Raw genomic sequence first — 138,573 nt, 5'->3', positions numbered from 1 at the left:
TTCTGCATACAAGGCAAACGTTTTACCTCCTTGCTATCTCTCTGGCTCCTAAAGGTATTATTGATCCAGCAGAGGAGATGGTGCAATGTGTGAGGAGTGAGATGTTGGATCTGCAGAGGTAAGCTTGCAAAATAGAGACAGACAGACAGACAGACAAAGACAGAGAGACACAGAGAGAGAGAGAGAGAGAAATTAGGTCACCTGCCCAGGTTCTTCCTAGTAAGAAGCAAGAGCTGAAAGAAAGAGAGACAGAGACATAGAGACAGGAGACAGTCTGGAAGAGGACAGTCTGGAGATGGCAGTGGTGCCATTTGTGATGGGCCAGAGCCCTGACCTGGGAGGTGGTGGAGCGTGAAGGGGCCAAAGGAGGTGATGAGCAGGGGCACATTCAAGCATAGAAAAACACCCTGATGCGAAAGATCTTTGGGCAGGTGCACGGGACAAGTGGACAGCAAGACGGAGGCACTTTATCCATTAACTCAGTCAAGCACCCGAATTTATGGGGCATAGACACAACCCCAGAAAAAGCATCATGCCAAGCTTAAAAAAAGAGGACTTTGGAGTCAGCCTGTTGAAATCTCAGCTCTCCTTACTAGTTAAGTACCTGGGCAGGTGACCTGCTAATCTCTCTCTCTCTTGCAATGCTCAATGTTTACATCTTTTTTCTTTTTAGGCCACATCTGCTGACGCTCAGGGGTTACTCCTGGCTATGCGCTCAGAAGTCGCTCCTGGCTTGGAGGACCATATGGGACGCCAGGGGATTGAACCATGCTCTGTCCTAGGTTAGCACATACAAGGCAAATGCCCTACTGCTTGCGCCACTGCTCTGACCCCATCAATGCTTACTCTTGAATTTGAGCTCAGGGCTCGCTTTGTAGAGCTGCCCAGAACTGGCAGTGCTCGGGGACCCTATGGTATGCTCTGCTATCACTCAGGCTCAGGGCAGATCAAACCCAGGTCTGTGATATGCCATCCACCCTACTCCAACCTTCTTTGTTTTGTCTTGAGCACATCTTCAGTACTGAGGGACTATCTCTGTTTCTCTGCTCTAGGGACAATAACATGGCACTAGGGACAGAAGTGGAGCTTACAAGAGCCAGAGAGATAGCACAGTGTGGAGGGCACCTGCTTTGCACACGGCTGACCTGGGTTCAATCCCTGGCATCTCACAGCATCCCCTGAGCCCTCTAGGAGGGCTGAGCATACTAGGTGTAGCCCAAAATGAAAACAAAAACATACAAACGGGCTGGAACGATAGCTCAGCAGGGAGGGCGTTTGACTTGCACACAGCCTACCTGGGTTCGAGCTTCGTCCTCCCATTTGGTCTCCTGAGCCTGCCAGGAGTAATTTCTGAGTGCAGAGCCAGGAGGAACCCCTGGGTATGATCCAAAACCAACAACCAAAAAAGCGGAGCCTGTTCCTTGCAAGAAAAGTGCCTTAACCCCTGTCCTTTCTCTCTCCTGCATCCAAGGATCCAAGGGTTGCTTGTCTTGCATGTGGTTGTTTTATTCGAGTTTAGTTTTGCCTTTTTTTTTTTTTTTTTTTGGACCACACCTGGTGACGCTCAGGGATTACTCCTGGCTATGCGCTCAGAAATCTCCCTTAGCTTGGGGAACCATATAGGACACCAGGCATTGAACCGAGGTCCATCCTGGGTCAGCCGCGTGCAAGGCAAACACCCTACCGCTGTGCTATCAATCCAGACCCTGGGGGAGGTTATCTTTTGGTCACACTCACCTATGTTCAGGGATAACTCTTGCTGGGGCTCTGAGTACCATATGAGGTGCTAATAATTTTACTTGGATTGGCTGTGGGCAAGGCAAGCCCTCTCCCCCTCTGTTCTCTCTCTCTCTGGCTCCTGGCCACAGTTTCTTCCACCATGTGGTCTCCAAAGCACAACCAAGGATGACCCCTGATCACAAAGCCAGGAATAGCCCTTGAGTACTGCCAGGTATGACCCCTATTAAAATTTCTAGATGTCAAAATTGCAGAACCCAGGGCCAGAGTGATAGCACAACAGGGAGGATGTTTGCCTTGAGTGTGGCTGACCCAGCTTTGGTCCCCAGCATCCCACATGTTCCTTTCTTTTGGGGGGGTACACCCAGTGACACTCAGGGGTTACGCCTGGCTATGTGCTCAGAAATGGCTCCTGGCTTGGGGGGGCCACATGGGACGCTGGGGGATCAAACCGTGGTCTATCCTAGGCAAACACGGGCAAGGCAGATGCCTTACCTCTAGCGCCACTGCACTGGCCCTCCCATATGTTCCTTAAACCTGCCAGGAGTGATTTCTGAGTGCAGAGCCAGGAGTAACCCCTGTTTGCTGCTGGGTGTGGACCCCCCAAATATCAGAACCCGAGGTATCAAGCAATAAATACAGTAAGGAGGGCGCTTGACTTGTGTGCTGCTAACCCAGGTTCGATCCACAGCATCCCATATGGTCCCCTGAGCCTGCCAGGAGAGCGCCTATAGTGCAGAGCCGGAAATAAGCCCTGAGCACTGGCCAGTGTAGCTCAAAAATAACAACAAATCTCTAGTTATAGACGGAGACAGAGGCTCAGGCTATGGGGTGAAGGTCGAGTTGAAATGCCCAGCAGACTGAGACCTGGATTCCCACCCTCTGACGGTGTCCTTTCTCTCTATTCCAAGAAAAGGCTGCAGCTTCCATGTGCCTCCATGTGCCAGGGTGTGCCAAGGGAGTGCAATGGTTTGATTTATTGTGGAGGCCACACCCTGTGGTGCTCAGGCCACCAGGCCGCACCCTGGAGGTGCTGGGGATCACGCAGTGCCCAGGATCAAAACCAGGGCCTGCCACATGCTGAGCAGGCAGAGGACGCCGTGAATGACCAGCAACCACCAGGGGAAATACCAGAGTATCTCCCCGGGTAATCATTGCCTAAGCTTCCAGGCACCTCAGAGCATGCAGATCCCAGAGGAATCATTTTCAGCTGCAACAGAAAAGGGCAAGAGAATTCGGTTGAGGGGCAAGAAAGATAATAAGGTGCTTGCTTATTATTTATTATTCCTTGCACACATTTTTTTTAAACATTCTTTTTTGGTTTGTTTGTTTGGGGGCCACACCCCTTGACGCTCAGGGGTTACTTCTGGCTATGCGCTCAGAAATCACTCCTGGCTTGGGGCACCATATGGGATGGCGGGGGAGGGAGGATTGAACTGCGGTCCATTCTAGGCTAGCACTTGCAAGGATAGACGCCTTATCTCTAGCGCCACCGCTCCGGCCACCCTTGCACACATTTGACCCAGGTTCGATCCTCGACTTCCCATAGGTCATAGGTTCCCCTGAGCACCACCACAAATGATTCCTTTTTTTTTTTTTTTTTGCTTTTTGGGTCATACCCGGTGACACTCAGGGGTTACTCTTGTCTGTGTTCAGAAATCGCTCCTGGCTTGGGGGACCATATGGGATGCTGGGGGATCAAATCACAGTTTGTCCTAGGTTAGCGCATGCAAAGCAAATGACCTACCGCTTGTGCCACCACTCGGGCCCCAAGGAATGATTCCTGAGTGCAGAGCCAGAAGTAAGCTGTGCACATTGTCAGAAGTGACATCCCCCCAAAAAACAAAAACAAAAACAATTCCGTTGTTTATGTGCTAGTACAATGGTAGAGCTTAATGTTTGTCTCTGGACCACACCTGGAGGTGCTCAGGGTTTACTCCTGGTTCAGCACTCAGGAACATTTCCTGAAGGTGTTCGGGGAACCAGATGGGGTGCTGGTAGTCGAACCTGGGCAAGCTGTGTGCAAGGCTAGCACCCTCCCTGCTGTCCTGTGGCTCCGGCCCCTTATTATATTTTTGGTTTTTGGGCCACACCTAGTGGCGCTCAGAGGTTACTCCTGGCTCAGAAATCACTCCTTGCAGGCTTAGGGGACCCTATGGGATGCCGGGGATCGAACCAGGGTCAGCCGTGTGCAAGGCAAACGTCCTCCCCGCTGTGCTATGGCTCTGGCCCCACTGGTCCCTTAATGCTCCTTCCTTGGCAGACGCGCCTGTCCTTGGGCAATGGTGCGAGGTCCAGCTGACTAGATTTGGAACTTCTGAGGAATTACTCTGTGTAAAGTGCTCAGCAAAGTGATTTCAAACCACGGATAATTTATTTAACAGCTATAACAGCTTTTTTTTTGAGAGAGAGAGAGAGAACAGGCACACGTGGTGGTGTTCAGGGACCCATGTCATGCTGGGGATGGGACCTCAAATCGAGGTGGCTGACACAGCCATCAGCAAGGTCGGTGTTGCAGCTCCTGATCTCTATCCTGAACCCCTGTAACCTGCATTTAACTCAGCCCAGCCCACCCATAGCCCCCCCAAGCCCAGACACCGAACCTGCATTAGCACAGGACAGCAGAGGGGTATCTGCCTAGCATGTGGCTAACTAAGGTTTATCCTTGGCACCCCCTGGGCAAGCTAGGAGTGACTCCTGAGTACAGAGCCAGGAGTAAGCCCCCCATAAAGGGGCCAGAATGAGAGCTCAGTGCTGGGCTTGTGTTCCACACAGAGCCTGAGTTCAAACCCCTCCACATGGTTTCCAGCGCATGTCTGGGTGAGTCAAAAATGAAGGAAGCAGAGGGGTAGTGGGGTGAGCTGGGTGTTGGAGGGAAAGTGTCTTCAGACAAGGCACAGATTTGTTCTAGAATGTGTATTTGGTAGAAACCAGGGGAGCAGGCTGAGAGGGCCCAAGAGGTAGGGGTAGAAGGACCAGAAGGGTGGGGGCCAGTCCTGAGGGGTCCATGTGAGACTGAGGGGCTGGAACCCACATCTGGGAAGGACCAGCTCCGGGACCCTTGTGGGGTGTGGAGGAGGAGGCTGAGTAGGGAAAGTCGGGGGGCCCCCTGTGTAGTGTTGTGGGGGTCCTAACTTCCATGAGAACACTGTCTTTGAGGTGTTACTGGTACAAATTCTCAATCAATCTCCAAGACCTATAACCCAGCAAAAGTGAGGTCCAGAGCAGCAGCTGGGGGTCCATGGCCCAGAGCAGACCCTCTCAGGAGGGAGGGGGACCCCCTATTTGGCTGACCAGGGAGCATTTGAGACAAGGTGTGTCTGTGGAGAGGGATGGAAATAAGGTACCAGGCTGGGGAAAACTGAGGCACAGAGGAAGCCTAAGCCAAGTGTAACCTGCCGCCCTGTCCTCCCATCCAGGCGCCACTCGGGGTCCAGAGGATTCATCCTGAGCACCCCCACATCAGGGTCAGGAGCTGCAGGCAGGGCAGCATCACAGGCTCTGGGGCTCCTGTTGTGGTTGCTCGGGGGGCTGCTCTGGAACTTTCTTCTCAGAATTGTTCTCGGCCTTCTGGTCGCTAGCTGGAGCAGGGACAGGGGCATCGTCTGGAAACCGAGAGTGAAAACCACAGCATTAGACACCCTCAGAACCAGCCCCCTCCTCAAAGACTTAGTTTCCCTGGATCCTCCTCCCTCATATCCACTCATCCCCCTCACAATAAAAGTCCCCAATCCCCCCACCCTCAGACCCAGGCTCCCAGTTCCTCTGCCATCAGATTGTGGGGAGGACCAGGTCCCTGCTGCGGGGCACACCTGTTTCAGGATGGAACCTAAGCTGTCCCTCAGGGCCAGGAGCTGCGTCACTGTGGCCTTGCAGCTGCTGTTTCCTCTGTTCCATATACAGGACAGCCTGGAGGAGAGAGCACAGTAAGAGGGGGTCACCACAGGTCTCCATGGCAACCTGTCCAGTAGCTGGGTTCTGGGCCTGTGCTTATCTCTGGAGAGTTAGATCTAAAATATTCAGTTCTCTCTCTCCTTTCGATAACCTGGGTTACACCTTTGGGGAAACTGAATCACCCCTTCTCCCACCAGGACCTTCCTATTCTCTTCTACCTACCAACCACCTGCCCTTATACAACATGGCAGCCACAGCTGTCAGACAGCTGTTAGTCAAGATAGCAGACACTAACTACTTGGCTGACACCTGCCATGAGGTGTAGGCATGAGGGCAGACACTACATGGCTGATACCTGTCCTATGCCAAGATGGCAGACACTACTTGGCTGACACCTGCCCTTAGTCAAGTGGGCAGACACCACATGGCTGACATCTGTCCTTACTCACGTTGGCACACGGCTGACACTAGGCCTTAGTCAAAATGGCAGACACTATGTGGCTGACTCCTGCCTTAGTCAAGATGGCAGACACAACAAGCGTCGTCCTATCTTAACTAAGTCGCCACTGCTAGACACACAAGGACACACCAGAGCCGACAATGACCCTGGCTTCCCTGCCAGTCACCTGCTGCAGTTCTCTCTTCTGGGCCTCCAGGCGGCCTTGGGAGCGCCCCAGGGCCTCTGTCTCCTGGCTGAGGCGCTGGGCCTTGGCATTCAGCTCAGCCTCCCGGGCGGCCAGCTCCTCCTCAAACCGCTTCAGCTCCTCCTCTGTGTATGCGGGGTGCATCTCCACCGTCTTCGAGGGGAGACAGAACCATCAGCAAGCAATTGGGGTGAGGGTGAGTATGGACCCAAGATGGGGATGGCAGGGGCGAGGAAGACCCAGGTAGAGGGGGTGAGCCTGAGGGAGAAATCAGGAGACAGTCCCTGAGCACCCAGGAGACTCCTGTGCTCTCACCTCCCAACCCTCCGCGGTGTCCCCAAATTCCTTCCTCTGCGTGGATGCCAGGAACTCCTCCAGGGTCACTAGGCGGTCCTTGTTGGTGTCCACCTGGGGAGGCAGATAATGGTAAGGGCCAGAGCTGGGCTCCCCCATCCCTACCCTGCTATCAGGCCCCAGCCCCCCTCGCACATTCTTCATCACGTGCTCCCTCATGCGTAGTCGCTCCTCCTCCATCTCCCGCATGTCGTCTTCTTCATTCTTCGGGTCATACACTTTCTCCAGCTGCGAGGACAAGCAACAGGCAAGGCCAAATAAGACAAAACGCCCAGAATTCCTCTTTCCCAGGATCTTTCCTTGGCATGCAGACATACTCAGACTACAACTCCCAGAAGACTTTGGGGCACCCTATCACTCCAGGCAGCCTCTCTTTGTCCCGGGTACTGCTGGGAGTTGTAGTCCTCCCAGAATTGACAGCCAAGGGGCCAAGAATCTCTCCTCTGCCCAAAGCTCCCAATGCTCACCTCCTTGGTGAAGAGGGCCTCCAGCTCCTGCTCATCCAGGACACCATCACTGTTGATATCTGAGGGTGGGGCACCGTGGTGTTAGGGAGCATTGAGGATTAAGTCATGTCCCTATCCCCTGAGGTCTAGCTTTAAATAGCATCTCTCCAGAGACCAGTTTTCTAAATAGAATAGCCACTTGCTACAAAGAACACACCACAATTAATTATGAGTTGGTCTTTGTTTTGGGGGGCCATGCCCAGCAGTGCTTGGGGCTGACTCTAGGTTCTGTGCTTAAGGATCACTTCTGAAGGGACTCAGGTACTAGGGATCAAAGCCAGGTTGGCTGTATGCAAGGCAAGTGCCCTACCCACGGGACTATTACTCCAGCCCCTACAATTTTTTTTTTTTTTGCCACATAGGGCATCGCTCAGGGGTTATTTCTGGCTTTGCACTCAAAAATTGCTCCTGGTGTGCTCGAGAGAAATTATGGGATGCTAGAGATCAAACCCAGGTCACCTGTCCTGACTCGGCCTCATGCAAGGCAAATGCCCACCACAGGGCTATTTCTCCGGCCCAGCCTCTACAATTTAAATGAGTATCAATCAGACCAAATGCTCAGCTCCAAGTTCTGACAATAAAAAGAAAACTGCAGGGGCTGAAGAGATAGCATGGAGATAAGGCATTCGCCTTTCATGCAGAAGGTTGGTGGTTCGAATTCCGGCATCCCATATGGTCCTCTGAGCCTGCCAGGAGCGATTTCTGAGCGTAGAGCCAGGAGTAATCCTTGAGCGCTGCCGGGTGTGACCCAAAAACAAACAAAAAAACCCAACAAAACAAAACAAAACAAAACAGAAAAAGAGCAAAAAAGAAAACTGCAGTAAAGTGAGTCAGACACTTTGCTATTTTCCAGCACACTGTTTATAACAGATATATAAACAGATTGTTTATAACAGATAGTAGGCTATTAAGTGTGTGGTAACATGAAGTAGGTGAGGCCAGAGCAATAGTACAGTGGGGAGGGCATTTGCCTTGTATGTGTCAAACCGGGGTTCATTCCTTGCACCCCTGAGCCCAAAATGCAATTCCTGAGTGCAAAGCCTAGACCACAACTGGGTTTGGCCCAAAAAAGTTCAACTTAAAAATTATTTTGTCGGCAGTCACCACATTTCAACCAAACCAGTTTCAATCTTTTCTCTTTTTTTTTTTTTTTTTGGGGGGGGGTCACACCCAGCAGCACTCAGGGTTTACTTCTGGCTCTACGCTCAGAAATCACTCCTGGCAGGCTTGGGGGACCATATGGGATGCCAGGATTTGAACCACCATCCTTCTGCATGCAAGGCAAATGCCCTACCTCCATGCTATCTCTCCAGACCTCTCACTCTTTTTTATTTTTTTTGTTTTTGGGTCACACCCAGCAGCACTCAGGGGTTACTCCTGGCTTTATGTTCAGAAATCGCTCCTGGCAGGCTCAGGGATTACTCCTGGCTATGAGCTCAGAAATTGCCCTTGGCTTGAGGGACCATAAGAGACACCGGGGGATCGAACCGTGGTCCATCCTAGGTCAGCGCATGCAAGACGCTTGTGCTTACGCCACTGCTCCAGCCCCCAAAAATCAATTTCTTGTTTTGTTTTGTTTTTTGGCCCACACCAGGTGACGCTTGGGTTTACTCCTGGCTATGAGCTCAGAAATCGCCATTGGCTTGGGGGGACCATATGGAATTCCAGGGATCAAACTGCCGTCCACCCTAGGTTAGTGCGTGCAAGGCAAACACCTACCACCTGCGCCACCACCTGTGCCACCGTTCTGGCCTCCTAAATCAAATTTTTTGTTTGTTTGTTTGGGTTATTTTTGTTTGTTTGTTTGTTTTGTTTGTTTTTTTTTTTTTTTGGTTTTTGGGTCACACCCGGCAGCACTCAGAGGTTACTCCTGGCTTCATGCTCAGAAATCGCTCCTGGCCGGCTCGGGGGACCATATGGGACGCCGGGATTCAAACCGATGACCTTCTGCATGAAAGGCAAATGCCTTACCCTCCATGCTATCTCTCCGGCCCCTTGTTTTTGTTTTTGGGTCACACCCGGCAGCGCTCAGAGGTTCTTCCTGGCAGGCTCGGGGGACCATATGGGATGCCAGGATTCGAATCAATGACCTTCTGCATGAACGGCAAACGCCTTACCTCCATGCTATCTCTCCGGCCCCTGTTTTTTTTTTTTTTTTTTTTTTTTTGGTTTTTGGTTTTTGGGTCACACCCAGCAGTGCTCAGGGGTTACGCCTGGCTTTGCACTCAGAAATTGCTCCTGGCAGGCTCAGGGGACCATATGGGATGCCGGGATTTGAACCACCGTCCTTCTGCAGGCATCTCCATGCTATCTCTCCAGCCCCCTATATCAAAATTTTTAAATGAAAAAAATTGATTATATTGGGGCCAGAGAGATGGTATAATGGCTTGCATAGTTGTTCCCAAGCACTGTTGGGTGTGGCTCCCAATATCCCCCTCTCCCTTATCATAATAGAATGGGAATGGGTTTTAGACTCCTTGGGGCCTTTTTTAATGGGGTGGCTCCACAACCAGAGATGCTCAGAGATTACTACTGGCTCAGAACTCAGAGATCATGCCTGGTAGGTTCAAGGGACCCTCTAGAGGTGCTGGAGCTCAAGTCAGGTCAGGAGCATGCAAGGCAAATGCCCTCCCCGCTGTGCTATATATCTCTCCAGCCCCTTAGAGCTTGGATCTGGGGCTCCCTCACCAACTTACCATGCAGTATGAAGAAGGTCTTGGGGTTAAACCTATTGGGATCCAATCCATCCAGTTCCTCCCACACCTCCTTCAACTGCGCTTGACTGCCCTGCAGAAGAGAGGAGACCCTAAGCAAGACGCCAGTAACCCACCCCAGCTTTCAGAAACCTCCAATTCCCTCCAGCTAGAAAAATGAAGCAAACTCCTATTCCCAGCAGGCCCTGGGGCAGAAGCCAGGTTAAAAAGGGAGCGTTTAGCCTCAGGGTCTTCTGGGAGTTGTAGTTCCTTAGCGACTTTATCTGCAGAAACCACTGAGCTTATCGAGGGGGTTCTTACGGGTACATTGACTTTGGGGTGTTCCCTATGCCGGCGCTGCTGCTCTTCCAGCTTCTGCTCTGCCTCCTTTCGCTGCTCTTCACCCAGGGATTCCAGGTAGCGGCGTCTCTCGTGTTCCTTGAGCATCTCGTAGCGTTTGAATTCTTCATGATGTGCAGCATCGTACTGGGCGAGGTCCCGGGTGGCCTGGGGGTGGGGGGAAGCAGGTGATCACCCCCACCTGGCTGAGCCTGGACCCCAATACCAGCCTCCAAAGGTATGGTCAAGCGCCACCCCAACATCCATCCTGCCCTGGGGCTCATGTCCTGTCCTCATATCCCTTTGCTGCCACCCCCATTCAGAAATTCGGACCTTATTTACTCGATTTAATCACACACACACACACCTACACACACACACACACACACACACACACACACACACACACACACACGATTTCCTGCTGGCTTGGTTCTCAGGGATCATTTGTGGCAGAACTCGGGGTGCCCCCATGTGGTGACTAGGATTAAACCCGGGCCTTGTGCATGCAAACCATGTTCTCCAGCACTTTGAGATATTTCCCTGACCTGGTAAATATAACATTTTTTGTTGTTGTTAGTTTGTTTTTGGGTCACACCGGCCATACTCAGGGGTTACACCTGGCTCTGCATTCAGAAATTGCTCCTGACAGGCTTGAGGGACCATATGGGTTGCCGGAGATCAAACCACCGTCTGTCCTGGGTAGGCCACGTGAAAGCCCTACCGCTGTGCTATTACTCAGGTCCTAGTAAATATAACTTTGATGGGGCTGGAGAGAGGGAAAGACCAGTAGGCTTGAGTTCAATCCACAGTATGGCCTGGTACTCCCAAATACCTTTAGAGAGACCCTTGAACCCTGAGTTGGGAGCCCTTATCACCACTGATTAGGGGTTAAATAAAAACAAATCAAGGGGCCAGAGAAATAGTACAGTGGTGGAAGGTGTTTGCCTTGAATGCAAGAGACCAGGGTTCGATCCCTGGTATCCCATAGGAACCCCCAGTACCAACGAGTGATTCCTGAGTGCAGAGCCAGGAGTAGCCTCTGAGCACCACCACAGGTGTGGCTCGAAAACCAAAATGGAAAAGAAAGCTGCTTTTGCACTCGAAAAACCCAAATCCAAAACCCCAGGTAAGAGCCCTTGAGGAAGCCAGAGTGACAGCCACACCAGCAGAGAACCAGGAATATCCCTTGAGTACAGCTGCCTGTGACCCAAAACAAAATCACAAAAACTCAAAACAGAAAAAAGACATGAAACCATTGTGAGTCCCACCTTTCCCGCCAGACACCCCAGCTTTCCTACAGAGAAAAGTGAAGAACTTTGAGGCCCTACTCCGGCCACTTAGGGGGGACATGAACCCTGTTCCCCTTTTTCTCCTCCCTTGACGTCCCCCTCACACTACCGTTTGGATCAACAGTTCAAGGTCCCGCGCCTCAAATGTGTGCTGGTTCTGGGGGTCCAGGTGCTCGAACTGCTTCAGGAGGCTCATGTGGTCCAACTGGACATCTGGGTGAGGGCGAGAGGGAAAAACCAATAACAGATTCAGGGTTGTTCCTGGCCAACTCTTGGCGGTGCTCAGGGAAGTCGGGGATTGAAAAAAAAAAAAAGAGGGCCCAGAGAGATAGCACAGAGGTGTTTGCCTTGCAAGCAGCCGATCCAGGACCAAAGGTGGTTGGTTCGAATCCCGGTGTCCCATATGGTCCCCCGTGCCTGCCAGGAGCTATTTCTGAGCAGACAGCCAGGAGTAACCCCTGAGCACCGCCGGGTGTGACCCAAAAACCCAAAAAAAAGAAAAAGAAAAAAAAAAAGAAAGAAAATCGGGGATCAAACCCGGGTCGGTCGTATGCAAGGCAAATACCCTTCCATCTGTGCTATCAGAGAAGCCAACTGTTATTGACTGATTTATTTAAATGAATAATCAGTCAATTACTCATTCATTGATTTCATTGATTTATTGATGTTTAAAGCCAGGAGTGTCCCCTGGTGGCGGGTGAGGGAATCTTAGTTGGCACAGGGGTGTCAGCCACATGCAAAACAATTAATTAGTCCCGGGGACCATCTCTTGGAGCCCCGCAAAGAAAACCTCAGAAAATATTTTGCGTCCTCATTTTGCGACCACTGGTGGCACTGGGGGCCTCTAGGACTATACTGGCCATGCCAGGGATTGAGCCTGGGCCCTGGTATTTTCCAGCCCAGGGAGCTCTGTGCCCGCCCAAGGAGGGGACCTCACTGCACCCCACTTACTGGGCTCCTGCTCCGCGTCCATCTTGGCCTTGAGCAGCATCCGCAGCCGGGACACCTCCTGCCGCTTGAGCTCGTCCAGCTTGGTGCGGACATGGTGGCTGACAAAGTCCAGCTCTTGGCTAAGCTTCCCGCTCTGCCAGGGGACAAGGTCACCAGCTCAGCCCGGGGGGGGGGGGTGTCCCCACCTTTTCCTTCCCACTCTGGAAGCTTCTATGGGTGGCTGTCCCTCTGTAGCTTATCCTGACATCTCTAGGTTCCAGAAACGACAACTCGACAATTGGTAGAGTCCCTGTTGGGCTGTGAAATTGGGAGACCCAGGGGTGCCCTCGGGGACTCCCTACATGTACCCAGAAAATAAAGAAGGGGTGGATGGTGGGGCAGGAAGAAGGGCTTGTACTGTCCGCCTAAGGACAAGCCAGCACCCATAGGTACCGTCTGGACCCAGAGGAGGGACAAATAGGCCTCCTTGGGTCTCTGTAAAATGGGGACAATCACAGTGTCTCTAGCAAGCAGACCTGAGAGTCAGGAGGGACTCCTTCCTATAGCAGAACCCTGTGAGGCAGCTTTTACAGTCACCCTACTTTATAGCTGGGAAACGGAGGCACAGAGTAAGACTGGAAGCCAGGACCATGGGCCACATTACCAGATACACATATGTCTGTCTCTTCCGGCTCTGTCTGTACTGTCCCATCTCTCCCTTCCTGTCCTCTACCCCTTCTTATTCTGTCCATCTGTTCCTTCCTGTCTCATCTGTTCTTTTCCAGCAGTTTTGTCCCAAAAGCCGCAGTACTCCCCTGCCCAGCCCCCTGAGCTAAAGAGCAGAAGCTGCTGACCTGTAGATTGGGGGTAAGGTAGAAGCCCCCCTAGCCCAGCTGTACCTTGATGTCCTCTGCGTTGGCTGCCTGCAGCTTTTCCCGGAAGTGCCCATCTGTTTCCAGTACGTTGATGACCTCTTGGAGGTAGCGGTGGTAGTACAGGCCCGTGTCCTGCAGTGACATGAACACACATGACAGCTCTATCCTCGCTGCTTCCTTCCCTGACATTCCCTGATGTCTCTCTGGCCAGTTTGTTGGGCAGGGGGCTAGGAATAAGGGGGCTTCCAAGAGTGTCAGTAGTGGCTCAAGAAATAGAATGGCGGCCGGAGAGATAGTACAGTGGATAGGGCCCTTGCTTTGTATCTGGCTGACCTGGGTTCAATCCCCAGCATCCCATATGGTCCTCTGAGCACAGAGCCAGAAGTAACCATACAGGGTATGGTCAAAAACAAACAAAAAGGAAATCAAGTGAGAGTTAGGATTGGGGTAGGGGATAGGGAGTACTAAGGGCTGGAGAGAGAACTCAAGGACTGAATGCATACAAAACACAAAGGAACCCTCCCCCACAAAAAACAAAACAAAACAAAACAAAAAAAACACAGAGGAAAAACCAAACAAACCCAGGAAACTGCAATGTTTCCCCCCAAACACCAGTAGGAGCAATCCTAACCCTTGAGCATAAAGCCAGAAGCCCCCAGCTACACTGTGTGTGGCCCCCAAACAAACAAATTGTTTTGGTTTGGGGTTACCACACATTATGGTGCTTAATGCTTACTCTTGGTTCTGGAATCCAGATCAGCAATGTGTAAGGCAAGACCCTACCTGCTGTTCTATTGCTCTGGTCCTTAAACTATTATTTTCATCATCATCATCATCATCGTTTTTAAAAAAAAGGGGAATCGGAGCCGGAGAGATAGCATGGAGGTAAGGCGTTTGCCTTTCATGCAGAAGAACCGTGGTTCGAATCCCGGCATCCCATATGGTCCCCTGTGCCTGCCAGGGGCGATTTCTGAGCATAGAGCCAGAAGTAACCCCTGAGCGCTGCCGGGTGTGACCCAAAAACCAAAAAAAAAAAAAAAAAAAGGGGGAATCAATAGGTCCGAGCACCAGTATCCCATAGGGTCCTCATAGCACCACCAGGAGTGATTCCAGAGTGCAGAACCAACAAGAATAAAAAAGAAAAAAGAAACAGAAAAAAAAAAAAAAAAACTAAACTAAAAGAAAGAAGAAAAAATTAAAAGAAAGAAAAACCGAATACAGAGCCATGGGGACCAGAATGATAGCTCAGCAATAGGACGTTTGCCTTGCAGCTGATGACCTGGGATGGACCCGGGTTCAATCCCGGGCATCCTATATGCACCCCCCAACCCGAGTCTGCCAGGAGTGATTTCTAAGAACAGAGACAGGAGTAACCCTGGAACATTGCAAGATGTGGCCCAAAAAAAAACTAAAAATAGCTCATATTTTTTAAATAAATAAAATTAAGTTACATGATTTTGGGGGGAAAATAATTTACATGACGCTCCATAATGGAAACTACAACTCCCATGAGCCTCCACGAAGGGAGCACGGCCTAGAGAGCACACGCCACCGCATGGCCTCCTGGGAAATGTAGTTCCTTCCCCCCTTCAGTTATAAACCGGGAGGCTGGTCTGGGGGTGACGGTGTGGCGGATTTTGCACGTCAATTCGGGCTCGCTTTCCGAATTTGGAGTGAGGGTCTCGGGCTGGGATGGGGGAGACGTCTCAGGGCCCCCACTCCGCCCCCCACTTTCTCATCCCGTCAAAGCACAGGCCCAGAGCTGCATCGTTCGTTGGTCCTGCCAGGGAGAGAGAGGGTCACGGTGTCTCCACCCCACCCCAGCGGACCCCGGGCTGGAGATCGGGGTGCGGGCACTCACGGGGCTCTCGGTCGCGGGGTTCTGCTCCTTGGGCGCCCCGCGATCCAGGGGTACGGCGAGAACGGGGCGCAGCAGCATCAGCAACAACAGCAACAACGGTGGTGGCAGGATCGAGGCTGCGCGGGACCCCAGACGAGGCATGGCGGCGGCGTGGGGTCTGCAGGAAAGAGGGGATCCCCTTCGCCCCGTTATTTCGCAGGTTCCGAAATCCAACTCCCCAGCCACCTCTCTCCAGCCTCCTCTGGGGCCCGGATCTCCAGGTCCTGGGGCTGAATCGCTCCACCTTCGGGACCTTGTGTTCCTGCTCTTGGGGAGTCCCCTTTCCCGGCGGGTCCCCCGAAATTGGGACGCCCCCCAGCTCCAGGCCCCCAGCCCTCACCTCTCCTTCCCCGCAGAGGGCGTTTCTCCGGGTTAGGGCCTCCGCGCGCTTCCGGGTGATTGCCGCCCGAGGCCACGCCCCTAGCCATAAGCCACGCCCCTGTATCTTCTGATTGGTCTACGCTGTCTCCGGGCTGCGTTTGGGTCCCGCCCCCTGTGGATATTAGGCATCTCCCAGCACAGGTGACATTTCTGTCTCTGTCTCTCTCTATTTCTCTCTCTCTTTTTAAATTTTTTTCTTGGAAACTCAGCCTCCTGTCACACCTCGTTTCCTGCCTTAGGGGAGCAAGGAAAAAAGAAAAAAAAAAAAAGAAAAAGAATTTCCAAGAATTTCCAAGAAAACTACAACCCCCAGGAGGACAAGGAAAAAGGAAACCGCCTCCGGGCACTGCTTGGACCGCTTTGCTTCATGGGAGTTGTAGTTTTCTCATTGACACGCAGGCGGAAGCTGCAGGTTCCATCTCCTTTAATCCAGGTTACTCTAAGTGACCTATCAATGCTATGATATGATAAATATATGTCGTATTTATTATCTGTTATATGTCATTTATGTTTATAACATATCATAGCTAAGATATGATATATTTGATATGATATGGTATCATATGATATGGTATATGATATGATATAACGGTATAATTAGAGCAATCAGCGGTGTGGCACTCTACGGTCCCTTTAAGAAGGGAACATTTGTTCTTTTCCGTTTCAGAACTCCTGGTGCGGGGTTGCCAGGTTACGTGGGTCATCATAGCTTTGTTAGAAGTGGATGGAGAATTGGGGAGCCATGAGAGAGAGGTTTAGGGCAGGTCTCGGTGGGAACCCTCCTCTTTCCCTATAAACACAATTTCTTCCCCTTCCTTCGCAGAGACCCTCAGAATAGGTCCCCAGTTTCTAAGGGGAGTGTGAGGAATATTTAGGGATTTGCTGAAGGCACCAAAGAAGAGACCTGGTTTTGAAGTCTTCCCGGCCACAGCTGGATTTTTATGGATGGCAGGTGAAATGCTGGTGTCACTGTGAAATGCCGTGCTCACTCGCAAGTTCAAAACCAACATTCTCAGCTCCTGTGATGATTGAGTTGCCATAACAGAATGAGTTTGGTAGGACTAGAGCAACAGGGCAATTTGTCTAGCACACGGTGGCTGACCCAAGTTCAATACCTGGCATCCTTTATGAGAGACTCTGAGCACTGGCAGGAGTGATCCCTGAGTGCAGAGCTAGGAGGAAGCCCTGAGCAGGATGTGGATCAAAAATAAAAAACAAAGGGCCGGAGAGATATCAGAGATAGCACAGTAGTAGGGTGTTTGCCTTGCAAACAGCTGATCCAGGTTGGATAGTGGCTTGATTCCCGGTATCTCATATGGTCCGTGAGCCTGCCAGGAGCGATTTATGATACCTCCATGATATCTCTCTGGCCCCGTGTTTTTCTTTCTTTTGTATGATTTTTGGGCCGTACCAGCAGCGTTCAGGACTTATTCCTGGCAGGCTCAAGGGACCAAGTGTGGTGCCGGGGATCAAACACAGGTCTGTCCCAGTCAGCTGTGTGCAAGGCAAATGCCATACCGCTGTGCTATCTATCTCTCTAGCCCCTGTTTGATTTGTTTTGGCTTTTGTTTGGTCCCTGTGCGGTGCCAGGGAACAAACCAGGGTTAGCTGCATATGAGGCAAGTACTTGGTACTATCTGGCTCTATTGGGTCTGATTATGGATCTGAACTCTTTGTTCTTGTTCCTACAGAATGTCTCAGGAAAACGAGTGGAAAAAAGAGTGAGTGGGGAAATGGGGTGGGTGCTTGTGGAGAAGGAAGGGCAGGGGAACTCAGAGGAAGAGCATGTTCACATCTACGAAACTCTTGACTTATAATGGTGTTTTCATGGGACTGGAGAGACAGCACAGTGGTAGAACATTTGCCTTGCAAACTGTTCTTTTCCCAGCATCCATATGGTCCCTGGGCCTGCTGGGGGCAATTTCTGAGTGCAGAGCCAGGAGTAAACCCTGGGCGTCACTGAATGTGGCCGAAAAGCCAATCAATAAATAAAAATAAATAAAGTTGAAAATGGTATTTTGGGCCAGAGAGATAGCATGGAGGTAAGGCATTTGCCTTTCATGCAGGAGGTCATCGGTTTGAATCCCGGCGCCCCATATGGTCCCCCGAGCCTGCCAGGAGCAATTTCTGAGCCTGGAGCCAGGAATAACCCCTGAGCACTGCCGGGTGTGACCCAAAAGCCACAAAAAAAAAAAAAAAAAAAAAGGTATTTTTAGGGGGGTGGCAGGATTTGAAGGGATACCATTGATTAGCCAAAGTCCTAGACTTAGGGATCTTAAAAGGAGGATTCTTCCGGTGGGAGACAAATGGCTTGAAAAAGAGGGTGTGGTTGTTTGGCCTATAACTTGGGAGTCCTGAAAGTGAATCCAGAGAGGTCGATCCTAGGACTTGCCCAATTGATAATGTGGGTCAGATTTCAGTTGGGCCTCACAAGGGCACCCAGGTGACTCAAAACAAGAAAGGGTGTTTGAACAATCGAGAATATTGGTTTGACGTTCAGTCAGCATGTCTCTCTGTTTAGAGCACCATGGGACGAGTTGGCCACTGCGAGACTGCAGAAGCTGGAACAACAGGTACTCTGGACAGACACCCGGCCCTACAATCACCCCATCTTAGGGGGGAGGTCCTGGCCACTCTAGACATTCTTGGGGCTTCCAAGTGGGAAATGAGAAAGGCAACATTGGGATCCTATTTAAAAAAAAAAAAAGTAGGGGCCGGGCGGTGGCGCTGGAGGTAAGGTGCCTGCCTTACAAGCGCTAGCCAAGGAACGGACAGCGGTTCGATCCCCCGGCGTCCCATATGGTTCCCCCAAGCCAGGGGCGATTTCTGAGCACATAGCCAGGAGTGACCCCTGAGCGTCAAACGGGTGTGGCCCAAAAACCAAAAAAAAAAAAAAAAAGTAAACTTTCAAGATGAGAATTCAAGGAAAGAAATACTGGACTTGGGAGCTAGTATTCCAGGGTCCTGGGTGATACAAGGGAGTGGATAGGTCAGTTTTCCTGGATCTGGGGAGCAACCAAGGACATTAAGGGCCAGGTCACCTGGAACCTCAGGGAAGAAGACCTCCAAAGAGGCCAGCCTCATGGGACGCCAGGGGACCGACCAAGGTCCATCCTAGGTTAGCATGTGCAAAGCTAACGCCCTACCACTTGCGTCACTGCTTCGGGTCCCTCTCCCCCCTGTTTTAAGGCCAGGTCTGGCATTGGAAGAAAACCCTTTTCCCTCTCCTGCAGCGAAAGCTGTTAGAGATGAAGCAGCGAAGGAAGCGTCGAGAGCCCCTGATGGTTCAGGCCAATCATGATGCTTTGGGGTTGCCCAAGGCACAGAGGTGGAGAAAGGAGCGCCCCCTGGGTGACACAGGTAAGCAAAGGTCGCTGGGGATCCCCAAGGGCGTCTGAGAGGAGCGACAGTCCAATAGGAGTATGGAGCGGGAATTAAAAAGATCCCGGAGAGATAGCACAGCGGTGTTTGCCTTGCAAGCAGCCGATCCAGGACCAAAGGTGGTTGGTTGTAATCCCGGTGTCCCATAGGGTCTCCCGTGCCTGCCAGGAGCTATTTCTGAGCAGACAGCCAGGAGTAACCCCTGAGCACCACCAGGTGTGACCCAAAAACCAAAAAAAAAAAAAAAAAAAAAAGAAAGAAACTCACCTGCTTGCCATCTCCCCAGCCCTTGCATGCAGAAGGACGGTGGTTCAAATCCCGGAGTCCCATGTGGTACCCCGAGCTGGCCAGGAGAGATTTCTGAGCATAGACCCAGGAGTAACCCCAGAGCGCTGTCGGGTGTGACTCAAAAAAACAAACAAAAACACTCGCCTGAGCACCGATTTTGAGCATCTTGTCTGAGCCTTAGCTCGGGTCTGGGTTTTGAGCGGGCCTGGGAGATTTGGGAGTGAGGCCTTCAGAGGTCATTCTGGAAGCCCAATGTGGAGGCAGATCTTCCTGGAAGGAAAAGAATGCGTGGACCTGCGTGCACAGACTATCCTTATCTTCTCGCAGGTCTTGGGGGCCCTTCCCTTCAGGAGCAGGGAGCACCCCAGGCCAATGTGCATTCTCCAGCCCTCAGCAACATGGCCACCGTGAACTGCAGCGGAGATGGCCCTGGCAGACAGATGATCGCTGGGTCACCAACAGAAGGTAACCTCCAGACCTCTATTCACGAACTCCACTGGTACTAGAATCCTGGAGTCTCGATCCTCTACCCTTATTCTTCAAGTGACCTCAGTCCAGCCCCCACGCCCTCCCCAAACCAAAACATTCAATTCCTAAATTCCCTCCTACATATGGGATGCTGGGGATCAAACCCGGGTCAGACATGAACAAGACAGCAAGGCAAATTTCCTAAGTCCTGTACTATTATTGTATTGCTCTGGCACCGGTACTTTGAAATTCTGATTCTTCCCCCTGGTTCTTCTCATCCTGGCTAGAAAACGGTTCTGCTGTGGAGTTGGAGGAAGTTTTTGTAGAAAACATTCCAGTCTCTCCCAAGAAAGAACTTTTGGGGACTCGACGCTGGGGTTGGACAACCCGCCATCAAATTGGTAATTCCTGACACTCAGTTGAAATCAGACCCATTGGTCTGTGTGGTATATTCTTCGTTTTGTTTTGTTGTTGTTGTTTGTTTGTTTTTTGCTTTTTGGGCCACACCTGATGACGCTCAGGGGTTACTCCTGTCTATTCGTTTAGAAATCGCTCCTGGCTTGGAGGACCATATGGGACGCCGGGGGATAGAACTGAAGTCCTTCCTAGGTTAGCTCCTACAAGGCAAACGCCCTACTGCTTGCGCCACCACTCTGCCCCCCACATTCTTTTTTTTTGGGGGGGGTCACACCTGGCAGAACTCAGGGGTTCCTCCTGGCTCTATGCTCAGAAATCGCTCCTGGTAGGCTTGGGGAACTATATAGGACACTGGGATTCAAACCACTGTCCTTTTGCATGCAAGGCAAACACTATTTCCATGCTATCTCTCTGGCCCCACATTCTTTCATTTATTTATTTATTTATTTATTTATTTATTTATTTATTTTTGGTTTTGGGGACACATCTGGAAATATTCAGAGGGTATCCTGGCTCTGCACTCAGGAATTACTCCTGGCAGTGCTCAGGAGACCAAATGAAATGCCGGGGATTGAACCTCGGTCAACCACATGGAAGGCAAGCACCCTCTGGCTTTACTATCATAGTTTCAGCCCCAGTTAGACTTCTTAGCCATGTCAACCTCTCAAAGACTCCCCATCCCTCTGCATTTGGGGAATCAGAGCTTCTGGCCAGTGAGATGATGATGGGACGATAGAGTCTGGAAACATAGAAAATCTGGTCTCCTCTGGTAAACACAAGTGACTTCTTTTTCCCCAAGCTCCTGAATTCTTTTTTTAACTTCTTCCACCCCTTAGAATCCAGTGAAGAGGTTGAGAAAGAATCCCACCCTGTCAGAGGTGAACGTGAGCAGCTCAGTCCAGAATCCAACCCTGATGTGGATGACAACCAGGAACGTGATGGAGACAATGGTCCTAATAAGGTGGGTGGCAGCACCACTAATTAGGATATAGAAGTGGGCATCTACTGACTCTGGGGGTGGGAGGACCCAAGTCCTGTGGACCATCAGAGGCCCTTTTCCCTGGTAAGTGAAGTTTGTTTTGATTGGACGATCTTCCTCAGCAAGCCTGAGGACTGCGGTTGGCATTCCACTCTAGGTATCAAAGTGCCACGCACCTAAAAGCAGTGGACTTTGGAGAGGGATGATCAGATAGTGAAAGGCCAGTCAACACTCATTTTGCATGTATGAAATAGTTTCATTAGTGGGGACCAAAGTGATAGGCACAGTGGGTAGGGCATTTGCCTTGCACCTGCACATGTCAACCCGGTTTGATCCCCAGTAACCCATATCATCTACCCCGAGCCTGCCAGGAGTGATTTCTGAGCTCAGAGCCAGGAGTAAGCCCTTAGCACCACTGGGTGTGGTCCAAAAACCAATAAATAAATAAATAAATAAATAAATAAATAAATAAATAAATAAATGTTAGGGGTGGAACCAGGGTCAATCTCATGCAAGACAAACCCCCGTCCCATGCTGTCACTCCCACGTTTGACCAATAGTGAGAAAACATGGTTGAGGGCCCTGAGAGATTGCACAGCGGCATTTGCCTTGCAAGCAGCCGATCCAGGACCAAAGGTGGTTGGTTCAAATCCCGGTGTCCCATATGGTCCCTCGTGCCTGCCAGGAGCTATTTTCTGAGCAGACAGCCAGGAGTAAACCCTGAGCACTGCCGGGTGTAGCCCAAAAACCAAAAATAAATAAATAAATAAATAAAATAAAAAAGGAAAGAAAACATGGTTGAGAGGGGCAGAGCACCGAGCTGAAATGCAAATCAGAAATGGACGAGGCCGGGGCTGGAGAGATAGCATGGAGGTAAGGTGTTTGCCTTACATGCAGAAGGACAGCGGTTCTAATCCCGGCATCCCATATGGTCCCCCAAGCCTGCCAGGAGTGATAACTGAGCATAAAACCAGGAATAACCCCTGAGCGCTGTAGGGTGTGACCCAAAAACCAAAAAGAAAGGAAAAAAAGGGGCCGGGAAGGTGGCGCTAGAGGTAAGGTGTCTGCCTTGCAAGCGCTAGCGTAGGACGACGGACCACGGTTCGATTCCCCGGCGTCCCATATGGTCCCCCCAAGCCAGGGGCGATTTCTGAGCAAATAGGCGAGGCGGCGCAGAGGATGTCTAAACTGATGGTCCACTTGGGTTTCTGCACTAGGGCGAAGACCTAGAAGAAAAGAGGAGAGAGGAACCGGAGCTGACAGCGTCGGGCTCCTCAAGGGCGTCGTTCAAAGTGGTGCCCCAAGCCCCCGAAAACCAGGCCCACCTGGACAGCGACAATGCAGGGCCCTCGGCCAACTCGCTACCCTACGCCTGGTTTCCTCAGCTGATCAAGGACATGGAAGCTTATGTAATGCAGCCGGTGTTTAGGGGCCAGACACTGAAATGTCGCATCTGCCGCGACAATCACGGAGTAGACAAGGCCATGTTTCCGATCTACTACCTCTTCCTGGAGGACTCTGATACCAGGCGGGTGAGAGCAGGATTGGTGGCATCAAGGCCTCACATCCCCACGTCCCCGGGGTGTGTGTGTGTGTGTGTGTGTGTGTGTGTGTGTGTGTGTGTGTGTGTGTGTGTGTGATTTTGACACCCTTGGGCTTTGCTTATTCATTTGTCTCAGAGCTTAGGACTGGTCCGATCCAGCGCCAAACCCTGCACTGGATCGAACCAAGCTCCTTTGCTGGTCCGACCCAGTGACAGGCAAGCCTACCCCAAGCCTCAGCCAGGTTGCCCCAGCTCTTTAGGCCACGCCCCCTGAAGGGTCCTGGCCCCGCCTCCGGGCTGCCTGAGTGTCTGATTTGCTCCTGAGTCGTCCTTGCTGTCAGGCTCCACCCAATCAGGGAGTAGGTCCCGCCCCGTGCGGTAAGCCACGCCCCCTGGTTAATTTCCTCTCTGACATCAAGCCACACTCTTCCCTCATCAATTTCCCCAAGACCCTTACCACTCTAGGTTCTTGCTGCCAGAAAGAGGAATATTCCTTTTTATTTTGGTTTTGGGGTCACACCCGGTGGCGCTCTGGGGTTACTCTTGGCTCTGGACTCGGAAATCACTCCTGGCAGACTTGCGGGACCATATGGGATGCTGGGAATCTAACGCGGGCCTTTCCCAGGTCTGCTGAGTGCCAGGCAAACGCCCTACCGCTATCTCTCCGATCCCCAGAGGAATATTCCTACTGAGATGCAGGGTTACTTTTCTCGCTTGAAAGGCCAAGTAGCAGTCACATGTGAAAGGCTTCCCTAGATTGCAAACTCAGGCTCTGCCTGCCAATCAGGCTAACCCCTGTCTGGATTCAATCGTAACATGGGACCATGTAGCTCCTCTTCTCTCCGTGAGGAGAAATTAAGAGGTAAAGTTGCGGGACCAGAGAGACTGTACAGTAGTTAGGATGCCTTGCACATGCTGACCAAAGTTCCATCCACACTCCCAGCATCTCATACGGTCCCTCCAGCCCACCAGGAATAATTCCTGAGTGCAGAGTCAGGAGTAAGGCCTGAGCATCACTGGGTGTGGTCCAAAACAAAAATAACAGATGTGAAGTGTCCCTTCACAACTGCTACCAGGTGGCTTCTTTCAGGGAAAAAAGGTGGGGTACATCATTATTCTTCTTTGAGCCAGACACCAGGAATTGACTCTGATGAGTTGTTTACTCTTCCCATCCACAGCAATTCCTCATGGCAGGGCGGAAGAGAAAAGGGAGCAGAACTTCTAATTATCTCATCTCCTTGGATCCCATAGACCTGTCACGGAATGGGGACAACTTTGTGGGCAAAGTCAGGTAGGCAGAATCAAGGTGATTGTGAGAAGTAGATTGCAATGAAACCTGGAAATCAGAGGGCGGGAAGAAAGGGACACATGAACTACCTCTCCTAACAGGACAAAGCCCGAGAGAGGAGTTTTTCTCTTAAGAACTGCTAGGGTGCAGCCAGAGTGATAGCACGGAGGTCGGGCGTTTGCCTTGCATGTGCTGAGCACAAAGCAAGGGGTAACTCCTGAGTTCTGCTGGATATGGCCAAAATTTTTTAAAAAATAAAATAAAAGTCATAATTTAAAGAAAAAGGCAGCCTGTAATTCACAGGATGGTGGTGGATCGTCGTGGACAACCTGGTGGCATTGAATCAGGCCAGCTTGATCAAAACACTGCCAGTTCATGAAGTACCATAAGTTAGGGGCGGCGAACAAGTTCGACACAAAGAGCCAAAATTTTAAACTATGAGGGCCCGGAGAGGTAGCACAGTGGTGTTTGCCTTGCAAGCAGTCAATCCAGAACCTAAGGTGGTTGGTTCGAATCCCGGTGTCCCATATGGTCCCCTGTGCCTGCCAGGAGCTATTTCTGAGCAGACAGCCAGGAGTAACCCCTGAGCACCACCGGGTGTGACCCAAAAACCAAAAAAAAAAAAAAATTTTAAACTATGAGAGTCAGAGAGCCACACCACGCAGTGACCTGCCAAAACAGACAAACACTCACCCAAAAGCATCTAATTTTAACAACAATCTATTAAACACATATTGCATTTTGCCATGGTGAGGGTGTGCTGCATCCTCCACACTAAGAACTCACGGCAAGATGTGACCCAACATGTGACACATGGGTCCCCCCACTCACTGGCCCGTTCAGTTGTTTCTGAGGGATGGGAAATGGGACTCCACACTCAGAGATCTCTCCTCAGAGGTCCCTCTTCAGAAGCAGCAAAACAAAACCCAAACTTGGCAAAGAGCCACAGTATACAAAATAATGATAAGAGGCAAAGAGACACATTCATTTTGGCCAGGAGCCGCATGCAGCTCGAGAGCCGCCCCTGCATAAGATTGTCCATCAAAACCATAAACAGAATCTGAGAAAAAGCACAGTGGTTAAGGCATGCAGTTACCCACATTTGATCCTTTGGTCCCCCACATAGCATATAGACCCAGAGCACTGCCAGGATTCACCTCTAGACACAGAACCCAGGGTAGCCCCTGAGCACTGCCTGGTGTGGCTCAAAAAAATTCCAGGAACATTAACACTATTATAATCATTCTACTTAACTTACCACAATTAATAAAAATAAAATATAAAAAAAAGAGAAAAAAAATACTATGGGGACAGAGTGATAGCATAGCAGATAGGGCATGTGCCTTGCACATGGCCAAGCCGGGTTCGATCCTCGGCATTCCTATGGTCCCTTCAGCACCACCAGGAGTAATTCCTGAAAGCAGAGCAAGGAATAAGCTCTGGTATGGCCCCCAAACCAAAAATAAATAGATAAAAATAGATAAAAATAAATCATGGCCCACAAAAGACAGAGATTACTGACAAGTAGATAAAGGAACCATTCAGTTTGAATCCTTTCTTATATACAAAACCGTCTATTTTTGGGTGGGTTCACACGGTTTCAGGAATCATTCCTAGTTGGCCTCAAGGGAACTATCATGGTTCCAGGGACTAAATCTAGCTTGGCTGCCACAAATCATGTGTCATCCCTCCGTGCTGTACTATGTCTCTGCTCCCCAATTATTTTTCCTTTTGGGACAACACCAGGTGATGCTCAGGGGTTACCCCTGGCTATGTGCTCAGATATTGCTCCTGGCCTGGGGGACCATATAGGACTCCTGGGGATTAAACTGTGGTTTGTCCTACCTAGGTGAGTACAAGGCAACTGCCGTACCACGTGCACCAACGCTTTGACACCCTGTTCCCCAAATATTTAACTTTTTTCTTTTTCTATTTCAAAGCTTTTGTTTGCATTTATTTCTTTTTGAAGTTCTTTATTCAGACATTACAATATACAGTACTGTTAATGATTTCATGGAATATCGTTCCAAGGCCCAAACCACTCACCACCAGAGTATCGCTTCCCTCCACCAAGGCCCCAAACCCGTCATAGTTAAAGCATTTACTTGCCTTGCAAGTAGCCAACCCGTTGTTCTAAGCACGTGCAAGACAAGCGCCCTATCCACTGTACCATAGCTTGCCTTGGCCCCTCCAGTTTTGATATACTTTGCTACCTCCCCTCTAAACCACATGATCTTCAACATTCTTGACCACACTGCAGGATTATTGGGGAGAAACCCTGATTTACAGATGACCCAAGGGAGCCTTTCAGTAACAATTGTTTGTTTGTTTGTTGTTGTTGTTCTGGCCACGCCTTCCCGGAGCAGAGCTAATGCCTTGGGTACCAAGTTCACCATCTTCGACAAAGGGGTGAATCCCCAAAGGATTTTCTGCACAGCCTCAGATCAAATCAGGAGAGAGTTGGGGGCTGTCTGTTATGTGAGTGTCTGGGAGACCAGAGGGAAGGGAACGCACAGGCGGGGAGGGAGAACAGGGTCAACTTAAGTATCATATTCCCAGGAAACCAACGTGTTGGGGACCAGAGGACCACGAAAGATGACAGTGATCATTCCAGCAATCGACGAGCAGGGCCAGAGAGTCAGCTTACAGCCACAAAATGTTGGTGTCCTGGGCTTGGGTGACCCCTGTGTCAAATTGGGACGGGCCCATAGGGGCGCCTGCTGGGACTCCTAGACCCCAAGGAAGGAGTGGGGTCAACTGAGGGTGTTTTGGAGGGGTGTTTGTGTGTGGGGGAAACACATTGGGGTCCAGTGTGCGAAAATTCTGGCCAGGGAGGACTCATATCCTGAGCGGATAGCAAAACAAGTGTGCAGAAGTGGGGTGACCTCCCTTCCCTTCCCCTCCCCTTTCTGGGCAGGACTCCCTCCTGAGCCTATTCCAAAGAGGGGCCCGCCAGGAGCTGCTGCACATGCGCAATAAGTCCCCACTCTGGTCCAGCGAGAGCAGCGCCTACGAGCTCAATTTCCACGGTCGTGTGACTCAAGCCTCGGTCAAGAACTTTCAGATCCTGTATCCGGAGAAGAGTGAGGCCCTAGGAACGGGTTGCTCCGGAAAATGGGGGTGCAGAGGCGGGGGTATGGGGGCCGGGTGGGGAGCAGAGGCGATGCACCTTTTCAACAGCGCAGGCAGACGCCATGTTGTCGCAAAGCCTCCTGGGAATCGTAGTTCATTCGGCCTGCGCAGGCCCAGTTGCGCGTCGTGGCGCCGCACGGCTTTCTGGGAGTTGTAGTTCTCTCTCTGCTGCAGGGTGGCAAAGGCCTCAGTTTCTTGTTCTCTCTGCAGCTGAAGAACTGGTGCTCCAGTTCGGCCGAGTGGGTCCCAACTCGTTCACCATGGACTTTGCCTTCCCGTTTTGTCCGCTGCAAGCCTTCGCCATCTGCTTGTCCAATTTTGATAAGAAACTGGCTTGTGAGTAATGCAATAAAATAACCATTTTATAACTGTGTCTTCTCATTGAGGATCTTTTTTTCCCCCTTTTCTTTTCTTTTTTTTTTTTTTTTTTGTGGCTTTTGGGTCACACCCGGCAGTGCTCAGGGATTATTCCTGGCTCCAGGCTCAGAAATTGTTCCTGGCAGGCACGGGGGACCATATGGGACGCCGGGATTCGAACCGATGACCTCCTGCATGAAAGGCAAATGCCTTACCTCCATGCTATCTCTCCGGCCCCACCCCTTTTCTTTTTTTTAAAATTTAATTCGTGCCTTACGCCCCTTTTTCTTTTGGTGGCTGCTGCTGATGTGATGACTGGGGCTTGCATGTATGTCAGACTGTGATTCACTCCTCCTTTTCTACCATCTAAATATCTATTTGCTTTTTGTTTTTGTTTTTGATTGTTTGGTTTTTGGTATCTTTGTTTGTTTTTGTTTTTGTTTCACACCCGGTGACACTCAGGGGTTTCTCCTGGCTCTATGATCAGAAATCGCTCCTGGCAGGTATGGGGGACCACATGGGATACTGGGATTCGAACCACTGTCATTCTGCATGCAAGGCAAATGCCCTACCTTCATGTTATCGCTTCGGGACACCTTTGTTGTTGTTGTTGTTGTTGTTGTTGTTTTCCAGAGCTGAGGTAGGGAGTGGGGTGGGGGTTGATTGCTAGGCCACATCTGGCTGTGCTCAGGGCTTACTCCTGGCTCTGCGCTCAGGGATCATTCCTGGCAGTACCCAGATCACATACAGTTCCTCCACTTAGTGCCAGGAGTGATCCTCGAACGCAGAGTCAGAAAGAAGCCCCAGCACTGGGCCTGGAGAGATAGCACAGCGGCGTTTGCCTTGCAAGCAGCCGATCCAGGACCAAAGGTGGTTGGTTCTAATCCCGGTGTCCCATATGATCCCCCGTACCTGCCAGGAGCTACTTCTGAGCAGACAGCCAGGAGTAACCCCTGAGCACTGCCGGGTGTGGCCCAAAAACCAAAAAAAAAAAAAAAAAAAAGAAGCCCCAGCACTATTGGTTAAGGCCTCAAACAACAACAACAACAACAACAACAACAACAACAACAACAACAACCAAAAAGACTGGATGGGGCTCAAGGCCTTTAGGCAACTCTTGTTTGAAATTCTGTGCAAACTCTGAGAGCTCTGGATTGTGAGGGGATGGGGTCATTGGATGAGGGAGAGAGAAATCCCAATACTAATCGGGTAATATTTGGAAGTTGACAATTATTGCATTTATTTCTTGGCTTTTTTTTTTTTTCTTTCTTCCTTTCTTCCTGGCTTTGTGCTCAGGAATCACCCCTGGCAGTGCTCAGGGGACCAAATGAGATTCTGGGGAATAGAACCTGGGTCGAAGGCAGCACGGCAAATGCCCTACCCTCTGTGCTATCAGTCCAGCCCCTATTTGTTGGCTTTTTGTTTTTTGTTTTGGGGCCACACCGGTGACACTCAGGGGTTACTCTGGGCTATTTGCTCAGAAATCGCTCCAGCTTGGGGGACCATATGGGACGCCGGGGATTGAACCATGGTCCTTCCTAGGCTAGTGCGAGCAAGGCAGATGCCTACCACTTGTGCCATTGCTCTGGTCCCTATTTGTTGGCTTTTGCTTCCCATGCAGTGGTGCTCAGGGCTAACTCCTAGCTATGTCACTCAGGAATCATTCCTGGTGGTGCTCAGGGGAACATAGGGGATGTTGAAGATCAAACCTGGGTTGGCCAAGTTCAGGCAAATATAGTACTCAATATACTATCACTCTGGTCCCCAGTTAGCAAGCATTTCTCCTTTTGTTTTGTTTGGGGGCCACTCAGCAGTGTTCAGGGATTATTCCTGGGGGTTCTGGGGGACAATCTTCAGTATTGGCAACCGAACTTAAAACTGCTGTCTCGGGGCCGGAGAGATAGCATGGAGGTAAGGCATTTGCCTTTCATGCAGAAGGTCATCGGTTCGAATCCGGCATCCCATATGGTCCCCCGTGCCTGCTAGGAACAATTTCTGAGCGTGGAGCCAGGAGTAACCCCTGAGCACTGCCGGGTGTGACCCAAAAACCAAAAAAAAAAAAAAAAAACCCCACAAAACTGCTGTCTCAGAAGAAGCACCTCAGTCCTTTGGTTCCTGGATGCTCCTAGTGCAGTGCTCAGTGGCCTCCCCCAGCAGAGTGCAATCTCCAAGGATCAAATCTGGTATGCCTACAATGCAAAGCCTCCAGCCCTTTGAGTATGTCTCCTTGATCCTTTCACAAGCATTTTACTTTGTGGGGGGACCACATCTAGAGGTGCTAAGGAATTAGTGGCAATCAGGGGACCAGAAGGGGTACCAGGAATCGAACTTAGGTCAGTTGCATGAAAGGCAAAGCTTGCACTCTGACCAAAAGTAGTTAAGGGAAAATGAAAACACAAGGCTTAAAGAGCAAGCCTTAAAGGCATTTTATTGTTTTGGCACCGTGCCCAGGAGTAACTCCTGGCTTTGAATCATACCAGTTGTGAAGTTCTAATTCTGATCAGCCAGGCCCGAGAGATAGCACAGCAGTAGGGCATTTGCCTTGCACGCAGCTGGTCCATCACAGATGGCAGTTTGTATCCCGGCATCCCATATGGTCCTCTGAGCCAGTCAGGAGCAATTTCTGAGTGCAGAGCCAGGAGTAACCCCTAAGCATCGCCGGTTGTAGCCCCCCCCCCAAAAAAAATAATCTGATCAGCCATGTGCAAGGCAAGTGCCTTACCTGCTCCTTTGTAACCTCTCTGACTCCGAGTACAAGCATTTTCAGCCATCGCTCCTCTGGGGCCCTGCAATCCCGTGAGGTATGGGCAAGTATGTGTTATCTATTGCATAAGAATGAAATCCAGTTTTGTTGACAGGAGACTTCAGAACCAGCAAGAAGCTGGGAGTCTGGGATTTGGGGTGACACCCAGTAGTGCCTGGGAGTGACTCATGGTACTACTCATTGGACCATACAAAGTGCTGAGGATAGAATCTGGACCCTCACTATGCCAAGCATAGCCTATCAGTTGTCTCAGTCCAGCAATCTCGAGGAACTCAGAATTGAGCTGCCATCTAACCCAGCAATTGCTCTCCTGGGTATCTATCCCCAAGTGGGAAGGACATTCATCCCTAAGTATGTGTGCACTCCATTATTTATCACAGCACTCAGTACAATAGCCAAGATTTGGAACCAACGTCGATGCCCAACAACAGGAATTTATACACAATGGAATACTACATAGCAGTTAGAAAGGATACAACCATGGATATTTTGTTTGTTTGTTTGTTTTTTGTTTTTGGGCCAGACCCGAGGTGCTCAGGGGTTACTCCTGGCTGTCTGCTCAGAAATAGCTCCTGGCAGGCACGGGGGACCATATGGGACACCGGGATTCGAACCAACCACCTTTGGTCCTGGATCGGCTGCTTGCAAGGCAAACGCCGCTGTGCTATCTCTCCAGGCCCACAACTATGGATTTTTGCAGCAACATGGATGGATCTACAAAATATTATATTAGATGAAGTAAGCCAGAAGAAAAGGATACAGAATGATAGCACTTCTCTGAGTTATTTAGAATATACACCATATATACATATAATATTCCAAGAACAAACACAGTGGTCTAATAGGGTAGAAACTCCAAGCTCCTTAGTTGCCAGCATTTAGCGGGAGAATAATTCAAAGTGGAAGAGGAACAACACAAAACCTCGACTATCCCGGCTTATACCATAAAGAAACCAAAAAAACAAAGAAAAGAAAAGAAAAGAAAAGAAAAGAAAAATGAAACCAGCAACAATGGGGGCCGGAGAGATAGCACAGCGGTGTTTGCCTTGCAAGCAGCTGATCCAGGACCTAACGTGGTTGGTTCGAATCCCGGCATCCCATATGGTCCCCCGTGCCTGCCAGGACCTATTTCTAAGCAGATAGCCAGGAGTAATCCCTGAGCATAGCTGGGTGTGGCCCAAAAACAAAAACAAAAAAATAAAATAAACCAGCAACAATGGAAACTGGGCCGTTGTACCAGTCACACATACCATCTTTCCCTTTCGATATGTCTGTCTTGTCCCATCTCTCCCTTCCTGCCCCTTCTGCCCATTCCTATTTTCTATCCTGTCTGTCCCTTCCTGTCCTATCTATCTCTTCCCAACAGGGCCCCAGAGGAGTGATGACTGAAAACGCCTGTATCAGAGTAAGAGAAATGGTACATCCAGACTCCATCATCATTATTTTTAAAGAAAGGGGAATCCGGGGCTGGAGAGATAGCATGGAGGTAGGGTGTTTGCCTTGCATTCAGAAGGACGGTGGTTCGAATCCCGACATCCCATATAGTCCCCCGAGCCTGCCAGGAGTAATTTCTGAGCGTAGAGCCAGGAGTAACCCCTGAGCGCTGCTGAGTGTGACCAAAAAAAAAAAAAGAAAGAAAGAAAGGAGAATGCGGTACTATGTGGAAAGACATCTTGGAGCGAAAGCCTACTTCTGAGTGGGGCCAGCAACACAAGAAAGGAACAAATGAGGTATTTTATTCCATGAGGCCATAGTTCTCCTAAGAGGAGCATCATGGTCACAGCTCAGTTCCATATTCCTGAGGCCAGAGCAGGGACAGGGCTTTGCCTTGGGTGCAGCCAACTTGGGTCTGAGCTCAAGCATCCCATAGAATCCTCAGAGCACTACCAGGAGTAATTCCTCGATTCTGAAGCATGAGTCCAAAGTGATAGCACAGCGGTTGGGCTTTTGCCTTGCAGTGGACAACCCTAGATGGACCTACGTCAAACCTCAGCATCCCACATGGTCCCCTGAGTCTACCAGGAGATATTTCTGAGTACAAAGCCAGGAATAACCCTTAAGTGCTGCCGGGTGTGGCCCAAAAATCCTGAGAGATGAGCCAAGAGGAACCCCGGAGCATTGCCAGATGCGGTCAAAAATAAATAAATAAACTAAAATTATTTATTTATTTATTTGGTTTTTGGGCCACACCCGGCGGTGCTCAGGGGTTCCTCCTGGCTGTCTGCTCAGAAATAGCTCCTGGCAGGCACGGGGGACCATATGGGACACCGGGATTCGAATCAACCACCTTAGGTCCTGTATCAGCTGCTTGCAAGGCAAACACCGCTGTGCTATCTCTCCGGGCCCTAAAATTATTTATAATAATAATGTTCCTAAGACCACAGGTTTCAAAGCACTAACGGTAAACATAGTACAGTGGGTAAGCTATACACTGGGGATAGAATAGCCCTATCCACTGTGCTATCTCCCAGCACCCCAAATAATCCACTAAGCCCCTCAGGAATGGAATTCCCTGAATAATCCCTGAGAACCACAAGCAAGTGACTCAATAACAAAAAAAAAAAAAAATAGGGGGGGAAAATCAGTTAAAGGATTTTTGGGGAAAAAATATCAATTTGCATGGCGCTTCATAATGGAAACTACAACTCCCATGAGCCTCCACGAGACGGTCCTCGGCCAAGACCGCTCGCGCCACCCGCATGGGCTCCTGGGAAATATAGTTCCTTTCCCCTTCATTCATAAACCGGGAGGCGTCAATTCGGGCTTGCTTTCCGAATTTGGAGTGAGGGTCTCGGGGTGGGGTGGGGGAGACGTCTCAAGGCCCCCACTCTATAGTATCGAGGCTGCGCGGAGCCCCGGGGTCCGTGATGACGAAAGCGTGGGGTCTGCAGGGGAGAGATCTCCTTCAAACCGTTATTTCGCAGGTTCCGAATCCGCCCCCACCCCTCACCTCTCCTTCCCCGCAAAGGGCGTTTCCCCGGGTTAGGTCCCCCGCGCGCTTCCGCGTGATTGCCACCAGAGGCCACGCCCCTATCCATAGGCCACGCCCCCAGGATCTTCTGATTGGTCCAGGATGTCCCGGCTGCGTTTGGGGCCCCGCCCCTGTGGAAATCAGGCATTTCCCAGCACAGGTGGCAGACACATCTCTGTCCCTCTCTTCTCTTTCCTTCTTTCTCTCTCTCTCTCCCGCTCTCTCTCCTTTTTATTTTTTCTTGGCAACTCAGCCTCCTGTCACACCTCGTTTCCTGCCTTTGAGGAGCAAGGGAAAAAGAAAAAAACAAAAACAAAAACAAAAAAAAAAAAAAAAAGGAAGAATTTCTAAGAAAACTACAACCCCCAGGAGTACAAAGGAAAAGAAAACCGCCTCCGGGCACTACTTTAGCCGCTTTGCTTCATGGGAGTTGTAGTTTTCTCATTGACACGCAGACGGATGCTGAACGTTACACCTGAGTTAGTCCAAGTTACTATCTAATATATTTCATATTTATCTATATATCATATATATCTATAACATAACATATCATATCTGTGATATGATAAAAGGGTATAATAAGAGCCAGACAGGGTGTGGCCTCTCTAGGGTCTCTTTAAGAAGGGAACATTCTTCCATTTCCATTTCAGAACTCCTGGAGGGGGGTTGCCAGGTTCCTTGGGTCATCACAGCTCCATGCTTTGTTCGAAGTGGATGGAGTGGGGCCGGAGAGATAGCACAGCGGTAGGGCGTTTGACTTGCAAGTGGCCTACCCAGGACCGACTGTAGTTTGAATCCCAGCATCGCATAAGGTTCCCCCAACCCTGCCAGGAGCGATTTCTGAGCGCAGAGACAGGAGGAACCCCTGAGCAGCGCCTCTGAGTGTGGCAAAACAAACAAACAAACAAACAAACAAACAAACCAGATGTTAGGCATTTGGGGGGAAAGATCTGAACACACACACACACACACACACACACACACACTCACCTTCTCGTAGTGGTGAAAAAAACTGAAACGGTCGCTGACAGAATTAAGACTTGATCTGGAGCTATTTGTTCAGGAAAAGAAACCCTCCAGGGATTTGAGGGCATGTTCTTTGGGGGTTTGTTCCTTTTTTTTTTATTATTGTGTTTTTCTTTTTTCTTTTTTTAGTGTTTGGGTCACACCAGGTAGCACTCAGGGGTTCCTCCTGGCTCTATGCTCAAAGATCGCTCCTGGAAAACTCGGGGGACCATATGGGATGCCAGGATTCGAATCACCATCCTCTGCATGCAAGGCAAAAGCCTTACCTCCCTGCTATCTATCCAGCCTCCCCACTTTTTTTGGTTTGTTTGTTTTTTGGGCCCTACCCGGCATCGCTCAGGAATTACTCCTGACAGGCTCAGGAAACACAATGGGGTTCTGGGGATGATTGAACCCAGGTCTGTCCTGGTTAGCAGTGTGCAAGGCAAATGCCCTATCACTGTGCTATGTATCTCTCTGGCCCCTGTTTGATTTGTTTTGGCTTTTATTTGATCCCTGTGTGGTGCCAGGGATCAAACCAGGGTTGTTGCATATGAGGCAGGCAAGTACCTTCCCTTGGTACTATCTGGCCATATTGGGTCTGGTTATGGGTCTGAACTCTTTGTTCTTGTTCTTACAGAATGTCTCAGGAAAATAAAAAGTGAAGAAAAGAGTGGGGAAATGGGGTGGGTGGGTTTGGAAAAGGAAGGGCAGGGGGAACTCAGAGGAAGAGTATATACACATCTAAGCATCTCTTGACTTATAATGGTGTTTGCAGGGGGTTGGAGAGACAGCACATAGGTAGAACATTTGCATTGCAAAAGGTTCGGTTCCCTACGTCCCATATGGTCCCTGGGCCTGCTGGGGACAATTTCTGAGTGCAGAGCCAGAAGTAAACCCTGGGCACCACTGAGTGTGACTCAAAAATCAATCAATAAAAATAAATAAAGTTGAATATGGTATTTGTAGGGTGGTGGCAGGGTTTTAGGGTTTGGGGGCCAGAGAGATAGCATGGAGGTAGGGTGTTTGCCTTGCATGCAGAAGGACGGTGGTGAATCCAGCATCGCATATGGTCCCCCGAGCCTGCCAGGAGGAATCCCTGAGTGCTGCCGGGTGAGACCCAAAAACAAACAAACAAAAAAATGTGATTGAAAGGGGGTGGCATGTTTTGAACAGATATCCTTGGACTAGCCAGAGTCCTAGGTCTTTTTTTTGTTTGTTTGTTTGTTTTGGTTTTTGGGCCACACCTGGCGGTGCTCAGGGGTTACTCCTGGCTGTCTGCTCAGAAATAGCTCCTGGCAGGCACGGGGGGGGGGGGGGGTGCATATGGGACACCGGGATTCGAACCAACCACGTTTGGTCCTGGATCGGCTGCTTGCAAGGCAAACACCGCTGTGCTATCTCTCCGGGCCCAGAGTCCTAGGTTTTGGGATCCTAAAAGGAGGATTCTTCAGGTGGGAGACAAGTAGTTTGAATAAGAGGGTTTATGTATGTGGCCTGTAACTTGGGAGTCCTGAAAGTGAATCCAGAGAGGCCAATCTTAGAATTTGCCCAATTAATAAGGTGGGTCAGAGTCCAGTTGGGCCCCACAAGGGCACCCAGGCAACTCAAAACAAGAAGGGGTGTTTGAACAATCGGGGATATTGGTTTGACATTTCGTCAGCATGTCTCTCTGTTTAGAGCACCATGGGATGAGTTAGTTGGCCACTGTGAGACTGCAGAAGGTGGAACAACAGGTACTCTGGACAGACACCCGGCCCTCGGATCACCCCATTGGAGGGGTGAAGTCCTGGCCCCTCTAGATTTTCTTGGGGCTTCCAAGTGGGAAATGAGAAAGGCAACATTGGAATCCTATTTAAAAAAAAAAAAAAAAAAAGCAAACTTTCAAGATGAGAATTCAAGAAAGGAAATACTGGGCTCTTGGGCCAGTATTCCAGGTTTCTGTGGGGGTGCAGGGGAGTCAATATGTCAGTTTTCCTGGATCTGGGAAGCAACCCAGGACATTAAGGGCCAGGTCACCTGGAACCTCAGGGAAGAAGGCCTCCAAAGAGCTCAGCCTCATGGGACGCCAGGGGATCGAACCAAGGTCTATCCCAGGTTAGCGTGTGCAAGGCAAATGCCCTACCACTTGTGCCACAGCTCCGACCACCCTCTCCCCTGTTTTAAGGCCAGGTCCAGGTCAGGCATTGGAAGAAAACCTTTTTCCCTCTCCTGCAGCGAAAGCATTTATAGATGCCCCAGGGAAGGAAGCGCTGAGAGCCTGTGATGGTTCAGGCCAAACAAGATGCTTTGCTGTGGCCCAAGGCAACAGTGGTGGCTGAAGAAGCGCCCTAAGAGAGACACAGGTAAGCAAAGGTCGCTGAGGGAAGGGCTTCTGAGAGGAGCGACAGAAAATTGGAATATGGAGCGGGGCCTACTGTGCCCTTTTGACTAACCCTTAAAAAAAAAAAAACTCTTAAACTTTTGATGTTAACTTAAACTAATATGTATGTGCATGAATATATATAAAAATACTATGCCTTCAAAGTTAAGGAGTCACATGAATCTCATGGCTTTAGGTTGCTTTGTGTACTGCTAAGAAATGTTATAATGTCCTACAATCTGGGGACTTGTGGACAAAGTAATTGTACATGGGTTCTGCTTATTTTTCTTAATTTTTTTTTTTTTTTTTTTTTTATTTTTTTTTTTTTGGTTTTTGGGCCACACCCGGTAACGCTCAGGGGTTACTCCTGGCTATGCGCTCAGAAGTCGCTCCTGGCTTGGGGGACCATATGGGACGCCGGGGGATCGAACTGCGGTCCGTCTCCTAGGCTAGCGCAGGTAAGGCAGGCACCTTACCTCCAGCGCCACCGCCCGGCCCCTTTTCTTAATTTTTTTGACTGTAAGTTCAATATTTAGGCGTCAGCAAGGGGATTTCTTCTGAGAAGTCTGTTTATGGGCGATTGTTCTTTCACTGTAACTTTACCTTGTCCTCTTTGCATCATTGTTCTCATAATTAAAAAAAAAAAAAAAAAAGGGGGGGGGCCGGGCGGTGGCGCGCTGAAGGTAAGGTGCCTGCCTTGCCTGCGCTAGCCTTGGACGGACCACGGTTCGATCCCCCCCCCCCCCCGTGTCCCATATGGTCCCCCAAGCCAGGAGCAACTTCTGAGCACATAGCCAGGAGTAACCCCTGAGCGTTACTGGGTGTGGCCCAAAAACCCCCCAAAAAAAAAAAAAATCCCGGAGGAACCTAGAGGACCCCCTAAGGGGCGGGGTCAGATGCAAATTGTGGGCGGTCAGGATGCAAATTAGGGGCAGGACCTGGAGGAACTAGAGTCTAGGGTTGGGTACAACTAGCGGTTCCTTCCAGTGGGCGGGCCATAGACCTCTGCGGACCAATCAAGAACGAGGAAAGGGGGCCGGGTAGGTGGCGCTGGAGGTAAGGTGTCTGCCTTGCAAGCGCTAGCCAAGGAAGGACCGCGGTTCGATCCCCCTGCGTCCCATATGGTCCCCCCAAGCCAGGGGCAATTTCTGAGCACATAGCCAGGAGTAACCCCTGAGCGTCAAACGGGTGTGGCCCAAAAACCAAAAACCAAAAAAAAAAAAAAAAAAAGAACGAGGAAAGGCGGGGATTAGGGAGTTCTGGGCGTGGCTTAGGACAGCCATTAATTGGCAAAACCCTGGAGGCAGAGGCCGTTTTAGGTCTGTCTTGGATCTAGGGACTCACCTGGTTGCTGTGCACCGAGTTTGAGCACCTTGTCTGAGCCTTAGCTCTGGTCTGGGTTTTGAGCGGGCCTGGGGGATTTGGGGGTGAGGCCTTTGGAGGTCATGTCTGGAAGCCCAATGTGGAGGCAGATCTTCCTGGAAGAGGAAAGAATGCATGGACCTGCGAGCACAGACTATCCTGACCTTCTCGCAGGTCTTGGGGGCCCTTCCCTCCAGGAGCAGGGAGTACCCCAGGCCAATGTGCAGTCTCCAGTCCTCAGCAACCTGGCCACCTGGAACTGCAGCAGAGATGGCCCTGGCAGGCATTTGACCCCAGGGTCACCAACAGAAGGTAACCTCCAGACCTCTGTCCATGAGCCCCCCTGGTACTAGAATCCTGGAGGCTCAATCCTCTACCCTTGCTCTTTATGTGACCTCAGTCCAGCCCCCACGCCCTCCCCAAACCAAAACCACTCAGTTCCTAAATTCCCTTCTCCGTATGGGATGCTGGGGATCGAACCCGGGTCACATGCACACAGGACAGCAAGGCAAATGCCCTACCTTCTGTACTGTTGTATTGCTCTGGCACCAGCACTTTGAAATTCTGATTCTTTCCCCTGCTTCTTCTCATCCTGGCTTAGAAGACTGTATTTCTTTGCAGTTGGAAGTTTTTGTAGAAGACATTCCATTCTCTCAGAAACCTCAGAAAAAATTTTTGGGAATACAAGGCTGTGGTTTGACAACCCGCCATCCATTTGGTAATTCCTGGCACTCAGCAAAAGCAGACCCATTTTTCTCTGTGGTACATTCTTCCTTTTTTTAATTTTTTTTTTTTATTTTTTACTGTTTGGGCCACACCTGGTGACGCATAGGGGTTACTCCTGGCTATGCATTCAGAAATCACTCCTGACAGGCTCAGGGGACCATATGGAATGCCAGGATTCAAACCACCAACCTTTTGCCTGCAAGGCAAACGCCCTACTCCATGCTATCTCTCAGGCCACTGAATTTGTTTTTCAACTTCTTCTACCCCTTAGAATCTAGTGGAGAGGTTGAGAAAGAATCGCACCTTGTCAGAAATGGACACAAGCAGCTCAGTCCAGAACCAAACCCTAATGTGGATGACAACCAGGAAAATGGTGGAGACAATAAGGTGGGTGGCAGCACAACTAATCATGGTATAGAAGTGGGCAGCTACTGACTTTGGGGGTGGGAGAACCCGAGTCCTGTGGACTATCAGAAGCCCTTTTCCCTGGTAAGCGAAGCCTGTTCTAATTGGACGATCTTCCTCATCAAGCCTGAGGACTTCGGTTGGCATTCCACTCTAGATATCAAAGTGCCACCCACCTAAAAACAACGGACTTTGGAGAGGGATGATCACAGATAGTGAAGGGCCAGTCAACACTCATTTTGTGTGTATGAAATAGTTTCACTTGTGGGGCCAAAGTGATAGGCACAGTGGGTAGGGCATTTGCCCTGCACCTGCATATGGTCAACCCGGTTTGATCCCCAACAACCCATATGGTTTCCCCTGAGCCTGCTAGAAGTGATTTTATTTTTTTTTGATTTTGGTTTTTGGGTCACATCTGGCAGCACTCAGGGGTTACTCCTGGCTCTACACTCAGAAATCGCTCCTGGCAGGTTCAGGGGACCATATGGGATGCCAGGATTTGAACCACCATCCTTCTGCATGCAAGGCAAACACCCTAACACCCTACCTCCATGCTATCTCTCCGGCCCCTCGAAGTGATTTCTGAGCTCAGAGCCAAGAATAACTCCTGAATATTGCCGGGTGTGGCCCCCACACAAAAAGGAAGTAGTTTCACTGTGCAAAGTATCTGCATCCACACTGGTTCAAATGAATGGGGGCTTTGAGGAAAGAGGCACATCTGGTGATGCTCACGGGTTACACCTGGCTCTGCATTTAGGAATTATCTTGGTGATGCCCAGGGGAGAACATATAAAATATTGGGGATGGGGCCGGAGAGGTAGCATGGAACATGGAGGTAGGGCATTTGCCTTGCATAGAGAAGGACGGTGGTTCAAAAATCGGCATCCCATATGGTCCCCCAAGCCTGCCAGGAGCGATTTCTGAGAGTCAGGAGTAACACCTGAGCACTCCCAGATGTAACCCCCTAAAATCCAAAAAACACAATGCTGGAGATGGGGGCCGGAGTGGTAGCACAGTAATAGGGTGTTTGCCTCGTACGAGGCAGTACGTGGGTTCGATCCCCAGCATTTTATATGGAGTCAGGAGCAATTTCTGAGTGCAGAGCCAGGAGTAACCCCTGAGTACCACTGAGTGTGGCTCAAAAGTCCAATATATATATTGGGGATGAGACAAGGTCAGTCTCATGAAGGCAAGCCCTCCCATACTGTCACTCCCACGTTTGACCTATAGACAGAAAACATGGTTGAGGGGCAGAATACAGAACTGAGACACCAATCAGAAATGGAGGAGGCGGCAGAGGATGTCTAAACTGATGGTCCATTTGGGTTTCTGCTCTAGGGCGAAGACCTAGAAAAAAAGGGGAAAGAGGAGCCAAAGCTGACAGTGTCGGGCTCCTCCCCGGTGCCTGTCAAACCCTATGTCGGGTTCTCTCAGTTGATCAAGGACATGGAAGCTTATGTACTGCAGCCGGCGATTAAGGGCCAGACAGTGAAATGTCACATCAGCCGCGACACCCGCGGAGTAGACAAGGGCATGTTTCCTATCTACTACCTCTTCTTGGAGGAGTCCGATACCAGGCGGGTGAGAGCAGGACTGGGGAAATAAAGGTCCCACGTCCCTGGGGGTGGTGGTGCTGCTGCAAATCTCCCTTTCTGAGTGAGACTGGTTTTGTTTATGTATGTATGTATGTATGTATGTATGTATGTATGTATGTATGTATTGTTTTTTTGGGCCACACATGGCGGCGCTCAGGGATTACTCTTGGCTCTACACTCAGAAATCGCTCCTGGCAGGCGCGGGGGACCGTATGGGATGCCGGGATTTGAACTTGGGTCGGCTGCTTGCAAGGCAAAAGCCCTACCGTTGTACTATATCTCTGGCTCCTGCGAAAGCGATTATAACACCTTTGGACTTTGCTTATTTGTCTCCTAGCTTAGGACTGGTCTGACCCAGCCCCAACCCCTGCCCTGGACCGAACAAGCTCCTTTGATTGTCACACCCAGTGACAGTCATTCTTTCCCTGCCTACCCCAAGCCTCAGCCTGGCCGTCCTGGCTCGTGTAGGCCACGCCCCCTGGAAGGTCCTGGCCCCGCCTCCTGGAAGCCTGAGCCTTTGATTTGCTCTCGAGCCCTCTTGCTGTCAGGCTCCACCCAATCAGGGAGTTAGTCCCGCCCCGTGGGGAATAAGCCACGCCCCTGGTTAATTTCCTCTGATCAATTTCCCCACTGCCTTACCACTCTAGGTTCTTGCTGCCAGAAAGAGGAATATTCCTTTTTATTTTGATTTTGGGGCCACGCCCGGGGACGTTCAGGGATTACTCTTGGCTCTGATCTCAGAAATCGCTTCTGGCAGACTCACAGGATCATATGGGATGCTGTGGATCGATCCCTGGTCTTTCCCTGGTAGGCTGATTGCCAGGCAAACGCCCTATAGCTATGCTGCCTCTCCGACCCAAAGAGGAATATTCCTACTGAGATCCAGGGTTACTTTTCTCGCTTGAAAGGCCAAGTAGCAGTCCCATGTGAAAGGCTTCCCTAGATTGCAAAGTCTGCCTGCCGATCAGGCTAACCCTTCTGAGTTCAATCGTAACATGGGACCACGTATCCTCCTCCTCTCTCCATGAGGAGAAATTAAGAGGTAAAGTTGTGGGACCAGAGAGACTGTACAGTAGTTAGGATGTCTTGCACATGGCTGACCAAAGTTCCATCCATACTCCCAGCATCTCATATGGTCCCTCCAGCCCACCAGGAATAATTCCCAAATGCAGAATCAGGAGTAAGGCCTGAGGCATCACTGGATGTGGTCCAAAACAAAAATAACAGATGTGAAGTTGCCCTTCACAACTGCTACCAGGTGGCTTCTTTCAGGGAAAAAAAAAAAAAGGTGGGGTACATCATTATTCTTCTTTGGGCCAGACACCAGTAATTGATTCTGATGAGTTGTTTACTCTTCCCATCCACAGCAATTCCTCATGGCAGGGCGGAAGAGAAAAGGGAGCAGAACTTCTAATTATCTCATCTCCTTGGATCCCATTGACCTGTCACGGAATGGGGACAACTTTGTGGGCAAAGTCAGGTAGGCAGAACCCAGGTGACTGTGAGAAGTAGATTGCGATGAAACCTGGAGATCAGGGGGAGGGAAGAAAAAGGTGACACATGAACTAACTACCTTTCCTAACAGGACAAAGCCAGAGAGAGGAGCATTTTTCTTAAGAACTGCTGGGTTGGGGCCAGAGTGATAATACAGCGGTAGGGCATTTGCCTTGCACGTGCTGACCAGGCATGGATCCAGGTTTGATCCATGGCATCCCATATGGTCCCTTTGGCCTGTTGGGAGCGATTTACAAGGCAAACACCCTATAGCTCTGACCCCTGCTCCCCAAATATTTGATTTATTTTCTTATTTTTTTCCTTCTTTTTCTATTTCAAAGCTTCTATTTGCATTTATTTCTTTTTGAAGTTCTTTATTCAGACATTACAATATACAGTACTGTCAATGATGATTTCATGGAACATTGTTCCCAGACCCAAACCATCACCAAGGTGGTTCCCTCCACCAAGGTCCCCAAACCTGTCATAGAGCATTTACTTGCCTTGCAAGTAGCCAACCCGTTGTTCTAAGCAAGTGCAAGGCAAGCGCCCTATCCACTGTACCATAGCTTGCCTTGGCCCCTCCAGTTTTGATATACTTAGCTACCTCCCCTCTAAACCACATGATCTTCATCTTTGACCACACTGCAGGATTATTGGGGAGAAACCCTGATTTATGGATGACCCAAGGGAGCCTTTCAGTAACAATTGTTTATTTTTTGTTGTTGTTCTTGTTCTGGCCGCCCTCCCCGAGCAGAGCTAATACCTTGGGTACCAAGTTCACCATCTTTGACAAAGGGGTGAATCCCCAAAGGATTTTCTACACAGCCTCAGATCAAATCAGGAGAGAGTTGGGGGCTGTCTGTTATGTGAGTGTCTGGGTGACCAGAGGGAAGGGAACGCACAGGCGGGGAGGGAGAACAGGGTCAACTGAAGCATCATATCCCCAGGAAAGCAACAGGTTTGGGATCAGTGAACCCCGAGAGATGACAGTGATCATTCCAGCAATCGATGAGCAGGGCCAGAGAGTCAGCCTACAGCCACAAAATGTTGGTGTCCTGGGCTTGGGTGACCCCTGTGTCAAATTGGGACGGGCCCATAGGGGCCCCTGCTGGGACTCCCAGATCCCAAGGAAGGAGCGGGGTCAACTGAGGGTGTTTTGGGGGTGTTGTGTGTGGGGAAACATTGGGGTCCAGTGTGCGAAAATTCTGGAAACTCTCGTGTCCCAGGGGAGGGCTGGTCAGGGAGGACTCATATCCTGAGCGGACAGCAAAACAAGTGTGCAGAAGTCGGGTGACCTTCCTTCCCTTTCCTTCCCCTTTCTGGGCAGGACTCCCTTCTGAGCCTATTCCAAAGAGGGGCCCGCCAGGAGCTGCTGCACATGCGCAATAAGTCCCCACTCTGGTCCAGCAGGAGCGGCTCCTACGAGCTCAATTTCCACGGCCGCGTGACTGAAGCTTCGGTCAAGAATTTTCAGATCCTGTATCCGGAAAAGAGTGAGGCCCTAGGAACGGGTTGCTCCAGAAAATGGGGTGCAAAGGGCGGCGGTATGGGGTCCGGGTGGGCGGACGCGATGCACCGAGAGCGTTGTCCCAACGCGGCGACGCCATGTTGTCGCAAAGCCTGCTGGGAATCGTAGTTCTCTCAGGCCCGCGCAGGCCCAGTTGCGCGTGGTGGCGCCGCACGGCTTTCTGGGAGTTGTAGTCTCTCTGCTGCAGGGTGGCAAAGGCCTCAGTTTGTTCTTCTCTCTGCAGCTCAAAGTGTGGTGCTCCAGTTCGGCCGAGTGGGTCCCAACTCGTTCACTATGGACTTTGCCTTCCCGTTTTGTCCGCTGCAAGCCTTCGCCGTCTGCTTGTCCAGTTTCGATAGGAAACTGGCTTGTGAATAATGCAATAAAATAACCATTGACTCTTATAGCTGTATTGGGAAAAAGGATCTCTTTTTCCCCTTATATATATATATATATATATATATATATATATATATATATATATATATATATATATTTTTTTTTTTTTTTTAAATTTAATTCGTGCCTTAACACCGTTTTCTTTTTTTGTGGCTGCTGCTATTGTGCTGAGTGGGACTTGCATGCATGTCTGATTGCGACTCACCCGTCCTTTTCTATCATCTAAACATGATTTTTTTTTTTTTTTGTGGTTTTTGGGTCACACCCGGCAGTGCTCAGGGGTTATTCCTGGCTCCGTGCTCAGAAATTGCTCCTGGCAGGCACGGGGGACCATATGGGACGCCGGGATTCGAACCGATGACCTTCTGCATGAGAGGCAAACGCCTTACCTCCATGTTATCTCTCCGGCCCCTTGTTTTTGTTTTTAATCCACAGCTTGTTTAGGAGTGGGGAAGTGATTGCTAGGCCACATCTGGCTGTGCTCAGGACTTACTCATTGCTCTGCGCTCAGGGATCACTCCTGGCAGTGCCCAGATCATATATAGTTCCTCCACTTAGTGCCAGGAGTGATCCCTGAGCTCAGAGCCAGAAAGAAGCCCGAGCACTTTTGGTTAAGGCCCCAAACAACAACAATCAAAAAGACTGGCTGGGGCTCAAGGTGTTTGGGCAACTCTTGTTAAAACTTCTGTGCACAGGCTGAGAACTCTGGGCTGTGAGGGGATGATGGGCCATTGAAGAGACAAACATGGGGATAGAGAAATCCCAATACTAACAGGGTCATGTTTGGAAGTTGACAATCCTTGCATTTATTTGTTGACTTTTTTTTTCTTCCTTTCTTCCTGGCTCTGGAATTACTCCTGGCAGTGCTGGGGGCACCATATGAGATGTAGGGTAATTGAACCTGGGTCTGCTGTATACAAGACAAATGCCCTACCCTCTGTGCTATCAGTCCAGCCCCCTATTTGTTGGCTTTTGCTCCACATGCTGTGGTGCTCAGGGCTTACTTCTAGCTCTGTGCACTCGGGGATCATTCCTGGTGGTGCTCAGGGAAACAGAGGGCCTGCTGGGGATTAAACCTGGACTGACCAAGTTCAAAGCAAATATCCTGCTCATTGTCCCCAGTTGACAAGCATTTCTCGTTTTGTTTTGTTTTGTTTGGGGCCACTCAGCAGTGTTCAGGAATCCTCCTGGAGGTGCTTGGGGACAATCTATGGTGTTGGCAATTAAACTGGAAGCCGCTGTCTCAGAAACAAGTACCTCAGTCCTTTTGGTTTCTGGCTGCTCCTAGTGTAGTGCTCTGTGGACTCCCTCAGCAGAGTGCTATCCCCAAGGATTGAATCTGGTATGCCTACAAGCAAAGCCTCCAGCCCTTTGAGTATGTCTCCTTGGCCCTTTCACAAGCATTTTACTTTGTGGGGGGACCACATCTAGAGGTGCTCAGGAATTAGTGGTAATCAGGGGAGCATAAGGGTTGCCAGGAATCGATCTCACATCAGTCACGTGAAAGGCAAAGGTTGGGGCCCGGAGAGATAGCACAGCGGTGTTTGCCTTGCAAGCAGCCGATCCAGGACCAAAGGTGGTTGGTTCGAATCCTGGTGTCCCATATGGTCCCCCGTGCCTGCCAGGAGCTATTTCTGAGCAAACAGCGAGGAGTAACCCCTGAGCACTGCCGGGTGTGGCCCAAAAACAAAAACAAAAAAGAAAGGCAAAGGTTGAACTCTGACCAAGAGTAGTTTTTGTGCAGGAGATAGCACAGCAGTAGGGCATTTATTTTGCAAGCGGCCAACACAGGACTGTCCCCAGTTTGAGTCCCTGCATTCTATGTGGTGCCCTAAGCTTGCCAAGAGCTATTTCTGAGCGCTGGTCCCCATGTGTGACCAAAAAACAAAACAAAAAAACAGAAGTAGTTTTTGTTAAAAGGAACTTCCTTGGACTGATGTGGAAAGAGGAAGTACATGTTTTTTTTTTTTGTTTTTTTTTTTTTTAGTTTTTGGGCCACACCCGGTAACGCTCAGGGGTTACTCCTGGCTATGTGCTCAGAAGTTGCTCCTGGCTTGGGGGACCATATGGGATGCCGGGGGATCGAACCTCGGTCCGTCCAAGGCTAGCGCAGGCAAGGAAGGCACCTTACCTCCAGTGCCACCGCCCGGCCCCTTTTTTTGTTTTTTTTTTTTTGGGTCACACCCGGCGGTGCTCAGGAGTTACTCCTGGCTGTATGCTCAGAAATCGCTCCTGGCAGGCACGGGGGACCATATGGGACACCGGGATTTGAACCAACCACCTTTGGTCCTGGATCGGCTGCTTGGGATTTGAACCAACCACCTTTGGTCCTGGATCGGCTGCTTGCAAGGCAAATACTGCTGTGCTATCTCTCCGGGCCCGGAAGTACATGTTAAAGAGAAAGCATGGGCTTTTCCAAAGTGAAAAAAGCAAAGATAAGTCAGCAAGTGAGATAAGTGCTTAAGGGAAAATGAAAACACAAGACTTAAAGAGCAAGCCAGTATAGGCATTTTATTTTTTTGGCGCCATGCCCAGCAGTAACTCCTGGCTCTGAACCATACCAATTGTGGAGTTCAAATTCTGATCAGTCCCGCCAGAGATAATAGTACAGCAGTAGGGTATTTCCCTTGCACACAGCTGATCCATCACAGAAGGCAGTTCGTATCCTGGCATCCCATATGGTCCCCTGAGCCTGCCAGGAGTGATTTCTGAGCACAGAGCCAGGAGTAACCCCCAAGCACAGTCAGATGTAGCCCCAAAAATCCAAAAAAAAAAAAAATTCTGATTAGCCATGTGCAAGGCAAGTGCCTTATCTGCTCCTTTGTAACCTCTCTGACTCTGAGTACAAGCATTTTTAGTCATCACTCCTCTGGGGCCCTGCAATCCCCTGAGGTATGTGTAAGTATGTGTCATCTATTGCGTAAGAATGAAATCCAGTTTTGTTAACAGGAGACTTCAGAACCAGTAAGCAGAGGGAGACTGGAATTTGGGGCCACACCCAGTAGTGCTTGGGAGTGACTCATGGCACTGCTCATAGGACCATACAAGGTGCTGGGGATAGAATCCACACACACACACCCCCCCCATGCCAAGCATAGCCCATCAGTTGTCTCAGCCCAGCATCTCCCAAGTAACTGGACCAAGGCCACTTTTTCTTTTTTTTGGTTTTTGGGTCACGCCCACCCAGAGGTGCTCAGGAGTTCCTCCTGGCTGGCTTGGTGGATACCCCGATTGAGCTGCCCAACACAAAAACACCCTCCCCATTGTACTATCACTCCAGCCTCTGCTTTATAGAGCCCAGAAACAGAAAACCAGAGCTTCTTTCCACTTGAAGGATCCCTGAAGCTATAACCCAGTAATCACTCCTGTCCCAGACACCCCCAAATTATGTGGATGCAGAGGACAAATTATAAGTCTCGCAAGAGCCTCCAGTGAGATCTAGTGGACGTAAGGGATGACGGGAGATGTAGTTTCTGGTATATTTCAAGCTCCTGCCTTAACCTCTGTCTACAGGTCAGATACATTAACAGAAAAGATCAACAAGAGATTTCTTCCACATAGTATTTTAATCCAATTTAAAAATAAAAATAAATAAATAAATAAATAACGAAGGGGTAGGCACACCCTTAGATCTCAACCCCGTCTCCCAGTGACTAGGAGGCTAGGAGAGCCTGCAGGAAGGGGACAGGAGGAGGCCGCTGCCGGGCTCAAGGGCATGGCCTGGAAGGAACAGGAGGTGGTGGTCCCCAATGGGGAGGGTTGGGCCACTGCAGCTGCTGCTGCGAGTTTCCTGAGCCGGGCCCTGGCTCGGGCACGGGCCACAGCAGTGAGGTAGGGACCCAGATCCTTCTGGGCTTGGGCGATGCGGCGGGCAAAGCGGCTGCGGTCTCTCGCCATCTGCTCCCAGGGGCCCCGGCGGGCGGCTCGTGCTGGGCCGGCCCAGACGGCCAGCAGGTGGACTGTAACTTTCTCCGAGAAACGCACCTGTATCCCGCGGGGGAAGAGAAAGAACCCAAAATTAATCAGGTGCCCAGAAATGTTGGTTGGCCGGGCCAAGCACCTGTCTTGCATGTGATGTGTAAGGCCCAGGGTTGGATCCCCTGGGAGTCATGACCAAAGCAGAATTTGGCTCAGTGACTCAGTTCCCTGTGCCTCCTCTGACTCAGAGGAGATTCCTGGGGCTCATGGGACATCACATGGATCCCTACCACACCCCTCTGGCCCAGCTTCTTGCTGGAGATTGCATTAGTGATCCCAGCGGAATTCCCGACTGGTTTCCCAGGTAGCCTCAGGTCCCCTCTGCCCAAAGCCTGGAGCGAAGCCCTCAGCACCCACCTTTCTACCCTTTTGGGGTATCGTAGGCTCTGGAGGAGATGGAGCAGGGGGCTTGAACTGGAGCCTCAGCCAGAGCCGGAGTGGGGGCTGAGGGGGTGCCCAGGGGGGTGGTGGTGCCTCCCCAGGTAAATAAAAGGCCACTTGGAAGTTGCAGGGCTCCTCGGGCAGATCCGTGGCAGGGCTCCAGGCCCTTGGAGAGGCTTCTGGCCTGGAGTCAGCTGCTTCTAAGAACTCTTCCTCCTCTTCTTCCTCCTCTCTGGGCTGGTACATCCAGTTCCTGAGGAAGTCGCTTGAGAGAGAAGCGTGACCCTCGGTGACTGCCAAGTCACTATTGTCTTTCTCAAACTCCACTTCTTCATCGTCTTCCTCACCCCAGTCTTTTCTCAGACAGGCCACATGGGTGTTGAGGGGCACACTCAGGGAAGAAGGACCCTCAGAATCTCCTGCATCACTGTCTTCCTCCTCCTCCTCCTCCCAATCCTCTTCCTCTGAGTCTGTGTCCTCTCCCCGAAAGAACGTACAGACATTCCGGGAGGCACCAGAGTGGGTAGCTGGAACCAGAGGTGCTCCCTCAGCTGCTCCTAAATCGCCATTCTCCTCCTCTTCCTTGTCCTCTCCTGGCCAAAACACCCAAGGCTTCAGGAAAGGGGTTGGGGGGATGGAAAAAGGGTCCTCTGCTTTGTCCTCCTTCACTGCTCCCTTATTGCCAAACCCCTCCATGTTGGCTTCAGGCCTGGACACCCAAGGCCTCAGGAAAGCGGTTGGGGGGATGGAAAAGGGCCCCAGGCCGCCTCCCTTCTCCGTTGCTCTGGACTCTTTCTCCTTTCCTTCCTTTTCCTCTCTGTCTCTGTCTTCACCCAGTCGGCCCACCCAGGCCTTCTTCGAAGCCTGGTTTCCAGATGTGGCTGTGTTAGGAGCTGGATGTAACTGCCAACACATGGGCCATGACCTCCCTTTCTTGACTGTCTCCCTGTCTCCTTTGGCCACTGCAGCTGGTGGCCACCTCTCCAGGTGGGGAGGTGAGAACGTGCCTGCTTCTTTCTCCATGGCAACTGCTCCTTCCTCGAATCCCTTCTCCTCTGCAGGGTCATGCGGGGCATGTAGCCGCTGGTCAGGGCCCAGGAGAACAGTCGGAAGACGGGATGCTGATCTGCCGTGGGACTCACCATCTCCACAAAGGCCCTGGGCTTCTGGGCGAGGACTGTTGGCTCTCAGGTCCCGACCGGGGGTCCCAGAAACTGCTCCATTCTTAACAACGATGATAGCTGCCGTGGTGTCCCCTACAGACCGCCTGCCCCAGGGAGCCCGGTTGGCCAGCGGAGAAGCCTTCACAGTAGTAGTAGTAGCTGTACCCCTTAGTGATTCCATCGGCCAGGACTGGAGAGGCCTTAAGCCCCTCCGATGGCTCCATGTCCAGCTGGGAAGGTCCATGAGTGGGGTCAGGAGGAAGCAGGGCAGGTGGGCCTCCTTCCAAGGAGAGGGCCAACGGAGCACTTGGCCAGGAGCCATCGGTTGAACCTGCAGGGGTGGAGGGATGGAAGTAAAGATGAGAAGGGGGCGTGGCAGGTGACTCACCCACATTCACACAACAACCAGGCAACGGAGGCCAGATAACAAAACAACATGACCCCAGGCCCTACCTGGATCACGCCTCCGTCCACACCCACCTTCACCTTGATAACGCCAGCCCCAGAGAGACCAAGCCCACACCTACCAATCCGCCATGACATGTCCCATTCCCAGAAGATCCTGCCCAGAAAGCACACAGGACCCTCCTTACACCCTGGGGGACACTGTTTTTGCCTATCAGAGAACTGACAATGCCAGCAAGATCCCCCCACTTTCTTGGAAACAAAAAATCTTAAGACTGATATTTCTTTGGGGGGTCCCCAACATACACTGAGAGCCCCCCAATCCCGAATCCCGCAGCTTTAGCTTATTTACAAGACCCCGACCCCCTCCCTTGGGGTCTCCCCGCCCGGGCCCCCCAAAACCCCTGGACTCACAGGCTCAGGATTCGGCGTCATCCTGGGGGCTGAAAGGTCAAGGTCGGCTCGGGCCGCCGCAGCGAGCGATCGCGAATCGGGACGGCTCGAGAGATCGGCAGGCTCATCGCTCGTCCTCCGGGCGTCGGGCTCGGGGACTCAGAAGTCACCGGCGGTGGGAAGCGCGATCGCGTTCAGGGCGACGACGACGACGACGACAACGAAGACAACAACACAGATCCAAGGGGCGGAAGCGACTGCGGGGGCGCGTCCTCGCGCGCCTTTTATAGGCCGTGGCGGCGCGCGTGACGTCACGGGGCGGGACTTCCGGAGGTTGCGACGTGTAAATAGAAACAGCCTGGTCAGTTTCACGGAGGGCTTGAGCGTGGCGTGGAGTGGCGTGGCCGCGGACCTCAGTTCGATTCCCCGGCCCTGACTGTTGGGAATTCTAGAATGATCTCATAGCGGGTCCAGTTTCTAGAGAAGGTTCTGGTTTTCCGGGACGTCATGGGGCAAACTGGGTCACGTCTCAGGGCACGTGACGATCCAAAAAAACCCCAAAAGTTGACTCATTTTCTTGGCCCCTCCTGCTGCAGAAAATGAATTTAGTCATGTTTAGGGGTTTTAGGTCGATGTAGGAGGGGCCTAGAAAATGGATTTAATCGTTTTTAGTTTTTTCTTTTTTAATTTGGTTTGGGCTTTTGTGTGTGTGTGTGTGTGTGTGTGTGTGTGTGTGTGTGTGTGTGTGTGTGTGTGTGTGGTTTTTGAGTCATACCTGGCAGTGCTCAGGGGTTATTCCTGGCTCCAGGCTCAGAAATTGCTCCTGGCAGGCACCGGGGGATGACCTCCTGCATGAAAGTCAAATGTCTTACCTCCATGCTATCTCTCCAGCCCCATGGTTTGGGCTTTTTGATCTTTTTTAGTTTTTGTTTTAGGGCCATACCCGATGGGGCTCTCTAGGGTTAACAGAAATCGCTCCTGGCAAGCTGGGGGATCATATGCGATGTAGGGGATCAAACCCAGGACTTTCCCAGGTCAGCCCACGTTCAAGGCAAACTATGCCCTATCGCTGAGCCCCTGGTTTTTATTTTTGAGCCACACCCAGCGGTGCTCAGGGTTACTCCTTTTTCTGTGCTCACAGATCACTCCTGGCAGGCTCAGGGGACTCTATGAGATGCTGGGGATCAAACCTGGGTCAGCTGCATGCGAAGCAAACACCCACACTGCTGTGCTATCACCCCGTCCCTCACTTTCACCTAGCAGTGCTCCTGGGCTAATCCTGGCTCTCTGTTCAGTGCTCAGGGCACCATTTGTGATACCTGTGGGAAATCAGGATTGGGATCCTAGGTGGTGGGTCACCATGGAAGGCAGACGCCTTAACTCTAAGATGTGACCTTAGTTAACTCTACTGTCTCCCCAGCACTGCATTAACAGCCTCCAGGGGGGTCTCCCACTGCCTCTGTGACTTTCTGTGTATGGGAAAGTTTGTGTGTCAAAAAAAAAAAAAAAAAAAGGGAAACTGAGAATTTGGGTTCAGCGGTGGATTCCCCTAACGAAGGTGCTTGGCCTTGACTTTCCAACTTGTGGGTACATCAGAGAACTGAAACTAAAACAAAACAAAACAAAGCTTTGAATGACTTCTGGTGCTGACACAGGACTCTGAGAAATTCCTGCAAGGCAAGAGAGAGAGAGAGAGAGAGAGAGAGAGAGAGAGAGAGAGAGAGAGAGAGAGAGAGAGAGAGACACAGAGAGAGAGAGAGAGAGAGACAGAGAGAGGAGAGAGAGAGAAGAGAGAGAACAAAACAAAACAACAAGAACAAAAGGATTCTGCAAGGCACAGTAAGCTGAGCCTCAAGGAAGAGAATTGTTTTGCTGGGGCCACACCCAGCTCAGTGTTTATATTCCTGGCGCTGCACTCAGGAATTACTCCTGACAGTCTTGGGGGGATCCTATGGGATGCCAGGGATCAAATCTGGGTTGGCCTAGTGCAAGGCAAACAGGGACCCTCCCCGCTGTGCTGTTGCTCCAGTCCCAAGAAAGGTTTTTTCCCCACAAGTTTTAAACCACTGGACCTGGTTACAATTCCCTGACACACACCCCTGTCCCCCAGCCTGGCCCATAATCATGTTTGCCAAAGTTCAAGCCCATCCTCGAACCACAGCTCCTTCTGAGGCCAACCTCAGTCTATAGATACACATTTTGGGGAGGAAAGGGGAGCTGGCCACACCCTGAGATGCTCAGGCCTTATTCCTGACTCTGTGGACAGAAGGGACCCCTTCTGGGGGACCATATACCATGCTGGGGTTTGTAGTCAGATCTACTGTGAAAGCTGTTATAAGCAACGTAAGTGGTCCCTTCCCTCCCCTTTCCTTCCCCTCCCTTTCCTTCCTTTTCCTCCCCTCCTCCCTTCTCTTCCTGGCTCTGCACTCTGGAATCACTCCTGGCAGTGCTCCCAGGACCATATGGAATACTGGGGGTTGAACCCAGCTTGGCCTCTAGCAAGGCAAGGCCCTCCCCAATGTACTGTATCTCTGGCCCCAGGACCTCACACTTTCAAGCAAATAAATTTATTCTACCATTAAGCCATATCCCCTGCCTTGCATCCATTTTTTTGTTTTGTTTTTGTTTTGGGCCACACCTAGGCTTACTCCTGGCTCTGTGCTCAGGAATCACCCCTGGCAGGGTTCTGGGGAACCTTATTTGATGCCGGGGTTCAAACTAGGATTTCCAAAGCAAACACTTTTGAATTGCAGGGATAAAAATCATGGCCCAGACATGCTGCTGTGCCTCTGAGCATTTCAACAATTAATTCTCTGCAGGATCTGACCCTGATTTAGGAGATTTCTGGAATCCAGGGCCCCAGGAGCCAGCACCTCAAAGCATTTCCAGATACCTTCTCTCCCCTCACCTTATTGTTTTCATTTTTTTGAGGGGTAAGGTTCTTAGGGGTTGCTCCTGGCTCTGCACTTCAGGGTCATTCCTGGTGGCGCTCAGGGGACCCAGTTGGCTTCTAGCAAGGCAAATGCCTTCCATGCTGTGCTATAGCTCTGGGCCCTACCCCCCTCAAAGTTTTCCTGGCTCCTTCCCAGGTACTCAGGGGTGGGTCTCAGCCCCTCCTCTGCTTAGATCCCTACTGTCCCCCTCCAGGATACAAGAGCCCAGGACTTTGTCCCACCAACAAGGGGGACTAGTCCAGCACCTGTTCTCCCCACATTCAGGAACCACCCCCCCCCAAGTCCTTCAGCACTCTGGGCTCTCCAGGCCTCAGCCCAATGGGGACTCTGGATGAGGTGGGTGAAGGGGGGTGGCTCCCAGTCCCTCCTCTGGGCTGTGGGGGCAGAGAGCCAGGGGTCAGGCTGGGGTGGGAAGGGCAGGAGGGGCGGGCGGAGCCAGCAGCCAGCATTGGGAGGGGAGACAGCAGCGTGGGCGGCCTGCAGAGAGGAAAGAGAAAACCGGGAGAGGGAGGAAGAGGGTCGGGGAGAAGAATCAAGAGAGGAAAGAGCGGCCGGGAGGGCCAGAGCGAGACAGAGAGGTTAGAGCGAGGTAGAAACACAAGGGCAAGGAGGGAGAGAAGGAGAGGAGAGGAGGAAGGCAGAGGATCAGAGTCCAAGAGATTCAGACAGAAACAGAAAGTTGGGGTGAGAAAGTGATCCAGGGGTGAAAGGAGTGAGAGAGACAGATTAGAGAGAGAGAGAGATCTGGGAGAGAGGCAGGGAGAGAGAGAAACAGAGAAACAGAGACAGAGAGACCGACAGAGATAGAGACAGAACAAGCTAAGGGGAACAGGTGAAAAGTCCTGAATGGAGTTTGAGAAGCAGCTGCTTAGAAACTAAACGGGGAGCCTGTGGCTGTCTCTGCCCTTGGGGACCCCCAAACTGGTGAGTTTCTAGCCAGCCTTGGCTTTGCTTGCTGGTACTCTGGGGCTTCCCAGGAATGATTTGGGGGAGACAGGTAGGTTCCGGGGGAAGGGGAGATGGGGGACAGAGCTGCACAGGAAGGGCTGTGGGACCCCAGGGCAGGAAGGGTCAAATTCCTAGAGCATGTATGGGGGGGCAGGAATAAAGACACCCCTATTCTCTCCCACCCCAACCCCCAGGCAGCTGCCCCTCCCCACAGCTGCCAGGGCCGCCCACCTCGCCTGGCACCACTCTTGGTATGTCAGTCTCGGGCCAGGCCTCCCCCAGCCCCCCGCGGCCCAGACAAGAAGCTCTTTCTCCTTAGTGCCCGACCTCGGCGCCCCTGACCCCACTCCGTTCCCAGCCGGGTCAGCTGCAGACTGGGGCGCACACAGCCCCCTTTCTTCCCGTGGCTCCCACATGGAGGAGTCCAGGCCTCGAAGCAGCCTCAGCCTCACCAGCAGCGCCTCCACCATCTCTTCCCTCAGCAGCCTGAGCACCAAGGTTTGAGTTCCTGGGGGTGTCTGGGAGGGTGTGAGAAACTGTCTCTGAAGGGCCCCCAGTTCCTAGATCTGACTTCCTGATCCCCCCTCCAGAGCCTCCCCAGGCCAGAGGGATGCTCAGCAGGTTGTTGTATAGGATTTACATGTGGGAGACCCAGGTTCTGTCCATAGCATAGCAATCCTGAGCACTGAGCTAGGAGTAGCACCTGAGCACTGCTGCATGAGCCACCTCTACTACCAGAAAGAGCCAGAAGCCTTTATGGGGGAGATTTCAGAGTGACCTGGGTGTCCAGTTGCCCATAAATCACAGCTTGGAGTTCAGAGGTGCCTTAGAACTCCCCCCACCTGTCATATTTCCCTAACCCAGAGCCTGACTTGCAAGATGGGACCCCCTCCTTCATCCTGGTGCTCCCAGACCTGGTGCTCCCTCCCAGACCCTCAGTCCCCCAGTCCTCAACCTCCACACTCTGCCTGAAGGGGCTTCCTCATTATTTTTGGTGGGGGGAGAGCACACCTGAAGATACTCAATTTTTCTCTTGGCTCTGCTACTAGTGGAGCTCAGGGACCATATGGGGTGCCGGGGATCAAACCTGGGTGAGCCATATGCAAGGCAAGCATCCTCTCTGCCAAGTCTTAGGAGACCCTCTTGGTTGTGGGCCGTACCCAGGCAAGGTCATCACTTCTGGTCCTTTTTAGGGGGACGCTTGACTCCTAATCCTGCTTCATCAGCCAGCACCCTCTTTCTTACCTCCTAGTACCTCCTAGCACCCACACTGGGTACTTCCGTTCAGACTCACCCCCTCCACATACACCCTGGGTTTGGTTTTTGTTTTTTTTTTGGGCCACATCTGGCAGTGCTCAAGGGTTACTCCTTGCCCTGTGCTCAGGAATTACTCCTGGAAAGCTCAGGGGACCCTATGGGATGTCAGGGATCGAACCCAGCTCAGCTCTGTGAAAAGCAAATGCCGGGGCCGGCGAGGTGGCGCTGGAGGTAAGGTGTCTGACTTGCAAGCGCTAGCCAAGGAAAGGACCACGGTTCGATCCCCTGGCGTCCTATATGGTACCTCCAAGCCAGGGGCAATTTCTGAGCGCATAGCCAGGAGTAACCCCTGAGCATCTAACAGGTGTGGCCCGAAAAACCAAAAAAAAAAAGAAAAGAAAAGCAAATGCCCTCCCCGCTGAGACACCCCATTTCTGAGCCTGCCCCAGAGCCTCTCCGAACCACAGTCAGACCATCTCTCTCTGCAGAAGTCCACCCGGGTGGTGAGCAAGGTGCATGCCTTTGGGAAGCGGGGCAATGCGCTCCGAAGGGACCCCAACCTGCCGGTGCACATCCGGGGCTGGCTACACAAGCAGGTGAGTTTGGGCCACCCCAGACTGTCCGCTTCTTGCACCTTCCAAGCATCCAAATAGGTCTCGAGATTTGCCCCCACTGTTGCTGCTCTATGGTCACGACCTCATTTGTTCATATAATTCATTTAATTTCTCACTTCTGCGTTTGGTTGGATTTTGGGGGCCACATCTGGAGATGCTTAGGGATTACTCCTGGTGAGATTGGGGTCTGTATAAGGCAGGGGTCCTCAACTATAGCCCGAGGGCCAAATGAGGCCTGGTGAGGACATTTACCCAGCCTGCTGAGTGTTTTTGCCGTTGCTGCCTCTCCTGCTTAGCCGCTGACTCACCTGAGACCGGCAGTGCTCATATGTGGGATGAGTACCCCACTCTCCAACTCCCCTCCTCTCTGTTCTTGACTCTTCCTCTCAGACTGGGGCAGGGGTCCTCAAACTATGGCCCACCAAAAGCAGGCCCATACTTTCCATTGAAGTACTGGTAAGTTTGTTGATTTGACTTTGCTTGTTCTTCATTTTAAATATTGTATTTGTTTTCATTTTTTTACTTCAAAATAAGATATGTGCAGTATGCATAGGTATTTATTTTTATTTTTTTGGTTTTTGGGTCACATCCAACAGCGCTCAGGGGTTACTCCTGGCTCTAAGCTCAGAAATCACCCCTGGCAGGCACAGGGGACCATAGGGGATGCCGGGATTCGAACCACCGTCCTTCTGCATGTAAGGCAAATGCCTTACCTCCATGCTATCTCTCTGGCCCCTATTCTTTTTATTTTTGAAGTAGAGTCCGTTCCTCTGATGATCTGAGAAACAGTGAAATGGCCCCATTTAAAAAATTTGAGGACCCTGTGGCCAAAGCTATAGCACAGCGGTAGGACATTTGCCTTGCAAGTGGTCAACCCAGGACGGACCCAGGTTCGATTTCCAGCACCCCATCTGGTCCCCCAACCAGCCAAGAGTGATTTCTGAACATAAAGCCAGGAGTAACCCCTGTGTGCTGCTGAGTATTCCCCCCAAAACAAAAACAAAAAGTTTGAGGCCGCCTGGTATAGGGTGTTGGTGATCCAGAATGGGTTGGCTGCATTTGAGAAAAGTGCCTTTCCTGAAATGCTTTCATTCTGGCCTCATATTCACCACTATTTAATTTTTTGGGTGCATGGGGACTCAGCAATGCTCAGGAATTGCTCCTGTTGGTGCATGAGGGACCACATGGGAGCTGGGGATCAAACTTGGGTAGGCCATGTACTAGGAAAGTGCCCTCCTTGCTGTACTATTATCTTTCCAGCCACTATCCATTTGTATATGTGTAAGATTTTGGGGCCACACTCAGCAGTATTCAGGGCTTACTCCTGGCTCTGTAAGGGATCAGAAATTCAGAAATCTGGGGCTGGAAAGATAGCAGGGAGGTAAGGTCTTTGCCTTCCATGCAGAACGTCATTGGTTCGAATCCCGACATCCCATATGGTCCCCCGAGCCTGCCAGGAGTGATTTCTGAGCAGGAGTAACCCCTGAGTGCTGCCGAGTGTGACCCAAAAACCAAAAAAAAAAAAAAAAAAAAAATCAGAAATCTGGGCTGGAGAGATAGCAAGGAGGTAAGGCATTTGCCTTACATGCAGAAGGATGGTGGTTCGAATCCCGGCATCCCATATGGTCTCCAGAGCCTGCCAGGAGTGATTTTTGAGCATAGAGCCAGGAGTAACCCCTGAGCACTGCCCAAAGACAAAAAAAAAAAAAAAAAAAAAAAAGGAAAAAAGAAAGAAATTCAGAACTAATTCCTAATGAGGTTTGAGGGAACCCTCTGGAGTGCCAGCAATTAGAGTGAGGTCAGTTAGCTATGTGGCTATGTGCAAGGCAAACACCTTTCTCGCTGTGCTGCTGTTCCGGCCCCCCTGTGGGTTAATTTCTTTTCTTTTCCTTTTTTTTTTTTTGGTTTTTGGGTCACACCCGGCGATGCTCAGGGGTTACTCCTGGCTGTCTGCTCAGAAATAGCTCCTGGCAGGCACGGGGGACCATATGGGACACCGGGATTCGAACCAACCACCTTTGGTCCTGGATCGGCTGCTTGCAAGGCAAACGCTGCTGTGCTATCTCTCCGGGCCCAATTTCTTTTTGGGTTACACCCGGCAGTGTTCAGGGGTTTCTCCTGGCTATGCGCTCAGAAATTGCTCCTAACAGGCTCGGGGGACCATATGGGATGCCGAGATTCGAACTAGGGTCCATCCTGTGTTGGCAAACGCCTATACTGCTGTGCTATTGTTCCGGCTCCTTCATCTCTTTCCTGAACTTCATTCTCTGCTGGACACATAAGACAGGAAAATGATTTGTTCTAAATTTAAAGGTGGTAGATTTTGGAGAACGTTTCAGACCTGCACCCCACTGCAAACCTTGAGCTCTAATGCATATTTGATTTTTGGTTTTTGTTTTTGGGTCACACCCAGTGACACTCAAGGGTTCCTTCTGGCTCTGCACTCAGGAATTACTCCTGGTAAGTTCGGGGGACCATATGGGAATCCAGGGACCGAACCTGGGTAGTTGGCTGCATGTAAGGCAAATGCCCTGCCTGCTGTGCTATCACTCTGGCACCCCAATGCAGCATTTGAAACTAGCAGAACAAATGTCTCCTCTCCTCGCTCTGGATTCTGTTCCCATGTGCCATCTTGGAGCCCGAGTGATAGTTCAGCAGGGAGAGCATTTGCCTTGCATGAGGCCAACCCAGGTTCGATCCCCGGCATCCCATATTGCCCCAGAGCACTGCCAGAGTGCATCCTGAGCACAGAGCTAGGAGGAACCCCTGACAGCACTGCCAGCTGTGGCCCCAAAACAAAACCCAAGGGTCACTATATTCATTTCATTGACCACCACAACTTCCAACACCCCACCAAACCTTCCACTTTCTCCCCCTAGGACAGCGCAGGCCTCCGACTCTGGAAACGCCGCTGGTTCGTGCTCTCTGGCCACTGTCTCTTCTATTACAAGGGTCAGTGCCCGCTGCCCTGAGTGGGGGCTCATGGAAGGGGGTCCCCACCGTCCATTCTCTCCAGCCCTGGGGATCCCCTGGGTGACCCTCTGACTCCCACCTCCATGCAGACAGCCGCGAGGAGAGCGTCTTGGGCAGTGTCCTGCTCCCCAGCTACAGTGTCAGGCCTGATGGGCCCGGGGCCCCACGAGGACGACGCTTCACCTTCACCGTGAGTCAGTGCACACCCCTACAACCGGCCATGGCTTCCCTCCTGGGCCTGCAGCAGACCCAGGCCCTGCCCCTGGGCACCCCATTTATTTATTTTTATTTATTTTATTTTTTTTTTTGGTTTTGGGGTCACATCTGGCAGCACTCAGGGGTTATTCCTGGCTCTGTGCTCAGAAATCACTCCTGGTAGGCTCGGGGGACCATATGGGATGCTGGAATTCGAACCACTGGCCTTCTGCATGCAAGGCCTAAATCCATGCTATCTCTCCAACCCCTGAGCACTCCATTTATTTCCTGGGGCCTGAGATACACCCTGGGACTTCAATCAAGGCAACTGGGACCCTGAGCCGCAACCCAGGCTTAGGGCAAAGTGAGTGATCTGCTACCCACCAGCCCGGCCCTCTATGCCTACAGGCCGAGCACCCTGGCATGAGAACCTACGTCCTGGCTGCAGACACTCTAGAAGACATGCGCGGTTGGCTCCGGGCTCTGGGCCGTGCCTCCCGTGCTGAGGGCGATGATTGGTGAGTCTCTAAGCCACGCCCCCGACCGACAGCCAATCCTCTCTCGGACCCGCCCCAACTTGCTCATCCCATCAGTCGTCTTCTCGCTAAGGAGACTCCGCCTCCTCGTCCAATCAGAAAAAGCCTTCCTGGGGCCGGAGAGCTGCACAGTGGTAGGGCGTTTGCCTTGCGCTCAGCAGACCTAGATCAATGTTGGTTCGAATCCCGGCATCCCATATGGTGCCCTGAACCTGCCAGGAGTGATTTCTGAGCACAGAGCCAGGAGGAACCCCTGAGCACTGCCGAGTGTGGCCCCCAAAACCAGAGGGGGAAAAAGCCTTTCCTATTTGTCTTTCTTAGATCTCTTTATTAAGGAATATCTGATTGAATCACTGTGAATATGGTTACAATAAATCATAAACTCATGATTGAGTTTTTTTTGTTTTTTTTGTTTTTTTTTTTTGGTTTCTTGTTTTTGGGTCACACCCGGCAGAGCTCAGGGGTTCCTCCTGGCTCTAAGCTCAGAAATCGCTCCTGACAGGCTCAGAGGACCATATGGGATGCCTGATTCGAACCAGTGACCTTCTGCATGAAAGGCAAACGCTCTATCTCCATGCTATCTCTCCGGCCCCCAAGTTTTTTTTTTTTTTTTAAATAATTTTTATTGTGACTGATGTGAATTAGAAGTCTTTCACAGTTATATTTAAGGTATATAGTGACAGTGAGTTTTTTTTATAAAATATTTATAAAGTATAAAATATTTTATAAAATAGTATGTTTAGGAGCCAGAGAGATAGCCCAGCGGTAGGGAGTTTGCTTTGCAAGCAGCCAACCCAGGACCAAAGGTGGTTTAAATCCCTGCATCCCATATGGTCCCTCGTGCCTACCAGGAGTGATTTCTGAGCAGATAGCCAGGAGTAACCCCTGAGCATCGCCGGGTGTGGCCCAAAAACAAAACAAACAAAAAATGTTTAGTTGATGAGTTTTAGCCATAATATTCCAACACCCATCCAGTGCTCACTCATGGCCACCAATGTCCTGTGTTTCCCTCCCACATTAGCCTTGTTCTATGGCAGACTGTCTCTCTGTCTCACTACCTCTCTACCTCTGTCTCTCTCCTTTTAGACACTGTGGTTTGCACTATTGTTACTGAAGGGGCATCATGCATCTCATTTTTCCTGCTCTCAGCAGCCAGTTCTTGTCTAGAGTGATCATCCCTGACTGTTATTGTCATAGTGCTCCGTTTTATGTCCTGACTTCCCAGCCATGTTATTTGTGGCAACTTTCTACCTTGATCCCATCCCTCTGGTCCTCGTCTCTATTGTCTTTGGGTATTATTACCATACATTTTTGTTTTTATTTTTGGGCCACATCCGGCAGTTCTCAAGGGTTACTACTGGCTTTTTGCTCAGAAATTGCTTCTGGCAGGCATGGGTTGCCAGGATTCAAATCACCATCGGCCCTGGATCGGCCACTTGCAAGGCAAATGCTCTACCACTGTGCTAACTCTCTGGCCCCAACTTTTTTTTATTAATATCCCACAAATGAGTGTCTCCCTCTCTCTGATTCATTTTAACTCAGAATAATACTCTCTCTATCCCTCCATGTAAGATCTCTCTTCTAAATCCTGACACAATTAGGTCCCCAAAGAACATTCCAAGTTCTCTGATTGGTTTTCTCAGATGTCTCCATCCCCCTGAGGCTGTCAGTTACCCATACACCCAAATAGATTTAATTTAGGCCTATTCCCTCCCACCCCAGCGATCAGTTAGAGACACATAGTTTGGGTTGTTAGATTTTAGTACCCCGATTTTCTGGGAAGGTCCATGTCCTCATTGTGAGATGTGCAAGTTCTCTTCTGCGTGTCAAAGATGTGATGTCTTTTCTCTGTCCCTGTGCCTTCGTGGGCCACCCAGGTCACCTACTCGTCTCCAGCGTGGAGAGGGTCCTGCTGGCCCCGGGGGTCCCCCGGCAGTGAGGAAAGGGGACAAGAGACACAGCTTAGAGTCCCCCGATCTGATGCACTCCAGAGAGCGGAGCCGATCCGGGCTGGCCCCTCCCAGCCCCACCGCTGACCTCCGGTCTGGGTCCCCAATTCGGAGGACGAGGAGCCCAGAGTAAGTGGCAAGAGGGAGTTTGGGACTAGAAGATTCTATAGCACTGAGTTTGAGATGCAGAACTCTTATCTTTGGGACGGTGGCAGGGAGGAGGGTGCTTGCCCTGTGGGCGGATAATATGGTTTTGTTTTGGTTTTTGGGTCACACCTGGAAGTGCTTGGGGGTTACTCCTGGCTCTGTGCTCAGGAATCATTCCTGGTGGTACTTAGGGAACCATATGGGATGCTGGGGATCCAAGTTGGCTGCATGCAAAACGAGTGCTTTACCCACTGTACTATCACTCTGGCCCCCCAACATAGGTTTGCTCCCCAGAAAGCCCCATATGATCCCCTGAATCCTGTCAGGGGTGATCCCTGAGCACAGAGCCAGGAGGAAGTCATTCCTGAGCACTATCAGCTGTGGCCCCCAAGCCCCAAATCCCCCCAAATATCTACAATAGGAAGGGAGAGGGGAGTGAAACTGGTGAGGGTTGGGCCCAGAGACCCCCACCTACTGGCTCCATTGCAGGAGGACAAATCCTGGGGCCTCAGGGGTGCCCCTTGACTGTTTCTGGCTTCTCTCTTCCCACAGTTTGTTCACACCCCTCTCTCGCCCTCCGTCCCCATTGAGTCCGCCCCGACCCAGCTCTGCTCCTGCACGCCGGCCTCCTCCCACCTCCGGAGACACAGGACCCCCTGGCCGACCCCACACCCCTCTGAGTCGCATCGATGTCCGGCCTCCCCTGGACTGGGGTTCCCAGCGTCAGACCCTCACCCGCCCACCCACTCCCCGCCGAGGACCTTCCTCTGAGGCTGCAGGAAGAAGGTCACCCTCAAGTCCCCAACCCAGGAGTCAGGAGGCCAGAAAACTGGTAGGCATCAAGGTGGTAGGGACTACATCTCCCATAAGGCCTTGAAGCTCTGAGCCCAAGATAGCCTCCAGGAGCATCCTGGGAATTGTAGTTCATCTTGGACAGGGCCTGGTGTTTTTTTTGGGTGAGTGGAGCCCAGAATTCTCCCAGGGTTAGGATGAGGATCACACGTGCTTTGTGTCTCCAATTTACCCTTCTAAGTTGGTCCCCAGCTATTTACTCTGAGCGTCCTGTCACTGCTGCCCAGAATAAACACAGCTAACCACAAATGCCAGGGCTAGTACTGACTGCAGCTTTCTCCGGCCCCTGGCATCTTAATGCCAGGCGTGTCTACTTTACCATCCTGCTGGGTTCCCCCCACTGCTGCCAGCTCGCCAGCGGGGAGCATAGCCTAGTTCTGAGGCTCCTGCAACACATTGGATGTGTGTTACTGCCACACAAGAGAGGGAGTCCAGTGGTCAAGGCATGTGCCCTGCATGTGGGTGACCCAGTTCAATCCCTAGCACCACATATGGTCCTCCAAGTAGTGCTAGGACTGATCTCTTAGCACAGAGCAGGACTAAACCCTGAGCACTGCCCGGGTGACCCCAAAACAAACAAACTAACCTAAAAAAAAAACCGTGAAGGAAATAATTTTTCTCATTTTTTTGGTTTTGGGGCTACACTGGCACGTTTTCTTTGTTTAGTTTTTTTGGGGGGTCACACCTAGTGGTACTCAGGGGTTACTACTGAATCTGTGCTTAGAAATTACTCCTGGGGGGGCCGGGTGGTGGCGCTAGAGGTAAGGTGCCTGCATTGCCTGCGCTAGCCTTGGACGGACCCCTGTTCGATCCCCCAGCTTCCCATATGGTCCCCCAAGCCAGGAGGGACTTCTGAGCGCATAGCCAGGAGTAACCCCTGAGCGTCACCAGGTGTGGCCCAAAAACAAAAACAAAAACGAAAACAAAAAAGAAGAAATTACTCCTGGTGCTGGAGAGATAGCATGGAGCTAAGGTGTTTGCCTTGCATGCAGAAGGTCAGTGGTTCAAATCCCAGCATCCCATAGGGTTCCCCGAGCCTGCCAGGAGCTATTTCTGAGCATAGAGCCAGGGGTAACCCTTGAACGCTGCCAGGTGTGACCCCAAAACAAAAACAAAAACAAATTACTCCTGGTGGAGCTCAGGGGACCATATGGGATGCTGGGGATCAAACCCAGGGCCAAGTGCAAGGCAAATGCCCTCCCCGCTGTGCTATTGCTCTGGCCCCAATATTTCTCTTTTGGGGCTATGGCTGGCAGTGTTTGGTGTTTACTTCTAGCTCTGTAGTCAGGGATTACTCCTAGCAGGTCAGACTGGGTCTGCTACATGGAAAGCAAGCACCCTATTTACTGTACTATCACTCAGCCCTCCAAAAACTCATTGTAAAGCATCTATCTATCTGTCTTTCTCTTTGTATTGTACTATTGATGAGGAACTCGGGATGGGAGTTCTTGGTGCTGATAGAATTCAGAGCCGTATATTTGCAAGATATATGTCCCTGGAGTCGAAAACCATAAAGTTTATTTGTTTTTGCTTTTGGGCTACACCTGGCAGTGCTGAGGGGGTTTCTCCTGGTTCTGTGCCAGAAATTGCTCCTGGCAGGCTCAAGGGACCATATGGGATTCTGGGGATCAAACCCAGGTCAGCTTTATGCAAGGCAAACGTGCTACCCTCTGTGCTATAGCTCCACCCACAAAACTTTTTGTTTGTATGGTTTTGCATCATACCCTGAAGTGCTCAGGGGTTATTCCTGGCTCTTCAATTAGGGATTACTCCTATCAGTGCTCAGAGGATTCTATAGGCTGTAGAACAGGGTCGGCCATGTCCGAGGCAAGCACCCTCCTGCTGTGCTTCCCTGGACCCCTCAGCTTCCTTCTCTTTCCCATATAACCCCCAGGCCCCTTCTGGCTCCTGCACATACCTGCAGCTGCCCCCGCGGTCCCCCGGGAGCCCGGCCTCCATGATTTTGCTGGTAGGTCTCCTGGGCCCAAATGCCCTTTCTGCTTTCCCTGTGGGTGGGCCAGATCTCCTGCCTCCTGGACTTAGTGCAGGGAATCAGAGCAATTCAGGGCTCTGCTGGGTGCTGCTGTTGGGGTCCCAGGGCTGCAGCAAAGAAGGGACACCTATGTCTTCCTCTTTTTACCCCACTTTCCTGTAGGTCCTTTATTAGAGTCTTAGATTTTTCCCATAGAAATCTGGTGTAGTCTTCATTAAAGCCGATAGTTTTTGCTATTTTTTTTTGAGGGGGGGCACATTTGGTGGCACTCAGGGGTTACTCCTGGTTCTGCACTCATAAATCACTCCTGGCAGGATAAGGAGACCATATGGGATACCTGGAATCAAACCCAAGTCCATCCTGCGTCAGCCACATGCAAGGCAAACACCCTGCCACTGTGCTATGGCTCTGGTCCCTGTTATTTTGTTTTTGTTTTTGAGTCATTCCTCATAGTGCCTTGGACTGACTCCTGGCTCTGTGCTCAGGAGTCACTCCTGGCAGGGCTTGGGAGACCTTATGGGGTTCTGGGGACAGAACTCAAGTTGGCCACATGCAAGGCAAGTGCCCACCATGCTGTGCTATCACTGACCCATATGATACTTCTACATTTTTGTTGATTGTTTTTGTTTTGGGGTCACACCTGGCGCTGCTCAGGGGTTACTCCTGGCTGGCTCTGTGTCCAGAAATTGCTCCTGGTAGGTTTGGGGGACCATATGAAATGCCAGGGCTCAAACCCGGCTCCCAACATTTTTGGGGGGGCACACCCGAAGATGCTCAGGGGTTACTCCTGGCTAAGCGCTCAGAAATTGTTCCTTGGGGGACCATATGGGCCACTGGGGGATTGAATAGCAGTCCATCCTAGGCTAGAGTGGGCAAGGCAGACGCCTTACCGCTTGTGCCACCACTCCAGCCCCATTTTTGGTAATCTTATAGCTCTTTGAGAAGTATCTTTATGTTTTTGAGGGGTGGGCAACACCTCAGGGTGCCAAAGGCTGTGCTTGTCTCTGTGTACGGGAGTGACCCTGGTGGTGCTCACCGGCCTCTGTGTGGTTCTGGGATTGAATCAGGATCAGCCACAAGTAGTATAAGCACCACCCCTTTCTTCTGGTCCGAGCTTGATAGCCCCAGTTTTTATTTGGTTGTTGGTTGGCATTAGCTTTGGGGGCTACACCTGGCAGTTCTCAGGGGTTACCCCTGGCGCTGTGCTCAGGAATCACTCCTGAAAAGCTTGGGGGGGGGTCATATGGGATGCTGGGGATCAAACCTGGGTAAGCTGCATGCAAGGCAAACACCCTCCCCTGTGCTATCACCCAGGCCCCTTTTGTTTTTGGGTTTTTTTTTGGGGGGGGGGGAAGGTCACACTGGCAGCACTCTGGGCTTACTCCTAGCTCTGCTCAGGAATCATTCTTGGTGAAGATCCGGTGACCACATGGGGTTTCGGATATTAGCTGTGTGTAAGGCATTGTATGAATATCACAGACCCTAGTATCCCTTTTTTTTTTTTTTTTTTTTTTTTGGTTTTTGGGTCTCACCCGGCAGTGCTCAGGGGTTACTCCTGGCTCCATACTCAGAAATTGCTCCTGGCAGGCACGGGGGACCATATGGGACGCCGGGATTCGAACCGATTACCTTCTGCATGAAAGGCAAACGCCTTACCTCCATGCTATCTCTCCGGCCCCTAGTATCTTTTTTTTAACATGTATTTTCTCGTTGTCACCAGTGCAGAATCGGCTGTGCATGTCCATAGCTTCTGCTTGCCAGGAGTGACCCCTGAGTGCAGAACCAGCCAAGAGTCAGCCCTGAGCACTGCCAGGTGTGGCCCCAGAACAAAACAAAACAAAACATCTCTAGCCCAGCTGGCTAGTGAAGCATGAAACTGCCCCAAACTAAAAGAAATTTCTACATTTTTCTCATTATGTGTAATGTTTGCTGTAGGCATCTGGTAACTGAGCCCAGGGAAGCTTGTTTTGTTTTGTTTTGTTTTGTTTCTGGGCCGACCCTGTGATGCTCAGGGGTTACTCCTGGTTATGTGCTCAGAAATCGCTCCTGGCTTGGGGGACCACATGGGATGCTGGGGGATCGAACTGCTGTCCATCCTAGGCAAACACCTTACCACCTGCGCCACCGCTCCGGCCTGCCCAGGGATGCTTTACAAAGTGTTTGATAAAGCTTGAAACTCAGGAGAGGGGTTCCTGCCAATAAAAATGGGCCCAAAGGATTGGAGCGATAGCACAGTGGGAGGGCACTTGCCTCACACACAGCTGATCTGAGTTCGAACCCCTGCATCCCCTACGGCCAGGAGTGCTCCCTGAGCTCAGAGTCAGGAGTAACCCCTGAGCATCTCCGGGTGTGGCCCAAACACAAAAGGAAATGAATATAAAAAAGGGGCTGAATTATCCCTGATTTCCTTATATAAAGACCTATTCATCCTAGTAACATCCCAATTTCTTTCCTTCCTTGCAGCCGGGTCCCCCGCTGGACTCCACCTTCCAGCAGAGCTTGGAGACGGACGTAAGTTCTCTGCAGCCAGACCCTGATAAGTTCCAGAACAGAGACGGTTCTGGAGCAGGCCAGAGTGATAGCACAGCGGCAAGGCATTTACCTTGCATGCGGCTGACCCAGGAGTATCCGGGTTAGATCCCTGGCATCCCACATGATATCCTCCTGAGCCTGCCAGGAGCGATTTCTGAGCGCAGAACTAGGAGTAACCCCTGAGCGCCGCCGGGTGTGACCCTAAAAAACCAAAACAAAGAAAAGAGAGAAAGTTCTGCAGGTGGGGAGGGGACTGGCCCATATGCAGAGTGGGGGTATCATCATCCCCTCTCTCTTCCGCAGACTCTGCTGACCAAGTTGTGTGGGCAGGACCGACTGCTGAGGCGGCTGCAAGAGGAGATGGAGCAGAGGCAGGAGGAGAAGGTCTGTTGGGGGCCCGTGAAGTGGGGTGGGGTCTCTGCTGTCCCCCCTGGGTCCCTGTCACCTTCCAAATCACCTTTTGTCTCCTCTCCATGCAGGAGCAGCTGGAAGCCGCCCTAGAGCTGACGCGGCAGCAACTGGGCCAGAGCCCACGGGAGGTCCCGGGGCCCAGCAGGGTGTGGGGGCGCCAGCGCCTCCTGCAAGACCGGCTGGTCAGTGTGAGGGCCACCCTGTGTCACCTGGCCCAGGTGAGTGTCCCCGAGAGGCGGCTGGGTGGGACGTGAGGGGATTGATCAATGACCCACAGTGCTCAGGGATCACACCTGGCTCTGCACTCAGGGATTACTCCTGGTGGAGCTCCAAGGACCATATGGGGGTCCCGGGGATTGAACTTGGGTCAGCTGCATGCAAGGCAAGCACTCTCCCCACTTTGCTATCGCTTTGGCCCAATTGTGGGACCTTGACTTAGTGGGGTCCTGCCCTGAAGGGCTCGTGGGAAGAGAGTTCTTGAGAGTGAGGAGTTGGCAGAAAACTGTGTGGAAGCAGAAGTCAATTTAGTTGTGGAAGAGTGAGTGTTCCATAGGGGTGTCCCAGCTTTGATTATTTTTGGGGAGTAGCCACATGCGGGTTAAACCTGGCTCTTCTGCCAGTGCCAGGGATGTCAAGGGGTTGAATCAGGTTAGCTAACTCTTGGTGGTGCTCAGGGATTACCCCTGGTGGAGCTCCAAGGGCCACATGGGGGTCCCGGGGATCGAACTTGGGTCAGCTGCATGCAAGGCCAACATCCTCCCCTCTGTGCTGTTGCTCCAGCCCCAGGGGTGTCCTGGCTTTGAATCTTCACTCTGCTCCTAAATGCTGTGTGTCCCAAGAATAGTTGCTTGATGTGTCTGAACCGTGGGTGCCTTTGTGTAAACTCGAGGTGGCAGCAGTTGTGGGTCCCCTGAAGACCCGCAGGAAGAGTTGATTGGTCGTTGGGAATGTGGGAAATGAGCTCGGACCACGAAGGGGATTTTTTGATATTAAAGTGTGAACCATCACTGCTATTGCTTGTAATGGCGGCAGTGATGATAAGATGGGCCGAGTAGCTCAGTGGGCTGCCGCCAGATTTCTCCACCACACCACTGAGACCAGCCCCCGAACCTGGAACCTCCCACCCAAACAACAAGAAATTAAACCAGTGTTCTTTACCAAAAGCTGTTGCTTTCCCACTGCCCAGTGGTCTTCGTGTGTGTGTGTGTGGGGGGGGGGTCTTGATATCAAGAAATCTTGAAGGGAGGGCTGGAGAGGTAACACAGCTGTAGAGCATTTGCTTTACATGTGGTCCACCCGGGAGGGACCCTGGGTTCGATTCACGGTATCCCATATGGTCCCCAAAGCCTGCCAGGAGCGATTTCAGAGCGTAGAGCCAGGAGTAACCCCTGAGCACCGCTGGGTGTGACCCAAAAACCAATCAATCAATCAATCAATCAATCAATCAATATAAATAAAGTTAAAAAAAAAAAAGAGGGCTGGAGTGGTGTTGCAGGGGTAGGGCATTTGCCTTCATGTGCTAACCTAGGACGAACCGCGGTTTAATCCCCCAGTGTCCCATATGGTCCCCCAAGCTAGCAGCAATTTCTGAGGCATAGCCAGGAGTAACCCCTGAGTGTCACCAGGTGTGACCCAAAAACCAATAAATATATAAAAGAAATCTTGTGGGGCTAGAGTGATAGCACAATGGGAAGGATATTTGCCTTGCAGCATGCGGCTTAGCCAGGTTTAATCTCTGGCAATCTTTAGGATCCCCCAAACCTGCCAGGAGTGGTTTCTAGGCGCAGAGCCAGGAGTAACTGCTGAGCACTGTCAAGTGCAGACCCAAAACCAAAAAAAAAAAAAAAAGAGAGAGAGAGAGAGAGAAGGAAAGAAGGGAGAGAGGGAGGAAGGAAGGAAGGAAGGAAGGAAGGAAGGAAGGAAGGAAGGAAGGAAGGAAGGAAGGGAGGGAGGGAGGGAGGGAGGGAGGGAGGGAGGGAGGGAGGAAGGAAGGGAGGGAGGAAGGAAGAGAGGGAGGAAGGGAGGGAGGAAGGAAGGGAGGGAGGAAGGAAGGAAGGAAGGGAGAGAGGAAGGAAGGAAGGGAGAGAGGGAACAAGGAAGAGAGGAAGGGAGGAAGGGAGAGAGGAAGGAAGGAAGATTCCTTAGAGTGTTGGGGTCAGGGGCAATGTGCCCCTCCGTCCTTTCGGCGCCTTGAGGGTTTCAAAGAGACACAGACCATGCACAAGAAAAAGGTGAGGTTTTTAATCTGACCGGTCAGGGTTTCTGCTGAGACAGATCTCAGAGCAGAGACCCCGAGGCTCTGTTCTGCAGAGTTTATATAGGAATTTTTAAGCAAGTACAGCACTTTTTCTTATCAGTCATAGACACAGCTATGAACAAAGGCTTACATTAAAAAAAACATAACTTTGAGAGACACATTCAATGAACAAAGAGATGACCATTAAAACTTATCAATTTTAGTGTTACATATTGCAGGTGTCAGCTTATCACAGTGGGCCAGGACCCTGGCCTAGTTAGTTGTAGAGAAGAAAGGGGATCATTAAAACTCAAGGTTCAAATGTAGCTAATGGTTAGAGCTCTTGGCACAGAGTGGCACATACGTCAGCCTTAGAAGCATGGGAGTTGGGCTTTCTGGCGCCAAGAGCCCCCTCTGGCTAGTACTGCTCAAATTACTTTAGGCTAATAATAATTAGTAATAGTAAATGAGTACTTATCAATTAACTTAACTTATTGATATATCCTATAAAGCTTAAAACTTATTTAAAGTGGTAGTTATAAACTAACAGTGAGCATAAATGGGTATTGATCTCACATGCCCAAGACTGGTCTTATCTTCCAGGCTTGCTGTCCTTGGGAGCTGTGAAGGCAGAATTTGCTTATCTTAGTTCAAGCTAGCTGTCTGAAACCTTTTCCTAACTGTCTGAGGCCTCTTTGTTTCTGTAGCTCCCACTTTTCTGGCAGATTTCTGTTAGCAGGCTAGAATTTTGAAATGGAGCAGTCCTTTAAAAAAGAGAAGTTAAAAATATATATATCCTAAAAACATTTAAGAAATCTTTCCTCATCAAGAGGACAGAGAGTGCAGTGGTTAGGGCGCTTGCCTGACACACATCAACACCAGCATTTTACATCATCTCCTGAGCTCCTCCAGGAGGAATCCCTGAACACTGCCAGATGCGACACCAACAGCCCCAAGATAAAAGACCTGTGGGTCCGAGCCACAGAGCACAGCAGGGAGAGGTGTGTTTTCCTTGCACACGGTCAACCCGAGTCCCATCCCCAGGATCTCATTAGGTTCCCCAAACCTGCCAGGAGTAATTCCTGAGTGCAGAGCTGGAAGTAACCCTGAATGCCGCTGGTTGTGGCCCCCCAACAAAGACGGGAAAGAGACGGGGCTAGGAAATTAGCAGCTGACAGACACATTGACCCGGTTCTCCCTTTCTGGGTCCTGAGGAGAGAGAACGAGTGTGGGACACGTACAGCGGCCTGGAGGAGGAGCTGGGCGCCTTGAGAGAGACTCTGGAATACCTGCTGCACCTCGGGGCACCTCAGGTATGTGGAGGGCCTAAGACTGAACCCCAAGGCTTTCCCCATCCATCATTCCCCCTTGTTCCCACAGTCACCCTTTTGCATGTGATCCCTTTCCAGAGAATGTGTATCCCCACTTTCCCCTCAACTCCTCCCTGTCTCGTCTTTTCATTTAAAAACTAAAAGATTTTTTTTAGGGGGCCAAAGAAATAGTGCAGTGGGTAGTGTACCTGTCTCAAATGCAGCTGCCTCAGGTTCGCTACCTGGTACCCCCTATCTCCTCCAAACCCCATCAGATGTGAGATTCCTGAGCACAGAGCCAGGAGTAATCCCTAAGCTCCGCCCAAGTGTGGCCCCAAAAACAAACAAAAAAAAGAGGGTAACTTTCTTCTGCTGAGAAAATCTGTCACAAATTCACACATAGTGCCAGGATGGCAGGTGACAGGTTGAAAATGTTCCTTCTGACATCAGGATTTGAACAAGGATGCAGGGCTGGGAGTAAAGGCTGGGGCAGCTCAGAAAAGGGCTTGGCACACCAGAGCACCAGGTTGGAGGTCTGGTGCAGCTCCCAACCGGACAGACAAAAAAATAAATAAATGAGAACAATATCTGTTCACCTCAGTTGTAATCAGTGTTGTGGGCTCACGGCCAGGAGTCGGAGGCCCCGAGGAAAGTGTAAGAACAGATAGAAAGAATTAAATCGGCTTTATTTACAGAGACACGATTGTGTTAGTGGAAAAAAAGCCAAAATCATCTCCAAAGAAATGTTCAGAGTGAACCAACTCAGCCAGGACACACAATCCGAGAGTAACAGTTATTGTCCTTCCTGTATGTTGGTATCAAACATTGGTAAATAAATATAAATAGTGGGGACCGAAGTGACAGCACAGCGGGGAGGGTGCTGGCCTTGAACCTGGCTGATCTGCGTTTGTTCCCCGGCATCCCACAGCTATCCGCTGAGCCCACCAGGAGGGATTCCTGAGTGCAGAGCCAGGAATGACCTCTGAGCACTGCCAGGAGTGGCCCCCAAACAAAACCGAAAACAATTTAACAATTTCCAAAACCAAATAAATATGAACAGTGTTCGCCATGAACATAAATATATTGGGAGGAGTCAGAGCAATAGGGTGTTTGCCTTGCATGAGGCCAACCCAGGACCGGGATGGACCCAGGTTCCATTCCCGGCCTCCATAGGGCCCCTGAGCCTGCCAGAGCGATTTCTGAGAAGAGCCAGGAGTAACCCCTGAGTGCCACCGGGTGTGGCCCAAAAAATCTCTCTCTCTCTCTCTCTCTCTCTCTCTCTCTCTCTCTCTCTATATATATATATATATATATATATATATATATATATATGAAAAATAAATATTATATATAAATATAGAAAATAAAAATAAAAGTAATATGAAACATTCACTGAAAGATACTCAAGATATTTGCTCTGTTGATTTCTTTTTTCCTTTTTGGGGAGATGTGTGGGAAAGAGCACATTTTGTGTTGCTCAGGGCTGACTCCTGGCTCTGCATTCAGGGACTGTAAAATAAAATCCACGAGTTGTGAGATCCCCCATGCACCGTATTTCTAATCCCTACACAGATGGGTCTGAAAGAGGTAGGACAGCCTCAAAGGATTAATAAACCAAGTCAGTAAGTAGAGTGTCAAGGAATCAGTTTGCTTGTCACCTCCTGGCCTCTTCGCCTTTCCCAAATCCCAGAACTGCCTCTTTATTAAACCAACATCCTTGGGGCCCGGAGAGATAGCACAGCGGTGTTTGCCTTGCAAGCAGCCGATCCAGGACCAAAGGTGGTTGGTTCGAATCCCCGTGTCCCATATGGTCCCCCGTGCCTGCCAGGAGCTATTTCTGAGCAGACAGCCAGGAGTAACCCCTGAGCACCACCGGGTGTGACCCAAAAAACAAAACAAAACAAAACAAAACCAACATCAATTCACCAGGAGGGGGAAGGTCGAGTAATCCAGGTGGGCTTTTACAGATCAAAAGGAGAGGTCTTGGGACTGGAGTGATAGCATGCCAGTAGGGTGCTTGCCTTGCATGCTGCTGACCTGGGATGGACCCAAGTTCTATCCCTGGCATCCCATATGGTCCCCGGAGCCTGCCAGAAACAATTTCTGAGCACAAAGCCAGGAGTAACCCCAGAGTGCCGCCGATGTGGCCGCAAAACAAAAAAAAAGGAGCGGTTTTTGAGGAGAGAAGATGGGAGAATACCTTTATTTTGGGTTAATCTCTGAGTGTCTTATTACAAGGGAAATCATTCCTGTTGATGCTCAGGGGACACTAGGGGATGCCAGGGAATGAACCCCTATCAGCCAGGCACGGGTTAACTGCCTTAACCCCTTCGCTGCCTCTCCAGCCCCAGCTCCCCACCTTTCCATAGTTCCCACATTTGGGGTCACAAGTGTTTTCCTTTCACCCCTCTAGGACAGAGCGTCTGCTCAGCAGCAGCTGTGGATGGTGGAAGATACACTGGCAGGACTGAGGGGAGCCCAGAAACCTGTGCCCCACGCAGATTCTGACCCCCCATCCTCTGCCCTGGCAAGAGAAGAGACTTCGGAGAGAGAGGTGGGCCCTCCCCCCACCTCCTACCCTGCCCAGGGTCTTGGCCCCTCTGCCCAGAGGCGGCCCCAGTGGTCGGCAACCTTCGGCTTTCGAGCTGCATGTGGCTCTTTCCACTGTGAATTTGGCTCTTCTGTGTGCCGGGCGGCCGCTCCAGGAGTCAGGACTCTGCTCCTAGCCTCTGCCAGTGCGCGCCCTGTGTGGCTCTCAAAATAAATTTCAATCGTGGTTTTGGTGAGATTTGGCTCAGTTGAAAAAAAAGGTTGCCGACCAAGTGGCCGCCCCCTGGGCCCCAGGCCAACCATTGCCCTGCACACACCTGAGCCCCTCTGAGCGCTGGTGGGACCTGAAACTGGCCTGAAATTGATGTAAAACAGACCTGAAATCAACACGAAACTGGCCTGAAATTGACAGGAAACTGGCTTGAAATTGACATGAAACTGACCTGAAATTGCCATGAGCCGGTTCTGAAATTGACATGAAACTAACCTGAAATTGACACGTACCCCACTTAGTTCCTGCTGGTAGTGTCAGTTAGGGGGTCTGTAAGAAAGAGAAACTGACCCGGATTGGGGTACTCACAAAGCAAGAGTTGTCCCCCCCCCCCCCCCCTTGCTCCCAGCTTTAGCCCAGATTTTTGGGATTTTCCCCTCATCCAGTGTACCTGAGGATCCTGCTTCTGCTGTCTTGGTTTCAATCACTGATTTTTTTTTCGGAGCCTCAATTGCTCCAGGTGTAAAAACAGGGATTATCGGAACTGCTTTGTGCCTTACTGAGGGGATTCCCACAGATAAATTGGGTAAGGTCAAAAAGCCTTGCAGGGGTCGGAGAGACAGCATTTAGGTAAGGCGTTTGCCTTTCATGCAGAAGGTCATTGGTTCGAATGCTGACCCCCCGAGTGCCAGGAGTGATTTCTGAGCGTGGAGCCCAGGAGTAACCCCTGAGCATTGCCGGGTGTGACTTAAAAACAAAACAAAACAAAACAAACAAACAAAGCCTTGCACCTGGATCTTCTGGCCTCTGTTGTGTATTTGTGTTGTTATTGTTTGGTTGCTTTTTTTTGTTTGTTTTGGGGCCATGCTCAGCTGTGCTCAGAAGTTATTCCTGGCTTTGCACTTAGAAATTACTCCTGGGGCCGGGAGAGATAGCACAGCTTGCCTTGCAAGCAGCCGATCCAGGACCAAAGGTGGTTGGTTCGAATCCTGGTGTCCCATATGGTCCCTCGTGCCTGCCAGGAGCTATTTCTGAGCAGACAGCCAGGAGTAACCCCTGAGCATCGCCGGGTGTGGCCCAAAAACCAAAAAAAAAAAAAAAAAAAAAAAAAAAAGAAGTTACTCCTGGCATGGGTCTGGAGTGATAGCACAGAGATAGGACGTTTACCTTGCACATGGCCAACCCAGGATGGACCTGGGTTCAATCCCCGGTATCCCATATGATCCCCCAAGCCTTCCAGGATTGACTTCTAAATACAGAGCCAGGAGTAACCCCTGAGCATTGCCAGGTGTGGCCCAAATATAAACAAACAAAAACCAAGCAACAACAACAAAAAAACAAACAGACAAGGGGCAGAATGGTAGTTACAAGGAAGCAGGCTACTTGCCTTGCCTTGCATGCGGATGATCAGGATTTGATTCCTGGCATCTCATATGGTCTCCTGAACACTGCCAGATGTTCTGAGTCAGGCTCTGAGCACAGAGCCAGGAGGAAGTTCTGAGCCCAGCGGTCTGTGACCCGAAAGAGAAACTCAGGGTCTTGGAGAAAGCTCCCCAGGCTTGCTTTGCAAGCAATCCTGGGTCCTGTTACTGGCACCAGTGGCGGATCCTCCAGGAATAACCCCTGACCACCACCAGCTGTGGCCCCTCCCCCCAAAAAATAGGGGCTGGCGTGGTGGCGCTAGAGGTAAGGTGCCTGCCTTGCCTGCACTAGCCTAGGACGGACAGCGGTTCGATCCCCCGGCGTCCCATATGGTCCTCCAAGCCAGGAGTGATTTCTTTTTTTTTTTTTTTTTTTTTTTTTTGGTTTTTGGGTCACACCCATTTGATGCTCAGGGGTTACTCCTGGCTATGCACTCAGGAATCACCCCTGGCTTGGGGGGACCATATGGGACACCGGGGGATCGAACCGCAGTCCGTCCTATGCTAGCGCTTGCAAGGCAGACATCTTACCTCTAGCGCCACCTTCCCTGCCCAAGCCAGGAGCGATTTCTGAGCGCATAGCCAGGAGTAACCCCTGAGCATCACCGGGTGTGGCTCAGAAACCAAAGACCAACCAACCAAACAAACAAATATATATATTTTGTTTTCGGGTCACTCCCGGTAGCGCTCAGGGGCTACTTCTGGCTCTACGCTCAAAAATCACTCCTGGCAGGCATGGGGGACCATATGGGATGCCGGGATTCGAACCACCATCCTTCTGCATGCAAGGCAAACATCTTACCTCTATGCTATCTCTCCAGCCTCATCAAAAATTTCTTAAAAAGAGAGGGAGAGAGGGGCTGGAGAGATAGCATGGAGGTAAGGCAGAAGGACGGTGGTTCGAATCCCGGCATCCCATATGGTCCCCAAAGTCTGCCAGGAGCGATTTCAGAGCGTAGAGCCAGGAGGAACCCCTGAGCACTGCTGGGTGTGACCCAAAAACTAAAACCAAAACAAAGCAAAAAGAGGGAGAGAGTGTGTGATGAGATGGACACCACCGAGCATCCAGAGAGTCCCCCTTGGCCCTGTCCTGGGCTGCCCTTGATGCCTCTGGCTGTCTAGGCAGGAAGTTTCTGCTCTCTGAGGAGCTGGAGTCTGTCTGGAACTGCAGCCAGGCGACAACAAGGCTTCTAGAATATTCCAGCTGCTGCTGATGGTCTGAAACAGTCAGGCAGGCGTGTTTGATGCGAGGTGAATTGAGGCCTCTTTTCTAGGGGCATCTACTGACCCAGTTCAGGACTCACAATTCTCCTTCTCCAGCCCCCCCAGATCCTGCCGGAATCCCTGGGACAGAGCTCCCCCCACCCCAATGGGGTCCACAGAGACCTCAGCAGCCCCCCATCTTCAGGTGAGAGTCCTGGGTGGGGAGGGAACTCTCCAGGTGGTACCCCAACCTCACCAAGTCTAACTGCTCTTCCAGGTGCTGGAGTTCAGGGTGTCTCCCGGCCTCCCTCCCCACACGCGGGTGCCAAGGTAGGTGTCCCTTCACTGACCCCATAACTCTCCAGCCAGGGGAGTTTTTGAGATTGGGGTAACCAAGCAAACCTCGCCACTCACCCTTTCCCCCGTGCATGGCCAGAAGAGCGTGAACTGGTGCCCCAAGGGGGCACATACCCAGCTTTCATCCTTATCACTGCTAGAAGTGACTCCTGAGCACTGCTGGGTGTGGCCCCCAACCCCAAAACAATCCCAAAAAGCAAAGTAGATAACACTTGAACTCTCCTTCCTTCCTTCCTTCCTTCCTTCCTTCCTTCCTTCCTTCCTTCCTTCCTTCCTTCCTTCCTTCCTTCCTTCCTTCCTTCCTTCCTTCCTTCTTTCCTTCCTTCCTTCTTTCCTTTTGCCACATCCTGCAGCACTCAGGAGTTACTCCTGGCTCTGCGCTCAGAAATCACTCCTAGTAGGCTCAAGGGACCTTAGGGGATTACAGGGACTGAACCCAGGTCAACTGCATACAAGGCAAATGCCTGCCCTGCTGTGCTATGGCTCTGGCTCCACTTTGTCCTATTCTTGCTGGCACCAGCTTTGGCTACTTAGGGACTCCAAGGACAGAAGGCCCTTTGATGGTCAACCAGGGTTAACTGCCCATCATCTGGCGTTTGCCTTAGGTTGGGAGCTCCCCATTCTCAGTCTTGGGGTTACCACTGCCCATGTCTTCACGGGGTCCAGCACCAGCCTGTGGCAGCTGCTACAAACCAGTTCTTGTTTTCTTGGTGCTCCATGGTTTCCCTTTAGCCCATGTTCAGTGATTACTCCTGTCTGGGCTCTGGAGACCTTCTGGGGTGCCAACGATTGAAGCCAGGTCAGCCATGTGCAAGTCAAGACAAGTGTTTCCCCCCACCTGTCTCTCCAGCTGCTTCTATCACAACTATGCTTCAAATTCCTGCTACTTAAGGCTGGAGCACTCGGCCGACTTGGGTTCGATCCCCGGCATCCCATAGGTTCCACCAAACACTGACAGAAGGAATTTCTGAGCACAGAGCCAGGAGTGACCCCTGAAGGCCACAAGTGTGGCCCCAAAACAAAACAGAACAAAAAAACAAAAAAAAAAGTAAAAAACCCTGCTACCACATTGGGTTCTCTGACACCGCCAAGAGTCGCTCCGTAGCACTGTTGGGTGTGACCTTCCCCCAAAAAAATGTGTTTTAGTTTCCTGGAGCCTTACAAATTTGCACAATAACACAGCAGAGAAAGTAGGCAAAACTCCAAACAATTTGGCTGGAGCAATAGCACAATGGTAGGGCGTTTGCCTTGCATGCGGCTGACCCAGGAAGGACTGTGGTTCAATCTCTGGCATCCCATGTGGTCTCCCAAGCCAGGAGCAATTTCTGAGTGCATGACCAGGAGTAATCCCTGAGCGTCACTGGGTGTGGCCCAAAAAGCAAACAAAAACAAAAACAAGAAATAAAAACAATCCCCCCCCAAAAAAAAAACAACAAGAAAAACACAGAAAAACAAAAAACTCCAAACAAACAAAAAATAAAAGTTGTGGCGAATGTTGGCTTTTTCCTGGCCAGAAGTGCCAACTGGCTTTTGCCTGTGGCCAAGGCTCAGAGCCCTTTATCTCCCCCAGGCCCATAATATTTTTCAGAACCCCGTTATCACCAGAGAGGATCTGAGCAAAGGCATGCTCTAGACAGATAGACAGACTGTACTAACCTGCTCACAACCCTGAGGGCTGGTGTCTGATTTGGGTCCTAACTTGTCTCAGCACCAAGAGCCAACCTGGGCTGCCCAATCCTTTCTCCCTCCCACTGCCACTGTCTAGGCCAGTTCTCTGTTTTCTTTTGACTTTTTTGTTTTTGTTTTTGATTTTTGGACCACACCAGGCAGTGCTCTGAGGTTACTCCTGGCTCTGTGCTCAGAAATCGCTCCTGGCAGGCTTGGGGGACCATATGGGATGCCAGGAATCGAACCCAGGTCCATCCCGGTTTGGACGCATGCAAGGCAAATGCCTTACCTCTGTTATATCTCTCAGGCCTCTGAGTTTTATTTATTTATTTTTGGATCACACCCAGCAGAGTTGCTCCTGGCTGCACACTCAGAAATTGTTCCTGGCAGGCTCGGGGGACCATATGGGATGCTGGAATTCGAACTAGTGACCTTCTGCATGAAAGCCAAACGCCTTACCTCCATGCTATCTCTCTGGCCCCAGGTTTTTTTTTTTTTTTTTTTTGCTACATCCAGTCCAGTGCCATGTATTGCTCCTGGCCAGGTGCTCGGGGATCACTCCTGGTGATGCTCAGGGACCCCAGCTGGTGCCAGAGATTCACCCAGGGTTGGTTGCAGGCCAGGCAAGTGCCTTACCCCTGTTATCTCTTGTCTCCAGCACCAGTATTTTGTGTTTATGTGAAACAGAAACTGTTCCTTAAAGTCTGTCACCACCTCTGCCTCTGGTAATCCTCCTGGATAAGGAACGGGGAGATTAAACCAGGGTTAAGGCACTTGCTTTGACAGAACACCCCAGCCTCCACGCTGGGCACTGCATGGTCTCCGATTACCACCAGGGGTCAATGCTGAGCACAAAGAGTAGCCTACACTCCCAAATCCATCCTCCACCAAAAAAAATACCTTTTCAGTCCTCTGCCTGTCTCTTTCTCAGATGCACAGGGTGCCCCACAGGTCTTTCTGCAGCTCACAGATCTCCCCACCTTATTCCTGAAGTCGTTTTATTTTATGTTTTGCATAAATCCTGGCTCTGGCTTCAAAGGGACCCCAATGCCTTTATCCAGGGAGTCTTGGGATGTGAAGCTGCAGTCAGCTCTGGGCATCAAAAGGCCCTGAGCCTGGTGGGGAACCCCTTCATGGCTGGTCCAGGGAGTCCATAGCTGGGTCCCATGTGTTTCTGCCCGCAGCACCCCCTGACCCGGCCCCGCATGAGTGCTCAGGAGCAGCTGGAGAGACTACGAAAGAATCAGGAGAGTGGCCGGACACTGTCTCGTCCTGCATCCCCGGCACTCCTCACCCTGGGAAGGACACGGTCCCCGGCCCAACGCCAGCCTAACGGGGAGCAAAAGGTAAGGACAGCAGAGGGCGGGGAGCAGGGGAGGTGCCTCACTTTCTCTCTCAGCACAATAGGAATATCTCCTGGTTCACCCACAACTGTATTTCCAGGCTCACCCCAACTTCTTCCCATCCTGCCCTCAGCCGTTGGGGGTCTGGGGGTGGTTTCCTCATCTCCAGCCTAGGCGCTGCTGCTGCATTTCTGGTTGCTCTATCCTTTCTCAGTTGTTCTGGATTATTAAAGAAAATAAAACAAACAATATTTTTAATTTAATAAATGTAAAAACCACAAAGAGGGGCTGGAGCAATAGTTGCAGCCCATCCTAGGGGACCATATGGGGTGCTGAGGATTGAATCTGGGCTGGCCACGTGCAAGGCTGCTATCTCCCCAGTCCCCGGGGTGGCCAATTCTTAACATCCCAATTCCTTTGCAGCCCGTCCCAGGACACTCAGGAACCCAGAAATGGCTCCGAAGTTCAGGGTCCTGGAGCAGGTAAGGGGCTGATGGGCAGGGCCACATTATTATGTCCCACATAATCATTTTATTTGATTTTTAATCACTAGCTAAACCCAGTGATGCTCAGGGCTAACTCGCTCAGGATTCACTTCTGGTGGTGCTCAGGAACCAGGGACTGAACGCAGGGTGACCATTGGCCTCATGGAAGCCCTACCTGCTCTACTATGGCTCTGTCCCCAGAAACATTATTATTATTATTATTATTATTATTATTATTATTATTATTATTATTATTATTTTGTTTTTTGGGCCACACCCGGCATTGCTCAGGGGTTACTTCTGGCTGTCTGCTCAGAAATAGCTCCTGGCAGACACGGGGGACCATATGGGACACTGGGGTTCAAACCAACCACCTTTGGTCCTGGATTGACCGCTTGCAAGGCAAACGCAGCTGTGCTATCTCTCCGGGCCCAGAAACATTATTATTTAATTATCAAGCATAGGAGCTGGAGAGATAACACAGCGGTAGGGCGTTTGCCTTGCACGCGGCCGATCAGGACAGATGGTGGTTTGGATCCCAGCATTTCATATGGTCCCCTGTGCCTGCCAGGGGCAATTTCTGAGTGCAGAGCCTGGAGTAACCCCTAAACACTGCCTGATATGACCCAACCCCCCAAAAAATATCAAACATACTCGAGGAGTGAAGCCCTATTTGCAGCGCCTTAGAAGTCTGGTATCTGGGGTCTGAGAAAGACCTGGTTCCCCCAGTGACCACTGCTTTACTTCTTCCCAATCTATCCTGGGCCTGGCACTCGTGACTGGACTACAAATCCTACAAAGCACCTGGCAACTCCATTTAAGTCCTAGGACACGTGCTGGGAACTACAACTCCCAGAAGGCACCGCGGCCTTCAGGCCCCCTAATAGTACCTGCCCCAATAACCTCTTTTTTACTAGTCCTAGGAACTGCACCTCCTATTTGCCGGCCTCGGAGGGTCACCGTGAACGAGTCCTTAGCCTCTCTCAGGCCCTGGCCACGGAGGCGTCGCAGTGGCACCGAATGATGACAGGTGAGCAGGGCTGGGGGAACCATTGAGGTTGGGGATCCCTTTGCCTTGGTAGGACAGGCTTTAGGAATTTTTCTGGGGTGCAGAAATCGGGGTACAAGACTCCTGGGCCTGGAGAAGGGGAAGATGGGAGTGGCACCTCCAGTCCTAAGCATTAAGACCCAAGGTCCCATTTTTCTGGGGTGCAGAAATCGGGGTGCAAGACTCCAGAGCCTGGAAGAGAAGATGGGGTGGCACCCCCAGTCCTAAGCATTAAGACCCAAGGCCCCATTTTTCTGGGGTGCAGAAATTGGGGTGCTGGATTCCTGGGCCTGGAGGAGAAGATGGGGGTGGCACCCCCAGTCCTAAGCATTAAGCCCCAAGGCCCATTTTTTGGGTGCAGAAATCAGGGTGCAGGACTCCTGGGTCTGGGGGAGGAGAATATGGGGGTGGCATCCCAGTTCTAAGCATTAAGACGCAAGGCCCCATTTTTCTGGGATGCAGAAATTGGGGTCTAGGACACCTGGGTCTGGGGAAGATAGGGGTGGCATCCCAGTCCTAAGTATTAAGACCCAAGGCCCATTTTTCTGGGGTGCAGGACTCCTGGGCCTGGAGGAGAGGGGGGTGGCACCCCCAGTCCGAGGGCCCAACTCCGGGGTCCCCCCACGCATGCCCTTCTCGTCCTCCCCAGGTGGGAATGTGGACCCCCAAGAGGACCCTCTTCCACCTGCGCCGCCGCCGCCGCCCTCAGACCCAGCAGCCCCAGGGACCTCGCCCCCCAGATCTCCCGCAGCAACAGCAGAGGCCGAATCCGGCTCCAGCTTCGCCCGACGAGGCAGCGGGCGTGGCCCTGTGTCAGGGACCGCCCCCTGGGAGGCCGCGTGGGACTCGGGCCCCGCCCACCGCGCACGCGCCCATGGCGAAGGGGCGTGGCCTCTGCGCGTCACGCTGCTGCAGTCCAGCTTCTGAGCAGCCAATAGGAGCCCGCCCCGGACTTCCGGGGCGTGGCCAGGGCTGTCAATCCCAGGCCAGGCCCCTTGCAGCAAGGTCTGGGGTGAGGGTCCCCAGCTTGCACCCTTGGGCGCCTGTCTGTGGCCAGAGCTTGGCTTGCACCCCCGCCTGTGCAAATTTGGATTAAAACTTGGAATTTTTAGTCAGTCAGTAGTTTCCTTTCTCTTTGGGGTTCTTGGAACAGCAGTGATTTGGGATCCCCTGGAAGAAGGTGGGTTCCCCCAGCAGGAGGTGGGGGGGCCTGGCTTCATGGATCTCATGGAAGAAGCCTAGGGGCTTTAACTTTAGGGTCTAAGAGTGGAGGGGCTGAGCTAAATTGGCATCGTTCCCCCCTCTCGGGGTTAGCATTTTGGGGTCCAGCCTGAGCGGCCTCCTTAGACTCTGGGGGATGGATCGAGGCCTGGATTTCAGGGCACACTCGAGGTGGGAAGGTGGGGGCGGAATAGTGGGGAGCTTGGGTGAAAAGGGGGACCCCACCGCAGGTTTCTGGAACTCGGGGCCTCATTACCAATGTGAATGGGGAAGGGGCAGTTGAGGGCCCTTGTTGCATTAAATCCCCAGTGGGGTGGTTTGCAAAGGTCACTTTCAGGCTTGGGGTTCATCCTGGCCCTTTGGGGAGCAGGTGTCCATGCTTTGGGGGTTGTCCTGGGTCATCGTGGACTTATCCAAGCCCCCTTAAGTGACCACGAGAGGGCAGCAGAGGCCTCACCAAGGATTGGGGGGTGGCCCCCTCAATCTCTTGGCTCTTCTCTGCAGAAAGGGGACCCATGTGATTATCAGCAATGGCCCCTCAGTCCACCCAACCCCCTTCCTCCTTAGATAGGGGTCCAGACTCCCAACACCTCCCTCAGACTCCCTTGCTCCTCCTCCCTCAAACCCCTGCCCTCTTCCCTCGGGTGCCAGAGTTGGGTGCCAGAGATGGGTGACCTGGCCGGGAGCAAGAACTTTGAGAACTGTCTTCGCTGTGTTGTCACACATGAGGAAGATGTGAAGGGACAGCGTGTGGTGCCAGGAACCAACTCTGGGTCACTTGGGTCAGCCACATGAAAGGCAAGTGCCCTAATCACAGTACTTTTTTGGGGGCCCTCTATTTGTGTGTGTGTGTGTGTGTGTGTTCTCTAGTGTGTGTGTTGTTGTTATCTTTTTGTTTGTTTGGTTTTTTGCGTCATCTGGGCTCAGAAATCGCTCCTGGTACTCTCTGGGATGACAGGGATCGAACTGTGCTCGGCCATGTGCAAGGCAAATACCCTCCCCACTATGCTGTAGCTCTGGCCCTTCCTGTTCCTATTACTATTAACAGCCTGCACCCCACTTTCCAGTGCTCCTGTCTGCCCTTCACCCCCCAGCTGCCACTGAACATCTGGCCTCGGCCAAACCCCCTTTGCTCGCTTCCTTCCTTCCTTATTTTGTTTTCTTTATTGGTTACACCGTGGGGTGCTTACTCTTGGCTTACTCTTGGCTCTGTGCTCAGGGATCACTCCAAACTGGGGGTTGAACAGGGGCGAGGAGGGGAGGACACCTCATCAAGGCCAGTGCCTGGCCCATTCTCCAGCAGCACTGCGTGGGGGTGATCATCCGAGGCATAGGGGCCCTAAAGGGGGCCCATGCCAGGATACCCCAGGAGGAAGGTGGAGAGCCTGGGCCAGTAAGCAAGGCAGAGAGGGCCAGTGAGGCCTGGGGGCTTTAGAGGGGTGGGGGCCTTAGACTTGGCCTGGGGGAGTGATGCCCTCTGGTGGCTGCTAGGGAAGCCAGACAGATGGTGGGGAGAAGGGAGAGCGCTCAGGGGTTCCTCCTGCCTCTGTGTTCAGAAATCGCTCCTGGCTTGGGGGACTTATATGGGAAGCGGGGATCTAACCGCGGTCCGGTTTGTCCTAGGCTAGTGCTGGCGAGGCAGACGCCTTACCGCTTGTGCCACCGCTCTGGCCCTGGGTCAGCAGATCTTAAATAATGAAATACTCTCCATAAAGTGCTAGTGAGGGCCCACTCCCCCGGATAACAGCCTCAAAGGTTTGTTTTGCACATGGCCAACCTGGGTTCGATCCCTGGCACCCCCGATAGAGTCCTGAGCACTGCTAAGAGTGATCCTTGAGCTCAGAGCCAGAAGTAATCCCTGGGTACCCCAAGGTGTGGGCCCTTCAAACCCCAAAATAAATAAGTCAAAAGGGTTTAAGTCATTCTTTAAAATCATCATGAGGGGAACTGGAATGATAGCACAGTGGTAGGGTGTTTGCCTTGCATGTGGCTGACCCAGGACGGACCCAGGTTCGATTCTCAGCATCCCATACAGTCCCTTGAGCCTGCCAGGGCGATTTCTGAGCTCAGAGCCAGGAGTAACCCCTAGTGCAGCTTGTGCTGTGCGAACCCCCCTGAAAACAAAACGAAACAAAACAAAAATACCATCAAGAGGGGCTAGAATGATAGCACAACAGGGAGGGAGTTTGCCTTGCATGTGGCCAACCCAGGGTTTGATCTTCAGCATCCTTTATGGTCCCCTAAGTCTGCCAGGAGTGGTTTTGTTTGTTTGTTTGTTTGTTTTGTTTTGTTTTGTTTTGCTTTGCTTTTTGGGCCACACTCGGTGACACTCAGGGGTTACTCCTGGCTAGGCACTCAAAAATCGCTCCTGGCTTGGGGGACCATATGGGACGCTGGGGGGTCAAACCACAGTCCGTCCTAGGTTAGCACGTGCAAGGCAGACGTCCTACCATTGCACCACCGCTCTGGCCCCAGGAGTGATTTTTTTTTTTTTTGATTTTTGGGCCACACCCGGTAATGCTCAGGGGTTACTCCTGGCTATGTGCTCAGAAGTTGCTCCTGGCTTGGGGGACCATATGGGACACCGGGGGATCGAACCGCGGTCCGTCCAAGGATAGCGCAGGCAAGGCAGGCACCTTACCTTTAGCGCCACCGCCCGGCCCCCAGGAGTGATTTTTTTTTTTTTTTTTTTTGGTTTTTGGGCCACACCCGGTAACGCTCAGGGGTTACTCCTGGCTATGCGCTCAGAAGTCGCTCCTGGCTTGGGGGACCATATGGGACGCCGGGGGATCGAACCGCGGTCCGTCTCCTAGGCTAGCGCAGGTAAGGCAGGCACCTTACCTCCAGCGCCACCGCCCGGCCCCCAGGAGTGATTTTTGAGTGCAGAAAAAAACCTCCAAAACATCAAGATTCTCCTAACTCACTGAATTTCTGATTTCTCTTCCAAATTAGGCCAGGACCAAGAGAGAGTCAAAGGACCCACAGCTTTTTCGGAGATGGTGATTTTGGGGCCACACCTGATGGCGCTCTAAGATTTTACTCCTGGCTTCGTGCTCAGAATGGCCTTGAACAATGCCAACCTGGGTTGGCCACCTGCGAAGCAAGTGCCCTGTTTATGTGTTATCTATTCTCCAGTTCCAGTATTGCATGTTTGAGTCAGTGTTTCATAGTCCCTGAACAGCACTGCTTGTGGCCCACTGACCCCCAAAAATAGATTTCAATAGCTCTTGTGGTCCCTGACCCCCCAAAATAGATTTCTTGGAGCCAATATGCTAAAGGCCAGCTCGTTTTTTGGCAAACTCCACTCCCCACCCTTCCCTATAGTCTCTAAACCAATACTGAAGTGATTGATTCAGGTAGGAGGACAGTATAACTCTAGGGACTTCATGTTCCCTAAACTCGTTGCCAACCCCTATCAGGGCATTGAGCAGGTGACCTCAATTCTCGGTGCCTCAGTGAACCAGGCTCCCCTTTTGTGTCACATGGGACATTGTGAGAAGGAAAATCTGCCCCAGGGCCCTACGTATGCCCTGGGTTGATGCCCTGTAGTCCTGATGAAGCCCAGATGTTCCAGGGCAGTGTCTCCTGACCCTTGCTCTATTCTGTTCAGGCCACCTGCCTCAGTTGGTGGAAATCTCTTCTATGCAGGTTGGGTAAACAGTGTGGGGCAAGCCGATAAGAAGGAGCCTGGAGCTCTGAGTGGGAGAGAGGGCTAAGGAGAGTAGGGCACAGGGTGTTTCCCGAACCAAAGAGCATGTGCAAAGGTCCTGGGGCAGAAAGCCGTTGGGAGAAGCTTGCTTTCAGCTCTAGCGCTGAGGACAGTTGGAGAAACTGACCTTATTCTACATTTCCTTCTCTCCACTTCCAGCCAGATCTGCAGAAGGTTGAAAATGGATGCAATTTTTAAATTTTTATTTGGGTCACACCCGACAGCACTCAGGGGTTACTCCTGGCTCTTCACTCAGAAATTGCCCCTGGCAGGCTGGGGGACAATATGGGATGCGGGGATTTGAACCACTGTCCGTCCTGAATCGGCTGTTTGCAAGGCAAACACCCTACTGTTGTGCTACCTCTCCTGCCCCGAATGCAATTTTTTTTTTTTTTAAATTGAACTTATGTTTGGGGCTTGTATTGTTTTGTTTTGGGGTCATACCCAGCGATGCTTAGGGCTGACTCCTGGCTCTGCACTCAGAGTCACGCCTGGTGGTGCTCAAGGGACTCAAACCCAGTTGCTGCATGCAAGGCAAACACCTTCCCCCATTGTTCTATCACTTCAGTCCCTCAAGTGTGTTCTTTTTGCAGAAGCAATGGTGACAGATCTGCAATTGTTCATGGTTTTTAGTTTTTCAATATTGTCAAGAATGAAAATATTGAACAATAAAGATACCTAGACTCAGCTTTAGAAAATAGAAAATTTGGGCCCGGAGAGCTAGCACAGCGACGTTTGCCTTGCAAGCAGCTGATCCAGGACCAAAGGTGGTTGGTTCAAATCCCGGTGTCCCATATGGCCCCCCCCCCCCCCCCGTGCCTGCCAGGAGCTATTTCTGAGCAGACAGCCAGGAGTAACCCCCGAGCAATGCCGGGTGTGGCCCAAAAACCAAAAAAAAAAAAAAAAGAAAAAAAAAAGAAAATTTAATTGAAAAGGAAAATCCACAGTCAGGGAGAAACTAGAAACTTAGTTTCCTGGGCCAGAGTGATAGCACAGTGAAGAGGGCAATTGCCTTGCATGCTGCTGACCCAGATTTGATTCCTGGCATCCCATATGGTCCCCATGATGGCCAGGAACAATTTCTGAGTGCAGAGCCAGGAATAACCCCTGAGCACCACTAGGTGTGGTCCAAAAACCAAAAGAAGAAGAAAAAAAGAAACTTAGTTCAATTAAAAAAAAAAAACTTAGTAAAGGAGGGGGGCCAGAGTAATAGGGCAGCGGTAGGGTGTTTGCTTTGCCCTCAGCTGACCCAGGATGGACCTGGGTTCGATCCCCGGTGTCCCTGAGCCAGGAGCAATTTCTGAGTGCAGAGCCAGGAGTAAGCCCTGAGCATCACAGGGTTTGGCAAAACAAAACAAACAAACAAACAGCTTTGTAAAGGATCAAGATTAACATGGCCCATTGTGTGGGTTTCTTTGTTTTGTTTGGGAAGCAATGCTCAGGACCACTCCCAGTTTTGCACTCAGGGATCACTCCTGGAGCTGCTGAGGACCTTGTGGGATGCCTGGGATTGAACCCCGGTTGGCTGTGTGCAAGGCAAGTTCTCTCCCTGCTGTGCTCTCGCTCCCATCCACCCTTCTTCTATATATATTTTGTTTGTTTGTTTGTTTTGGCTTGGTTTTCGGTGCTGGTAGTGCTCAGGGGTTATTCCTGGCTCTGCGCTCAGAAATTGCTCCTGCCAGGCTCAGGGGACCATCTGGGATGCTGGGATTCGAACCACCATCCTTCTGCATGAAAGGCAAACGCCTTACCTCCACGCTATCTCTCTGCCCCCCTATATGTGTGTGTGTGTGTGTGTGTGTGTGTGTGTGTATATACCCCTATATATGTGTGTGTATATATATATATATATATATATACATATATATTAAGAGCAAACCTGGGTCTTTGTGTGTTTGTCAGGTGTCAAGAATGCGGCCGAGAATGCTGGTTTTATAGAGCGGTCCAGCTTGTCAGGACCTCGCCCCTTATCTCATTGACCGTTTCCCTAGGTGCTTTTCCCTAGGTACCGGCATAGTCTCAGTAAGGACCGGCACAATCTCTGATCTTGGGGTGGCATTCACTTAACTTCACCCCAATATGGGCCAGAGAGATAGCACAGTGGTAGGGTGTTTGCTTTGCACACAGCCAACATAGGACAGACCTGGGTTTGATCCCTGGCATCCCATATGGTCCCCTAGCTTGGCAGGGATGATTTCTGAGTGCTGCTGGGTGTGGCTCCAAAATCAATTAATAAAAATAATTTGGGGGGGGTCACAGCTGGTGATGCTCAGGAGTTACTCCTGGCTTTGTGCTCAGAAATCAATCCTGGCTTGGGGGACCATATGGGACCCCAGAGGATTGAACCACAGTCCATCCTAGGTTAGCCTGTGCAAGGCCAGCACCCTACTGCTTGTGCCACCGCTCTAATCCCTCAATGAAAAAAAATTTTTTTTTTGTATTTGTCATACCCAGCAGCACTCAGGGTTTACTCCTGGCTCTACACTCAGAAACTGCTCCTGGCAGGCTCGGGGGGACCATATGGGATGCCGGGATTCGAACCACCGTCCTTCTGCATGCAAAGCAAAGGCCTTACCTCCATGCTATCTCTCCGGCCCCACAATCAATAAATTTTTAAAAAATTAAAAGAAAACCTTCCCCCCAGTGTTTCAAATGCAGAACAGAGAACAGCCAGGAGTGAACCCTGATCATTACAGGGTGTGACCTCAAAACCATAACAAGAAAAGGGGGCTCCCGTGGCAGAGCTCAGCAGCTAAGGTCACCCCAACATTTTCGGAGACAGGTCAGAGGTGGTCATTGCTGCGTGACCACTGGGGGGATTGTCCTTGATGCGACTTTGTGGAGGTGCTGGGTGACCTTGGGGGGAGGGAGACAGGAATGTGGGGTAGGGGTGGGGACAGGGTCACTAGTGTGACCTCACATTCGTGCTTCCAGGGTGCTTAGTGAGCTGTGTCGGAGTCTGGGGGCACCTTGGCGGGGTGGGGGTGGGAGTGGGGAGGAGGAAGGACCTTGCGAGTGAAGATGGGCCTGGCTGGGCTGCTGGGAGAGCCCAAGGCTGGGAAGAAGCTCAAGGAGGCAAAAGTGGGGTTGGGGGATCCCCAAGACATGGGGACAGCAGGGGACAGCAGCAGAGTTGGAGGCTGAAGGACGAATTTTCTTCCCCATCCTCCCATTTCTTTTCCTTTTGGTCTTGGGGTCTTACCCGGTGATTCTCAGGGCTCACTCCTGCCTCTGCATTTAGAGATAACTCATGCTCAGGGGACCCTTAGGATGTCAGGGATTGAACTCAGGTTGGCCGTGTGCAAAGCAAAAACCCTCCCCGCTGTCCTATCCTTCTGGAACCTTGTTTTCTTCTTCTTTTTTTTTTTGGAGGGGGGTCATACCTGGCAATACTTAGGGGCTCCTCCTGTCTCTGCACTCAGAAATCTCTCCTAGGGGCCGGGCGGTGGCGCTCGAGGTAAGGTGCCTGCCTTACCTGCGCTAGCCTAGGAGACGGACCGCGGTTCGATCCCCCGGCGTCCCATATGGTCCCCCAAGCCAGGAGCGACTTCTGAGCGCATAGCCAGGAGTAACCCCTGAGCGTCACCGGGTGTGGCCCAAAAACCAAAAAAAAAAAAAAAAAAAAAGAAATCTCTCCTAGAAGGCTCCGGGGACCATATGGGATGCCGGGGATCAAACCCGGGTCAATTCTGGGTCAGCTGTGTGCAAGGCAAATGCCCTACTGCTGTGCTATTGCTTAGGCTGGTACCCTATTTTCTGGTTGTTGTTGTTGTTGGTGTTTTTATTGTTTTTTTGTTTTTTACTTTTTGGGCCACACCTGGTGACACTCAGAAATTACTCCTGGCTTGGGGGACCATATGGGATGCCGGGGGATCAAACCTTGGTCAGTCCTAGGTTAGGGCGTGCAAGGCAAATGCCCTATTGCTTGAGCCACCCCTCTGGCCCTTGGTACCCTGTTTTCTGAGGAACTTTGGGGTAGAAACCACCCATGCAAGGACCCTGGAGTTGGTGCATTGCTGATTGGCTGTGTTTACCCTCTTTTTGGCTTTGTTTTGGGGCCACACCAGGCGATGATGCTCATGGCTCACTCCTGGCTCTGCACTCAAGAATTCCTCCTAGCCGGCTGGGGGCGGGGAACCATATGGGGTGCAGGGACAGAAGCCCAGGTTGGCCGCATGCCAGGTATCCGCTGTCTTAGAGCTCCAGCCCAGTGTTTGCCCTTTTTGAAGGAGCAGGGAAGTTGGGGTGGGTGTGGGGGCCATCAAGAAAGGTCGTGAGTTTCCTCAGATAACCCCGAGTAGGAGCGACGCCCGTTCCCGTTCCCTAATCTTACAAGCAGGAACAGGCTTTGCCCAGCCAAGGCAAGCTGGGAAAAATAGAATTTGAGTCTTGTCAAGGTCACGTGAAGAACAGAGAGATCAGGAAAGAGGGAGAGGCAGGAGAAGGTGGAGAGACCTGGCAAAAGGGACTAACTTTGTGGGGGGGAGCATTTTTCTCAGCCCTTCCTCACCAATCTGACTTCAGCCCTCCCTAAGCCCATCACCCCCTCCATGGCCTGAAGATCTCCCTCCATTAGGCAAGATTGATGCCACCCTGGGGCCGGAGAGATAGCACAGTGGTAGGGCATTTGCCTTGCATGCAGAGGTCCCGGATGAACCAGTTTCAATTCCCGGCATCCTATATGTTCCCCCCGAGCCTGCCAGGAGCGATTTCTGAGTGCAGAGCCAGGAGTAACCCTTGAGCGACTCCCCCCAGTGTGGCCCCAAAACCCTAGTGGTAGCTAAAAGTCCCCCATGGACCACCCAGGGTCACTTGAGCACAGCTTGGATCAGTCCCTGAACATCATGTGTTTGGGGTATCTGCCAGCCCTCACCCCCTATATGTTCTTGAGTTTTCATATTGTCTCGGTTTTGTATGGGGCTTACTCTAGGCTCTGTGCTCAGGTACCAAGCCTGGTAGAGGCTTGGGGGGGGGGGGGGACCAAAAGGGGTGCAGGGGGAAGGCAAGTGCCCTCACTCTGGCTCTGGTCTCTTATTACTGTTTTTGTTGTTTGTTTGCTTGTTTGCTTTTGGGGCCACACCCGACGGACGGTGCTTAGAAATTGACTCCTGGCAGGCTCAGGGTACCATATGGGAGGCTGGAAATGGAACCAGGGTGGGCCGTGTGCAAAGCAAACACCCTCCCCACTCTCTGGGCCTCCTGGGGCTAAGGAGGAACCAGGAAGTATGGCCTGGACCTCTGCCTTTTGTGGGGGACCTTGGCCAGTCCTGCTCTGGTCCCTTCCCCCACCCTCAGGTCGAGCAGCTCTGCCCCTGCATTTACCCCATGACCAGCCTTGACCAAGGTGGGAGCAATCTGGGCCTCCCACAATGGAACTTTCCCTGCCGCAGGAGGGCAGCTAAGGCCTTGACAGAGTTTAGGCCTGAAGTGGGGGGTCCGATAAGGCCCCATCCAGGTGTCCTGGGTAAGAACCCCAAGTTGGGGTCTGGGCGTGGAAGACGGGAGTGACCCAGGAAACACTTCTGGAGTGACCCCTGTGGGAAGAGCTGGCCACCAAGAGCTGGGGAGGGCACGTTGGCTCAGGTGGTAATGAGGTGTGTGTATGCCAGTGCTTAACCTCTCCGTGTCCCCTAAGCTTCTGGGCTGCCTCCTGGATTGAAAAAAAACTTCTGCACAGGGCTGGAGATCTTTGTAACCGGGTGCAACAGAAATAGGATGCTGGGGCTGGCTGGGCAGCCCCGAGGAGACCCCCATCATTGCTTCCTTTTCACTCACTTTGCAGTTGGGCCTCTGCCCCCCCCCCTTAATTCCAACGACCCAAATAACCGCACTTTGCACCTGTATTTAATAACTTATTTATTTTGCTTTTTTGGGCCACATCTGGCTGCACTCAGGGGTTACTCCTGACCTAGCTCAGGGACCCTATGGGATGGCGGAGATGGAATCCTGGCTTAGCTCTGGATCCCCGCACCCGCCCTCTTTGGCATCCCTTGGGTTGGGGTGGGGGGACCCCAAGTCCCCAAGCCCCCAAGAGTGGTAGCTCCTGCAGTCCCAGGGCCTGTCAGCTGGAGGCGCGTGCTGTCCCCCAAAGGCCGAGTCTGGGCGCCAAAGGACCGGCCCTCGGGGGAGAGGAAACGAGGCGCTAATTGGGCCAATTAGGGGGTGCGGTGCCCGGGCCCGAGGGGGCTGCCAGTCCGATGGCCGCAGCCGCTAGTCCGTCCGAGGGCGGAGGCCAGGTGCATGGGTGGAGCCGCGCGGCCGCCGCTGATTGGCCCAGTCGGGGGGTGCGGCGGCCGCTGATTGGCTGCGTCGGGGGCGGGTCTGTGGGCGCCGCACCCGAACCCCGAGCCCGGGCGAGGAGGGAGGAAAATGACATTTCAAAAAACATTAATAAAAAAAACATGAAGAAAACTCCACTTGGGCCAATGTCAGTCACCCCGCCCGGAATCCAGGAGGCCCCGGGTGGGCCAGGATGGGGGTGCAAGGCCGGGATGATCCCCCAAAGGCCTGGGCTGGGCTGGGTTAGGGGGGTCCTGGGGGGCTGCCTGAGGTTGGGGAAGCAGATCCTGCTGGAATGGGGGTGCTCTTGGAGTGAGAGTTTATTTGTCTTGGGGCTACTCCTGGCTCAGTGCTTGGGGGTTACTCCTAGCCCTGAGCTCAGGGCCTATTCCTGACTCTGTTCTGGGGTTGCTTCTTTTTCCCCCCTTGGTTTTTGGGCCTGTGCTCAGAAATCGCTCCTGGCAGGCTCATTCATTTGGGGGGCCCTCTGGGATGCCAGAGATCAAATGCAGGCCTGTTCTGGGCCACATGCAAGGCAAAACACCCTACATCTGTGCTACCATTCCGGCCTGTCAGGGGCTCCCCCTAACTGTGCTTTGGGGTTACTCTTGACTCTGTGCTCAGGGTTTTTACTAACTCTGTGCCCAGGGCTACCCCTGACTGTGCTCTGGAACCCTAGGCCATGCCAGGGATGGAACCCGGCTCAGCCAGTCTCCCCAGTCCAGCAGGCCGCCTGCACCCCTCCTGGTGGGACACTGGGGCAGGGGGTGCCGCTTGGGGGTGTCTTTGTCCCTGGAGGAGCCACCAGGCTGCAGAGGCGCCAGGCCGAGGCGCCTCCCCTGGGGCCCACTGACCGTTAGTTGCCTGATGCTTCCTTCTCCAGCGACGCTGGGCCGGGCCTAGCACCCCAGACCTGGGCCTTCGCTGCGAGTCTCCCCGAAACCCTGGAAGGAAGAAGAGGTGCAGAGATCGAGTGCTCAATTAGGGGTGTGGGGAGCCCCCCAAGTCGCCGGGCCCGGGCCTGGGCCGCTCCCAGTGCTGCCCAGGCCCTCAGCTCCATGCCCAGTGCTCCGGGTGCGGGCGATCGACCCCAGGGCCTCGCCCCGGGCCAGCCCAGCGCCCTCCCCGCGGTGCCCGCTCCGGGGGCCGGACCTGGGAGGGGGCCGCGCATGCGCTGGGAACTTGGGGCGGGGGAGCCCCGACTTGGGCCGGGCCTCCCGCGGGAGGGGGCGTGAGCGGGCGGGGCCGGAACGTCTTTCCCTGGGGCGGCCGGCGGCCGATCGCACTTCCCCGCCGCACAGGCCATGGCTGCAGCCGTTCGGGGCCAGGTGGGTTTTTTTGGGGGGCCCCCTGGGGGGGTCGGCTGCAGGGCTCCGAGGAGCCGGAGGGGCGAGTTTCAGGGACTTGGGGATCCCCGAGAAAAGGGACCTGGAGCTTGTTTGAACGGCAAGGGCCGGCAAGTAACGTCTGGATGCCTGGGAGAGGAGCCAGCCGGGGGACTGCCTGGAGGAGGGGGCAAGTTGGCTGCCACCCCGGAGAGCGGGTGGAGGGATGACAGGGAGCCGCCGCCACAACGTAGCGGGGTGCCCCGGTGTGTGGGAGAAGTGGGGAAGTAGGGAGCCGTTGGGAAGTGGAGGGAGGACAGGGCTCACTCAGGCTGGGGTCCCCTGCGGCCACTGCTCCTATCCTGCCTTCCGGGGGTGCTCAAGGTTAAGTGGATGTGGACTGTGTCTTCCCCCCCCCCAGAGGTTCTCAGAAGCCCAGTGGGTCCCTGGGGCGCTCTGAGCACCGGGGTGGATTCTCAGGGTTGGGGTGTGGGGAGACCATTTTGACTGCCACGTTGGGTGTCTGTGTGTGTGTGTGTGTGTGTGTGTGTTGGGGGGATTCTACTAGGGAAAAGCGATTTTTCAGGGAGGAAGACCCAGCCCCCCAGCCCCATCTCCCCGAGGGGGCTCCCCATGCAACTGAACCCCAAAAGACAGGCAGCCTGGAGGGCAGAGTACCATTCTTTGGGGAGAGGGTCTTGGGACTGATGTCCCCTGCACCCCGAGATAGATCTCCAGGCCTTGCTAGGACCACCTAAACTGGGATGGAAAATCAGGGGGTGCTCGCCTAGGTGGGTTTCCCACATCAGCTTCTGAGCTCTTTTGGGTGGTGAAGGACAGACGACAGACAGACAGACCTCGGCTCCTGGATCAGGCTGCATCCATCAGGCTGTCCACACTCTGGCTGCGGACAGTTGTCCACTGCTGGCTGTGTGTGGATAGTGGGGGGGGGACAGTCCGTAGGGACTTGTCCTCGTGTCCTCCTGGGTCACAGCCCTGATCTGACCCCTCTCCAAACTCTCACTCTTCCAGGCTGCTGTCTTCTGCCCACCCCAGACCTTGTCTCCCCCCACCCCCCATAAAGGCCAGCCACCCTTTGGGATGTCTCCTTGGGCACCCTGTCCCTAGGCAGGCTGGCACCCCCAGGCCTGTTGCCCTGCACTTTCCCTTTGCCGGTGGGCGTGGCGTTCCGCCTGCCCCCCCTTTCCTGCCTGGCCTACCCAGCAACCCCAAGACTGTTTCCTAGAGGTGTCCGCTGGCAGGGTTCCAGCCCCCCCCCCCCTGCTGCCTGCTAGCCTCGGTTTCCTTTTTCCTCCTCCTCCATCTCTCTTCAGTCCTCTCTCTCTCTCTCTCTCTCTCTCTCTCTCTCTCTCTCTCTCTCTCTCTCTCTCTCTCTCTCTCTCTCTCTCTCTCTCTCTCTCTCTCTCTCTCTCTCTCTCTCTCTCTCTCTCTCTCTCTCTCTCTCCCCCCTCCCCTCTCATCACACCAAGCAATGCTCAGGACTGACTCCTGGCTCTGCATACCGGGATCCCTCCTGGTGGTGCTCAGGGGACCATAAGGGATGCCGGAGATCAAACCTGGGTTCGACCCTGTGCAAGGCAGCAAGGCAGGAGCCCTCCTGACTGGACTATGACTTTGGTTCTCTCTTCCTTTGGATTTCTCCAGGGTTTTTGCTGTCTGAGTTTGTCTCAGGTTTCCAGTCTCAGTCTCTGTCTCTGTCTTTCTCTCTCATTTTGGCATCACTTAAAGACTTGCCTTCTCTTTCCAAGTATTTATTAATTTTTTGTTTACTTTTGAGGCTGGGTAGTGCAAGGTTTTTTTGTTTTGTTTTGTTTCTTTCTTTTTTTGCAGGGGCTGCTTGGTGTTCAGTGCTGATTACAGGCTCTCTCCCAGAGGTGCCAGGGTCTGTGGGTGTTGACACAATCAAGGCTTCCTTCCAAAGCCTGTGTTGTTAATTTTTTTTTTTTTTTTTTTTTTTGGTTTTTGGGTCACACGCAGTGACGCTCAGGGGTTACTCCTGGCTCTACGCTCAGAAATCGTTCCTGGCAGGCTCAGGGGACCATATGGGATGCCGGGATTCGAACCACCATCTCTCCTGGATCAGGCTGCATCCAAGGCAAACGCCCTACCGCTGTGCTATCTCTCTGGCCCCCAAAGCCTCTGAGTAGCCCTTCAAGCACTTGTCCTAATCCACAGTTTAACGCCTTTTTTTTTTTTTTTTGGTGGGGGTGTGTGTCACAGCTGGTGACGTTGGTGTTTTGGGGTGACTCCTAGTAAAACTTAAAGAACTCTCTGGGGGGCCTGAAGAGACAGTCAGTATACTACAGTGAGGCTCTGGCCTTGCACGTGGCCACCCCAAGTGTAATTTCCAGTACCCCTTAGAGTTCCCTGAAGCTCTCCAGGAGTGATCCATGAATGGAGGCCAGGAGTAGGCCCTGAGCACAGCCTGGGAGTTTCCAAACGAACACAAAGGACCAGGGCGTTGGGGAGGGCGCTGGCCTTGCACGTGGCCAATCAGGGTTCCGTCCCCGCACCCTATAGGGTCCCCCAAGCTTTTTAGGAGTGATCCCGGAGCACGAGTGAGTCAGCCCTGTGGGCCATGGCCCTCCTGCCCAGTGCTTGTCGCCACCTGGAGGCTGTGCTTGGAACCATACCCTGGGCAGGCCTGGCCCAGAGCTGGACTCTGACCAGCTTCTTTTTTATTTTTATATTTTTGGTTTTTGGGTCACACCCGGCAGTGCTCAGGGGTTCCTCCTGGCTCTGTGCTCAGAAATCACCCCTGGCAGGCTCGGGGGACCCTATGGGATGCCGGGATTTGAACCACTGTCCTTCTGCATGCAAGGCAAATGCCTTGCCTCCATGCTATCTCTCCGGCCCCTCTGACCAGCTTCTTGGTCCAACTCACCCCGACCTGGTGGGCTGCTCCTCCGAGGTTTTGTTGGCGGGTTCTGTCCCCTCTGCAGCTTTCTGTCTTCCTTGGGCTCTCCTGCTGGGGCCAGGGACTCTGGGGAGGCCTCACCAGCGTTACCAGATGGGGTGGTCGACCCTGAGCCCCAAGGATCACGCTTCCCGGGCTCTGTGGCTGAAATAAGAGCTTGGTCTCAGGGTCTGAGGGAGGAGGCTGGAGGGTCTAGATCCTGGTCTTAGGGAAGAGGCTAAGGGCCTTGAATTCTGGTCTGAGGGACAAGGCTGGGGCCTTGGATCCTGAATCTAAGGGAAGAGGCTGGGGACCTGGATCGTGATCTGAAGGAGGAGGCTGGGCCCTGGATCCTGGGTCCTAGAGAGGAGGCTGGGGACCTGTACCCCCGGGTGTGTCAGGATTGGGGTTCCCAGGGCCCTCTTCTCTTACCTGACTCCTGTCGTTCTCTGGCCCTTCTGAGCTCACAGCATGGGGACCAAAGGTCTCTGGTGGGAGGGGCCTACTGCAGGGGTGGGACCCAGTCTGGGCAGGCCCTGGGGGAAGGGATGCCCCCTCTCTCCTCTGTTCCCTCTGAGCTGAGGCCCACTGGGCTAGGCCCCAGTTTTCTTGCCCCTCACTGCTTCACTTGCCTCTGCTGCCCCTCATCAGATTTGGGCCCAGAAACTTCTCTCTGTCTCTTGGCTTCTGCGTGGCCCCCGAAGATGCGCCTCCACCAACTTCAAGGTAAAAGGGGTGTGGGGTGGGGGGAGAGTTTGGGATCCCAGCAGGATTAGGGGGCTTGGCCTGCAGGCAGGGGGGTGGTGGGGTGCAGGCTTGGGACTCAGTCAGAGGGAGGAGGCCCAGGTAGTCAGTCACCCAGGGTCCAAAGGTGCAGGGGGTGGCCCTGAGATGGCCTACTGGGGGGGGTCATCTGGGAGTTGTAGTTTTTCTTCGGACTACTAGGGACACAGGGATCTTGTGTTGCCCAGGCTGCAGACCTGCAGCTGGAGATGACCAGGGCCCCACAGAAGAAGCCGGACCCCAACGAGGCGCTCATCTTCGGCAAGACCTTCACCGACCACATGCTGATGGTGGAGTGGAGCTCCGACAAGGGCTGGGCCCAGCCCCGCATCCAGCCCTTCCAGAATCTCTCCTTGCACCCCGCCTGCTCTGCGCTCCACTACTCCCTTCAGGTGCTCCCCAGTACCTCCCAGAATGGGGTCCCAGAGCCATAGCACAGCGGGGAGGGCATTGGCACCCCGGAGAGCCCCCTCTGCTCAGATCTCAATGGGTTAGAGGCACAATATAAGGCTTTCTATTTTCTTTTTGGAGGGCGACCCACAACTGGCAACATTCTGGGGTTACTCCTGGCAGGCTCGAGGAACCATATGGGATGGCAGGGATCAAACCTAGGTCCCTCTGGGTTTAGCAGTTGTGCAAGGCAAACGCCCCACCGCTGTGCTATCGCTCTGGCCCATAGGGTTTCTATTTTTATCCAACTACTCTGTCTCTGAGCTGTTTTTAGAATCACAACTGCTGTTTCTCGGGGCTCACTGCTGGATGTGTTCAGGGCACCATACGGGGTGCCAGAGGTTCATACCAGCCTCAGCTGCATTTGAGACACGCCCTGTCCAATCTCTCTGGCCTTGAGACGCCATCCTTCATTGCAGCCTAGTTCTAGTGTTTCCTGAAAACACCCGGTGGCCTTTTGTTGGCTTGCCGGGGACCACACCTGGCAGTACTTAGGGGCTACTCCCTGCCCAGTGTCTGGAAGAGCAACTTCTGCTCTGTGTGTATGAGGCTGAACTTGATCTTGCACTGGCCCCCAAGCACCACTGGGGACCCCACTAGGTGGTAACCCTAAAAAAAACAACCAAAATAAGGCTTTTTATTGTTTGTTTGGGGTACGCATGCAGCCTTGCACAGGGCTTATTTCTGGCCCCACACTCAGGAAACACATCTGGCGGTGCTTGGGGGGGGAACCTATGGGATGCTTGGGATTGAACCCAGGTTGGTCACATGCAGGCAAAAGCCCTCTCCGCTGTGCTATCACTCCAGCCCCCAAAATAAAGCTCTACCCTGTGGCTGGGCTGCAGGTCCGGAAGGTGCCTCTGTCCCACCCTGAACCCCTTCCCTGTCCCCCGCAGCTCTTCGAGGGCATGAAGGCCTATAGGGGCCCCGACGGGAACGTTCGCCTTTTCCGCCCCTGGCTCAACATGGACCGAATGCTGCGCTCAGCCCTGCGCCTCTGCCTGCCGGTGAGTGCATTGGAGACCCCGGGGTGGCAGGGGCGAGGCCTCTAGGCCCCCAAGAAGCCCCCCCTGACTCCTCTCACCGCCCCCCAAAACTTCACCACCTAGAGCTTCGACAAGGCCCAGCTGCTGGAATGCATCCGACGGCTGATCGAGGTGGACAAGGAATGGGTCCCCAGCAGCTCGGGGACCAGCCTCTACGTGCGACCAGTGCTGATCGGCAACGAGGTGGGCCGGGCACTCGGAGCAAGGGGGACCCCAAAGATTTGGGGGGCCTGGAGCCAGATGCGGGGTTGCTGACATCCCATTCTGTGTCCACTGCTGCAGCCGTCGCTGGGGGTCACCCACTCCTCCAGGGCCCTGCTGTATGTCATCCTCTGCCCGGTGGGTGCCTACTTTCCCGGAGATGCCCTGAGCCCCGTCTCCCTCATGGCCGACCCCACCTTCATCCGGGCCTGGGTGGGCGGCGTCGGCGACTGCAAGCTGGGGGGGTAAGTGTCTGCCTCCTTGGGCCACCTGGTCTGCATCTGTGTGTCAGTTGGGGGGGATATTGTGGTGTCCAGTGGGGGAGCCAGGCCAGGGGCTGCCCATAGGCATTCAGGGAGCGCTCCAGGAATGAAGCTTACTCTGGGTTCCTTTGCCCCTAGAAGCTTCCTGAACCCCAAAAAACACATGTGTCCTCTGGGGTCCTTTGCCCAGCAGAGGGCAGGGGATCCTGGTGGTGAAAGAATGGAGGTCCATTCATGGGACTTTTGGGGGTTCTATCCCCTTCCTTCCTTTTTTTTTTTTTTTTGGTTTTTGGCCATATCCGGTGATGCTCAAGAGTTACTCCTGGCTCAGTGCTCAGAAACCGCTCCTGGCAGGTTCGGGGGACCATATGGGATGGGATCGAACCTGGGTTGGCTGTGTGCAAGGCAAACGTCCTACCGCTGTGCTATTGCTGTGTCCCCATTCCCTTTTGTTTTGGGATACTTACCACGAGGTCTCCAGAGCCCCAGGTCTATGTTCGATAACACTGGGGCTCACGGGGGGGGGGGGGGGGGGGGGGGGGCCGGATTTGAGTACTTAGTAACCACTTACTGACATGAAAGTCAAAGGGCTAATGCCTCATCTGAGTCTGTTGGGGAACAGGGGTGAAAGGTTTTTACCTCTGCAATTGTTGAGTCTCTTTGAAAGGGGCGGAAACCTTCACACAGGAGTAATTTCTAATCGGGGTGCCTTTGGGCGGGTGGCCAGGAGGAGGGGCAGAGTCTGAGAAGGACATTGTTTGCGTTAATCTGTCACCAGACTGATCCCAGCTTGAGTGGAGGGGTGGCAGAGGCGTGAGATTAGTGTTGGGGCCACTCAGAGATAGCGAAGCAGGGAGGGTGCTTCCTGGCACATGGCTGACCCTGCTTTGATCTCTGGTGCCTCTTATGGTCCCCCAAACTCCTCCGGGACTGATCCCTGAGCACAGAGCCAGAAGTCAGCCCTGAATATCACCAGGTGTGGTCCAGAAACCAACAAACAGAAGAACAGTTTTGGGGGAGCATTAAAATCATGGGGGAGCCCAACTTCCTGTGGGGGTATCACGGAGCCCAGCCTGAGCTGGGAAAGTGTTCCCACAGAGGTGACTGCACATGTAGGGTGTGTTTTGGGGTGCTGGGTGAGGAAGGGGGTGCCCTGGGGCCAGGAGCTGTGCCTATCTGAAGACCCCAGTTCTTGGCTGGGATTTGGGTGGGGTGAGGGCTGTAGAGGGCAAGGAGACCGTCTCACCCTGGTGACCGGGCGGCCTCCGTCCCCCAGAAACTATGGACCCACAGTGTTTGTGCAGCACGAGGCCAAGCGGAAGGGCTGTGAGCAGGTGCTGTGGCTGTTTGGGCCTGACCATGAGCTCACTGAGGTTGGCACCATGAACATCTTCATCTACTGGACCTACGAGGATGGGGGTAAGAGCCCCAGACCAGCCAGGCAGGGGCAGGGGAATTCGGGATGCCTTGAGATAACAGCCCCCCACTTTCTGTCCCTGCAGTGCTGGAGTTGGTGACACCCCCGCTGGACGGTGTCATCCTGCCCGGGGTGGTCAGGCAGAGCCTTTTGGATCTGGCACAGTCCTGGGTGAGGCCCTGAGGGAGGAATGGGGGTGTGGGTAAGGTCCCCCAGAACTGCGTGCACCCCTTTCTTCAAGGGTCTTTTTCCTTTTTTTTTTTTTTTTAAATTTAAGATTTTTTAAAATTTTGGTTTCTGGGGCCCAGAGAGATAGCACAGCGGCGTTTGCCTTGCAAGCAGCCAATCCAGGACCAAAGGTGGTTGGTTCGAATCCCGGTGTCCCATATGGTCCCTCGTGCCTGCCAGGAGCTATTTCTGAGCAGACAGCCAGGAGTAACCCCTGAGCACTGCCGGGTGTGGCCCCCCCCAAAAAAATTTTTTTTTGGTTTCTGGGCCACACTTGGCTGGGATCAGGGGTTACTCCTGGCTTTGCACTCAGGAATCATTCCTGGCAGGCTCTGGGAACCACATGGGATGTCGGGGATCTAACCTGAGTACGCCGCATGCAAGGCAGATGCCCTCCCTGCTGTGCTCTCTCTCCAGCCCCCTCTTTGCCCCATCTTGCCCCTCTTGTCTTGGCCACCACCCTGGCGGAAGGAGCAATGGGCCCCCCAGCACAGCTGTCTAAACGCCCTTCCCCCGGGGTGCAGGGTGATTTTCGGGTGTCCGAGCGGAAGATCACCATGAAGGAGCTGATGCGGGCGCTGAAGGAGGGCCGGGTTCGAGAAGTCTTCGGGTCAGGCACCGCCTGCCAGGTCTGCCCGGTGAACCAGATCCTGTACCAAGGCCAGGTGAGACAGGGAGATGGGTGGAAGGTGGGGAAGGGATTTGGGGCAGGGGGACCCTCATCATGCACTTTCCTCTCCAGAACCTGCAAATCCCCACCATGGAAAACGGCCCCGAGCTCATCCACCGCTTCCTGAAGGAGCTGAAGGCAATTCAGGTGAGGCACCCTGGCGAGAACCCACTTCTGGGGTGCGGGCCCAAGAGGCCCCTGAGATGGGCCTGTCCATTGTAAGACCACGCCCACCTGCAGGGTGACGCCCACTTCAGATTCATCATGCAGGTCACGCCCACCCACGACTGTCTATTGGTCAGACCTTGCCCACCACACAGGCCACGCCCACGCCAAAGGCTAGTTATTATGCAGGCCACGCCCAATCCCAGGGCCTGTCTACTGGGAAGATCTTGCCCAGCACACAGGCCACGCCCACCTAGAGCCCCGCCCGTTACAAATTCACTACCGCAAGGCCACGCCTACCCTAGATGCTCAGCCCTTATATGGCCACGCCCACTTGGTGGCTCCACTCCCAAGGTCCACCCCGGCCCCAACCAGCTCCCCCTGGGCCTGTCACGCTCGGTGAAGAGCTTGTGCTGCATCCGGGTCCATCCAGCCCTTTCCAGCTCCATCTAGCTCCTTGTAGCCCCTAAACCAATCAATCTCCTAAGAGCCTCTCCCTGAGCCCGAGAACACCTCCTCCTTGTGCGAGACTTGGCCTCTCTGGCCAATGGTTCCTCTTCCCCAAGGCTTGGGGCGGGCTTTTGGGAGGTGGACTACATTTCCCATGAGACTTTGGGTCCTAGCCCTCATGCTATTCAGCTGGGCCTATCGCGATGCATGCTGGGAGTTATAGTCCGCACCCCCGCTCAGGCTCCGCCTCTCCCACAGTATGGAACCAAAGAACACAAGTGGATGCTGCAAGTGTGATGCGGCGCCATCTGCGGCCCCCTCGACCCACCAACCTGGATTTCTAGGCCCTGCTGGACCCTCATCTCCCTCCAGAAGACTCACCCAAGTGCAATAAGATTGGGGGGGTGGGATGCCTGGGTCTCTGGGCCCCTCACGATCGCTACACTCCCAAAGCCAAAAGGGCCAGACCCAGGCGTCTTGGCCCCGAGCCCTCTCAGGCCTGGGGATCTAGATCCCCGCAGCTCCGTTTTTTGGGGGGTCAAGAGTGCGCTTTGACCCCCCGACTCCACCTCTCTCTGTTTCAGGCCGGGTCTTCCGGCAGTGCCATTGATATAGATTTATATATATATATATATATGTATTTGTTTGTTTGTTTTTTTCCATTCTTGCTGCAATTTTGAAATAAAATACCAAAGAACAAGATATCTGCTGTCATCTTTCGGCCACCCCCAGCTTGTCCAGGCATCCCCGTCCTTGGTCCAGGACCATCAGAGCCAGACCCCACTGTCCTGCTGGTTGATCTGACCTACACAATAATGTCACTGTCTCCACTGCATTTAGCCTCACCCTGGTGCACCCCAACCCCAGCTCCCCCCTCTTCCCTTCTTCACTTTCCCTCAGTCACCAGGACAGACAGCCCTACTGTTTCCCAAAGCCACGGACCCCAGGCCCTTTCCTATTCTGCTTGAATGGTTTCCCCATCCAAGCCCCTGCCTTCAGTTCAGACCAGGGAAGCCCTGGAAGGAGGAGGGCCCCTAAGTGGCCACTGGTCACCCTCAGCCTCAGCTGTCAGCATTTTCCAGCCTGCACAATGGGGGACCCTGAGAGTGAGTAGCAGCAGGTGGTGCTTCCGTGCCAGGCAGAGTGGATGGCCTCCAGGACCACCCCTGCAGTGCTCAGGGCACCATGTAGTGCCAGGGATGGAACTGCGGTCAACCCTTTATCTGACCCAGTGGGACTGGAGGGCTTTGCGGGGGGGGGGGGGGGGGGGAGATGCACACCACAGTCATCAGCTCAGCATTCTGATTTGTTGAGGCAACAGTGAACTCTCATATTTATTTTGGTTTTTTTTTTGGGGGGGGGCACATCTGGTGATGCTCAGTGGTTACTCCTGGCTATGAGCTCAGAAATCACTCCTGGCTTGGGGGACCCTATGGGACCCTGAGGATCGAATCCAGATTCGTCCTGGGTCAGCTGCATGTAAGGCAAACTCTCAACAGCGAACTCTTGCCACATCTCTGGTTCCTTTGTCAGTGATTGCTCAAGGGACAATCCTGAGCCAAGGGGATGCAAGGGGGAACTCGCCTGGAGGCCTCTGAGGACACTTGTTTCCCCCTGAAATAGGAACACAGGGGACTGGAGGATGTACCTCAGTGGCAGAGCTCATGCCTCCATGTGTGTGGTCCTTGGCTTGGCTTACTCCTTGGCACGAGCACCACCTACGCACACACGTGCATACAATAAATTGCAAAGGAGGGCGACCTTTTTCCCTCCTCTGATAATGATGATCTGAATATGTGATGGTTGGAGCTGCTGCAGTCATTTCATGCCATGAGGAATGCCCACATGCAGTGAGTACATACTTCTCTGTCTCCTCCAACCATGCAACTGAGGTTTCCTTTTCCTTTAATTTTTTTGCTCTGGGGCTACAACCAGTGGGGCTCATGGGTTACCCCTGGCCCTGTGCTCAGAAATTGTTCCTGGTAGGCTTGGGGGATCATATGGGGTGTAGGGAATTGAACCTGGATTGGTCAGCTGCAAGGCAACGCCCTACCTGCTGTGCTATTGCTCCGGCCCCTATACTTTCTTATTTTGGAGGCCAGAGAGATAGTACACCTCCTGTTTGATCCCCAACACCCAAGCACCGCCAGGGGTTGACTCCTGAGTGGAGAGCCAGGACTAACCCCTGAGCATTGCCACATGTGGTCCCCCCACCCAAAATCTTATGAATTTTTTCTTTGGGCCACACCCAGCAGTGCTCAGGAATTTCAACTCCAGAATTATTCCTGGCAGTGCTCAGGGGCCCTTAAGGGGTGCTAGAGATGGAATCCAGGTCAGCCAGGTACAGGCAAAATGTTGGGCCTCTCTTCAAGCACCCCAGATCACTTTTAGTCCACCTCTTTCTCCCCACCTCCCCTACCTTGGAAATCTCAGATTCTGCCACCAAAGACCCAGAAAAGACCTGCCTTTCTCTATTCTTCATTTCCTTGTTCGTTCCTCTATTCCTCAGCTCATTAAGACCCTCTTGCTCTGTTTGATTCGCAGCTTATTATTACGAGTCCACACAAGTTTCAGCAAAGGGCAAGTTTTTCTCTGTGCCATTTTCCTTCACAGCCGAGTTTTTTCTTTTTCTAGTTTGCACCACACCCAGTTGTGCACAGGACTGACTCCTGGATCTGTATTAACCCTCGGGGCTCCCTATGGCTTTCCAGCTTTGCAATTTATATTTGATTTTTTTTTCTGAGCTATGACGGTCAAAGATTTCTCTACAGATTGGTTTCTGCCCAGGAGTGGTGCTGATTGGACCCAGGGAGAAGCTATGGGCCTAGGAGCTAGTTTTTTAATTTTTATTTATTTATTTATTTATTTATTTATTTATTTATTTATTTATTTATTTATTTATTTTGGTTTTTGGGTCACACCCTGCGGTACTCAGGGGTTACTTCTGGCTGCCTGCTCAGAAATAGCTCCTGGCAGGCACGGGGGACCATATGGGACACCGGGATTCGAACCAACCACCTTTGGTCCTGGATCGGCTGCTTGCAAGGCAAACGCCGCTGTGCTATCTCTCTGGGCCCTTTATTTTTATTTTTATTTATTTATTTATTGACCGGAATTCGAACCAATCACCTTTGGTCCTGGATCAGCTGCTTGCAAGGCAAACAACGCTGTGCTATCTCTCCGGGCCCATTTTTCTAAAATTATTTTTAAGCTGGCCAGGACTAGACTCTAATTAAGGCTCAGTTTTTTTGTTTTTGTTTTTGTTTTTGGGTCACACCCGGCAGTGCTCAGGGGTTACTCCTGGCTGTCTGCTCAGAAATACCTCCTGGCAGGCACGGGGGACCATGTGGGACACCGGGATTCGAACCAACCACCTTTGGTCCTGGATCGGCTGTTTGCAAGGCAAACACCGCTGTGCTATCTCTCCGGGCCCAAGGCTCAGTTTTTAATCCTGAAGGGATTGATCAATGAAGAGGAAATAGGCCTGGTGATGAGATTAAGGGAAAGAAAAAAAAAAACAAAAAACAAAGAACAACAAAAACCCAGAGGCCTTCCCCAGACTGGAGATAACCTTTTGGAAGTGGCTGGAACCTAGGACGGATGTAGCTAAGATGAAAGATAAATTGGTATTTGTGCAATAAGCCAAGCCTTGTTCTGGACTCTTCAGGGCTGGCAAGTGAAAGAGTTTTCTGTCTGAGGGTTCCCCATCTAGGGATTCAACAACTGGGGAGACAGGCAGACAGGCAGAGACAGAGAGACACAGGCAGGCAGGTAGACCGAGAGAAGGAGTCAAGGCTCTTGTCTTGTTCTTGGCCAACTTGGGTTCAATCTCCGGCACCATGAGTCCACCAGGACTGATCCCTTGAGCACAAAGGCAAGAGTAAGCCCTGAGCCATTTCGAGCCCTGAGTACAAATAGGTAAATGAGAAATACTTGAACAATATATAGTAAGTATACAAATAAAGAATATACAAATATAAATATTTATATGCACAGATATTGTTTTGTTTTGGTTTTAGGGCCACATCGGTGATCTCAGGGATTACTCCTGGCTATGTGTTCAGAAATTGCTCCTGATGGGCCTGGAGAGATAGCACATGGACGTTTGCCTTGCATGCAGCCGATCCAGGACCAAAGGTGGTTGGTTCGAATCCCGGTGTCCCATATCGTCTCCCGTGCCTGCCAGGAGCTATTTCTGAGCAGACAGCCAGAAGTAACCCCTGAGCATCGCCGGGTGTGGCCCAAAAACCAAAAACCGAAAATAAAAAAAAAAAAGAAGAAGAAATTGCTCCTGACTTGGGAGCCCATATGGGATGCCAGGGGATCGAACCACAGCCTGTCCTAGGTTAACACATGCAAGGCAAACACCTTACTGCCAGTGTCACTGCTCCAGCCCCTATACACAGATATTTATATATTTATATAATTTATTTTCTACATACATATACATTATATATATATATATATATATATATTTTTTTTTTTTTTGCCACACCTGGCATTGCTCAGGGGTTACTCCTGGCTATCTGCTCAGAAATAGCTCCTGGCAGGCACAGGGGACCATATGGGACACCGGGATTCGAACCAACCACCTTTGGTCCTAGATCGGCTGCTTACAAGGCAAACGCCGCTGTGCTATCTCTCCGGGCCCACATTTTATATTTTTATATATGCAGATAAATATACAGACAAAGAAGCCTCAGAGTGGGGTTGGCCTCATCTGCCCTCATAAGTTTGATCCCCTGCACAGTCTCAGCTTGATCCTGTGGTGCTACTGGTGTGCTTTCATCTCAACAACTATAAGGGGAAGGTGTGAGGGGTGTGAAAAGAACAATGAAGGGGGGACAGAGTGATAGCACAGTTTGCTTTGCACCTGACTGACCCCGGTTCGATTCCCAGCATTCCATAGGGTCCCCTTGAACACAGCTAGGGGTGATTTCTGAGTGCAGAGCCAGGAGTAAGCCCTGAGCACCGCTGGGTGTGGCCCAAAAAAAAAAAGAAAAAAAAAAAGAAAAATCAATGAAAAACAAGACTAAATTGAGGAAAAGAAAAGCAATATTTGAGATGATCCAACAGGGGATGGACAAAAGCTTTGCATGGGGAAGCTGGGTCCTAGCTGCAGCAGAGTAAGGTCCCGGATCATGCCCTAAGCATTGCCTCGTAGGACCCGCAGACAAGCAAAAACAAAACAAAACCAAAAGCCAAAACAAACAAACAAACAAAAAACCAACAACCTAAAAACCACAAGAGTAAATTCAATGAGACATTAGAGCCGGTCTCGCCAGCAAAAGGTCTGCAGTGCCCCCTGGCGGTCAGAGTTGGGATAAAAGCGGAGAGAAGCTGAACGATGACCTGGGTTGTTCTCTGCATTCCAGAGCATCACTTGGAGTGAGCTCTGAGCACAGAGCCAGGAGCAAGCCCTGAGATCCCCGGGTGTGGCCCCCCAAAAGCAAAAAGTATGGGGGAAAATCATTGGAGGCAAAACAAAATAGAAACATGTGCAGATTCTGGGAAGGGCTTTGCTATGGTTGTGGACTATCTACCTATCTCTGAAGGGTCTGGACATCTGGACGTCTGGATGTCTAGATTTCTTGGTGTCTGGGTTTCTGCGTGACTGTGGATGTCTGAGTATCTGGGTGTTTGGATATCTGGGTTACTGGTTTCTAGGTGTTTGGGTGACTGGTGTCTACATGTCTGGGTGTCTTGGTGTCTGGGTGCCTAGATGTCTGGATGCTTCGATGAGGCATCAGGACTCCAGCTGAGCCCCGCTGATTCCCAACATTGATTCCTGTGGCCTCCTAAATCATTGAATAATGATGACAATTGGATCCAAAGTAATAAGTGATTTCTAGACTGAAGCCATAGAAGAATCTGCATTATCCGCTTCCAGGAGTTTCATTCAGCCTTCTGGAAGGCTCTTTCTGTATGTCTAAGAGACATACAGAAAACAGGAGAGAAGAAAACTTAACTTTGGAACTCTCTTTGTCCTTGCTCTTGAACATTTTTCCTTCCTCCCCAACCTTTCTACTTGTTTTAATTGCTTTGTGGTTCTAATGCAAAGAATAAAAAAGATATATTTGGGGAGCTTTATGCCAGAAAATAAACCTTTGAAAGCTGCTATGTATATCAAGTTCCCGTCTCTTTTTTCTTTTTTTTTTTTTTTTTGGTTTTTGGGCCACACCCTGTGACGCTCAGGGGTTACTCCTGGCTATGCGCTCAGAAGTTGCTCCTGGCTTCTTGGGGGACCATATGGGACGCCGGGGGATCGAACCGCGGTCCATCCTAGGCTAGCGCAGGCAAGGCAGGCACCTTACCTCCAGCGCCACCGCCCGGCCCCATCTTTTTTCTTTAATATTAAGATTTCGGGGGCTGAAGGGATAGCACAGCGGGGAGGGTTTTTGCCTTGCAGGAGGCCCATCTAGATTCGATCCCAGCATCCCACAGGGTCCCCCTGAGCTTGCTAGGGGTGATTTTGAGCTCAGAGTCAGGAGTAACCCCTGAGCACTGTCAGGTGTAGCTCCTCCCAAAAAATAAGCAAATCCAAAATGATAAGCCATCTAGGAAACTGAGAGTGAGCTGCAGAGATCCTTGCTCCTTTGTGTTTCATCCCAAGGCTTTCTGCTGGCCAAATAATCAAGCACTTTTTTTTTTGTTTTGTTTTTTTGGGTCACACCAAGCAGCCCTCAGGGGTTCTTCCTGGCTCTACACTCAGAAATCGCTCCTGGCTGGCTTGGGGACCATATGGGATGCCGGGATTCGAACCACCATCCTTCTGCATGCAAGGCAAACACTGCTGTGCTATCTCTCCGGGCCCATAATTAAGGACTTTTCACAAGAGAACCTCATGTGCGGGCACCAGCTGATAAGTCATAGGGGCTGGAGACACAGCATGGAGGTAGTGCGTTTGCCTTGCATGCAGAAGGACGGTGGTTCAAATCCCAGTATCCCATATAGGCCCCAAGCCTGCCAGGAGTGATTTCTGAGCATAGAGCCAGGAGGAACCCCTGAGCACTGCCAGGTGTGACCCAAAAACCAAAAACAAACAAAAAAGAGTCAAGGAGTTCAGGAAACAGGACCTAGCCATGAGGTCTGCTGCCTCACCTTGTGGAGCCTAGAGCAGAAGGTGTTAGGGTTCGAGTGATACCCAGTGCTTAGCGTCAAAGACCACCTCCAATAATGCAAGGTGCAACATGGAGTTTATTCGGTTAACCGAGGTCTGAGCCTCATCCAACTAGGGGAGACTTTTCCAGGACCCCGAGTCAAATCTTCAAGCAGTTTATATAATAATTACAAGCAGTAACAGTTTAATCATTTTATTATATAGATGTCTTGGTGAATCACTCATTTTTCTGGCTCAACCTTGGTTGTCTCAGGATATTCTGATTTGAATCCTGGCTGACTAGGGTGACTCTGATTCAAACTTTGGTTGTTAGGGAGCCTTTTCAGATAGAACATTCCAAGCGCACTCAACCCCTACTTCTTATTCCTAGAGAGCACCAACTTTGGTTTTATTTATTTTTAGGGGGGGTGGTCACACCCGGCAGCACTCAGGGTTTATTCCTGGTTCTGCGCTGAGAAATCTGCCCTGGCAGGTTAGGCGATCATATGGGATGCTAGGAATCGAACCAGATCTGACCTGGATCAGCCACATGCAAGGCAAGTAAATGCCTTATCCCTGGGCCTGGAGAGATAGCACAGCGGCGTTTGCCTTGCATGCAGCCGATCCAGGACCAAAGGTGGTTGGTTCGAATCCCGGTGTCCCATATGGTCCCCCGTGCCTGCCAGGAATTATTTCTGAGCAGACATCCAGGAGTAACCCCTGAGCACCGCCGGGTGTGACTCAAAAACAAAAACAAAAACAAAACAAAACAAAAAAAAAGCCTTATCCCTGTGCTATATCTCTGGCTCTGATTTTGTTTCTGAGTTAACGCTTTCTCTGCCTTCTGCTAGGAGTGGAAAAGTACTTTACTAGGGTTTGGACTTGTCTTAGTCTAGACGTTCTTACCATGGACTTAGGAGGAGAATCTTGGTCCTTACAAAGGGACTCCACTTGGTCGCCCAGTGTTCAGGGTTTCATTTCCTGCTTCTAGGCTGTTTCCAATTGCAAACTTTCACAGCTCTGTCACAGCTTTCAAGGCCGTTAGAAACCATAAAAACCTCTCCAGGACACCTGGCCTTGGCAGATGTTTTGGCATGGCAAAACATGACAGATGTTTTGCCTTGGCAGAGATAGCAAGAACTTTGGAAAGTCCCCTAGATATTAGCCAATCATTTTCAAGGATAACAGAATAAAGTAGTTTTTTTTTTTTTTGGAGGGGGGGAGCACACCCGGCAGTGCTCAGGGGTTACTCCTGGCTCTGCACACAGAATTCACTCCCGGTAGGCGTGGGGAACCATATGGAATGCCGGGGATCAAACTCAGGTTCTTCCCGGGTCGGCTGTGTACAAGGCAAATGCCCTCCCACTGTGCTATGTCTCCAGCCCGTCAAGCTTTTCTTTAAAAAAACCGGATTGGATTTTTATTTTATCTTCCCTTTCCCTGCTGTATTATTTTTATTTTTTTACTTTTTTGGTTTTTGGGCCACACCCGGCAGTGCTCAGGGGTTACTCCTGGCTATCTGCTCAGAAATAGCTCCTGGCAGGCACGGGGACCATATGGGACACCGAGATTCGAACCAACCACTTTTGGTCCTGGATTGGCTGCATGCAAGGCAAACGCCGCTGTGCTATCTCTCCGGGCCCCTTGCTGTATTATTGTTCCAGCACTTGTGTCAATGATATTTAAGAAATACATGGGTAAAAAAAATAGAAAAAAGAAATACACGGGTATCAGGGAAGTGAAAGAGGTGTTTGCCTTGCACACAACTAACCCAGCTTCAACTCCCAGCTGTACTTATGGTCATCTCCAACCCAGATCTGAACACAGAGCCAGTACTAAGTTCTGACCACTGCCAGGTGGTGGTGGGAAAAATACATAAACATAAGTCAACATGTTGTGGGGTCAGAGAGATGGCTGGCTACAAGGGCTTTGTCCAGAACCAAATCCAAAACCAACAACAAATTACAACCCTTTTTTTCTTGGTTTTGGTATCACATGGTGCTCTGGGGTTACTTGGGGAAACCATATCGGATGCTGGGGACCAAATTTGGGTCAGCCATGTGCAAGGCAAATGACCTACCTGCTGTGCTATCAGTCCAGCTTCAATTTTTTTGTTTGTTTTTGGGCCACACTCAGTGATTCTCGGGGTTACTCCTGGCTCTGTGCTCAGAAATCGCTCCTGGCAGGCTCAGAGGACCATATGGGATGCCAGGATTCGAACCATTGTCCTTCTGCATGCAAGGCAAACACCTTGCCTCCATGCTAGCTGTCCAGCCCCCATTATATATATATTGGTTTTGGGGCCATATCCAGTGTGGCTCGGAATATTGAATGTCTTTTTTTTTTTTTTTTTTTTTTTTTTTTTTTTTATTTTTGGTTTTTGGGCCACACCCGGTGATGCTCAGGGGTTACTCCTGGCTATGCGCTCAGAAATTGCCCCTGGCTTGGGGGGACCATATGGGACGCCGGGGGATCGAACCGTGGTCCGTTCCTTGGCTAGCGCTTGCAAGGCAGACACCTTACCTCTAGCGCCACCTCGCCGGCCCCAGGAATATTGAATGTCTTAACACGCCTGTCCTGCCTTACAAGTGTTTGTTGTGAGTTCGAATCCCAGGTATCCCTTATGGTCCCCCAGAATTACTAAAAGTGCCCCCCAAATTAAAAAAAAAGTGGCATTGAATGGGTTACCCAAAATGGGAGAAGACTGGCCACCTGGTTGTCTGGGGGAAAGTTTTTCAAGCAGAGGGACCATTGGAGGCTCTGCGGCTAAAAGGAGCAAAACGCATTTCAATAAAAACCCCAAGACCACCCCATAAAGGGCCTCCCAGGGGCGCTTGTCCACTTTGAGAGGAGCCACACTCCCCGGCGGGTAACAGGCGTCCCCTGGCGGCTGTGTGAGGAACTGCGCGTCGGGACCCGGGCACTGGGGAGCGGGCGTCGGGCTAAGGCGCTTGCCCTGCACCGCAGCCCGTAGGTTCCTCTGCACACCACCAGGGGTCACTGCTGAGCACTTTTTTTTTTTTTTTTTGCTAGAATGGGGCAGAGCACAGAATGATTCCCTCATGAGGTCATCAGTTTATTAAAATAATAAAATAGGGCCCGGAGAGATAGCACAGCGGCGTTTGCCTTGCAAGCAGCCGATCCAGGACCAAAGGTGGTTGGTTCGAATCCCGGTGTCCCATAGGGTCCCCCGTGCCTGCCAGGAGCTATTTCTTTTCTTTTTTTTTTTTTTTTTGGTTTTTGGGCCACACCCGGTAACGCTCAGGGGTTACTCCTGGCTATGCGCTCAGAAGTTGCTCCTGGCTTGGGGGACCATATGGGACACCGGGGGATCGAACCGCGGTCTGTCCAAGGCTAGCGCAGGCAAGGCAGGCACCTTACCTCTTGCGCCACCGCCTGGCCCCAGGAGCTATTTCTGAGCAGACAGCCAGGAATAACCTCTGAGCACCGTCGGGTGTGACCCAAAAAACCAAAATAATAATAATAATAATAATAATAATAATAATAATAATAATAATAATAATAATAAAATAAATCCAAGAAATAATCATGATAACATATATTATATTATAGAACCCAGCTGACCCGGGGTTTTTTTTTTTTTTTTTTTTTTTTGGTTTTTGGGCCACACCCAGTAACGCTCAGGGGTTACTCCTGGCTATGTGCTCAGAAGTTGCTCCTGGCTTGGGGGACCATATGGGACACCGGGGGATCGAACCGCGGTCCATCCAAGGTTAGCGCAGGCAAGGCAGGCACCTTACCTTTAGCGCCACCGCCCGGCCCCACTGACCCGGGTTTTATCGTCAATAAGGACAATAAAAAATAATCTTCGGAGTCAGGAATAGCCTCCCCCCAGCACTACCAGGTGTATCCCCAAAATGTCATGAAAATGATGATGATAAAAATGAGAGGCGGTGAACTTTGAGACTCACCCGGGCTAACTCCTGTGCTCAGCGCTTTCTCAGGGCCCCTATGGGACATCGGGAATCGAACCTGGGTTGGCTGCATGCAAGGCAAGCACCCTCCCTGCTGTCTATCTATCTATCTATCACTTGGATCCAACAATTTTATTTCTTTCTTCTTTTTACTGGTTTTTGGGCCACACCCAGCGGTGGAGCTCAGGGGTGACTCCTGGTTCTGGGCTTAGAAATCGCTCCTGGCAGGCTCAGGGCATCGAACCCTGGTCCTTCCCAGGTTGGCCTTGTACAATGCAAATGTCTACCGCTGAGCTATGGTTCAGGCCCCTCTTCTATATTTGAAAGAAATGAATTTCAGGTTCCTTCCATCTGTCAGTGAACCCCTATCAGGGGTCCTCAAACTTTTTAAACAGGGGGCCAGTTCACTGTCCTTCAGACTGTTGGAGGGCCAGATTATAGTAAAAACAAAAATTATGAACAAATTTCTATGCACACTGCATATATCTTATTTAGAAGTGAAGAAACAAAATGGGAATAAATAACAATATGTGGCCCACGGGCCGTAGTTTGAGGACCATTGCATTGTCATGTTCTGGTCCTTGGTCCCTGGTCCCTGGTGATGACTTACCTGGTTTTGTCCCTGAAGCTTTCTTTTCTCTGCTGGTAGATCCCACTATGTCATTTTGATTAAAGTGGCCAATTAGGGCCGGAGCAATAGAACAACAGGGAGGGCATTTGCGGATCCACTGTTGATCCCCGGCATCCCATAGGGTCTTTCAAACCCCGCCAGGAGTGACTCCTGAGTGCAGAGCCATAAAGGACCCCTGAGCACAACCGGGTGAGGCCCCAAAATGAAAAAATAAATAAAAAGAGCAATTAAAGAGATAGCTCAGCGAGGAGGGTGTTTGCTTGCAGCTAATCCAGGTGCAATCCTAGCATCCCGTAGGGGTCTTCAAGCCCACCAGGAGTAGTTCCTGAGCACTGAGCCCGGAGTCATCTCTGAGCACTGCAAGATGAGGCCCCTTGAAAAGGGACATGAGGGCCTGGAGAGATAGCACAGTGGCGTTTGCCTTGCAAGCAGCCGATGCAGGACCAAAGGTGGTTGGTTCAAATCCCGGTGTCCCATATGGTCCCCCGTGCCTGCCAGGAGCTATTTCTGAGCAGACAGCCAGGAGTAACCCCTGAGCACCGCCGGGTATGACCCAAAAACAAAAACAAAAACAAAAAAAAAAAAGAAAAGGGACATGAACGAGTTAAAAAGTTTACAAAGTCTCTGCATATGCCCGGAAAGCCCCCAAAAGGTTAAGGTGACCGCAACTGAAAATTCACTGAACCTGTACAACCTGTTAACCTGTTATTGTGCCTGTGATAAATGCTCCAAATGTTCCCTGAAATGTAAAAGTCACTAAACTTCCTGAAATCAACCGTCATGCTGTGTTCTGCAAATTTTCCATTATCCTGGAGTGCTATAAAAGACCTGCTGGATTTGGGATCGGGGCTCTCAGCCTCTAGCCCTAAGGCCATGCTGGGTGCCCAGGCATACATGCTTGAACAATATACCCCTTGCTTTTGCATGAACTTCGAGTCTTGGTGTCACTGAACAGCTCTCCGGTCCTTTCATATGGAGGTCCCACCGAGATGGACCACGTTCAAGGACACCAACGCTCCGGTCTGGGGTTTCAGTGTGTTGGTGCCTTAGGTGAGTGGGCAGTGTGACTGGCATAATGGCCCGTGAGGGTTCCTGAGGATTCTCGGTAGCGGCCGACAGACGTGTCCAGAGGGCCGCAGGTCACAGAACTAAGTCCCTTCTGTGGTATACCCTGTTGTAAGTAAGTGTGGTATACATCTGTAAACTGCCCAAGAATTAGGACCTAGGTCAGACTTTGTCTGTCTGTCTGTCTGTCTGTCTGTCTGCCTGTTACTGTTTTGTGTGAGTTGTTTCTCCTTGTCTTGTGTGACTTGCTTTTATTGAGGAGCCATAGGGACAAGTGGCCAGAGGGGCCTTTCACATCAGGGAGGAGGTCAGGCAAGGCCTCCTCGGCAGGGCACAGGAATCTTGGCTCCCAACGAAGGAGACTCCACCGAGCTCCAAGGATCAGAGCAAGTCTCGGCCTGGCTTTCCAAATTGGGTGTGAGCTCTTTGCAGATCCTTTCAGGGTTGATTTGATTTCATTTTTATCTCTTTTTTTTTTAGTTTTGGTATCATTTTTTTTTTCTTGGCTTTCCTCTTCTCTGATTCATTTTCTCCTGTTTCTCTCTCCTCAAACTGGAAGTTACTCAGTGAGGGAGAAATCCCTCCCAGTCCTGGAGAGGTGTGGAGTTCACTGGGCAGGGCCCAGAGAGTGAAAGAAATTTGTGAAAGTTTAAAGTTAAGAGTGAAAACCGGTCAGTGTGAGTGTTGAAGTGCTTGGCAGAATGTGTGGGGAATTTGTGTGATAGCTGGTTTCTTGACTGTTGTTATTATCTATTGCCTTTCCTCAGTCAACCATAGAGCAGGCTCAGACTGCTCAGGCCAAGGTCTCTTGCTGGAGAACTTCCCAGAGGTGCAGAAAATGGTGTTGTTGAATGGCAATTTCTTTCTTTTTCTTTTTTTTTTGGTTTTTTGGGTCACACCCGGCGATGCTCAGGGGTTACTCCTGGCTGTCTGCTCAGAAATAGCTCCTGGCAGGCACGAGGGACCATATGGGACACCAGGATTCGAACCAACCACCTTTGGTCCTGGATCGGCAGCTTGCAAGGCAAACGCCGCTGTGCTATCATTTCGGCCCATTGAGTGGCAATTTCTATACTTCCTTGTTATTTTCTGTTTCATTGTGTTTTAATTGTGTTTTTGTATTTCAAGGCAAGCTCTGTTAGGGACAGGGCAGGGTGGTGGTCGCAAACTCTGCGTCCTTACTGGCCAGAGGATTTAAATTTGTCCTGGATAGGCCGGATTTTGTGACTAAACACCTCAGCTGAAAGGTAAAAATCAGAAAAATCTTGAGAGCTGCCGTCTTGTTGCTTCTGGCTGGGAAGCTAAGAAATCGGTCTGTTAAAAATTCTTTACTGGAGCTTAACCAAGAAAGGAAAACTTATCTAACCCCCCCCCCCCCCCACCACCACCACCACCGGGTTTACATAGCAAAGAAGAAATTGGGAGTGGCTGGGATTCCAGAAGGAAAAATTGGGCCTTTAAATCTCTTGGAGAAATTCCTCTGACTTAAAGGTTTCTTGGAATGAACAATTTGGTGGGAAATGTTGCAAATTATTGTAATTGACTTTTCTTTTTCTTTTTTCTTTTTTTTTTCTTTTTTTCTTTTTTAGTTTTTGGGTCATACCCGGCGGTGCTCAGGGGTTACTCCTGGCTGTCTGCTCAGAAATAGCTCCTGGCAGGCACGGGGGAGGGGGGGGGGGAAACACCATATGGGACACCGGGATTCGAACCAACAACCTTTGGTCCTGGAGTGGCTGCTTGCAAGGCAAACTCCGCTGTGCTATCTCTCCGGGCCCTGACTTTTCTTTCTTTCTTTTTTTTTTTTGGTTTTTGGTTTTTGGGCCATACTCAGTGACGTTCAGGGATTACTCCTGGCTATGCGCTCAGAAGTTGTTCCTGGCTTGAGTGACCATATGGGACACCGGGGGATCAAACCGCGGTCCGTCCAAGGCTAGTGCAGGCAAGGTAGGCACCTTACCTCTAGCGGCACCGCCCGGCCCCAACTTTTCTAATGAAAAATTCTAATACAGTTTTAATACAGACTGAAAAATGCCACCTGCTCTAAGGAATTTCACCCACCCTAAGAAATTATCAATCAGTTCAGAGACAGGTTCCAACAGCATTGTAATGTGGGTTTAATATGAGTTTTTCTATTTCTATTTTTATTAAAAATTAATATTAATTTTAAGAGGCCAAAACTGTGTGGAAAATGTTGTGGTTAGCATTTTGATGAAATTGTTAATCTTGTGAACGCTTAGTAGTGTGGAGATAACTAAATCTAAATAACAATATGAAATTTAATGTGGTTTTAAGGTCTTAATGTAAAAATGCCTAGATTGTCTTTACTCAGTATAATAAAAGAAAAACTTAGTCCTGTCAGATGAAAGTAATTCCAGCAATTTGTTTTCTAATTGGGAAAAAATAAAAGAAATAAAAGTTTTAAGTATTTGGGGCCAGTGAAGTGGTACTAGAGGTAAAGTGTCTGCCTTGCAAGCACTAGCCAAGGAAGGACTGCGGTTCTATCCCCGGGCATCCCATATGGTCCCCCCAAGCAAGGGGTGATTTCTGAGCACTTAGCCAGGAGTAACCCCTGAGCATCAAACGGGTGTGGCCCCCCAAAAAAAAGTTTTAAGTATTTGTAGAAAGTGAAGACCTTTTAAAATTGGAGTAAAATTAGTCATATTTAATATCTCTAAGGTTTTTATAACTTAAGTTATACTGTAGTGCTTGGGTGGTTACAATAGCTACCTCCCATTTGCTGAAGTTGCATCATGTAAAGCCTAAGTAACTTGGTAATTGAAATTTTTTTTTTTTTGTGGTTTTTTTTGGGTCACACCCGGCAGTGCTCAGAGGTTATTCCTGGCTCCAGGCTCAGAAATTGCTCCTGGCAGGCACGGGGGACCATATGGGGCGCCGGGATTCAAACCGATGACCTCCTGCATGAAAGGCAAACGCCTTACCTCCATGCTATCTCTCCGGCCCCGGTAATTGAAATTTAAGATATAATATGTCTGGACACTGTCATAAATTTGGCATTTTGATTAATAAACAGGGTATATTTGTAGTAAACTCATTTGGACCTATGATAAGTTCTAGAGCAGTAAGAGATTGTAAGATAAAATTTTAAAAACTGCAAAATGCTATGTCTGAAATAGTTAAAGAAAAATGACCATTTTGGATAATGTTCTAAGTTGTTCAGAAAAGTAAAGTAATTAAAATTGAGTGAAAAGATCAGACTTGGGGCCGGGCGGTGGCGCTGGAGGTAAGATGCCTGCCTTGCCTGCGCTAGCCTAGGACGGACCGGACCGCGGTTCGATCCCCCGGCGTCCCATATGGTCCCCCAAGAAGCCAGGAGCAACTTCTGAGCGCATAGCCAGGAGTAACCCCTGAGCGTCACAGGGTGTGGCCCAAAAACCAAAAAGAAAAAAAAAGAAAAGAAAAGATCAGACTTTAAGAACTATAACTCCTCTAGATTGTAAATTTAAATTTTTTTTTTTTTTTGGCTTTTGGGCCACACCCGGCAGTGCTCAGGGGTTACTCCTGGCTGTCTGCTCAGAAATAGCTCCTGGCAGGCACAGGGGACCATATGGGACACCGGGATTCGAACCAACCACCTTTGGTCCTGGATCGGCTGCTTGCAAGGCAAACACCGCTGTGCTATCTCTCCGGGCCCAATTTAAAATATTTTTAAGAAAATTTATGTTTTGCTTTGGTCTAAAAATGTTGTCAATCTGGTATATAGAAATTTTAACATGAGATACATATAAGTACAATAGGAAATCATAGCTTTTAAAAATGTATTTAAAAGTCTTGTCAAGTATTATTTATGTAGGAGGATATGTGGTTATGAAAAATGAAAAGATATAAATTTAATATTGGGGAAAGAGAATAAAACTCTGAGAAAGAGCAGCCAGTTGGTAAGACTGAAGGAAATTTGTAGAGTGAATTTAGAAGGAAACGGGGAAGTGGGTGAATGCAGAGGATTTGAGAATGTGTAAAAGGGACTAAGAAGGTGGACTAAGAAAGAAACTGTCAGGTTAAGTTGAATAATAATAATAATATTAATAATAATAATAATTAAAATGCCTCTAACTCAGGAATTAGCCAATGTTTGGTGTAAAAGAAGTTTGAGTGTTTTAAACCGTGTTATAGTGTTCATATGTTATTTGGTGAAAATGGAATAATAATAAGGTAACACTTAAAAATTACATAAAGGTTTTAAAAGGAAATAATCAAGAATTTAAGAAAAACACTGAGGTTGTTTAAAGGTGTTTTAAAAAAATAGTGATTGTTATTGTAAATTGTTTTAGAAGTTTAAAGTCTGCCAGAAAATTTTGTATAATTTGTGCAATATAAATTGCTGGTATCTAATATGTTTTCTGCTTTAAACTGAGGCCAGAAGAATAAGAAAACTTCTACTCTCTGTATGTAAAATTAAGCATGATTAAAATGCTTTTGCAATTTTTTTTATTATTTGCTGCCAAGGGTATTAATAAGTGTATCACAAGGAGCTTTGTGAATATAGTCATGGTTTAAAGAATTAAAATTATGGGAAATCTTATTGTAAAAGCCTCTAGACAATAATCAGGTGTAGCATTTTCTGTGCAAAATTAAGTAACATTTGGGCCCAGAGAGATAGCACAGGGGCGTTTGCCTTGCAAGCAGCCGATCCAGGACCAAAGGTGGTTGGTTCGAATCCCGGTGTCCCATAGGGTCCCCCGTGCCTGCCAGGAGCTATTTCTGAGCAGACAGCCAGGAGTAACCCCTGAGCACCGCCGGGTGTGACCCAAAAAAAAAAAAAAAACATTAAGTAACATTTGTTTTTTCTCTCCTCCTTATCACCTTTTAGTACCATTTTTATGTCAGGGCATCAGTTTGCTTTGCAGGAAATACAAACAGGTAAATTTCCTCTCTGCATGAGGAGTCATCCCCATGCAAACAGAAAATCTTAATTAGTAAGGGGACCCCAGAGTCCTCTTTCAGGGAAATAATCAGGCTTGAGATGGTGTGACAAGCAGGCACCCTTAGGCATCTGGCTAACAAAACCAGGAAGACACCAAGATGAATGGTCTGAAAAAGAAAATTGAAGATTTTCTAGGAGTTTCTGGACCTGCACTAACTGGCCACGGCCTCTCTTACCTTCCACCCTCAGTCTCAAGAAAAGAGGATTCGAGGTCAGAGTCTCTTCCAAACCTGAAGAGGAGTGGAACAGGCTACCTCTAGATCCTGCAGAGGGTCAGAAGACAACAGCCATCTGCGAAATCATCATGCTGAACTAACCAATTCGTTCTTACATCAGCCTAGCCTAAGTGACTTGATGTGACAAACCTGCTGTGTCCCCACCCTATTCTCAGAAATTCTCTGTGAGAAATGGAGGTGCCCCAGATGGAGATTTCTCCAGTAGTATTGTGTTTGTACAAAGGAAAGAGCCAAAAAATTTTTCAAATATCTGGCAAGGTACAGGGTGGAGGTGGAGAGAAAAATAAGTTTTATAATTAAAGTAAAGTAATCTATGTGTGAAAGCATCCTCATTAATTGTACTAGAACAAATCATAAATTGTTTTTTGTTTGTTTGTTTTTTGTTTGTTTGTTTTTTGGGCCTTACCCGTCAATGCTCAGGGGTTACTCCTGGCTGTCTGCTCAGAAATAGCTCCTGGCAGGCACGGTGGACCATATAGGACACCGGGATTCGAACCAACCACCTTTGGTCCTGGATCGGCTGCTTGCAAGGCAAACGCCGCTGTGCTATCTCTCCGGGCCCCCAGAATTTCTTTCTTCCTTTTTTTTTTTTTTTGGTTGGTTTTTGGGCCACACCCGGCGGTGCTCAGGGGTTACTCCTGGCTGTCTGCTCAGAAATAGCTCCTGGCAGGCACAGGGGACCATATGGGACACCGGGATTCGAACCAACCACCTTTGGTCCTGGTCGGCTGCTTGCAAGGCAAACGCCGCTGTGCTATCTCTCCGGGCCAAACAGATCATAAATTGTAAATGCAAGCATTAGTCTAACTAAAAGTAATTCAGAGCTGTTTGTTAATAATGCTATGATGCTTTGATTTCTGTTTAACTTGTGTTATCATTAATTGTTACACACCAGGAGTAAGAGATGGTTCTCTTAAATATAGAACAGTGAGAACCCCCCTGGGAACCTCTTCATAAGTCTTTTTCAGATACTTCTCAGAAGCTCACAGCCCGGGTGGTCAGTGGCCTGGAGGAATTATCTGGTGACCTGAAAGGACTCCCCCCTGCATATCCATCTGACTCAACTTCCTGGACCGGGGCAAAATGAAGATTACCTAATGTATCAAAGGACACATGGGACTGTGAAACCACCGGTCAGGCATACTGGAAGCTAACTTCCAGTTGGGACTGGATCATAATAACCAGATTTGTGTAAATCACTCTTCTTGGAAAGCAGTCTGGGGGGGGGGGCATAAAAAGGAACACCTTGCATTGCCCTTGAAGTTTTTTTTTTTTTTTTTTTTTTTTTTTTGGCCCACAGCCGGCAGTGCTCAGGGGTTACTCCTGGCTGTCTGCTCAGAAATAGCTCCTGGCAGGCATGGGGGACCCTATGGGACACCGGGATTTGAACCAACCACCTTTGGTCCTGGATCGGCTGCTTGCAAGGTAAACACCGCTGTGCTATCTCTCCGGGCCCGCCCTTGAAGTTTTTAATCTGGCCTCCCAATATTACGTGCTAGTTCAGGTGCACCCAGAATGCTATATTATGATTCTGATTCCTTTAAGGCAAGGTTTAATAGCTGCTCTACCCGGTACCCTCGAGAACCAGTTTCCCTCACCCTGGCAGTCATCCTAGGGATGGGGGTAGCTGCTGGAATTGGAACAGGAACAGCTGCTCTGGTACAAGGAGACATGAAGTTAGTCCAGTTAAAGGCTGCTGTCAAAAAACCTTAAAATTTGCTATATCCAAACTGCAGGACGAACTCACCTCCCTATTGGTCAGGTAAAACTCTCGGTACACGGTTTCCAGGGCATACCAGGCAGCGGAATCTAGTCTCTAGGATTAGAGACTGACATTAGAGAAAAGGGGGGATGAAAAGGGACATGAACGAATTAAAAAGTTTACAAAGTCTCTGCATATGCCCAGAAAGCCCCCAAAAGGTTCAGGAGACCGCAACTGAAAATTCACCGAAGCTCTACAACCTGTTAACCTGTTATTGTGTCTGTGACAAATGCTCCAAAGGTTCCCTGAAATGTAAAAGTCACTAAACTTCCTGAAATCAACCATCATGCTGTGTTCTGTAAATTTTCCATTGTACTGGAGGGTTATAAAAGAACTGCTGGATTTGGGATCGGGGCTCTCAGCCTCTAGCCCTATGGCTCTGCTGGCTCTGCTCAGGCATATATGCTTCAACAATAAACCCCTTGCTTTTGCATGAACTTCGAGTCTTGGTGTCACTGACCAGCTCTCCAGTCCTTTCACCCTCACAAAGGAAAGCAAAACCAATCTTCGAATAATTCTCATCTGGCGCTCCACCATCTCACTCACTGTCATACATGACATCACAGCTCAGTTTCATCCTAGCAATGTCACCCCTCATGCTCTTTTTCTGCTCCTAAATCCCCCAAACCCCACAATCTCTAACTTCCTCTCTCTCTTTCATCAGTCAGGCCATTTGGAGGCCTTTTGTTTGGGAGTTGTTTGGGGTTCGCTCCTGGCAGTATTGAGGGGAAAAGCACACAGTGCCAAGGGTCGAACCTCGACCCTCACCATGCAAAGCTTACATACACTTGCAGCCTTAGCGCCAGCTCCCTGAACCCCATTATCTGAACACCTTGGCAATATCCTGAGTAGTCTTTGTTTATTGGTATGTTTTGGTTTGGGGCAGGGCACACCTGGCAGTGCTCATGCTTTATTTCTGCTTTGTGCTCAGGGATCATTCCTGGGCTTGGGGGGTGTGTGTGCTGGGGATCGAACCAGGGTCTGTCCTGTGCAAGACAGGCACCCTCCTCCTGCTGTCCTTTCTTCCCAGACCCCAGGCAGTATTACTTAGCCTGGGATCTGGTGCCCTTTGCTCCAGTCTCGTAGTTTTTTGTTGTTTTTTTTTTTTCCTCTTGATTTCAGTCGGGGCCAAACCTCACTCCAAGATATGGGCACAGAAGTGGCATTGTCCTCGTGGCTGACCAGAAGGGACACGCTGCCATTCAGAGTCAACTTTGACCAATGCTCTGACAAAGTGGCACATGGGACGAGTTTTCCTTGTCACGCGGTGACCAAATCAAATATTAATCCAGATGGTGATTGAGATTGACAAGCAGGAAGCCACTTTCTTTACTTTTGCTTTTTGCTTTTTTCCTGGGATCACTCCCTTAGGAGCTTGTGAAACAGGAAATATTAGAGGGAGGCGAGGGAAAAGAGGCCCAATCCAAAAGGAACCTCCTTTTAGGAGCTGGCAAAGATGTGTAAACAGGCAGGGATAGGAGAGATAGGACAGCAAGGAGGGTGCTTGCTTGTCTTGCATAGAGCTGACCTGGATTCAGTCCTCAGCATCTTCTAGGGTTCCCCAAGTCCTGCCAGGGGTGAGCCCCAAGTGCAGAGTCAGCCCCGAGCGCTGCCAGGTAGGGCCCAAAATAGAACAAAACGAAAAGATGTCGTAAATCACAAATGTACAAGAATATCGGCTGTATCAGAAAAGTGGAGAGCCAAGGGGGGCAGACTTGGGGAAAGACTGCTCCCACTTTTTTGCTCCACCACCATAGCCACCAGCACTCAAGGAAATGCCTGGCAGGACTCAAGGACTGGCAACGTCTGCTCAAGCTCTTGCAGGGTATGTGGACATTCATTCAAGTCCCACCAGCCCCATGGGGCTGCCATCAAATTGCTCCCAAGTCCACTTGTTGTACACGGCATGGGAGATTTCTGCTACAGGACTTTTGTGGAGCCCCAGACTGAAGCTGGAGCGAGAACTGCTCTTTGCCTAACGGGGAGTTAGTCCTCAGCTTGGTACAGGCATTTCAGGTCTGTCTTCTTTTCTTCGCAAGAAAACATTAATCAGAAGGAAGCAAACTGGTGAAGCAAGACAGTTTTTTAAGAAAACTGACTACAAGAGAGCTAGAGTGATAGCATGGTGGAAGAGTGTTTGCCTTGCACGCAGCTGACCCGGGTTTGATACCCGGCATCCCATAGGGTCCCAGAGCATCACCAGGAGTAACCCTGAGTGCCACTAGGTGTGGCCCCAAAACAAAAAACAAAAATGAAGATTAATCCGGGGCAATGCATGTTGCCAGCCACAACGTATATCCCCCACAGCATATGTCTCCCACTTCTCTCTCTCTCTCTCTCTCTCTCTCTCTCTCTCTCTCTCTCTCTCTCTCTCTCTCTCTCTCTCTCTCTCTCTCTCTCTCTCTCTCTCTCTCTCTTCATTTTTGGGCCACATTGGTGATGTTCAGGGTTTATTCCTGGCTCTGCTCTCAGGAATCACTCTTAGCACTGATCAGGGATCGACCTTATGGGATGCCAGGGATCTAACCCAGGTCAGCCACATGCAAGGCAAACACCCTCTTCACTATGCTATTGCCAACACAATCAAAATTGCGTTTCTTTTGGAGGGGGGGCAGCAGAGTGCTAATATAGTGAAGAGGGCATTTGTCTTGCCTGCGGTGGAGTCGGGTTTGATTCTCAACATTCCATAGGATCTCCCGAACACTGCTAGGAGTGATCCCTAAATGAAGAGCCAGGAGTAACCCCTGAATTGCTGCCAGGGGTGGCCCAAAACCCCCCAAATTTTGTTTGCTTTTTATTTGTTTTGGGGCTATACTTGGCAGTGCTCAGGGGTTCCTTCTGGTTCTGCACTCAGAAATTGCTCCTGGCAGGCACGGGGGACCCGATGGGATGCCGGGGACCGAACCTGGGTCTGTCCCAGGTCAGCTGCATGCAAGGCAAATGCCCTACCGCTGCACTATCTCTTCGCCTTTTATTTTGAACTGTTGCTTTTTCTTCTGTCCCAAAGCTCCTAAGAACTTTAAGAATCTCCAGAGGTGCTAAACTCTTGAAGCTTCCTAATCAAATCAGTGACCTATGCTCCAGTGCTTGGGCTTTTGAAAATTGGAACATTTTTCAAATTACTATTTTTAACAACAGATTTTTATCAGGGAATGGTCGGGAAAGTTGGTTCATTAGAAATTAATCATTCCCCAAACCAAACATTTCAGTCTGCTGGTGCCAGGATTTCCTCATTATCCGTCTGATCTGTTCCACAACCCACCGGACTGTTGTTGGACCTTATACCTAAATGACATTGAGTTCAGATCAAAACTCAGACCTAAAGGTATGGATTTTCTTTGTTTGTTTTTGTTTTGGGGTCACATCTGGTGGCAACGCTCAGGAGTTACTCCTGGCTCTGCGCTCAGAAATCACTCCTGACAGGTTCCGGGGACCAGATAGGATGCCTGGGATCAAACCCAGGTTCATCGTGGATCGCCGTGTGCAAGCCAAACACCCTACCGCTGTGCTATTGCTCTGGTCCAGTGGTCGGCAACCTGCGGCTGGAGAGCCACATGTGGCTCTTTCCACTTTGAATTTGGCTCTTCAGTGTGCCGGGCGGCCGCTCCAGGAGTCAGGACTCTGCTCCTAGCCTCTGTCAGTGCGCACTCTGTGTGGCTCTCAAAATAAATTTCAATCGTGGTTTTGGCGAGATTTGGCTCAGTTGAATAAAAAGGTTGCCCACCACTGCTCTGACCCTAAAGGTATGGATTAAAGTGACCCAAGAGGGTAAGGCAGGGAGCTGACTTTGCACAGGGCTGACCTGGGTTCGAATCCCTGCCATCCTATATGACCCTCTGTCAAGAGTGTGGTCTGAGCACCAAACCAGGAGGATAAGCCCTGAGCAGAGCCAGGTATGGTCCCCAAACCAACAATAACACAAATAAATGAAACTAAACAAACTACACACACAGGGGCCGGAGAGATAGCACAGCAGTAAGGCATTTGCCTTGCATTTGCTATAGAGGCAATTTTGTTTGCTTGTTTGTTTGTTTTGTTTTGGGGCCACACCCGGCAGTGCTCAGGGGTTACTCCTGGCTATCTGCTCAGAAATAGCTTCTGGTAGACATGGGGGACCATATGGGACGCCAGGATTCGAACCAACCACCTTAGGTCTGGATTGGCTGCTTGCAAGGCAAACACCGCTGTGCTATCTCTCCAGCCCCTATAGGCAATTTTGGGGTGAAGGTGGGAAAAGGAAAACTGGGGATCTTGGTGGCAGAAATGTGCCCTGGTGAAGAGATGGGTTGGAAGATTGTGTGACTGTAACTCAGTCAATAACTTGATGAGAGAGAGCGATAGTACAGCAGGGAGGTTGATCTTGCACAAGGTCGACCCAGGTTCTATCCCCCGCATCCCATCTGGTCCCCTGAGCCTGCCAGGGGCAATTTCTGAGCTCAGAGCCAGGAGTAACCCCTGAGTACTGCCAGGTGTGGCCCAAAAACCAAAATAAAAAAATAAACTACACACAATAAAATAATTCCTCAAAAATTGTTAATCAAAGAAAACAAGCAGTTCTGGAGTGATTGTGCAGTGGGGCAAAGGCTTTTTGCCTTGCACCCAGCCAATCTGGGTTCGATCCACGGCATCCTATAGGGTCCCCTGAGCACCGCCAGGAATAATCTTTGAGAGCAGAGGCAGGAGGAACCCCTGAACACCACCGACAAAAATAATAAACAGGGTCGGAGTGGTAGTGCAGCAATAAGGCATTTGCCTTGCACATGGCTGTCCCAGGACGGACCTGGGTTCAATCCCCCGGTGTCCCGTATAGTCCTCCGAGCCAGGAGTGATTTTTAAGCACAGAGCCAGAAGTAACACCAGGTGTGGCTCAAAAACCAAAACAAAAACCAAACAAAAAACCAAACAAACAAAACCCAACAACAAAAAATGCCTATCTAGGAGTTAGAGAAATAGTACAGTGTAGAGGGCACTTGTTTTGTCTGGACTTCCTAAGTTTGATTGCCAGCACCCCATATGGTCTTCTGAGCCAGCCAGGAATGATCTCTGAGTACCACCATTATGGCAATAAATAAATTAAATAAATAAAACAAAATCTATGACTCCTCACCCTCCCTTTCTTTTCCCCAATAACCTTGTTATACTTTACAAAAAATTTCTTTTTTTTTTTTTTTTTTTTTTGTGGTTTTTGGGTCACACCCGGCAGTGCTCAGGAGTTATTCCTGGCTCCAGGCTCAGAAATTGCTCCTGGCAGGCACGGGGGACCATATGGGACACTGGGATTCGAACCGATGACCTCCTGCATGAAAGGCAAATACCTTACCTCCATGCTATCTCTCCGGCCCCTACAAAAAATTTCTACTCTGGAAATTCTTCCTTGAGGGAAAGAAAGGCAAGGGACCTGAAAGTCCCGAGTTAAGATTCTATTTTGTTTGTTTGTTTATTTGTTTGTTTTGTTTTGGTTTTTGAGTTACACCAGGTGTTGCTCCTGGCTCTGTGCTCAGAAATCACTCCTGGAAGACTGGGGAGCATATGGGACGCTGGGGATCAAACCCAGATGGACCTCATGCAAGGCAATTGCCCTTACTGCTGTGCTATCACTCTCTCTCTCTCTCATCAATTTGTTGTTGACTAAGTTTCAGTCACACAATCTTCCAACCCATCTCTTCACCAGGGCACATTTCTGCCACCAATATCCCCAGTTTTCCTTCCTCCCACCCCCACCCCAAAATTGCTTTTTTTGTTTGTTTGTTTTTGGGTCACACCCAGCATCATTCAGGGGTTACTCCTGGCTCTACATTCAGAAATCGCTCCTGGCAGGCTTGGGGGACCATATGGGATGCAGGATTCGAACCACTGCCCTTCTGCATGCAAGGCAAGCGCCCTACCTCCGTGCTATCTCTCCAGCCCCTCTCTCTCCCTTCTTATCTTTCCTAGATAAACTGTCTTGCTTCCTTGTTCCTTCTTTCAAATCCTCCTGAAATTCTCTCCCACTTGGATAAACAATGCTAACTGGCCTAGGACAGACTTTCCATTTCCTGCAAACGACAATACCCAGGGTCACCCCTTGCTCAAGACGGGGGAATTGGAGATTCTATCCTTCATGTGCAGAGGTAGTCTGCTGGGGCTGAAGGGATCCTAAAATCAACGCCCTGCAGGTCTGGGGCAAACCTGACAGTACCAAACCACCAAACCACTCCCATGGCAATTTGTGAAGGGCATAAAGGGAAGTCCAACAGGAAGGCGACAGACAGCTCAAGTTCCCAGGAAGAAAAGGACAAGCAAGATTTTCATGCCACTGGAGCTATCGCACAGTGGGGAGGGCATTTGCTTTGCATGCAGCTGACCTGGGTTCGATCTTGGCACCCCATAGGGTCCCCCAAGCACCGCCAGGAGTGATTCTGAACACAGAGCCAGGAGTCACCCCTGCGCGTTGCTGGGTGTGGACCAAAAGCAAAAATTAAGGTTGCTGCAGGGCAGAGCCATATCGAAGCCGGCAGGGATTCAGCTGAGCTCAATCCTTCTGATCTGCAGAGTCCCCTGAGCACTGCACTGCCACGTAAGGCCCCGGGATGGCGGTGGGAGAGGGGCTCCAAACGCCTTTCCAGGGGCTGCCATATGGTCCACAGTCTTCGGGCTGGATAATTTGGGGTTCAGGCTGTTTCCTTTTATGCAGCTAATTTGGCAAACACATCAAATCACTTGGGCACCACCAGGCATGACTCCTGAACACAGAGCCAGGCGTAGATCTCAAGGTAGTACCACCAAGAGTCTAGGCCCCTAAAACCAAAAAAAGTTTTAAAAATGTTTATGTGTGTGTGGGTCACACCGAGCAATGCTCAGGGGGTTACTCCTCGCTCTGCGCTCAGAAATCACTCCTGGCAGGCTCCGGGGAGCATATGGGATACCAGATATCAAACCTGGATTTGCTGTGTGTGAGATAAAATGCCCTCCCTGTTATGCTATGGCTCTGGGCCCCATGTGTTACTTTTTTTTTAAGTTCCTGTGCTCTTGGGGTACCCCTAGGAAAGAGGTTCCATAACGCTTACATGAGGAGAGAAGGGAACAAGTTGAGTCTGGTGAGTGGGGAGAGCTAGTATAGAACTCAATGGTTGAGAGTCCCCCAATACAGATCTGAGAGGCACAGTAAGGCCTGGCCAGGCCCTTCCCACAGGCTTTCCATGATGGGGGTTTGGGGGTTCAGAGTTCACGAGGGGAGTGAAAGCAGAAGACACCTCCTGACTCAGACACACACAGATCTTTCATCTGACACTTTATTATCTCCAGTAAGAAAAAATAATAAAATAAATAAGATAAATAAGCAATAAATAATCCCACATCCCAGAGCCCAAAAGCGCCTGTGCTCAGGACGTATAGCTGGGGCTTTGGCCCTGAGGAGACCCCACCATGCTCAGGGGATCCGAGGAGCCCACATTTGGGGGTGCAGGGCCTAGGGTTTCGGGGGACTCCAGGGAAGCTGACGGCAGGCCTGGCAGCGGCAGGAAGCGGGCAGCACCCTGCCAGGCTGGTTCCGGGGATCCCGGGGAGCTGGGGGATGGCAGCAGGCGGAGTGGAAGGCCCCAGGCCTCCGACCGGTAAATGTTGTATCCGTCCTGGAGAAGCAGCTCACGGAAGCTGCAGGCCTGGGCATCGAAGTGGAGCTGAGGGGACAGGAGCAGAGATCAGAGACAGGGAGATCAGACTCTGGGCTAGTCTCCTCCCTCAGATCCAGGGGCCAGGCCCCACCAGAAACAAAGATTCTGGGTGCATGCCTAAAGCAGGCTTCTCCTTCTGTGTTCACTACTCAGAGAGGAGCACTGTAATCAGGAGGAGTCTAACATCTCAGCTGGTCAAGTTGTCCAGGTACGACTTGGGGTACTCCCCAGGCCCGGAGAAGCTAGTGTGGGGCCACCAGGTGACAAAAATCTCAGGATGGGCCAAGAGACAATACATGGGTAGTACCTTGTCTTGTACATAGCTGACTCGGGTTTGATCCCCAGCACCCCACAGGGTCCCTAAGTCTCTCCAGCAGTGATCCCTGAGCCCAGAATCATGAACCAGCCCTGAGAACTACCGGGTGAGACCCCAAACAGACAAGGACCATTTCCAGGCCTGAGACCCCTGAATTAGGACCTGAACCCCAGTTTCTCTCGCAGACCCTAGCTGTGAGCCAAGATCAGGGTGACCCAGGGCAGACCCAAGCCTGGGCTGGGCCAGACAGAGAAAGCAGGAAGTGGGATGTCCCCATTACTCACCGATCCGTACAGGGCCCCATCTGGCCTCTGGCACAGGAAGCGGGATGTCCTGATACCCAATATTCGAATCACACCTGGCTTCAGGGCCTTGAGCTCCAAGAGACCTGGGGGGGGGGGGGCAGAGGGGATTAGTGACCAGGACCCCTACAGAGAGGCCATCCATAGCCCAAGAGTCCAGTCCCCAGCCTCCTCCTTCAGATGGAGAATTGGGGTCCTAGCCCCCTCTCTCAGACCTGGCTTCCAGCCTCCAATCTCCTCCCTCAGATGCAGGATCCAGTAACCCAAAATCTCTTCCCTCAGCCCCGAGATCCATGATTCAGCCCCCCAGCCTCCTCCCTCAGACAGGGCCAAGCGCACACTTACTTTCTGGGGTCCGGCTGGCCGCACCCCCCACGGAGCCATCAGCACGGATCTCCAGGTGTGTCTCTGTCCTCTGAGCATCATCCGTGTACAGGTACCGCTGGCGCACTTGGCCCCCAAATTGCAGCAGGGGGCTGGAGTCGGGCAGGGGGCGCGCCCCGCAGGTGCCCAGTAGGCCCAGCAACAGGGCCACCCAGTGACCCCACCGCGCCCAGCCCGCCTGGCCTCCGACCATGAAGAGCTCTTCGGGTGCCGAGTTCAAGCTGAGGGTCGTGCAGAGCCGGGTGGATTGGGATGCACCGAGGCAGAGAGAGGGGTCCCGGGGTCTGTGCACAGCTGGGCCTGGGGGAGCAGAGAGAGGGTCCTGCAGTCCTGGAGCCTCCCTGGACGCTGGCTGACAGGTGCTGGCCTCCAGGGAGATGCCCGACGCCCCAGTTTATATCTGTGGGACCCGCCCGTCACCTCCCCGGCCGACCTGTGCCATCTGACCCAGTTGGCAGAGAAGGCGATTCCACCGTGGCTGTGGCCGGGTCAGCCAGACGGTGATGCAACGGGGGTCCAGCCTGCTGGGGACCTGCCAGGGTGGAGGAAGCGAGGGCAAGGTCTGGGGGCTGGTTCCTGGGTCTGAGTTTAGGTTTTGGGGGTGCTGTGGCTCCCTTCCAGACTGACAGAGCCCATCTTTGTGTTTGCTTGGTTGTGTTCGGGGCCCACACCAAGGCTTCCTCCTGGTGGGTTCTGGAAACCATGTGGGGGTACTGGGGATCCAACCCAGGTCATACCTAGGGGGCAAATGCGTCCCCCGCTGAACAGATCATTTCTGAGTCCTTCCTGAATTCTCCCTTTTTGGGGTGGTGGTGGTGGCGGTGTCTTACCACCAATTCCTATTCAGGGATAAAAGTCCTTGATTCAGGCCGAGCGAGCCCGAAGGCTAGAGGCCTGGGGTTCATACCTGACCCCACAGAGTGCTAGAGATGTGTAGGGAGTGACTTCGGAGCACTGTTCTGGGAGCAGCACCCGAGCACCTTTTGAGTGGGATTTTAAAAATAGAAGATGGGGGTGGTCAGAATGATAGTAGAGTTGGGTGGCGTTTGCCTTGCATGTGGCTGACTCAGGTTCAATCCCCAGCATCCCAGAGGGTCCCCCAAGCCTGCCAGGAGTGATTTTTGAGTGCAGAGCCAGGAGTAACCTCAGAGCACCACTGAGTGTGGCCCAAAAACTAAAAAATAGGGCCCGGAGAGATAGCACAGCGGCGTTTGCCTTGCAAGCAGCCGATCCAGGACCGAAGGTGGTTGGTTCGAATCCCGGTGTCCCATAGGGTCCCCCGTGCCTGCCAGGAGCTATTTCTGAGCAGACAGCCAGGAGGAACCCCTGAGCACCGCCGGGTGTGGCCCAAAAACCAAAAAAAAAAATAGAAGGGGCTGGAGCGAGTGAACAAGCCAGGGAGAAAGAGAGGGGCCAGAGAGATAGCACAATGGTAGGGCGATTGCCTTGCACACAGCCAACCCAGGACTGACCCGGGTTCGATCCTCGGCATTCCATATGGTTCCCGAACCCGCCAGGAGCAATTTCTGAGTGCAGAATCAGGAGTAACCCCTGAGCACCACTAGGTGTGGCCCAAAAACCAGGGGGGGGGGGAGAGAGAGAGAGAGAGAGAGAGAGAACAGCATACACAGGAGGACACAGCTTCCATCTTTTTTTAAATTAATTTATTTAAAGACAAAGCATTACATAGTTGACATAACTGATAAAAATACATTTTTAGGAAGACCAAAAGCAACATGTTTTAAAAAAACAATAGAAAATTGAAAGAGGGGCAGGAGAGATAGCACAGTGGTGTTTGCCTTGCAAGCAGCTGATCCAGGACTTAAAGTGGTTGGTTCGAATCCTGGCGTTCCATATGGTCCCCTGTGCCTACCAGGAGCTATTTTTGAGCAGATAGCCAGGAGTAAACCCTAAGAGCCACCGGGTGTGGCCCAAAAACAAACAAACAAACAAAAAAACAAACAAACAAATTTAAAGAAAAACTAGGGAATGAAGAGAAAAGAAAGAATATTTTTGAAAACTATTGACTTGGGGCCGGAGAGATAGCATGAAGGTAAAGAGTTTGTCTTGCATGCAAAAAGACGCTGGCATCCCATATGGTTCCCCAAGCCTGCCAGGAGCAATTTCTGAGCATAGAACCAGGAGTAACCCCTGAGCGTTGCCGGGTGTGACTCCCCTAAAGAAAACTATTGACTCACAATGAATTCATTGAAGCACCAGCAGAAAGTTTAGTAAATTCTTTGTTTTTGTTTTTGTTTTTTGGCTATACCTGGAAGAGCTTAGGAGTTATTCTGGCTCTGAGCTCAGGAATTACTCCTGGTGGTGCTCAGGGGACCATATGGGATGCTGGGGATCGAACCAGGGTCTGCCACAGGCAAGGCAAGTGTCCTCACCACTTGACTATTTTTCCAGCCCAATAAACTTCTTTAAAAAAAAAAAAGGATAAAAGTTAAAAAAAAATACAGCAATTACGGTGTGAGAGTGCCAATTGTTGTTTGCATAGGCCCAGCATAATATGGATAAAATGGAAAAAAAAAAAAAAGCCTTGTCCTAAGTACAAAGAGACCTTATCCCTGAAGATAAGACCGACTGGGCACCAGGCATACTAGGTTGTCCAACCCCCGATTCATTCTCTGTGGTCACGGGGAATTTTCTTTTTTTTTTTTTTTTTTTTTTTTTTGGTTTTTGGGCCACACCCGGCATTGCTCAGGGGTTATTCCTGGCTGTCTGCTCAGAAATCGCTCCTGGCAGGCACGGGGGACCATATGGGACACCGGGATTCGAACCAACCACCTTAGGTTCTGGATTGGCTGCTTGCAAGGCAAACACCGCTGTGCTATCTCTCCGGGCCCGGGGAATTTTCTTTTACATTAGCTGTTGTTATCCGGTTTCTGTCATTGAAGATTCTGGTTTCTGTGCCAGAAGGATTCTGGTTTCTGTGTGGTTTCTGTGTTTCATCGAAGTCAGGATGTGGAGCGTCCTCCAGTTTCACTTCACCATCAGATGCGGAGCTTCCTGCCCTGCAAGCAAGTTGCTGCTGTCGTTGAATCATCTGGGTGTCAAGTGAACACTCCTAGGAGTAAAGTCAATGGCAGGGTAGTGGCAGGGTCTCCCCTGGTAGAGGTTTGCCGCCTGGTGATGTAGACAATTGTGGTTGTTTCCATAGATGGTCAATGGTTCAGGGGTGTATGGGCAATGCCCATTCATGGGAGGCCTGAGCCAAGTCATTATGCCAGTATTCAGGGTATAAGGCCTAACTGCATTCCAACATTTGTGTTCCTATCTCTGTTAGATAAGAACTTGTTTTGCATATATAGTATTTTACCATTTTAATGCGCCTATGCAAAAGAAGAACAAGGCCACAATGTATTATTGGTGCCTTTGGGGAGCTCTGTGATTTGGCCTTCTGGAGTCTGCAAAATAACTCCCAGCAGTTCTATATGGGGAAATGCCTTTGAGTGGGAACTAATCAGAAATCTAGTATGGTAGCAACCACAGTTACACAGTGAAGGAAGGAGAAGGACAGGAGGCTGCTGAGAGTAAATAAGTAGGAACAGAGTACTGGTTTCTTCTCAGCCTGAGAGTCTATTTTCTCATTTTGGTAGCTGGTTGACCACTAGCTTGGGTGAGGATAATAATGTGCTTCATGGGGCTCCAAGAACTGAGGGTAAAAATGATTAAATGTGGGGTAATAGGAGATGGGAGCAAGGGAGTAAAGGAATAAAGTGAGCTTCTGGGCAGTGTTCTGAATATGACAAACAGATTAAACCCAATGATATCCAAATATGTGTCTATTTGTGGACAGGGGAGTAAGGAAGGTTGCCTGCGACTTCCTGAAGCCAGCACCTCTTGTGCTGCCATTCCCTATGTTGACAAACACTCCCAGCTCCCAGGAAGGAAAGAGATTCTTCAAGAGCTGAAAGCCCTGAAGTTCAAAGCCCTCACCCAAACCCTCCCTCCGGATCTGGGTGGGAAATAATGAAAGCCTGGGGTAACCTTTAAGTTCCTCGTTGGGACCCACCTCACTGGTTCCCCAGGTGTGTGGCCCAGGGGTAGCTCTGGAGTTCCAGAGGAAGGAGGTGGAAGGGTGCTAGGGTGACCCAAGCTCCCAAACTCCTCCTAGGTCTGGTTAAAAAAGGCTTTTGGCATGGCATCCTGGCTCTCAGGAAGGAAAGAGATCCTTCAAGAGCTGGAAGCCTGGCAGTTCAAAATAGCTTCCATCTTGACATCCCCATCTGGCTACCAGAATCCCTCAGGAGTAAGTCCTGGGCATACCTCAATGTGGCTGTCCCCCCACCCAAATAAAAGAAACACACAAAAATTAAAAATTAAAAAAATAAATAATAATTGACTATCAGGAGGTATTCAGCTACATCAATAGTGTGTCTGGGGCAGCCAGAGGAAGGGAATAGCAAGGAAGGATCCTCCTCATGTACGTGACTGACCCAGATTTGATCCTCGACATCTCAAAGGGTCCCCCAATTCCCACAGGTGTGATTCTGGAGTGCGGAGTCAGGAGTAACCCTTGAGCACTGCCAGGGCTCAAAACTAACAAAACGAAATTCAGCTCTTGAAAAGAACAAGCCCTAAACTTGCCAGGACACCTCAGTAAGCAGGCCCAGCCCTCACACCCTGTCCTATCATTGCTCAGTCAAGGTGCAGGGAGTTTGGGGGAATAAGCTGGGGCAGGTCTGTCCTGGGAGCGGGGGGAAAAAGGGCTCAGGTCCAAGAAAGACCAGGGAAGATACGTTCTCCAAGTGACACCAACTTAGAATTCCTCCCAGCTGGAGGACAGGGACAGAATGGAGGTTATTTCGGGGGGACTCGGGAGAGGAGCCAGTGGCCCATTTTAGGCTGAGGCCCTCCTTGGGAGGGAGGAGGTCCCACCTGCCACCCACCCTCCAGTACCAACAAGGGGCAAACCTGTTGGGTTATCACAGAAAGGGGTTCTGAGCTCTGGGGGATGTCAGTAACCCAGTCTGACATGGGAGTGCACAAACTTGACTAACAAGTGGGTACAGGGTGGGAACCCAGATTTTGGGTGTGGGAAAGAATTAGCTCTCACCCCGGGGCATGGGAGCAGCCAGATAAGGGGTGGGTTGCAGACAAATGACTCATCCATCTAGTCCAGGAAAACAAAGGCAGAGACACTTTCTGGGGGCCACACCCAATCACCTCTTCCCTCCCCAAACTCCCAGCAGTCAATCAGGGCAAAAAGAGGGGAGAGGAAGGGGGTGCATTAGCCTGGACTCCCCAGTTTCCAGGGACCTAACTGTGTGTGTCAGCCTTGGGAAATATCTGGCATGACACTTCTGTTTTTTGTCTTTTGTTTTTTGGGGTCACACCTGGCAGCACTCAGGGGTTCCCCCTGGATCTATGCTCAGAAATCACTCCTGGCAGGCTCTGGGGACCACATGGGATGGATGCCGGGATTCAAACCACTGTCCTTCTGCATCTAAGGCAAACGCCTTACCGCTGTGCTATCTCTCCGGTCCCCTGGCATGACACTTCTTTTTTTTTTTTAAATTATCTTTATTTAAACACTGTGATTACAAATATGATTATAGTTGTATGATTACAGTTATGTAAAGAACACCCCCCTTCACCAGTGCAACATTCCCACCACCAGTTTCCCAGATCTCCCTCCTCCCCACCCCACTCACACCTGTACTCGAGACAGGCTTTCTACTTCCCTCATTCATTCATATTGTTATGATAGTTTTCAGTGTAGTTATTTATCTATCTGCACTCATCACTCTATGTGGTGAGCTTCATGTCATGAGCTGCACCTACCAGTCCTCATCTCTCTTGTCTCTGAGATACTGTTAAAAATGTCTTTCATTTTTCTTAAAACCCATAGATGAGTGAAACCATTCTGCGTCTTTCTCTCTCCCTCTGACTTACTTCACTCAGCACAATAGATTCCACGTACATCCATGTATAGGAAAATTTCATGACTTCATCTCTCCTGATGGCTGCATAGTATTCCATTGTGTATATGTTCCACGGTTTCTTTAGCCACTCATCTGTTGAAGGGCATCTTGATTGTTTCCAGTCTGGCTATTGTAAATAGCTCTGCAATGAATATAGGTGTAAGGAAGGGATTTTTGTATTGTATTTTTGTGTTCCTTGGGTATATTTCTAGAAGTGGTATAGCTGGATCATATGGGAGCTCAATTTCCAGTTTGTGAAGGAATCTCCATATGGCTTTCCATAAAGGTTGGACTAGACGGCATTCCCACCATCAGTGAAAAAGAGTTCCTTTCTCTCCATATCCCTGCCAGCACTGCTTGTTTTCCTTCTTTTTTTTTTTTTTTTTTGGTTTTTGGGCCACACCCTGTGAGGCTCAGGGGTTACTCCTGGCTATGCACTCAGAAGTTGCTCCTGGCTTCTTGGGGGACCATATGGGATGCCGGGGGATCGAACCTCGGTCCGTCCTAGGCTAGCGCAGGCAAGGCAGGCACCTTACCTCCAGCGCCACCGCCCGGCCCCTTGTTTTCCTTCTTTATGATGTGTGCCAATCTCAGTGGCGTGAGGAGGTACCTCATAGTAGTTTTGATTTGCATCTCCCTGATGATTAATGATGTTGAGCATATTTTTATGTGCCTTTGGCCATTTGCCTTTCTTCTTTCACAAAGTGTCTGTTCATTTCTTCTCCCCATTTTGATGGGGTGACATGACACTTCTGTCCTTCACCTTCAGGACCCCCTAACTTCTCAACACTGACCCCACCCTGGCCAACTCTGACTCCCCTGAGAATTTAGATCCTCTGAGCACTGGTGCCTTTGTGCCCAACCAAGTCATCCTGATACAGAGACTACACCGAGGTAAGTAGAGATTATTATTTTTTTAATTATCTTTATTTAAACACCGTGATTACAAATATAATTGTAGTTGTATGATAACAGTCATGTAAAGAAACCCCGCTTCACCAGTGCAGGATTCTCATTACCAATTTCCCAGATCTACCTACTCCCCACCCCACCCACACCTGTACTCGAGACAGGCTTTCTTTTTCCCTCATTCATTCACATTGTTATGATAGTTTTCAGTGTAGTTATTTCTCTAACTGCACTTATCACTCTAAGTAGTGAGCTTTATGTCATTAGCTGCACCTACATGGGAAGATGGGAAAGTAAGGGTTGGGACTGAGGCAGTAAAATATTAGAAATGAGTTTTGTAGGGCAGTATCAAGGTCACAATACAAGATGGATATTATGGATATATAGAATATATGCATACAATACTATCAATATGAAAACAAGGAGAAAAAATTTCCACTGACTGTCCCAACATAAATCAGTGCTAGAACTAGAGCGCATTCACATTAGTGTAGGGAGAGATAGGGAGGAAGCCTGTTGACCCCTATAGAGTCCACCTAGACCAGCACCCAGGGAAGGACTGAAGTCTAGGGGAGAAAAACTCTATACCTGGCAAGAGCTGGTCTCCAGAATCAAGGAGGAAACCGGAAGCCAGATGTCTGTCCGCCCTCTTCCCCATGCACCTCCCCCCTGGAGTACGGAGGGAGGGAAGGAACCTGAGGACCACTAAGAGTCCACCTGAACCCACTTCTGGCCATCTGAGCTGGCACCCAGGGAAGGCCTGGAGTCAAGGGAAAAAG

At 51.1% G+C, this 138,573-nt stretch overlaps 8 protein-coding genes across 8 annotated transcripts in view; 5 read left to right on the top strand and 3 right to left on the bottom strand.

The window, feature by feature from the left end:
- Positions 1-4,638: 4,638 nt before the first annotated feature.
- On the bottom strand, positions 4,639-15,569 carry NUCB1 (nucleobindin 1). Its single transcript, XM_049786191.1, has 13 exons — positions 15,505-15,569; positions 15,126-15,282; positions 13,289-13,396; positions 12,411-12,543; positions 11,569-11,672; positions 10,150-10,335; positions 9,832-9,922; positions 7,097-7,155; positions 6,765-6,857; positions 6,591-6,683; positions 6,258-6,428; positions 5,550-5,646; positions 4,639-5,342 (listed from the first exon to the last, which is right to left on the bottom strand). Exons 2-13 carry the CDS (start codon positions 15,264-15,266, stop codon positions 5,230-5,232), a joined length of 1,389 nt encoding a protein of 462 aa, XP_049642148.1. The 5' UTR covers positions 15,267-15,282; positions 15,505-15,569; the 3' UTR covers positions 4,639-5,229.
- A 1,668-nt stretch (positions 15,570-17,237) lies between these two features.
- On the top strand, positions 17,238-27,395 carry LOC126028614 (tubby-related protein 2-like). The gene is given in 12 exon segments (XM_049787561.1): positions 17,238-17,266; positions 18,067-18,118; positions 18,779-18,905; positions 19,542-19,679; positions 20,936-21,060; positions 22,423-22,455; positions 22,458-22,610; positions 23,800-23,912; positions 26,276-26,387; positions 26,469-26,573; positions 26,827-26,992; positions 27,252-27,395. Coding segments are annotated over 12 exon segments (1,287 nt in total). The 3' UTR covers positions 27,386-27,395.
- Positions 27,396-32,812: 5,417 nt separating this feature from the next.
- On the top strand, positions 32,813-43,970 carry LOC126028613 (tubby-related protein 2-like). Its single transcript, XM_049787560.1, has 7 exons — positions 32,813-33,040; positions 40,332-40,574; positions 41,956-42,068; positions 42,840-42,951; positions 43,033-43,137; positions 43,413-43,578; positions 43,837-43,970. Exons 1-7 carry the CDS (start codon positions 32,813-32,815, stop codon positions 43,968-43,970), a joined length of 1,101 nt encoding a protein of 366 aa, XP_049643517.1.
- Positions 43,971-47,538: 3,568 nt separating this feature from the next.
- PPP1R15A (protein phosphatase 1 regulatory subunit 15A) lies at positions 47,539-50,540 on the bottom strand. The gene is made up of 3 exons (XM_049786186.1): positions 50,333-50,540; positions 48,327-49,844; positions 47,539-47,975 (listed from the first exon to the last, which is right to left on the bottom strand). The coding sequence occupies exons 1-3, from the start codon at positions 50,351-50,353 to the stop codon at positions 47,625-47,627; spliced, it is 1,890 nt and encodes a 629-aa protein (XP_049642143.1). The 5' UTR covers positions 50,354-50,540; the 3' UTR covers positions 47,539-47,624.
- Positions 50,541-54,063: 3,523 nt separating this feature from the next.
- PLEKHA4 (pleckstrin homology domain containing A4) lies at positions 54,064-82,459 on the top strand. Its single transcript, XM_049786217.1, has 20 exons — positions 54,064-54,189; positions 54,533-54,711; positions 55,959-56,066; positions 58,964-59,036; positions 59,147-59,247; positions 59,661-59,771; positions 61,655-61,866; positions 62,437-62,716; positions 64,631-64,705; positions 67,193-67,240; positions 67,565-67,645; positions 67,741-67,890; positions 71,123-71,221; positions 73,632-73,772; positions 76,721-76,808; positions 76,881-76,933; positions 79,813-79,974; positions 80,395-80,453; positions 81,374-81,486; positions 82,154-82,459. The coding sequence occupies exons 2-20, from the start codon at positions 54,628-54,630 to the stop codon at positions 82,429-82,431; spliced, it is 2,316 nt and encodes a 771-aa protein (XP_049642174.1). The 5' UTR covers positions 54,064-54,189; positions 54,533-54,627; the 3' UTR covers positions 82,432-82,459.
- Positions 82,460-97,926: 15,467 nt separating this feature from the next.
- Positions 97,927-103,328, top strand: BCAT2 (branched chain amino acid transaminase 2). Its single transcript, XM_049786219.1, has 9 exons — positions 97,927-98,130; positions 99,085-99,195; positions 99,298-99,417; positions 99,517-99,680; positions 100,975-101,117; positions 101,201-101,286; positions 101,868-102,008; positions 102,086-102,160; positions 102,887-103,328. Exons 1-9 carry the CDS (start codon positions 97,948-97,950, stop codon positions 102,923-102,925), a joined length of 1,062 nt encoding a protein of 353 aa, XP_049642176.1. The 5' UTR covers positions 97,927-97,947; the 3' UTR covers positions 102,926-103,328.
- Positions 103,329-129,659: 26,331 nt separating this feature from the next.
- On the bottom strand, positions 129,660-131,145 carry FGF21 (fibroblast growth factor 21). The gene is made up of 3 exons (XM_049787559.1): positions 130,914-131,145; positions 130,551-130,654; positions 129,660-129,956 (listed from the first exon to the last, which is right to left on the bottom strand). The coding sequence occupies exons 1-3, from the start codon at positions 131,143-131,145 to the stop codon at positions 129,660-129,662; spliced, it is 633 nt and encodes a 210-aa protein (XP_049643516.1).
- The window catches only part of FUT1 (fucosyltransferase 1 (H blood group)), a 9,600-nt gene continuing 2,170 nt past the window's right edge, over positions 131,144-138,573 (top strand). Inside the window, exons 1-3 of the mRNA XM_049787558.1 lie at positions 131,144-131,234; positions 131,312-131,440; positions 135,987-136,046. Coding sequence (XP_049643515.1) covers positions 131,144-131,234; positions 131,312-131,440; positions 135,987-136,046 — 280 coding nt within the window. The remainder of the gene's footprint in view (positions 131,235-131,311; positions 131,441-135,986; positions 136,047-138,573) is intronic.

The sequence above is a fragment of the Suncus etruscus genome, chromosome 14, assembly GCF_024139225.1.
Source record: "Suncus etruscus isolate mSunEtr1 chromosome 14, mSunEtr1.pri.cur, whole genome shotgun sequence".
NCBI lineage: Eukaryota > Metazoa > Chordata > Mammalia > Eulipotyphla > Soricidae > Suncus > Suncus etruscus.
The sequence above is the reverse complement of the archived record's forward strand: the minus strand, read 5'-3'. Positions and strand labels throughout refer to the sequence as shown.

Coding starts and splice junctions, on each gene's coding strand:
- NUCB1 (XM_049786191.1), bottom strand. CDS start 15,266: ATGCCTCGTCTGGGGTCCCGCGCAGCCTCGATCCTGCCACCACCGTTG. Junction 13,397..15,125: donor ACCCCGCGACCGAGAGCCCC/GTGAGTGCCCGC, acceptor ATGTCACTGCAG/GACACGGGCCTGTACTACCA. Junction 7,156..9,831: donor GACCTTCTTCATACTGCATG/GTAAGTTGGTGA, acceptor CCCCACCCTCAG/ATATCAACAGTGATGGTGTC.
- LOC126028613 (XM_049787560.1), top strand. CDS start 32,813: ATGAGCCTCCACGAGACGGTCCTCGGCCAAGACCGCTCGCGCCACCCG. Junction 33,041..40,331: donor GGGTCCGTGATGACGAAAGC/GTGGGGTCTGCA, acceptor TTTCTGCTCTAG/GGCGAAGACCTAGAAAAAAA. Junction 42,069..42,839: donor AACTTTGTGGGCAAAGTCAG/GTAGGCAGAACC, acceptor CTCCCCGAGCAG/AGCTAATACCTTGGGTACCA.
- PPP1R15A (XM_049786186.1), bottom strand. CDS start 50,353: ATGACGCCGAATCCTGAGCCT. Junction 49,845..50,332: donor TGACGCCGAATCCTGAGCCT/GTGAGTCCAGGG, acceptor CCACCCCTGCAG/GTTCAACCGATGGCTCCTGG. Junction 47,976..48,326: donor TACCCCAAAAGGGTAGAAAG/GTGGGTGCTGAG, acceptor CGCGGGATACAG/GTGCGTTTCTCGGAGAAAGT.
- PLEKHA4 (XM_049786217.1), top strand. CDS start 54,628: ATGGAGGAGTCCAGGCCTCGAAGCAGCCTCAGCCTCACCAGCAGCGCC. Junction 54,712..55,958: donor TCAGCAGCCTGAGCACCAAG/GTTTGAGTTCCT, acceptor CTCTCTCTGCAG/AAGTCCACCCGGGTGGTGAG. Junction 67,891..71,122: donor CCCTGTGTCACCTGGCCCAG/GTGAGTGTCCCC, acceptor CTGGGTCCTGAG/GAGAGAGAACGAGTGTGGGA.
- BCAT2 (XM_049786219.1), top strand. CDS start 97,948: ATGACCAGGGCCCCACAGAAGAAGCCGGACCCCAACGAGGCGCTCATC. Junction 101,118..101,200: donor CTGGACCTACGAGGATGGGG/GTAAGAGCCCCA, acceptor CTGTCCCTGCAG/TGCTGGAGTTGGTGACACCC. Junction 101,287..101,867: donor TGGATCTGGCACAGTCCTGG/GTGAGGCCCTGA, acceptor CCCGGGGTGCAG/GGTGATTTTCGGGTGTCCGA.
- FGF21 (XM_049787559.1), bottom strand. CDS start 131,145: ATGGTCGGAGGCCAGGCGGGCTGGGCGCGGTGGGGTCACTGGGTGGCC. Junction 130,655..130,913: donor GGCCAGCCGGACCCCAGAAA/GTAAGTGTGCGC, acceptor CCCCCCCCCCAG/GTCTCTTGGAGCTCAAGGCC. Junction 129,957..130,550: donor ATGGGGCCCTGTACGGATCG/GTGAGTAATGGG, acceptor CTGTCCCCTCAG/CTCCACTTCGATGCCCAGGC.